The 139,616-nt window shown below is 42.7% G+C and overlaps 1 protein-coding gene across 2 annotated transcripts; it reads left to right on the top strand.

The window, feature by feature from the left end:
- The first annotated feature begins 21,910 nt into the window (after positions 1–21,910).
- SATB1 (SATB homeobox 1) lies at positions 21,911–97,143 on the top strand. Of its 2 annotated transcripts, XM_068973941.1 has the most exons (11): positions 21,911–22,121; positions 25,802–25,978; positions 26,739–26,865; positions 27,626–27,749; positions 45,448–45,559; positions 48,537–48,991; positions 56,523–56,735; positions 64,531–64,686; positions 93,582–93,785; positions 94,692–94,700; positions 96,640–97,143. In XM_068973941.1, the coding sequence occupies exons 1-11, from the start codon at positions 21,911–21,913 to the stop codon at positions 97,141–97,143; spliced, it is 2,292 nt and encodes a 763-aa protein (XP_068830042.1). The 2 variants fall into 2 exon arrangements, with proteins under 2 accessions (XP_068830042.1, XP_068830033.1); XM_068973932.1 differs by lacking the exon at positions 94,692–94,700.
- The last annotated feature ends 42,473 nt before the right edge of the window (positions 97,144–139,616 follow it).

Raw genomic sequence — 139,616 nt, 5'->3', positions numbered from 1 at the left:
GAAAAAGACGAGACAGCCAAGGTTGAGGTGTTTGCTCTAAAAACCTTTAATCCTGTGTGGTACTCTGCTATGATTTAGCAGCAGTCCTTTATTTCTTTTGCATATTATTTTAGCAGAACAGGAGTACATTCATATACTGGCTGCTCCAGTCTGCTGGCAAACATTAGCATTCAGGCTTACATTTTTGACAAATGTGCAGACAGGAATAGCATGAATAGGCATCTTAAATATTAACAACCTAAGCATCTGTTGTGAAACAAATTTAATATATTTACTCTGTTTTTCTCACATTGTTAGAAAAGGTTATAATAAGTGTATAATTTCAACTTTAGTTAGCAGAAGTAACTGGCTGTATCTTTCACTACCTCTCCAAGTGTTTAACACAATCAGCAGACATAAATACTTTAATTAACTTGGTTAGGCACATTATTAAATACACTTTAAACGATGTGGATACTATATAAAATGTAACAGTAGCAAAATATGTATCCTATTTGTGTACATTTTAAATGGCTATGCATTTTATAAATATACCAGGCATGTTTATTCTTCATCTCCATTTGACACTTATTACTTTATATTTTTCCTAATGGAAACAATATTTTAAATGTAGAGTTGTTCAGTCATATGTAATACATAATATGTAAACAGTAGCTATAAAATACAAAGCATTGTTAAATTTGAGCATGGCTACACTGTAACAAGATTATACGAGAGAAATAAAAATCCCTGCTCAAATTTGTATTCCTTTCTGAATAATGAATACACATGATGGATGAGAAAAGAGCAGATAGGGATTTCCCTCCTAAAGTACTAGTGCCTTAAGATGTGTGGGGGGTGGGGGTGGGGGGCAGAGGGGGACAAGGGGGAGAAGCAGGGGAAAAATCAGCCGAGAACGCAGGCTTAAAGAACTTCCAAAAGTCTGAATAGTTATTTCCAGAATCAATGCATTCTTCATTTTCCCACAAGCTGAAATATGTAATAAATAATAGTTCTTTGTATGTAAAAGTATTCCAGAGGAATGCCTTTTGTTCAGTTGTTGTAATAAATTAATATATTCTTTGGTTGATAATCTACAAAAGTAGTTCTTTTGTCTCACAGCATCTTAAATGAGAACAGCAACAAGATGAATGTTGGTTTATTTCTGCACAGAAGTCTGTTGCCAGCTATAGGAACCTGCGACTGAATAAGATGATGTGCTGAGTGATGGTTCAGCAAGTCTGCATTAAATTAGCAAAAACGGAAATATCTGGGGGAGATCTTCAATGATTTTTGTTCATGTGATTGGTTGAGGATCATAAATTAGGCCTAAAAGGTCAGGTGACAAGCACCTGTTCCTCATTATTGTTAAAAACCTTTTGGTTACAAACACTGTTAAGCTAAACACAACATGGATATACAGCAGGAACTCTGTAAAGCACTCTGGTGGTTTTTCATCCGCTCTGTAAATTTCCAGAAGGGCCGTACACAGACATGCCCTTCACACAAACACCTCTTCTGAGACGTGTTGTCTCGGACGACTCTTGTGTCATTTCCATACTTGAGACTGATGGAGTATGTAAATACATGTGACTGACTCTGCCTGAACCTGTTGTAGTCAAGTGCTGATCTAGTCAAAATATTATTTTTTCAAACCCCTCTTATTCCTTTACAATCCACTGATTAATGATCAGAGTTTGTTCAGGTTTTAAATAGAAACCTCCCCAAATTGCCTTTTATGCTTTTTAGATAAGGTGAGTTCCCACTTTAACTGATGCCAGGAGATATTTTGCTTGGTGCTTGTACAGAAGAACAGGAGTTGCTCCATGCCGACAGAGCTTTGTGGTGTACAGAGGAGGAGAAGAAAAGCGGATTTGACATGAGTGCTGTTTGGGTGGGTATCATCATTTGCTCTCCAGACTTGCCGCTTCTCTCAGGGGAGTTCAGTAGTATTTTGATTAGAATTAAGGCATGTGGTTGGATTTTTATGAATGGTTTACCATTAGCTATTTCAGAGAGCAGAATAAGCATCCATAGTGAACAGACCTCAGCAGCACAAGGTTGCAAAATACAAAAGGTGCCAGTTGCTTTTAATTAGCAGAGGAGGAGGATTTTGAGTGAATTTGGTAACCGTGATGATTAAATTCTCCATTTAAATATGCTCTTTGTCTTTTTTGGTTTGGTGTAGTTTCTGCTTATTAAGTAGTCATTTTTAGCATTTGTGATCAGATTACAGAACTGTCATCCTCTTGCTTTTCCAATTGATTTGGTTTGCAAACTCCAAAACTCTAGGATGCTTTTAACAAATTGGTTTACATTTTGACAGAACAGAGTTAAGTTAATTAATAGATCAGGCACGGAAAAGCCTCCATGGTAGGGTGTATTTTCTGGTAAAATGAAAGTTATGTTTCAGCACGATGAGCATCAGGCTTCAGTAATCTGTTCCTCGTGTGGAATGAACACTTCCTACTTCGAGCTAGCAGGCACCTACTCTTTATTTACGCTGCATTAAACTGACAGCTCAGCAATCAGAGGAAAAATATTACTTACCTTCCTGAAGTAAATACCAGTTTATAGGTTAGTGCACGTATTTATATTCCTGTCACCACTAAATAATGGCCCTGTCTCCACTTTAATATCTACCTGTACTCTAATCCAGGGCTTTAGACTCTTCCTGGTTGGGGGTAGGGGTCGAGAAGAGTTTTCTTATCATTTCCCAGTGGCTAAACTTAAAAAAAAAAAAAAAAAAGAGTTATTTCATCTTCTCATTTCTGTCCTGCAAGAATCAGTTGAAAGAGATATTATACATGTTTATTTCACATACCTCAACTGTTACATCCAAATCCCAAAAGAATCCACATGCCACTTAAAATAGTCATCTTAGAGCGACCTCAGGACAAATATGTTCAAACACATTCAAGTGTACGTTTGCTAAATTAAACTCTCTACAAAGTTCCAAAGAGATAACTTCAACTATCTGATTACTTAGATAGTAGCTTTGATCAAATGTCTTCTCTTCCAAGCCTTAGATGGAATGATTCAGTTTTTAATGGAGATCTGCAAATATGAATATAAAGTGAAACACACTGATGGATGGATGGATTGGTACAGTGAGCTTTCCTCTGAAAATCTTCTTGCCTTCTTCATCTTTTTGTTTAAGCAGCCAACCTTGGATCTCAACTTTTTTACAATACTAAATTCAGGTGTTTCTCCTTTTAAATTGGAAGCCCATTCTCTTTGGCGACCCTGGAAACATCAAAATACAGTTAAAGTTGAGCTCCAAAACTTGTACTTAATTTGAGAAAATGCTTGTTATCAAGGACATTCTGTAAGTAGCTCTTAACACTCAGCCTGTCCACCCAGCTGTCAGTCTAATCACATCCTCCGTTGACATCAGGGCAGAATGTGGTCTTAATGCAGCATATAAATCAGATCTGTTACACAAGGTTCTTCTCCTTCCCTCCCGAAGAAAAAGTGTCTTCTGTGATAATTTATATATCGTTCCTAAGTGCTATTCTCAATGGTAAGTCTATTTCAACTTGATGTCTTCATAGAGTGTGATCAACACATTAACACACATTATTTAGTACTTTTGAACTTATGCCAATGGTACCTTTTGCTGTTTATTTTTTAAAGTCTTTTTTAAGATCAGATATTTCATTTCAGAGTAAATAGATACAGATTGTGTGTATATATATTCAGGGTGAGATTTAGTAGCTTAGCGTTTCTCCAGCATATTGGCCTATTTTTATGCGTTGAAGTTATTCTGTTTCTCTTCCACAGTTGTTGCTGTCTGAAGGTTCGTAAATAGAAATTCTCATCACCTCTTTCAATGGACTTTCAAGGATGTAATTTGGTTTATATGGCGATCCCAGCTTAGTTATGAGAGATGAAAATCAGTTAACCAGTATCCCGGCATTTATGTGCCTAGATTTGGCTGACATTTATTCAGTCCAGTTATTTGGTATTTGGTAGTGAAGTGTCTTGTAATCAAACATTAAGAGTTGGTTCGGTTTTCCAGTGGAGAAACAGTCTTGCTGGATAAAACCTTTAACTGTGCAATATTTTATTGCACTCATCACTCATTAGAGAGCCCGCTTATCGTGGCACGGATTTTTGCTGCACCTCAGGGGTTCAGGTCCCCCAAATGAAGCTGAGACGCTTGCAGAAGGAGCAGATGGCAGGCTGCACCTGGCCCTGCCTCTGTCAGGGTGTCTGTGGACCTGCGTTGTGCCCCCCCCCCCCCCGGCCCGCCGACCCCTTCTCCCAGGTGTGCAGGAAATGGAGGGTGTTGTACCCGGTGAAGTGGGTGGACTCTACCCAGAGCTATGACCTGATTTGTGACGTACCCTCAGAACTGCAGTAATGGTCCAGCTGCTTTGCAGGCAACTGGTATCCACCTCATTTGGGGATGCTTCTGCTTTGCTAGCTGTGCCAGAGACAATTTCGTCATTGTCACCTCGTCAAAGACTCCTTCTTGAGAGCTCTCCTGGAGGGCTAGATTCTGAGAGCAGCCTCTGGTATTTGGAGGGTAAGTGCCAGAAAAGTTCCTATTAGTTCCATGTGGGGACTCAGGGGCTCCAGCCCCCAGGAGAGGCTGGGACTGAGTGTCCAGGGGAGGTCTCCATGTCTGGATGTTGCTGTTTCTTGGTGAGAGATGATTTGGAGCCAGAGAGCAGCAGAAACTCTGCAGCACGCGTGCTACTCTGGGCGGTGAAATGTGGTGGAGAGCTCCCAGGAGAAATTACTACATCTTCCTTTCTTGAGATATTTAAAGAAAAGGTGCTCACTAATCTGTGAGAGGGGAACTCTGTAGATGCAGTTTTCCAGGAAGCTGGGCAGAGTAGGGTGGATTGCTAGAGGTTCTTTGCTAGTCTTACTCAATGGTTTCTGATATGCCGTTAAGAGCCTGCAAATGAGAATTTGGCCTTTTAACGTTTACAGTGTTAAGGACTTTAAGGTAAAAGAGGTTGTCTGTTATAAATATTTTATTGTAATAATTATTATAAATCAAATACAACCTAGTGTATGCAGATATCTTTTGAAATAGAGATAGTCCTGAATATGGTGTCTCCATAATTAGCTGTTTGATGTTGAATGCAATTGAGTTTTCCTGATCCAGTGAACCAGACGATGGAAATCATTGGGGATTCACAGCAGGGCTATGTAATGATTTTTGATATAGCAAACCTTTCTTTCCTTGTTCACTGATAAAGATATTTTATCAGTAAATAAAGCACTCAATTCAAATGCTTACAGTTTTAAATTTTAAAAGGACATCCAGAATTGATGAAATAATCCAAGTGTTTCTCATTGTATTTTTGCAACTGAAATGACACCTAGATGTTCTTTCTAATAGATTTCTCCAGACTGTGAGAGGAAGGAATAATATTTTAATAACTATGCTTTAATTTTTTTTTCCTTAGAGGTGGGCTCGCTTTGGGGTGGTTTAAGAAGACTCAAAACCAATTTAGAACATTATCTTAAAAGTTTAACAATGACAGCCTTACTTTGCAAGGAGTCATTGTATTTTAATAATACTGTACACTTATTAGTGTTATTGGAGCAGTAGACAGTTAATTACAGCCTTTTCTGAGACATGTTAACTGTATATTAACAGTCATGTTAAAAAAGAATGATGTATACTGTTACATACAAGCTGCTGCTTGCTAGACTTTTCAGAATAGTCTTTCAGAATGTATGGAGTCAGATTTTGGGTCCACAATTATCAGAATGTTTTCTAATAAAGCAACTTTATTTTAGACTTTTCACTGGGATGTAAGATTTTTAATTTTTTTCTTGTTTTCCCCTTTCTCTGTGTTAGCATTGACTTGAGCACTTTTGCTTAGTAGGTTCAGAAATCAGTGTCCCTCAGCAGTTTTAGCCTTCCCACACTGTAGTTTGAGATGCCTACATTTTTGTTTTGTGATAACTTTGGCCAACATAAGCCATTAAAAGCTTATTGAGTTGATTCTCTTTGTAGCATCTTTTTGGTCACTGTTTCTTGAGCCAGGCTGTGCTGTCTTACAGTTCTGTAAAGCATGATGTATTAGATGCATTTGAGCAGTTGATCACAGCTGTAGTTCTGACTACTCTATCTTCCAAATCTAAAGCCTGGTTTTTCCTTGGCTTCTGGCATGGCGAGCAATGGGTGACTGAAACTAGTGAGGTTGAAAGCTGCACTGAGCCTGCCTTAGACAACTCTCAAACCAGTTGATGCTTTGAACTCTCTCAGCTAATCTGGATATGTTGACCTTGTAACCTTGTGATACGGCGCTTAATGTACTGGGATTCCCACTTTATGAATTTTTAGGTGCTGCGGCCTCTATTTATTCCAACAGGCTATTCAACTACAAAAAAAAAAAAAAAAAATCAGTGTAAGGTACATGTCTGTGTTACAGAAAATAGTAACTTCACATTCTGTCTTGCATGGAGAGCACTATTAAAGATCTGCTAAATTAATAACAGAATAGTGAGCTTAGCTTGTGCTGATGTGGTTTAGTGGGAAAAGGCTTTTCTCCCCAGTCTTCACTTTCACTGGGGTCACCTGCACACTTCATCTGCACCCTCCATGTGTGCCCGTGTTCTGGATGACTGAGTGGTTTTCTCCTCTGAGTGCTGTGCCCTTTTCGGACAGTAGAATCAGGGTCTGTCTCCTCCTCGACCTTGAGGGTGGGGCAGGGTCTCTGTTGAGGCTTTTGGTCCTCTGGTGTGGGGTGGTGCTCACAACCTGCTCTTGGTCCCTGGAGTCAGGCTACCAGGTAAAGGTCCTTCTGATCTTCTAGGGCCAAAAATACTGTGCGCTAAGCAGCCCACGTCTGACTGACGTCTGTCTGTTCTTTCCTACGACAGTGATGTTATTCCAGGGCCTCACTTTCCTACGATGGTGCTGTTTTTCCAGGGCCTCACTGGATGAATATCAGCCATGATTAACTTCGTAACAGATATTTTTCTATCCACTTATATATAAAATGGATTTTTATATCCATTGTGTAACACTGTTTTGAGATTTAGCGTTTTTATGTTAAAGATGATTTCCTGCTATTCCTTAAAATTAATGCTTGCATTGCAGTGGGGTTGGGTTAGGTGCATCTAAAAGGTTCTGAAAAGTTGCCAGCCTTCTAAGAAAGTTATCTTTAAAAAAAAAAAAAGACACTTCCTCTTTAAATTTATTGCCACATGTGAGGCTCTTTGCAAGACAGTGCTGTTTAGTTACACAAAGAAAGGTCTTTCTGAAGCAGCAGACTGCTGTGTGACCTAGTCCATTACCATGCGCATTCTGTCTCTTTAAAAACAGTCTCCTCTATTTGCCCTATTAATTGTTGATATGTTGCCATCCACGAGACAAAAATTAGAGCTGTAATTAAATAATCATGTGATGCTCCTTAGTGCCAGTGAGAGCAAACTCATTTTTCCAGGCCCTGATGGTCACTGATTATTGTATTACCACTGGCTTGCTTTATTTTTTTAATGATTCTCTATCTGTAGATTACCCAACTACTGTCCTTCTTTACAAAATTAGAGAAAATAGAGAACATTCAGCCAGTTAATTGGCTGGCGGTCCTCAGGGATGTAAGGTAGACATACCTTTTTCTGCTCTTGGTCACCTGGCAGGTTCTTTGGGGAGGCTCCATCAGTGGTGTGGTTGCCTGCCATTTAATTTACACTGGTGTTTTGGCTGGGATGGAGGCATATGGGGAATGCCAGGAGAATTACAAAAGGAGCCGGGTATTAAAATTCAGAAATGATTAAAATTGAAATAAAAGGATGCTGCTGCCTTGCCAGTACTCTGGCAGTCACAATGACACATAGAGATGAGTTTCCATCGGCACCTTTTCCTTCTTTTTCATTTCCTCTCGTTCATTGTTGACACATTTTCCTTCTGTCCGTCTCCCGTCTCTGTATCTCTTTGCACAGCTATGCATTCCTAGTTCTTCCTCTTTCCTTAAGCAGGGGGAAGCCTACTTAACCTTATTATAACAATAACAGAATAGGTTATTAATATTTAATATGCACATGATTAAAATTTCTCTCCCTTAAACATAGGTCAGCTGTATTATTATTAACCAGCATGTAATTTTTCATTTAAAATATTCTCATTCTGCCCTTGCTGTTTCTGAAATGTAGTCTACTTTGCTAGTGATTTAATATATAATGTTTAGAAAACTGTGGTCGGCTAGTGAGAAAAGAACTTACCAGTCATGGATAATCAATTATGCATGAATTCAGATGTAACAGATGGAATCTGTGAGTTAAAGTTTCCCTTTGCCTTAGTGGGTTGTTTTTTTTTTAATTTGTTTGTTTGACACCTGTCTCATATAGAGATAAACATCTAATGTAGCATGTGAGAAATTTCCTGATATCTTTGTATTCTCTTTAAAATGAACTTGATTTTCTTTAACTTAAATTCAAGGGCAGAGACTTTCTGTGCTCTTAAAGATGATCAGATTCTTTTCCATCACTTCGTGGATACAGACCGGGTCCTGTTTGGCTCCCGAAGGGCGACTCTTCTAGTTGGCAGAGGAAGAAACACCCCCTGAATCTAAGGCTTCTGATGTTCTCCACTGTTCCCCCTGAGTCATCGATTCTTTTCTGTAGGAGCTGTGTACTGAGAGAGAGCACTATCACACTGGCTCTGGGTTTTAAGGAATCTCTGATGGAAACTGTGGTTGACTAGTTTTAATTGATGTGACCTTCTCTTGTATGACGTGCGGATTGTGTCTGTGAGTGTGTATCACCCTCTGCTAGGCGTGCTTTATATACACATTTATTCATACCAGGTTGTTGATCAAACAATTGGATTTTCCAAATCCATCGAAAATACCCCAAGATTTGGTTTATATCCAAAACTACAGCATATGCCAGTTACAAAGATGCCTTTACACTAGCTTGTGGTGTTATAAATTCTCAGAGACAAAACCCCTTTGTGCAGAGCGAACTAAAAAGTTATTTTGGAGAGTCTTGTTACCTCCACAGAGAGATAAGTTTAATTGTCATTAAATATGATATGAAAGTGTAGTAGTTTTTCAGTTGCAGAAGTAACAGAACTGTGGGCATTGTCCATCTTTACAGCAGTTACAGTCTCAAAACAGCTACAAGCTGGTCCCCGTCAAAAATTTTCATAAATGTGCTGTTTGTTTCTCTCCCAAGTGTATTTATATAGATTTTAAAAATACAAATGAAAATAGTCTTTACAGAATAAATAAAAATAAATGATTAAAAAAATAGCCTGAAGGCCCACTACTTCTGTTTTTAAAGTTATACTGCAGCATTATTTATCAACTTTTAGCTTCATATCAGCTGGAAATTTGCATGTGTATTTATAGTCCCTGTTAGTTATCTAATGAATTAAATTCCACAATAAACACACTGATAAAGCTGCACCGGCAAAACAGGTAGCTGGATATCCTTCAGCTACAGTTATGCTGTAAAACTATTGTTTAGTATTTTATTTAGACTTTAAATTATTTTCTTTTATTTAGCATTTTATTTTAGACAAATAAATCTGTAATCTTAATTTGCCTTTACTATGTAATCATATTCCTCAGTCACGTATCAGAAAAATACATATATGTAGGAATGAACTTCAGGGAGATACAATTTACATACGAATTTCCAACACATTAAAAAAAAAAACTCCATCATTAATATAAAAGTCCCTAATATAAAATCAGTGAGAACAGATGATAGGAAATAGTATCAGGCAGTACAGTATGAAAAATATATCATTACAGATTACTGCCTGCAGAAATTTAGGAGAAGGACATGGCAACCCGCTCCAGTGTTCTTGCCTGGAGAATCCCAGGGATGGGGGAGCCTGGTGGGCTGCCGTCTATGGGGTCGCACAGAGTCGGACACAACTGAAGCAACTTAGCAGCAGCAGCATGCAGAAATAAATAATTGTAATTCCTATCGCAAAAAGTGACTGATAAAAATAAATTTGAAAGCCTTTTGAGCTTATGACTAAAAATGCATTCTCTTATCAATAAGTGCAATCTAGAATATTGACATGGAGAATTTATAGATTGTTGCATCAAGGACGTACATGGAGTTGTCACGCCTCCGACTGGACTGAGGCGAGTGTCAGTGTCCTGCAGACGCCACCTGGGGACTGTCTGCTGTCTCAGGAGTATAGTTAATTTTTGACTCACTTGAAAAATATCCAAATAGAATGTTTGGATATTTGAATGTTGGATATTTGGAAGGCCTGGTTTTTGTCCCTCCTTTCTCTTCTTTTGCTAAGATACAAGAATATAGAAGAAAATCTGAAAAGAGAACCATTTTCTTGCATCAGAGGACCATCAAATTACCTACTTTGGGTGGGATGTTGGGTCTCTCATTACCAACCCGTGTTAATTATCCTTGGGTCGGGTAATCGTCGTCTGAATTAATCATCCAGCGGAGACTGGGCCACGGCTGTTGGCGAGTGAGGGCAAAGCTGTGGAAGGCTGGAGGCAGTTGTCAGTGTGCTGCAGCTGATTCTCATCTGCATGGCATGGTGCTTTCACGGTGATAGACATGCCGGTCTTAGGAACAGGGGATTGTTTTCCTTCAGTTGTGTTGTTTTCAAAGTTTTAAATTGGGGTAAAAGACAGATGCCATGCCCCGTGCCATTCGGACAGTGTGTGAGTGGACAGTTCAGTGGCCTTCATCACAGTCACGCTGGTGTGCGCTCAGCGCCACGGTCTCTTCCAGGTCTTCACCATCATCCCAAAGAGAACGTGCCTTAGCTCTGAACTGAACTCCTCCTCTGCTCCAGTGAGTTTCCGGCGCTACAGAGGTATTTAAACACTGCCCAGGTGTGTTGCACTTGTTTCCCCCAGTGATGGCCCTTGCTCACTGCTTGTGGTGGTGGGCACGGTGGTGCAGTATCTGATACTGCCCTTGCTTGATCCTTTTCCCTAAAACAATCTGGACCAGCATCCAGGCCTGTTGCAACCTCAAACTGCTTTTCCCTTCAGGTAAGCCGGTGAAGATTAGAATAGCATTGACATCACCAAGAAGACTTGGTTGCTCTGTCTTGACTGAAGGTTGGCTGAGAACGGTTTCTGTTCGACTTCGCTGGAAGTAAAATCCCGTGGGCTCCCTGGGGGCGCCGCACAGCAGTGAGGAGCCTTGCACTGGCTCCTGGGCACAGACGGTGTGAACACTTCAGTCCTGCTCAAGTGCCATGACTAGGGCCAGAAAAGAGTTGAATGGTTTCAGCTGTTTCAAAGGGAATCCCATTCAAGGTTGAAATTTTCTGGGAGAAAAAGCTTGCTCAACTATGTTAGGGGAAAAAAAAAAAAAAAAAAAGAATTAGACAAAACCAGGATGGTTCTGGCTCCAGTAAATAATAGACTGGTTTGGAACTTCACTTCCATGTGTAATTTTGTGGCTAGTCTCTGATGTCTGTGATGATAAATCACACACTTGCACAGGACTTCTGGCACCCCTGTAAATCTCAAGCCAGTGCCCAAATGCTAATTTATCATGGTTCCTCAAACAGCAGACTTTTATTCACCAAATCAATGATCTAATAGCTTGCTCCCTACCTTTTTTTTTTAAAATTTGAATCAAGTAGCTTGCTTGCACATAAATTTCTTAAATTTGGGGTAAGCTCTGATTCTTAAAAGAGCCTTAACTTTTCCAAGTGACTCCAGGATCTCCATATCCTTGGAAGCTGTCCTAACAGGTATATTTGATTTCTTGTCTCTGACACATTACCTTCTCCAATGGATGCTACACCTGGCTGTACGCTGGAATCAGCTTGGAAACTCTCAACTGCTGGCTCCAACCCTTGGCAATGGGGTGCAGCCTGGGTATCTGGACTGTTGACATACCAATCGATATTAACATGCAGCAGATTTGAGGAGCCACTGAACTAACTTCTGATCTTATCCTTGGCTTTAGTGCCTAAGAGTGCAAGAATCTTTCTAAGATTTTTACCAGCACTCACTCACCAAAACAGTTCTTGGCTTCCTTTCCCTGTTAATTGCCAGCACTGTGAGAGACTCCTGGAATACAGACAGGAGTCCAGCCTCAGGATGTTGACAGACGTGCAGTTGGGAAGGGCAGGCATGCAGATATGAAATGCTACCCTTGGAGGACAGGGGTGGGATGGGGCATCGAGGAGGAAGTGGCTAATAGCTGGAGGAGGCTTTGGAAAGAAGAGGTGCAATCAGGCCGCATCAAAGAATGTGTCAGAAGGGGGGTCCCCAAGAGAGAAGAGGGAGGCCCTGCTCTCCAGAACCAATGGGGGAAGTAGACAGCCTGAAACTCCTAACGGTCTTGGTGGAGATAGCTGTTACTACACAGGCTAATATGGAGGTATGCGGGGGTCTCAGCAGCATTGCTATTGGAACCTGACCCCTACTCAGTTTTGGAGTTAGGTCTATGCAGAGATAACCAATTTTGATGGGATTATTTCCATTGTGCATGTCAATGTTGTGGCCCATACTGATATCTATGGAAGGAAGATATAAAATTTTGTCCAATAAACTCTTACTTTAAAAAGAGGTAATATTTTTGTTCACTCCACCTCACTTCCACAGTCTCGACAAGGAACGGTCATCGCAATTAGTGATAGAATTTGGTTGCAAGTGACACTGAGTTTTTGGCTCTCATTTATTTATTCAGAATGTAAACACTGCAAATATTTCAAAGTCCAGGATATCTCACCAGGTTCTAGAAGTCAACTCTAACGGCCATTCATTTACCTCAGTGCACTCTCCCCAAACTAGCTTAAACATCAGCCTTCCTTTGCTTCGCTTTAATAGTGACCTTTGTCTATTAAAACCATAACCCAAATTACCAGTGGGTATTTGCATCCACCTTAGAGTAATTAGGAAACAACTTTTGATCGCTATCAGTCCGGCTATAACCGAAACCCCACATATTAGGGAAAAAACAAAAACCTTAGGCCCCATGTTTAGAGTTTATTATTTCTCCTTTATCTCTCCTGAAACATATTCAAGCCGTTTGCTTTGATTCTCTGCAGCACACCATTATTTGTTTGGTAGTTGGATGCCCTCCCGGTTTGAGTAGATATCTACGTTAAAGCTTCCAAAAAAGCCATTTCTAGCGGCAACTCTGCTTTTTTAATGTGGGGGTGGGAGAGGGTGCAGAATGATGCTGCGGTTTTCAGCTTCACCTGCGAGCTGTTGAAATGTTCATGGAAAGCAGCCTTTGGGGTAAATGCATGTTATTCCAAACGTACTCCGAGACCCTTTCACATACAGATGTGTCTAGAAAGGTGTCTTAAATTTGTGTGCAGCACTGCCCACGTCTCATCCCCGGCAGCTTTACAGATCTACGGGCCCATTCTAAAGTGGAAAAGGACTTCAATTTGGACTTCATTAGGATGTCTGGAAGCTGTCCAGCACCTCTAAGACTCCTCCAGGCGAGGTCCTGGATTTACTGAGACATTTATTGTAGAAGTTCTCTAGGTCCCTGCTGCCTGATGGAACTTTCTGCAGTGGTGAAAGGGTTCTCTAACCCACACTGTCTCATAGGATAGCCACTCATCACATGGGGCTGTTGAACACTTGATGTGTGACAGGAACTAAACTGGAAATGTTACATAATTCCAGTGAATTCACATTTCAGCGATACAGCCACTTTCCCCGCTGTTCACTCCACCTCACTTCCACAGTCTCTAAGAGGAACGGTCATTCCAATTAGCCATAGAATTTGGTTGCAAGTGACACTGAGCCTTTGGCTCTCATTTATTTATTCAGAATGTAAACACTGCAGGGATGTGGTATGAATCCCTGGTCATCGGGCAGTGAGCAAGACGGTCTCTGCTCTCATAGGGATGACAGTCCAGCATGGGACAGGGAGGCCTGGCGTACTGCAGTCCACAGGGTCGCAAAGACTGAACTGGACTGATGGAAGATATTTATTAAGCCAGTGATTATCCAGATTGTTCACTGGTGATAACTTCGACAAAGGAGAAGTACCAGAGGCTATGAGAGTATAAACTGGGGACCAGGCCTTCCTGCGTGATTTGCCTGAAAGTTTAATCCGAGTCCTGTTGATTCACTAAAGGAGAAAGGCATGAGGCGACTTCCCTCCCCAGGTTCAAAGCCGGGTCAGGCTGGCTGCCCAGGACTCTGGAGCAGGGCAGTCCCCGGTGCCTGCCTGCCGTGACCTCCGGAGGTGCAGGGTCCCTCCGGCTCAGCTGCGCACACGCGCTGCAGACTCCTGAGCTCACCGCACACAGATCCCCTCTCGAGCTATGCAGTTGAGATGATGTCAGTCACAGATAAGACGTGAGAAGGAGGGTGTGAATGTTTACAGGATATTGCATTTCCTCCCCAGTGTATGTTTTGACAAAGTTCTTTGGGCTCCAGCCCCAGTTTTGTTTTGTTTTTTTTTTTTAATCCCCCCTTCTCTGCTCTTACAAATTTGTATCTGGTCCATTCAAGAAATGATGTGGAAATCAGTCCTGACGTCCCAGACAGACAAAATGAGACACGTGACGGCAGAACATATGGCTCAAAGAGACATCCTTATATGGCCAACACAGACCGTATTCCCAGAAATTCATATATGGAAAACGCCACCTGCAGCTAAAGCCAAAAAACAAAGAGTCGACACGACAAAAAGAGCAATATGCCACGTGAAATGTGCTGCTTTAAGAGTGTGCAGAGATAGCCAGCAGTATTTGAATTTAAAAAGATGAAAAAAACACCCTACCATGTCCTTAGAAAGTGCTATGGTAGTAGACATTGCTTTGCTAACACAGTCACTGGCGGAGTTGCCGGATCTTAAAAGCGTTCAAATTCTAAATGCTTTCTCTGTTTATTACAAATGTATGTGCTATTCAGAACTCTGAATGTGTTTTAATGCTTCCGGATATCTGCCAGCATATTTATCTTGATATGGGGCCCCCTGAAGCATGCAGTAGTCCTTTTGTTATTGTTTTTAAAAAATCTTGTATCTCTGTTACAATATTTTATCTCCGCTACCTTTGAGTAGCCAGACTGAATTCCTTCTCCTGTGATAAGAAATTGATGCACTGTTTTAACTGTGCACCCACATGTTGAATAGTTCATGTATTTGACTTGTAATATTTCATGTTCCTGAGGTCTTCCATTCTCATAGCTGGATTTATAAAGTTTATCTTAACTTTTTTCAATGCTTGGCTTGCATCTTTATTGCCAAAGTTAAGATGCTTTGTAGAATAAAACTGATGCCCCCATCACATAGTTTATTTTCACATATGTCTGGGAAGGTGGAATTTTCCTTCTTACTTTTGTTTTTTATTTTAATCTGGGGTTAGTACTCAGTGGTGTAGTGAGTATTCTGAAAGAGTAAATAATATACGGAAAGTTCGCCAGTGCACTATTATTTGGAGGGCATACGCCTCTGTGCCCTTTTGCTCATATCTTACATAGTTCTGAAATAAAGAATGTGCTTGAGGGAAATTAATGTGCATATATGATTAATAGATTTATAATTGTGTAGTAAAGTTATTATTAGATGCCTTTATCATCATTTATTCTATCATTTTCCGAGGCCATGTCCATCCTTATTACACTTTTTTATGTTTGTGTTTGAGAATTAGCTTGGAATTCCTAGACAAAAGCTGCTACTCAGATTTAAAGATTAATATTTTAACCCCCACATCAATAGGAGGCTAAGGCAATCAGAAAGCTTTCTGTCTTATTTGGGGAAATAATGGGATAATCATCATTTACAGTATTTTATCCCAGTGTGTTTTAATATTGATATATTCAGTAACCTTTTTAAGTCTTCCTTTCTTTCTTCAAAGTTGTTTTGCCCAACAACTTTCTTTCTTTCTTTTAAACACTCCATTTGAGTTCCATGTGCCCGGATGATTCTTTGTAGTACATGATGCTTTTACTCTATTTTGAGATTTTGCTATTGCTTGTAAATTTATACACTGTGATACTAGAATGCACAGTCCCTGCTGAAAAACCAGGCAGGTTTCAGGGAAACATGTCAGGCATCACCAGTGTGAAGCAACTATTAAAACATACATCTTGGAAATTCCCAATTTAACCCATCACATTGCAAAAATCATTCTCATTATAAAGATGAGTGTTATCCATGTTTTTCTTCTGAATATCAAACATTAAAAAAAAAATGTTTAGGTACTTCCATCTACAATAACAACTCTGACACCAGTGTTACATGTTGCCATGCTTATTTCCTTATTGTGTTTCTTATAATCAAAATACCCTCCTCCATACTTTCCTGCATATCAACGTTTGAAAATACGGTATCATTTGAGCTTTTTCATAAAGATTTCCTTATCTTTCTTTTCTTGCTTTTGATGCTATGTTTTATCATCACATTCTTTAGCTCTAGGTTTGGGTTTATACACCAAGATTCACTGCTGCCTTCAATAACCTTTCTGGTTTTGTGGGTGAAACGTGGGTGCCCTTAGAGTGATATATTTTTTTCCTCCTGAACCTGTCCTCCCCAGGAGGCCATTATTTCCTCTCCTTTCTCTGCTGTTTTCCCTTCTGTTTGCCTAAGGTTTCTAGTGTAGACAGTGTCTGAGAGTGTATTGGTAGCTTTAAAGAGCTTCATTTGCATATCTCCCTCTTATCTCAGTACTTGCGCTGACTTGTTGCTTTTTTATGTGTAACAAAATGTTTATCTCACTGATTTTTCTCTTTTCCCTCCTAGTGTACTCTGAAAAAATAATTCGAACATTTTTGTTTCTCTGTAATGATTAACTGCCTTCAGGGTCCTAAGGTGTTAGCACTCAAACCTAAACGGTGAACGCTACATCCCCATTTCGGGCAAGGCTGTGATGTTCTTCATTTTTATGGGAACTATATTTAATAGATTATCTAAATAAGAGGATCATACTTGGGTGCTAATGACCATTTATCTACCGGGGTAATTTACCTTAGATTACAGAAGTATTTATTGCTACAACATAGGTATTAACCGACCCCCCCACCCCAACTTTACTGTCTTTCACCAGGGGTAAAGGTGGCATGTTTTTCCTTTGTAATAACTTTTAACTAGTCAGGTCTAAAGTGACCCAAATTTTGTTTAACTCGGCCACCGTGGGCCACGTATTCCCTCCTCCGAGTTCTGCGGCTCAGAAGTGAGGGACGTCGGCGTCTACCTGCGCCCAGTACACAGGGGACGGGGACCGATGAGCTCGGAGAGTGCTCGTCTGTTTGGGCCGCTGGCTCTTCGCTGGGGCTTCCCCCTCCCGTGAGGCGTGCTCATACTGCGCAGAGGGCTTCGGGGGTCCCGGCCCTTCCGTTTCTGCCGCCGCCGGCGCGCGCTCCGCGCTCCCCGAGAGCCGGTGCCCCGCCGTCCCCCGGCCCCGTCCCGAAGGGCCCCGGCCTCGGAGCCCCGCGCGGGCCGGTGCACCCTCGCCGGTCCCCGGGCGCCAGCGCGCCCCGCTCCCGCCGCTCCGCTCCCGGTGTTGCCGCGGCGCGCGGCGCGGGGGGCGGCTCGCCGCCCGGCCTCGCCCCCGCCTCCCCGCCCCGCCGCCGCCGCGCACACCTGCCCCCGCGCGCCCCCGGCCCGCGCGCCCCGCCGTGCCGGGCATTGTGTGCCGCCCGCCCGGCCCGCGCCCCGCGCCCGGCCGCCGCGCCGCCGCCCCTCCGCGCTCCCGGCCCTCCAGCCCGGGTTTTGAGCCGCGTCCCTCCCCCGCGCCCCGCGCCCCTCCCCGCGCCCCCGCCCCCGCGCCGCCCGCCCGCTCGCTCCCGCCGCCCGGACGCGGCGCAGCCGGCCCCGCTGGGGAAGGGCCGGGCGGCGGGCGGCCCGGGGGCTGCGAGCGGGGGCCGTGCGCTAAGATGACGAGGACGGGGAAGCGGCAGCCACAGCGGCGGCGGCGGCAGCAGCGGCGGCGGCGCGGCCGGGCGCGCGGGGCCGAGCGGGGCGCGGCGGCGGCGGCCGGGAGGAGCGCGCCCCGCGTTTGATGGGGGCCGCGCCGGCGGCGCGGGGGGCAGCGGAGCGGCCCGGCGCGGGGAGCGGCCCGCGCGCGCACTCGGCGCCGCGCCGCCCGGCGCCCGCCGGCCTCGTCGCCTCCGCCGCGCTCTAGGCGGCGCGGGGCCCAGGCGGCTCGGGGGGCGCCCCGCGCCCCCAGCCCGCGCGCGCCGAAACTCCTGCTCAGTTTTGCGGGGCGTCCGGGCCCCCCGCGCCCCGGGGCCATTGTGGGGCCGGGTGTGTTTACCTCGGACTCCGGCTGAGCGAGGGCTCCGCGACTTTCGGGGGGCGGCGGGCAGGCGGCGGGGGCGCCCTCCGGCCCCCTCCCCGGGCCCCCCCCCCCCGCCTCACTCTCCCGGCTCCTCAGACGCTCGCGGCCCCGCGTCCATGGGCCGCGGGGGGGTCCTCGGGGCGCTCGTCCGCGAGGGCCGGCTCCAAAGTGGCGCCCCAGTGCCTCGCCGGGGCTTCCTGCGCGCCCTGCGGCCCCCGGCGCCCCCGGCCCCTCGCTAGATGCCCCGCGCGGGGCCCAAGGCTGCGGGAAGAAAGTTGCAGGTCGGTTACTCTCCGGCGCGGTTCTCGGGGAGCGGGCGGGGGGAGGCTAGCCGGCCCCCCAGCCGCGCGCGCGGGGCGGCAGGAGGAGGGGGCCACGGCCGGGCGGACTTTCGGCCGGCGCCCGGGAGAGCCCCGGCGGGCGGGGGGCGCTTCTGCAGACCTCGGCCGCCGAGGTTTGTTTGGATTTGTTTTTTTTTTTTTTTTCCCCCTTTTTCTTTTTAAGAGAATCCCCGGTGCCCACCTCGCCTCCCCAGCACCGCCGCCGCGTACTGCTCCGAACGGGTTTGGCTTTGTTTTTACGATTTCCCCCCAACGAATCACTTGTCAGATCAATTCTGTCTCCCCCCTCCTCCCTCCTTCGCGCTCTCCCCTCCTCCCCCACCGAAAACCCCGTTCTCCGAGGTTAGACATTTTACAAACCATATATGCTGTTTGTCCAATTGTGATTCCCCCCCCCCCCCCACCTTAACCCCTCTCTCCCATGGCTACTCTTCCAGACGCTTATCTGCCTTCACCCCGCTTAGGGGGGCGAGGGTAAAGGAAGAGAAAATAATACAATTTCAGGGGAAGTCGCCTTCAGGTCTGCTGCTGCTTTTTTTTTTTTTTTTTTAATTAAAAAAAAAAAAGGACATAGAAAACATCATTCTTGAACTTCTCTTCGAGAACCCGGGCTGCAAAGGAAATCTCCTTTGTTTTTGTTATTTATATGCTGTCAAGTTTTGAAGTGGTGAGTTTCAGGTTGGTTTTGCTCATTTCACTCAGTAAAACTGCAGCGTTTCTGTTTCTAGATAGTACTTTGCTTCTTTGTCTCTTTAAAAGGTCACAGTGAAAGCTTGGCCTGGATCGTGCCGGCCATATGGAACGGATAAGGGCACAGTCTCTCAAAATGTGATTATGGGGTTGTGTGGGGGCGAAGGAGGCGATTCAGCAGGGAACTCGTTGAAAAGGCTCCCACACTGCAAAAAAATAGGTTCTTGAAACCGGAATTTCGTGCTTTGCTCTTTCTTTTTAAAGGAAATAATTGCTGTGTCTGAGTTCGCTGTTTAATTCGTTAATGAACATATATGGACTTCGTTTATGGACAGGGAAGTGGGGTTTGGAGAAAGTAGCCTGCTTTCAATGTGCCAGCCAGACATCACAGTGAAATCGGTTTTTAAAATGTGTAACTCACAAGAAACTCTCCAGCCTGGCGTCTGTTGAGACTTTAGTTTGCTCCCATGCAGTCAGTCCAGCAGGCCCCGCGGAGGTTGCTCTTTGCAAATCCAAACTCAGGTTTGGTGAACTTTAGCCTTGGGCATAGAGTTTAAATGAGTAAATTGGGTGTTTTATGTGCATGTAATTTTGCTTTATAATGTAAAGCTTTTTACAAGATGACTGAGTGTTTAATAGCTGCTTATAGGTGGGTATTCATTCGAAGGACAATTTTGCATGACCTATATGATGTTTTGATTGTCAATACATTAACTAAATTATCATCTATCACTTCACAGTTTATAATGCTGTTAAGCCTCATGACTATTTAATACGTTTTGTAGCATTAACTTTGATGCCGTTGCCTACTCATCCTCTCTCTCTCTCTTTTTTTTTTTTTTTTTGGCTCTTAAATTGCCACACGGGTTAAGTATTTTCTTTTCAAATCATATGTTTTAAAATTCATCTTCTGCTTTAGGGTAAGGCAGCCAATTTCAGGAAAAGTAGTTCTGTATTATAACCCACATGAAGGGTTATAAAGAGTGTTTTGAGTAAGTTAATAATCACCACTAATTTTGGCTTTAGACTACAGTTTAGTGTAATGGAAAGAGTAATCTTGATAAAAAGTGGTTAAAAGAGGCACATTTATTGTTAATGAACCTCATAACCAAAAACAGATGGGACCTCGATCAACGGTAAACCTTTGGTCTCTGTGTGCCACCTTGGAGTACAAGGATAAATAGCCATTATTTCTCTAACTTAACAGTTCTTCAACTGGGATTCTTAAGGTTGCTTTTAAACTTAGAGATTATCATTGCTTCCCCCTCCCCATCACCTCTTTCCTTAATTATAGTGGACACAGTAACGGTTAATCAGAGGGGAAAGCAATGCCTCCAGAAAGGCCCTGCTAATAATTTAAGCTCGCTTTCAAATCTGTATCAAAGTAGCTTCTTCATATTTTATATATATGCATATATATATATAAATGTGCAAGATATGTCAAATTACCAAACAGCTGGAGGAAAGTGATAATTATCATATTCTCTCTTTTTTCTGAGTATGATTCTCTTTCCCTTAGTATTGGTGAACTCAATACTTCAAGCACCATGAAAATTCATAAAATAATCCTACTCACCTGTTTTTATCAGTGTTAGAACTATTGCAGAAGTGATTTTGAAAATGTACTAACTGCTTGACTATAAACAGTATGAAAATTGATGTCCAAAGTATAATACAACTGAAAAAAATCATTATCTGTTCATTTTTTTCTGGAGTTAATTGAAATGTTGACTTCATTGCCTGCTGAGATTATTTTTGAACACTGGATATTTTGTTTTACCAAAATTAACAAGCTTTCTTTCAAAGCAAGTTTAGCACTTCACTCTAATGTGTATGTTACAAAATGTTTTCAAAATTTTTGGTATTTACATAGTTAACAGCATTCTATTACAAAAGAATACCTAAATGTTAGCTCTAAGATACATGAGTTGCAATACTTCAGTATCAGGGCTCTTTGAAGAAATCCTCCATTTGTATCCACTGGGTTAGGGATGGAATGATCCAATTGCCTGTTTGAGCCAAGACTTGACTGAATCTTTAAAACAGGTCATGTAACTCTTGATACGTTGGCAGTAGAAAACTTTTTCTACACATTAAACATGAAGCCAATAGAGAGTTTAAAAAGCAGTTGTCTGCTGCCTTCTTTTGAGGTGGTATATATACATATGAATCTATTTTTCCTTCATGAGAATTAAAATATATATAAAAAATATAACAGCTCTAACTAATCTCTTGGACTGATAAAATAATCTTTCCATCTTTGACTAAAGTGTCATTATTATGTTCTGTATTAAGTTTCTCATTTTTAAAAATTGGGACTACATAAATACAATTTGTTATTTTCCTGTTAGCTACACTTGTCCTAATTCTTGTTCTAAAAATAATCCCCCCCCACCCCCCACCCCCCTACACACATAGTTTTGCTGGTAGGTGACAAATTATCTTTTTGTTCATGTGTGTTGATACAATTTCCACACATTATTCTGTTAACTTGAATGGAAATATAATGCTGTGATCTAGAGAGTAGAGTAACCTCTGCATTATATGTCTGGTTAAGCAGTCTTACAAATACATTATATTTGTGGAGTGAAATATCCAGGGATAAAATATGTACATGCGTTATATATACACAGAGAAGGAGGGGGCGTGTGGAGACCCCCACCCAATTGTAACATGTCTTCTTCTTAAATTCTCGCAGGTGATCTTTAGAGAGTAACTGAGTATGGATCATTTGAACGAGGCAACTCAGGGGAAAGAACATTCAGAAATGTCTAACAATGTGAGTGATCCGAAGGGTCCACCAGCCAAGATTGCCCGCCTGGAACAGAACGGGAGCCCGCTAGGAAGAGGAAGGCTTGGGAGTACAGGTGCAAAAATGCAGGGAGTGCCTTTGAAACACTCGGGCCATCTGATGAAAAGCAACCTTAGGAAAGGTAAATACCCTCAAGCCAAATCCTGGAGAGCCGCAAGTCCGGTGTCCACCCAGCACCGCCTGGTGCGGGGGTGGACAGGCAGAGCCTGGCTTTGTGTGTTCTCCTCGGTTCTCTTTTCTGATCTGAAAGTAGTCACATTTCTGGTTGCAGCGTCAGGCGTGTCTGAAAGTGTGGGCTTCGTGCTTCAGCAGAGCGTCTCCCACAGCTGCAGACTGGAGTCTTTGGACGCTGTGGTGATAAGGACTGAATTAAGTCTGATGGTCTCAGTTATACAAGCCTTCCGCTGATAAGCTGGTGTTGTAGAAGGGGGTGTGGAGGTGGCTATTGCTGAAACTAACCCTGCTTGAGCATGAGCCCTTTAAACTGAGGACGGACCTAGCTTTTTCAGGGTTTACTGGTTGTAAGGCAGTTTCACAGATAATGGAAGTCTTCTGTGATATGATGTAAACGTTTTGTGATTTTTTTTTTTTTTTTTTGTGGTTTGTTTTCTTAAGAGCAACTTCATTCCTTAGTAGCTAAAACCCTGATAATTCTGGTGTTTCCCTTTTGCTATAATTGGGTGTTTCGGATAGAAGGGCAGATTTAAACACGTTAATAAGGAGGGGCTGTGCAGCGGTGTGACTCCTCTTGGCCAATTTTGTGTTACAGTGATGGAGTTTAACCACTTTGACTGCATTTGGCACTGTTGTCTCTGTAAATCAGTGTCTATCCTGGGCATAACGTGTGGGCCTTAGAAGGTCTTTATTTGTCTCTGAATAACTGTGTATGGGATTCAGATTTTCCTTACATTTGCTAAAGCAAAGGATAAAAATGCCATCTTGTAACAACCAAGAATATTAAGTAGATAAAGTTAGCAGGCAGAGGAATTTCATTGTGTTTGATGCATAACATTTATCATACAATCATTTATTTTTTCCTTGGTTTGGCGAAAACAAAGAATATATTGATCCTGAAATGAACAGACACAGCAGTCCGTATTGTTAGATCTTTATCTATTAAAAATGGAAAAACAGCACTTCAGCAAATTCTTTGGCCTCTCCTCATGATTACCCTATTTATTGATTGTTTGCCAAGAATGTATGCGTCTTAAGAAAGCCAAGGGTAAGAGCATTAAAAATATAATTTATTATGGCTTTTCAAACAGAGTGCATTAATATTGTACTGCGAAGCACTGGGGCTCTATAAAAAAGACTTTCTGACGCCTGCAAACATATAAGTTCCATAAATTCCTAAATAGGAGATTTCAGCTGTCTCTGGTATTATGTGATATTTGCACAGCAAACTTTAATGCCAGGACAGTTTTAGACAAGGATTCTACAGACTTCACTGCTCCTTATGGCAGACGTGCTGTTTACACAGGCTCATAAACCTTCAGCAAAAGCTTCTAAGACTGCCTCCAGGTTTAAATCATGCGGTATTTTTAGCAGTCAGCAGTGACCAGCGTACTCCCCTTTCCATACTGGAAGGTTATGAAGTTGCTGGAGTTGGAAGCCTCGCCAAACACTCACACAAACAATCGGTTCAGAGAAGGCTCCTGTGCAGCCTGACTCACAGTATCAGGAGGAGCGCATGACAGTTTGCTGGAAGAGTTAAGCAGTCAGATTGAAAATTAAAGTCTACGATTGTCACCTTATCAGCAGCCACCTTAACGATCTTACAGGGTCCCTCTAAAATCCAGAGCGACTCTCGTTTATTTCAACAGTCTAAAAAACCTTCAGTTATCTCCCAGGTCTGAGGAGCAGCAAAGAGCAGCCCAGGTCTGTATCATTCTATAAGAGGAAAAATCAATGCCTGTGTTTTTTGTTGTGTTAGTAACCCAACTCTTTGAAGACCTCAGGATAGAGGGAGGAGAAACCCAAGTACAATAATTTCACTTCCTGCTCAAGTGCCGCTTTTTTTTTTCCCAAGCGTTGCATTTGTAGTGACATTTTAAAAATGCACTTTAATTGTAGAAGGTTCTCTGCTTGCTTGAAGCAACAAAATGCCTCCAGCCTTGTGTTGGTGGTGGTGGTGTTTTATCTTCTTTTTCACGTGCAGCGTTTCTGCTTGACAGGTGCCAGATAGTGAGTGTGGCTGGGTTGAGAAAGCGCACCTCAAGGAAAGGGGTTGGAGGTTTTTTTGTTTGTTTGTTTAGGAGGTTTTGCCAGAGTACCTTCCAGCCAAGGAAGAAATCACCAGTTTGCATATTGCTGTTTCTGCCGTGGTCTCTCCCAGTCTCCTTCTGATCCCTGACGGGTTCTCTCTCTGGTATAAAAACAGCCGAATGAATGACAAGGATATTGGCAAGCTCCACAGCTTGTTTTTCATGCCTAGCCTGTTGGGTCCCTCCAAATGAGTTTGTGAGCTTTTCTAAGTAAACCTAAAGGGGTTTATTTGTCAGAACTAGAATCTCTTGTGAACAGTTCACTGAAGCTGTGGTGTAGATGCCATGTAGAAGACGGTGCCTGCTTTTCCTGCCGGCTTTGTTCAGCAGAAACAAGCAAATAGGGCGTTTTTAAAGGGCATCTCTGGTGTCAGGAGGAAACCCTGGGTTTTTAGCTCTGCTTTGCCGGCCCTGGACACCTTCAGAAGTTGGTTGGCTTCTGTGAATGCAGAGGACAGAGCTTAGAGAGGCACTGGGGGTCCCGGATGCCCTGGCGCAGTAACCTTTGTCATCATTTATGCTCAGGATGGTGCCCTCCTGGCCACGTGCCACAGTGCTCTCCGCTGCATCTGCTTTTAACCCTTTTCCGTTTATCACTGGAAGTCTGACAGTGCGCTGTGTAAACACCTCGAGGACGACAGCGTTCCGTGATTTCTGTTTCTAGAAGCCTCTTTGCTGACAGTGGTGTGGTGTGGCCTGTGTTTATTAACCATCTGGCTCCTGAGTTATTACCTGGGATTACAGTGAACAGAGAGCACATCTCGTCTCTGCAGATTCCTGTATCTTGAGACACCCTGATGAGGACGGTTTCCTTTGCTCTCATCCTTACCCCATTTGCTAGAGCAGAGATGGTTCGTTTTAAAGACCTGTGGTTACCGTGATGTCCTTTTAGGCAGGTTAAATGAGTAGCCATCAAAGTGAGTATTAGTCATCTGCAGTGTGCACGTGTTGAAAGCCTGTGTTACGAACTTCAGTTGGGTTAAGTTGTGTTTCTTCTGTGGCCTCAACGTAAAGATCTTAAAGAAGGAGGCGAATGCTCATGATTTTATAATCAAAGCTATTGGACATAGACAGGGAAAGTTGAATCCTAACAACAGCATGTAGGAAGCATGAAGATGGGTTCTTTCGAAGCTGAGCTGAGTGAATTACATTTGCACACCAGGTTCCACTCACAGCAGATCAGACCAGACCCTTACTCCTCTCCTGTCAGCCTTATGATTTGATCAGAAAGGTAATTCTGCATTAATTGGTTTGGGGAAATGCTCTGTTAAAATTAGAGCCCACGTTACCTCAGGGCCAAGTTCATATTCTATTTCAACATTTCTCTTACAACTTAAAAAATAAAAAGAGAAGGTGTGTGTTTGTGTCTGTATGCCCGGGTCTCCGTGCCAGTCTTGCATTCTCTCGTGGTGGTGAAGATTTATTTTCATGGCTTCATTTTTTTCCCTCCTTCCCCCCACTCCCCACCCCCCCGCCCCCAGACTGTGTTGCTGAAATTCGTTGGTTTGCGTCTCTTTTTCCTCCGTCTCCTTGATAGGAACCATGCTCCCGGTTTTCTGCGTGGTAGAACATTATGAAAATGCCATTGAATACGATTGCAAGGAGGAGCATGCAGAATTTGTGTTGGTGAGGAAGGACATGCTTTTCAACCAGCTGATAGAAATGGCCTTGCTGTCTCTGGGTTATTCACATAGCTCTGCTGCCCAGGCCAAAGGTAAATAATGCATCCACGGGGTTGGGGAAATTGCTTGGCATCCTTTGTTTACCTTGCAGAGAAAGCATCTGAATATTTTCATTCAAAGAACTGTAGCCTGTGTGTTACATGGGTTCCTTCTAGACTGTGGCTTTAAAAAATCGGCTTAATTCGGTTTGGTTTAGTTAACACGCATTTTGCTCATGTGGAATGTGGAGGTAGGTTTTTTTTTTAAATTACTTCAGCTGAATCATTAGTAAGCTTATTGACCTTAATAATCTGCTCCACTGAGGACCCACAAGGAAGTGAGGAGCGTATCTGAGCAGATGGACTGTTGAGAGTCAATTTGCATTTATGACTGAATATCTAGTTCTGTTTCTTTTATTCTGTTTCTGATGGTTTTATGGGCTGTAAAGTATTTTTCAATGCTGATTCCCATTGCAATCGAGAATCTTATCTAAATCGTAAAGCCATTTAGAACTGGTTCAGCTATGTCTTATTAGAACTTCCTGTAAGTTAGGAAAATGTGGCCTCTGCCTAGGTTTTATTGATGGGGTTTTATTTCCAAAATAATAAACAGCCCCACCGTCATTTACATAATTTCACAGTTTGGAAAACTAAGCTGAGCATATTTTCACTGACCTGCCTTTTGGAGGGAAGGGAATCATTCAGACAGAAGTAACGGTATTGCTTGTGGTGGGGGCAATGAAAAGCAGGCTTGCACTGGATAGGTTATCTGAAGGGCCAGACCTGAGTGACACGCGCTCTTTATCTGGAACAGGGCTGATCCAGGTCGGGAAGTGGAACCCAGTCCCCCTGTCTTACGTGACAGATGCCCCCGACGCTACGGTAGCAGATATGCTTCAGGATGTGTATCATGTGGTCACATTGAAAATTCAGCTGCACAGGTGAGTCAGAAAAGCGGTTCCAGCCCAGAACGTTCTACTCACCTGATCGTTTGAAACAAAGTATCTCTGGCCAGCCTTCAGCTGTGACTCGCCCTGCATTTCAGAGAGGCCAACCCCAATCGATTTTGCCACCTCCCCCCTTTCTCCTTTATCTTCCTAATCTGAGCCCATCGTTTAGAAGCAGTGTTCCCCCCAAATGCATCTACTTGTGCAGGTTATCAAAAGACAAGACTTTTTCTGTGTAATCAATTAAATGATGCATTGCGAGAAGGCATTTTACATAAAGTTTACTTAAGAGAAAAATATTTTTGCATATCATGAACAGTGCCATCTGTGTACACTTTGTGAAAGAATGCCTTATTCACTATTGCCGAGCTCTTATTTATTTATATGATTTTTTTTAACTGTCTTAATTCGTACGAGCGGAGTCCTGAAGGGAAAACGGTTCCCACGTTCGTGTTTTCACGATGGCTCTTGAGAAAGCAGTACACCTTAAATTGTCTTCCCAAGCGCATCCGAGCAGGAAGGTAGAAGTAACATGGAAAAATAGCCACCACAGGCAGCTGATGTATAATTCATGCATCGATACAGCAGATGTGTTGTATAAAGTAATTAACTAATCGGAACAATCAGGAGACCGAGAGCAATCTCCAGATGCATCTGTTTGATGCGCAAAATGAAATCTGTCTGTCTTAAAGGAATGTTCTGCAGCGGGATGCAATCTTGTCATAATCCCCTTTCTAATCTGTGTCTCCAACAGTTGCCCCAAACTGGAAGACCTGCCTCCCGAGCAGTGGTCGCACACCACTGTGAGGAATGCGCTGAAGGACTTGCTGAAGGATATGAATCAGAGCTCCTTGGCGAAGGAGTGCCCCCTCTCACAGGTACTGGGCATCACTGGTACTAAATGACAAGCCATTGAGGGCAGCCTCGTTGGAGGAGTCGTGGAAAGCCATAGTCTAAAACAGCTGGTATCGGAAGCAAGAATCTCCCCAAAATGCAAAGTGACTTGACCACCAGTGACTTTCAGAAGTGTGCGCGATTCATCCTGAACAGTGTGGGAAAGAAAGGGGAGGGAAGCCACTCAGCAGAACTTTGCGCTAGCTCACGTGTAGATCCCTCCTCTGAGTGCTCTGAGATTGGACGCTTTGTTGTCCTGAGGGCCCGTATTTGAGGGAATAAGGGTGGGGTACCTTCCTGGAACCCCTGGATGCCAGGAAGCGCCTTGGAAGTGTTACTTTGCAGAACGTTGCCATGCTACCTGAATAAAGGAACAGAATAGCTTCTAGGTACTTTCTTCATTACCACACAAAGGAGAAAGAAGAAGAAATAGAATTTAGAAAAAAAATTACACAGAGAACAAATCTCTTCTCTCTAATTAAAGGTTAGATAGTTATTATTCATCAGGATTCTGTCACCAGTTTTATCCATTGGTTCAACCCTCCCCCCCCCACTTTTTTTCTTTTCTTTAGTGGGGTCATATGTTTTCCTCTGAGATGCCTGTCATACTGTCAGGGGTTTCTGAAATGAGACGGAGATTTATTATTATTGTATTTGAGTTTTTAGGATGAATTTTGGTAGAGGGGCGATAACTCTGGTGAGAGACTGCCTCAGTTTCTAGGTGTAAAGCTGAGCATCACTTCTGATGCTGTGCAGTTGATTTTAAAAGAAAAGGGCACTCTGAGCCTGCCCTTCGAGCTTGTGTGGTCCTGACCTTGCTGTGCCTTCATGCCGACTCTCTCCGGGGGCCCTCGCCTCTGAAGGTCACGCCACCAGAGAGTATACTTGAGATGCTGGTCTAACTAGATTTTTACTGAATTTTTGCTAACGTTTTTCTTTCAATGCAAGGTTAGTATATAAGCCTGAGTGCCAAGCCTCTCAGGTACTTGAACATGAGCTGTGTGACTGCTGTAAATATTTCTGCAGTAGAGAATTGCTCCAAGTTTGTTTCCGATGTGATGGCTGTGAAGACACATGGGTGCCTTTGGAAGGGAGCTTGTGGGCGTTTGTGCTCTTCTTCCATGAAAGCTCCGTGCATTTACTACATTACAGCCCATCAGCTTTACTTGGATATTTGTTAGCAATTATGGGAATGAAGCAAATGAATTAAGCTTAAAAGAAATGATGGCTTTTTATATTCTTTTAAAGTAATTTGTAGCCACAGGTGAAATATTCTCTGGTGTTAAGTCCATTTCTTGAAAATCAAAGTCCTGTTGACACTTTAGCGGATCTCCTCCTATTCTCCATCTCACTCTTTGAGTAGAGAGGATGTGAATTTATAACCATCGAGTAAAAATAATTTAGACTAATTAAACACAGTTGCATCAATAGGATGATATAATGAAGCAGGTGACCCTTATCTCTGGGACTTTGGCTTTTGCAGACAACTCCAGATAACCTGTCAGTTTGGTCTCTAGGATTTGAAATTTGAAATGTCCTAGGAATAAAGGTTTTAACTCAGCATTAAAAATAAGTATAAAGGCCCAGTATAGGAATCTCACGTATCTTCACGTTACTGAATGTCCCATTGATTTGGGAAGTGAATTCAGGCAAAGGTTCAAGGCATTTACTGTGAGCTGGAGAAGAGGATGCTAGCTTGAGTATTGATACAGGTGGTGAGAACTAATGGTTACATGGCAGCAACATTCAGCCAATAAACTCCACCTCACTCTAGCTTACAAATACAGTTGTGAGTTTACTTAATGTTATCATGGGTAATTAATTGAATAAAACAATTATAGCATTAAACAGAATGACAAAATAAAATTCAGGACTGGATTTTGGAGTCAGATGGGGATGAATTTCTGTAAAGAGGCCTCAAGTGGAACGCATGGGCCTATATGGCTGGGGACCCCGCTGCCATCCTTCAGTGGTGAGACCAGGCTGTAATGCCAACATCAGTTGTAATTACAGTCTTCCTTTCTTTTGCAAAACAATTTGGAAAGAAAGATATATGTCGTTCAGCAGTGGCAGAAAATACTTGAAATTAATATTATTATGAGAAAGGGCAACCTGTGCTCTAAATGGGGGAGTTATTTTCTGTTCTGTGGCAGCATCTTCTGTTTCTTTCTCCAGAATGAATTTATGAATCTGATACTCAGTTCGGAATGTTTTAATTACGCTTCTTCATTTTCTCTTGTGTCCGGAGCTATTAGTTAGAGGGAGCGCAGGCATCTGAGACCTCAGCCCCGAACACGCGCTGCACGGGGTGAAGCTGCTGTTCTCTCCTCCCCGGTGCGATGCGGAGGTGAAGGTGCAGCCCTGAAGGAGGCCCAGCAGATAAGTGCCGCTTCAGCCTTGTACAGAAGGGCGCCTGGCAGCGAGAGAGGCTCGCGCCTAAGACCTTCTCCCTCTCTGTGGAGTTGTGATTCATTCACGTGAGAACTCTGAGCCTGTCAGGCATGCACATGTTGCTGTGTATTAATGCTTTGGTTTTGCTTGATATCGTTGAAGTCTTAGAAATGGTGCCTTAGCCATACACTGAGCGGCATGCCCACCCTGTGGCCAGTGGCTCCGATTCCTGAGTAGAGGTGGGAGGGGAGGGGCGGGCAGCCCGCAGTCTGCCCCAGCCCCCAGGAGGATCGTGCCACACTCGACAAGGGCAAGCCCAGTTTGCACTCGGAATCACAGAACCGGGATATACTATCCTTCGCAGACTCCTCTTCAGAGCCAGGGTCCCTGGACGTTAAAGTCGTCATGCTGGCTGGTGACTGACCCAGAAGTCCTTTCCTAGCGTTAAGTTTTAACGTGTTGACTTTAAAGTGGACGCATAGGTTTGGCTGCAGTAATGTCTCGGATAATCTCTGCCAGGGTTTCTCGAGCTGTAGAAATTCCGAAAGTGTGCATGTGGTTTGATTCATAGCTCAGACCTTCATTTCTGTGGCTGCTTTTTCTCATCTGCCCAGATAGATTGACATCATTACGTTTTTGTACCACGTGATTATTTTTGTAAACTGTTCTCAGGCGTAAGAAGCCATCAGCCCAGAGCTCTGAGATGGGGCATTTTGCTGTTACACTTGCTTTTTCAGTGGAGGTGCTTAGATAAGGTGGGTTTTGTATTCAGACCTGCAAGTAGGGAGGAGAGATTGAAGTCTGACTTGGGGGGACAAGAACGTTTAAGGTCATAGGAACTCAGAGACCATGTGTTTGGAAGGTATCAATAAATTGGGATTTGAAAAAAGTAAATATTTTGATTTACAACAAAACATTTCATCTTGGTTTTAGTTTTCCCTGAAGTTTTGAAAATTGAACTTGACCACTAGGTAAATATCCATACCTTTGATACAAGGATAGGTTCATTTTGTTAAAAGTATCATGAGGAAAGTTGCGTTATTACTTCTGCCAACCTAGTGTCTTCCTTCTAAAAATGTTAGGTCAGGTATTCCTGACCTAAATCTGATACGTGTGCATTTTTACCACCCACTCCCACCAGGCACACGTGCACACTTGGTTCATGCGTGCACATCCCCACTTTCAGATTTTTAAGGGGTTGGTTCTTTCTGTTTCTTTTCTCACCTGGGAAGAGTACCTCCAAGCCTGAGTTCTCCATAAAGTGAGAACTGTCATTTTTGTTTTCAAGCAACAAAAGATACATAAAATGAATATAAATTCGAACGTTCCATTTAGAAATAATATGGGGAAAAATGATTTTTTAGTTTTCCTTTTCCTGACAGCATCTAGGCATCCTGCATGCCTCAGACTTTTTATAAGGTACTGGAAAAATAAACAAACCAACCACCTTGCCCTCCTGAAGCTTAGCGTTTATCCAGGTCCTCTCTCTGAAACTTGATAATCATTTCCATAGACATTAATAAACCCCTGTGTTCAGCTGATTTTCAGTCTGTATTATACAAAGCACCAATTTAGAAAAACTCTACTCATTAGGAGATATATATAGATATATATATATAACTGTACTTTGTATTTTTCCATAATTTTTAAACCAGAATGATGTTTCTGAAAAAAAAAAAAGTATTAATAATCACATTGTCTCCAGAGCACATCCAGCATCAGTATTCATATATTGCATTTCACATGCGCATCTAACCTATGAAATTTATTCACATATTTATTCATTCGAAAGTATGTATCGACAGTCTGCTGTGTGACAGGCATTCTGTTTTCCTGTGGAGTAATAAGCATAACCATCTTAGTAGTTCAAATAATGGTAACTTTCCTTTAGTATTTTTGCATCAAGAGCATGCCTGTCACCGTAAATGGTAGGTAGTTTTATATCCTCACTTTCCATTAAGGAACCTGAGGCATGGGATGTTTAAGCGCGCCCCATGGTGATGGAACAGGTGAAGCGTGGGGGTGGCAATTGATCCCCAGACCTGCGAGCTTAATTAGCTATCCTTGGGTGGATGGATAGATGGATGGAGAGAAGGGAAGGAAGGAAGGAGAGAAAAACACTTTAAAAAGTCTTTCTCCAGTTAATTCGATGGTTTATAAAAGAACATGTTTCTCTGAAGCGCTGATAATGAAAGTTTTCCAATTGCGTTTATTCTCACTGCTGGAAGTTTCCTTTAACATCTATTTTGTTTTTGCATCTTTGATTGTGCCATTCTTACGTGGACTCCCTTGAAAAATACCATTATGTCCTCAATTTAGAGCGTGGGAGGGTGCTTTAGAACTCGGGGACTGACTTCTAGGGTAATCTGGCGTTTGGAAGGTTCCGAAAGGGTTGGCTGTAACAGCTCTGTGCCAGTCACTTCTCCCTGGCTTCACACCCTGTCTGAACCAGTAAGTATATAATTGAGCTAAGAGCCTTTGTTTCGACCCCCACGACAACGTTAGGTATTCGCGTGGGAAGCAGTGGGCAGTTCCCATGTTTCTTTGAAAATATCGACCTTAGTCATACACTGGCCTGATGCGGTGAGCAAGCTCTAAAGTTTACTGTTTGAGACAGGGCTTGTAGGATTTTGTGCTTGTCCCTTCCTAGCAGAATATTGTAAATCTTGATTGTTAAGCTTGCTGTTAAATAGCATGCATTTTGAGGAAGTCCATCCCTCCTTTAAATTACAAAACTTTCCCCAGTTTTTACCCTACTGCTCATGGAAATCTGAGGTTATGAGTATCTGCTTTGCCAGGCACTGAAGTACTTGATCCTAATTGGATTTTATTACCACTTTCAGCAATTGTATTAACGGTGAGATCCATAAAGGAAATGGTAAACCAGTCTTTTAGGGGCAGACTTCCACCGAGTCATTTTTCTCTGCCTCCTTTTCTGAACCAGCTGTTACTTCACTCTAGTACCTCTTTCGAGTTAGGCAGTGAGCTGGCCCTTCTGTTGATGATGTCATCCACAGTGTCTATGATAGGTGCGTCCTCCAAATTATGAATTTTCCTTTTTGCGTCTCATCTCCCAGGTTCATTTTTAGCTGTTTACATATGTGAAGGTTGTATTATAGCTTGATATTTGTTCCCTGTAACCTTTCTAAAAAGCCAAACTTAATAAAGCATCTAACTTCAAATGGATTGATCTCAAATAGTGTATGGCCACTGGCTTCTCACAATAGTAAAACCTAAAAGAGTTAAGCCGTGCCAATTTAGAGTGCTTTAACAATGTGTAAGCACTTCGTCTTCACTTAACAGATATTTACCTTTGCTTTGTTTTAGATCTGAACAGGTTTCCTTTGACCTCAGAATCACTAATGCAGGGAAGATTACCACGAGTGCATCTTGCTTATTTTTTTCTGGTTTGCAGAATAATAACACTGCCAAGGCTTAGGTGTAGCCATGGTCTGAGAGAGAGCCTGTTACATGTTATTTTCTGATTGCTTTTTAATTTTTTAGAGTTGACCAGAACCATGCTAATCAATCAGATTTACTTACTCAAAGAGAGCAAGTTTTAAAGTGCTCGTTCGTTGGAATGACTACCTAAGTTTCAAGTTAGGCTTTATCTGGATTTGCTTTTTAAACCTGCTTTATTTCATGTCAGATTTGGGCCCCAAACTAACTCAACAAACAGGAAGCCCTCAATTCAGAATAAATCCAGCAGACACTGTGTGCACCCAGTTTTTTTTCCCTTTTCTTCGGAAACTGCTAGATCATAAGGTGCTCTGGTATTAAGAAAACATTAGGGCGCCTTGAACGTAACAGGAGAGCGCTTCAGCCAGCTATGCGGCTCGATGCCAGTTGAAGTAAGGAATGCTCAGGCTGTTGGGACTTTTAAATCTAGACTTAAAAGTTATTTGTTCTGTTTAGCATTTTTAAAATGTGCCTATTAGGAATTGTACGTGCTTCAGTTTTAATTTTAACTCACAGTGATTGTGCAGCACCCTGGGATCCTTACAACAAAGGGCGCTCCAGAAATACCAGACTGTCTTGAGTCCTGATACGCAGTGTTGTTACGGGAGCTGGTTCCTCGTGGACAGTGAGGAGGCTGCAGAGCTCCACACCCTAGAGAAGGTGGCCAACTTGCTTTAAGAGTCTTTTTCCCACCTCTTATTCTTACTCTAAAACTTCATCTGCTTTAGTCATCATCTTTTTTCTTCTCCTTTTCAAAAAAGCTCTCCTCGTGTATGGCAGTATTTTCCCATAAAATGCTAATCTACTTGAGTTTACTCAGAGAGGTTAAGGAGGCAAACCAGATGATGTGTTGAAAGTTAAGAACGATGAAAGCTTTAATTATTAGCACCGTTTGCGATCACATTCTTGTCTAGATGACAAGACAGTATTTCCTCATTGGGTACCATCCAGACTGTGCTAGGCTTGTCCCATTTTCCTGTTAATCCAGCGTGTCTTCCTGTGCAACGAAAAAAATGTGGAGCTAACCAGAACAGGTGTTAACTTCATGAAACGTCACAAGAAGTATTTCCCAAAATGTAGTGAATCTCTTCAGTTATGTTAGCGTAGAACAGAGTGTAATCTCATTCTCTTTTTATTTCCTAATGGAACTGTCTTTGGAAGTGATAGATTTCATCAGCAACTGCTCTTTGCCATCATATAACGAGTGCGCTAATAGCATTCATTCCATAGGAGTTGAGAATGTGAGCTCTGTCATTACTGACCTGTAAATTCAGGCAAGTGACTCTCCATGCCTCAATTTTTCCAGTCTATAAAGTAGCAAGATAATAGTACCAATTTTTCAGGACTCTTAGGAGAATTGCATGAGTTAGTGCTTGTAAAGCATTTAGAGTAGCTCTCAGTTCTAAAGTACACTATAACATTCCTTGTTTTTCTGCAACGTGGGGGCTTGAGACTTAGAAATCACTCTGGTAGGTCTCACAGACTTTGTTGCTACATAGAAGATTTTGAGGCAAGCATTGTTTTTAATGGAAACAACCAAGAACTTTCCATTTGTGGAAAAAAGGGCTGTGTTATAACTCGTGCTCACGTCTAAGGAATGCTTTTAGCGCCATCCTGAGATCATTCTAAAGTTCCGATGAGGCTTCAGGTGTAAGTGGGGGAAGGCTGTCCCACGGGGACTGTCCTCTGGGTGTTTCTCCCAGCGTTACATTAACTGCCCTTAACCCTGCACCCTAATCCAAGGCCCAAACCCCACTTTATCCCCCCTCCGTGGTACTTTCCATGTTTTCTGTGATCGTAGGTGGACTGAGTAGGGTTTCTGAAAACACTACCATCAGTGGTCACAAAGGGACTTGGTTTTATCCATCATCACACTCAGGAATCTGGCACACAGTAGGGTCTCAGGAACATTTGTGAAACTAAAACAACCTCATAGAGTTTTCATCACATTTATTTTGTGAACCAATAAACTGTGTCCATAGTTTATTAGTATTTTATTTGTAATCTTATCTATAATACCTTACTTTGCAAAATATTTTTTCCTACAACACTTACTGGTTTTTTAGTTTACTTAATGTACTTCTGCCTTTTCCTCTAAGAAAACCTACTGATATTCCAAGCTGCCCCATAGTTTTGCTTGTATTGCGATGTTCTTGAATGTATGTACAAAAGTTGTATGTTTGTAAGCAGAAGAATAATCACGGGAGGCACACAGGACCCAGAGATCTGAAAAAATGCTGTAGAAGACCTAAGTATACGTCACTGTTAAGCGCAGTCATTAACAACTTACTTTGTGCGCATTTAAAATGTTTCTTTTATAATCATGTATTTCAGCCTGACTGATAGTTTTCATTTTGTCTCAGTCATCTCATATTTGAGATCCACGCTTTTTTACTATTAGTCAATTTGTTCGTCTATTTCTTATGTTGATGAAAGTATAAAGGAGGGGAATGTCAGTAGCAGAATCAAGTGACTTGTAGCCCAAGATGCTGATGCTGCCAAAATGGAAATGCTAACACTTAGTACCACCCTGTGTTAGCTCACAACATCCCTCCGTCAGCTGAGACTCCAGAGTCCACATTTGGCACTGGAGACCCCATTTAGGGCTATAAACATGTGATGTTTAAAAAGTCAGCTGTGAGCGGGGCCAGGATCACTGGATCTCAGAGAGAGCTGCAGGTGGAGATAAGTGCTCAGCCGTTCCAGAGCAGGCCTCGGGGGTGGTTTGTCCACCCTCCTGCGGGAGTGCCAGCACGGCGTGGAACTCACGCCCCCACCATGGACGGACAGGGCTCCTTATTTCGTGACCAACAGCCTGTCCAGCACATTTTTGCCGCTTCATCATAACTCCCAAAGAGGTGATTACCAGGATCTGGCATTTTCCTAAATGGTGAAGCTTTTTCATAATGTTGATAGAGATGACCTAGATTAATTTGATTTTTCTCTATGACCTCATCCAGAGGTGACATTGGTTTATTTTTCTTTAGTAGACATGAGAGATCTTGGCTAACAACTCATAAAACACAGAAACCGAGGCCATGACTTAGCCCTCACTCTTCTGTGAAATATTGGATCGGATCTGAGTCAGACCCATGGGCCCTGCTCCCAAGGGTTTGTACAGACCCCGCAGTTCCAAGCCTCTTTGGGGGAGTTTGTATGTGGGAAGATCTTCCATTGGGTTCATGAGACTCCCAAGGAAAGTTCTTGGCCCTATGGAAAGCTGAAAACCAGACTTAACTTTTCTCCCCACTTTTTAAAAAAGCTAATAGCATTCATACAATGAAGCAAGAAATATAAAAATCTGTAAAGTGTTGCAGAACTTCATTCTAGTATTTACTTTGGAAAAATGGATTGCACAAGCTAGTTTAGTTCTTGTTTTCACTCTGGGGCTTAAAGTTTTTCAGAATGCTGTATTTAGGACCTCTGGAATTTAATACAAATTGGGTGTCTATTTCTAAGTACAGATTCAAGAAATTTTGCTCATCACAGAGAATGGGATATTTAACCACATAAGGGCCATCAGAGAAAGAAGAAGCGAGCATCCCAGGTGCTCAAGAGTTAGAATCTTGGGAAATAATTTTGACTGTAAAATCAAATAAGACTCGTTAGATTTAGATTTATCTAATGAAAAACTTGGGAAAATTCTATTTGGAGTAGCATAGTGTTTAATAATAGTATATTTTTAATAATCACATTATTAAGCAAGATCCCAAGGGACTTCAACGTTTCTCAGAAATAAAGCTGTACCTGTGCATGTCCGCATAGTGAATGGATGATGCGTGTTACAACTGCATCGTCTCCAGTCGCTGGAGGAGACCCTGTAAGACCTGCGTCTGGGAATACATAGAGGTCTCCTGGAGTCTCCAGGCTGTGAGAAGGGACCTTGCGGATTATCCAGTCCACTTCCCTTCATCCTGCAGATGGACAAACCTCAGCCTCTCTGTGCAATTAATTTGAAGTACTACAAGCCCTTTTGTAATAATACACTTTTTAACAAGTATTTTCTAATCTAAGCTCTTTGCCAACATATTCAATTCATTTGAGTAAGAAGGTTTGAGCACAGTAAGAAAGATCTAGATGGATACTTACACAAAAAGCATGGAGAATTTGGTCAAAAGATATCATCTGGGCCTTATGTAAAATTAATTATGTAGAAAAGTCATATGAACTGTGAACCAGCATTTCCTTTAAAAATTATGAATTGCCCATTTAAATCATTAAGTAAGGTTTCCATGCTTTGAAACGATGACGTTTTCGTCTTTAGGAACTGCAGCGAGCGGCCGGAGACAGAGTTGCGCGCGTTCTCGCGATACTTTCTTTTGTATTCCTCTGGGGCTTTGGACCCAGTTTCTGCCTTTGGCTTTGTGGGAAGGGGCCGCTTCCAGGCACCAGGATTGGTCGAGACGGCAAGAGCCGTCACTGACACCTGGAGTTTAAGTCAGATTTAGAAGTGATTAGTCTCTTCTCTGGAGAAGGACTTGGCAGCCCACTCCAGTGTTCTTGCCCGCAGAATCCCAGGGACGGAGGAGCCTGGTGGGCTGCCGTCTATGGGGTCGCGCAGGGTCGGACACGACTGAAGCGACTCCGCAGCAGCAGCAGCCTCTTCTGCGCAAATGGGGATGCCGGCCATACCCCAGTTGTGTCTCCTAAGAGCATAGCTTAGAAAGCAGAAGAGGATCCAGAGGGAAGGATTTGGGGGAACATCAGCTGACGTCACAAACCAAACTGGACTCTTAGAAACCCTGCCGTTTGCTTCCCCGTGAACTGCAGCCCAGGCCAGACCTCGCCTTCTCCTCCCCCAGCAGCAGACGGGGCTACCTGAGCGTTTTCAGCGGATTGACCCCACGGCCCTGCCTCCTGCGATGCCTTTTAGAACTTGTTCGTAGTATTTGATGTCCTGTGGGATGAAAAGAGAACCCCGCTGACAGAATCCCTGTGAAAACAGTGTCTGAGTATGGAGTTGATGTCATTTGATCTGAAGTTCAAGTTTGACCTTTTTAAGTTTCCCACATGCCTCGAAAAACCTGTGAAAATTCAGGCCGCAGGCAGACAGGACCTGGAGAAAGCGGAGGGCCATCGGGGCTTGTGACGTTACACACTTCTCAAGAAATAAAAATGTAAGGGGAGAGAGAGCCAGCAGTTTGACAGATTGTTCAGTAAATGCTCATTTTATTGAAAATTATAGAAAGGTGCTTAATGTCTCTGTGCCATTAATACAATACATAAAAAGGTTGCTGTCAAGATTAGTGTTCCAGGCCTGAAAATGAACTGCGGAGCTTCCTAAAGCCTTGCTCTGCGTCACCTGAGAGGTTAAAGGTTTCTGCATATGCATTTTACACGCACAGACGTTTATTTCAGAAAACAATTATTTTAGACTTTATGCCAGAGACATTAGCAGTGATGTACTTTCATTTAAGACATGGATGGGCTAGGTATATATTAACCGACAAGGTAAGAACCAGGAACAATCGCCTTACGGAATTAAACCTGTGCAAGATGAGTTCCCTTGCTGTCTCTAGAGTATTGCGATTCAAAACATACATTCCTTTCTACAGAAGAAGATATTCAGATTCCTTAGTTGAAATTAATTAGCATTCAGAAACCAGATAGCATGTTTTTGGGTATTCATGAGATCTCTGTTTGAAAAAAAATGTTTTTAACTTGTAGAAATGTGTTGCAACACACAGATGGGAAGAAAAAGGGGAAAAAAAAATCTCTTTAGCAAGCACTGAGTGTAAAAGGAATATTACATTTTGCACGCTCCTGATTGCTCTGTGTAAACAGTTTTTGACATCTGTCTTTATAGTTTTCGAGGAGAGGAAGACTTTGTTAAAAGAATCATTTTTATACAGCAGTCCCCATTTCAGTCTTGCTTTACCTGTATTATGAAAGCAGATGGTCTGCATGTCTTTTGAATATTTATAACTATCAAAAACAATCTCTTGCTATTCACCCTTAGGCTTATGAGATGTCAGGACTGTTCTGGTTGAAAAAAATCATCTTGGGTGTTTACAGAAAGAGGATTACATTAAGCTGAAATGACTATACATTTTCCAGTTTAATATTTGTCCATCAGCTGTTTAATCGTATTTAGATAATTGTGTAAATAAGATGTTGTAGCTTTTGCCCTCTCTGCTGATGGAGCCTGGAAGCTTTAATGTGGGGACCTACCATTTTGGAGAGGCTCTGGCTCCCTCCTCCCACCTTGGTTACACCATCCTCAAGTCTTTAGTAAGTTTTGATCATGATATCACCATCCTGTTTAAAAAAAAAAAAAAAAAAAATTGTGCAGGGGAAGCCTGGCTGCAGCTCACATGAATGCTAGGGAGCTGCTGGCTCCCAGTAAAGACTGGAGTTGGTTATATTCTAATATGCAGGTTTAGGGTCCAGCCCTCCAGTTACCCTTTAGCTCTGTCAGGACATTTTCTTTCCAATGAGCATGGTATTTTGGAAAACTTTTGGTATAGTGGGGGTTAAGTGTTTCTTTGACTGGAAGCTGAGCAATCACAGATAACAGATTTTGCTGTGGTTGGTTGATTTGGCAGAAAAGCATGAACAGTTCTGGTTTAAATGATTGAATAACCTGATTAGCATTGTTTGGGGCTGGGTTTTTTTGTTGTTGTTAAAGGCACAACAAAGCAATTTTAAGGGTAATCAGATCACTGTCTTTCCCCCGTTGGTGAACCTTTTTTTTCTTTTATTCCAGGAGGTCTCACCTCTTCTCAAACCTCTTCCCTTGGCTATCAGATGACCAAGGAGAAAAAGCTTATCTTCTTTTGGTTTCTAAATGTGTTATAAATGCATACCCCCAGTGTATGTCCTATCTAGCAGGGCGTTGAAAGGATAGAATATTTTTGAAATGTGTGTGACCTCCACCAATTCCTTGTGGGTTTGGGGGTTGCTTTTTGTTTTTCAAATTCAGAGACCGGCAGTCTTTGAGAGCAAAGGTTCAGAATGTTCTAACCATATCGAAGCCAGGCGGTAGAAAAATTCCACCCTTACCTTTTCACAATTAGAAAGGTTATAAATAATGTATTTGGCTGAAAAGGAAGCTCAGCCTGTGGCAGATGGTATCATTCTAGAGAACCCGGGTTTCTGTGAAGATGGCATTCTTTCAGATCGGAACTCGAGCAGACTCTCAGAAAGAGCCGGAGCTCCTCATGGAGTGCAGACATGTGCTTTGTGGATCTTAGAAAAGCTTACAACTTGGCTCCTAGGATGAGAATATTGTGTCACACTGGGGTTAGGAGACCCACAGCCAATTTCTGCCGACTCCCAAACTGTATTTCCTGACACTGGAAGCCGGAGCCTCTTCTGGGTCTGTGTAGCGTTTGAACTTGGGATTTAAACCAAAGGAGTTTGATCAGCCTGGTTATTTTCGTCTCTGAACATGGATGCTTTATGCAGGCTGGCCACCAAATGGGACTTGCCAGGCAAGTCAGATACAGATCTTTGTGAAAGAGACGGAGAGGGCCGTCTCTCCTATTGATCGGTAGAGGCGATTTGGGAGAAGGCAAGCCCCGAAGCTCTGTGACTTCCGAGACATCTGTGTGGATGTAGCTTCAAAAGCCTGGGGCAGGATCTCTTGCAAATTCAAGAGCCAACAGTTCCAAGAGCTCTGGGTGGGAGCTGGATAACCAGAAGTGATGGATTGAAAAGATTCCTCTGATAATGAAGCTGCCATAACCTTTGACCTTTAAGAAAACAGGATGGCTTTCTGGTAGCCTGCAGAGATGACCCATGTCAGTGACCCTTTATTGACCCCCATGGATATGCCCGGCCCTGTGATGGGTCCAGGCTATACGGAGGTAAGCCCAGAGGCCCACTGCCTAGAGAAGAGAAACGGCTTGACAAGACCAGCACGGTGCCCAAGAAAGGCACGCTTGGGCTGTCAGGAAGGGCCTTTCAGAACTTCCCACTGAAGTTGGCCCCTAGCTGAGCCGTGGTAGCTAGATGGGAGAGGGCACGGAGCCGACATGTCAGAGGAGCGCTGTGTGTCTTTCTGGTGTTGTCTGCCACATGGTACCTGCAGGCCAGCTTCAGAAGGTACCACCAGATTGGAGTATTGAAACCATTCCAACGGAAATGCCCCTTTCCACTGAGGTTTTCTCTGGTTACCCTTTGATCCGACTGGTCATTGGATCATTAATTTGTATCTTGTGTGTTCTTCATAAGAAAATTTCTCTGACTTAAAAATGCTTCGTTTGAAAATTGTATCTAAGACTTGAGTTATTTAAAGCATAGTCTCTGGACTGATCTGAAATGTGATCCTGTAATGAAAGCCAGTGTGAAGGGAAGCGGAGGGGCGTCACAGTGACTAACTTCTCCTGACCCTGTGCTCGGTGCGTTACAGGCTCTGTGCTGATCGCGCCACACTCATCATGTTATTTATTGTCTGTCCAAACACCTCTTCAAGCTCTTTTTCCAGCGAACTAGTCCAGGGGCAGACACATAGTAGGGGTTCCATAGTTGTTTGCAGAATGAATTAACGGGTTCTCAGAACAGCCCCATGAGGCGGTTTCTGCTGTCATTCCCATTAAGCATGGGGGATGGTCCTAGTCGTTGACTAATTCAGCACACTTTGGACTTGCAAGTGGGTTTAGTTGATTCTGCTTCATCAAACGAACATGTGCAAAGTGAAAGTCGCTCAGTCGTGTCTGACTCTTTGTGACCCCACGGACTATACAGTGCATGGGATTCTCCAGGCCAGAATCCTGCAGTGGGGAGCCTTTCCCTTCTCCAGGGGATCTTCTCGACCCAGGGATGGAACCCAGGTCTCCTGCATTGCAGGCGGATTCTTTACCAGCTGAACATGTCGTGTGTATGTAATTCGTGCCAGGCGTTTGGGCTGGAGAGAAATACAGAGCCCCAGACCTGAATGGACTCACAAGTCAGTGAGCCATCTTTTCAGTTAGTGATCTTTCTGCATCAGGGTCTCCTTGTGAATGACAGAAGCAACCCAAGCCTCTCTCCTTAGAAACGTGGCTCTTTGTCTGCCTGCCCTCTTTCCCGCCTCACCCCACAGGAAAATATTATCATCTTGACTCTGTTCTTTGTATTATCAAAGCAATAGGTGTTTATGTCCAAATTTGAAATATACAGCTAAATGTGATCTTTCAAATACCACGTGCCTTGCAATTTTCTGAGGTCTCTCTTCCCTACCTTGGAACTCATAGACCTAGTCAGATGCCATGCCTAAGCCTTCAATAGAGACTTTACCGCAAGGAAAAAAAAAAGTCTCATGTAGTGGCTGACTGCATCTAGTTGTACAGATCATTGCATATTGTTCCAATAAAAATAGAGGTGATCCCAAGTTACCTGAATTACAGGCTATTTCCCAGCCCCCTAAAAGCACAGAAAGAGAATCTAGAAAGTTGCTCTGGCCTGCTTCATAACCTGTGGATTAGCCTTTTGATTTATGTCTCGCTTAGGCTAATATTTACATTAATCAGAGTTTCCCTGAGCACGCATCACTTGACGGAGTAGAAAGCATCCAGAAAGTCACTTAAGGACAGCGCATACCAATTTAGGGTTAAACGGGGGCAGGGGGAAGCTTTGATGACCGTGCACATATGGATATTATTCTCCACATATGGATAATAATGAGCTCCATAGTTCTGTTACATATGGGCTCCACTTTTATGAGAATATTTCAGATTGTTTTTTTCTTTTTCCCCACACATTATATATTTTTCTCCGCACCACCCCCCCTCATATATTATCCTCTGTGGGTCTACTGAGTCACATTAAATTGAAATGATCTGTGTACATGTCTCTTCCTAACTGAGGGTAAACTTCTTGTGGCAAAGGCTGTGTCTTAACAAACACTTCTTGTCTCTAGTACCAGCCAGTCAGATAGTAGGTGTGCAGCCCAGAGCAAATCTCACACACAGAACTATCAACAAAATCGAGTAGCCGGGACTTGTTTGTCAGAAACCTCAGCAAAATTTCAGTATTTCATACCTTTCTAAAAATTAAGAATAAGCTACATGCAAAATTTGCATGTACTATTACCTTAACATTTAAGAATCTCCCAGCATGTCTAAATTGAAGAGTAATAGTTTTTAAAAAATTGGACCAAAGTAGAAGCACATGGGCTCTCGCCCGTTTGCAGAATCACTGCGGTCCATCAGCCATCTCCGTAGTTTTATTACCGTTGACTTTATTGATCCATCATTAACAATAGAGTAAGTGTGATTGAAGCTGATGGATTGTTAACTGGATCAGGCAGATTCCTGGCTCTGGTTTTGGCAACCTTGCTAAGTATCTTTTTGTACCCTGGACGGAGGGACACTCCTAGTCTGAATTAATGGCAGAGTATCACGAGCACATTAAGAATGTCTTTTTAGAGAAATAAAATGTGAAAATGACTATCAAGTAGAAAGTGTCAAAAAAAATGTCATTGTGGCTCTTAGAATAGCCGTGTTTTACATCGATAATGTAACTCCAGCTTATCCTTCACTGGAAGTGCTTCAAAGATCCCCTAGGTTTACGTGCTACGAGAATGTGTGCATGTTAGGAAATTAGCGCTGATGAGAGGTGTCAGGAGAATCAGTGATAACCTAAAGGGCTCTACATTGGAAGTAGCTTAAAGAAGAAAATGGTGTAAAAGATACTTTTGTTCCCAAACTGGCTTTTCTGGTTGTGTCTCACTTCCCAAACAATTGCCTTCTGTAAATTGTTTGTCATGGACCAACTGAAGTCTGAAAGGTAAGTTTTCATGTTTCTCCACATAGAACAGATTGGTCCTGCAGAGTCGAATTATTCCTACAACTCAATGGAGAAATTAATTTAGCCACTACTAGAGAATATGAGTGTTGTAGGTCAAGTCACTGAAATGACCAGGACCAAAACTGGCAGGGAAGAAAATACTTTTCCATGTTGAAAATGAGTTAAAAAAGAAAAAAGAGAAAAACATACCCAGTCATACGTCAAAATCATCGTCTTTCTTCATTTTTCTATGTTAAACTGGTGATTCTGTTTTCCAAGGTTTTCGTTAGATGCAGGATGAAGAGAAGTGACGGAATAGGCTGTTTTCTTTGTTTGTGGTGTCCTCAAGAAACAATCCACCGTGAAATGCATAGATTTTAAAATGTTACACTTAGTTTGAAATTCAAAACCCAAACTTTATATGAAGCTAGCAATAAGATGGCAGCATGCTTTTTTTTCTTCTGATAGAAGATCTTTGTGAATAGTTTGTTTCTTCTTAAATGTGGTCAGTCAGCCGTGGAACAGTGTTAATTTACCTTCGATTGAAACCCAAATACTGTGAGTAAACAGTGTAAGGGGCGTTTCCCAAACTTTAATGGGCATGCAACCCTCCTGGGGATCTGATTAAGATGTAGATGCTGATTGCCCTGGCCTAGCTTAGGGCCCAACCTTCTGCATTGCTAGTTAAGTTTCCAGATGATGCTGGTCCCTGGGCCATCCTAGGACTTGCAAGGATGGAGATTTAGGTACCAGACCACAAAGTGGCATTTATTTATGAACTGCGATCAGAAAGTCATCTCCAAGTATTTGGATTTATTGGGATGGGTGGACAGTTGTCAGCCCAGGAATAGATGACGTTTCCCATACATGCTGGAGCAAAGTCTGTGGGTGTGATCGCTTTATAGCAGTCTCAGTGGGCTGCAGCTTTCTACTGAAATAAGCGTTTGATGATCTGCTTAATGACTTTGAAGAAGTCGCAGCTTTGGGCTAAAGTGTGAAGCAAAAACGTATCGGTCCTCCGTGGATTTAAAAACAACAAGAACGAGTTTGCACAATTGACATCATGACCGTGCTCTGCCTCGTGCGACTGTGTATCACAGCTGCTCTCCCCTCTCCACACAGAGCATGATCTCCTCCATCGTGAACAGCACTTACTATGCAAACGTCTCAGCAGCGAAATGCCAAGAGTTTGGAAGGTGGTACAAGCATTTCAAGAAGACGAAAGATATGATGGGTAAGCAGAGTGCCGTCGCAACGGTGGCCCCGCGCCGCCGCGTGTCGTGTGGGTGTTTCTCCAAGTCACGTGTGTAGCCAGGCCTTATGATTGCCCAATTAGAGATCGATTCAGACTGTTTCTTGGAGGGTGGGGAGTGGGTCTGAGTATAATGAGATAATTAAATTCAATAAATGTTTGTGTTTAAATCAGCCCAACTGACTTGGTTGTCAGACATGCAGGAGGTGGAGGCGAGGGTGGGTGAGCTGTCATTTTTTTTAACATCTCAGTGAAGGCCTAACCAGGCCTGAAGTAGTGAGCAGTGGCTGTGGGTTCCCAGAGATAAGTCATGCTTTTATGGGTTTTTTTTGTTTGTTTGTTTTTCTTGGTTTTGTTGGAGAAGAAGGGAAAGTGCCTGATTTTACACCCAATGTTTAAAGACGTTAAACTGTATTTATAGTCTCCGCAGTGGAGATCGGGCAGTGATTGGAGCTGTTGTCTCCAGCCCGCTGGATGGGGTCTTGGGTGGGTCTGCTGCTTTCTGGACCGTCCATCACCCAAGAACCATTGCATCGTTCCTCGACGCTACACGCTAGGCCTGCTATCTTAACGTGTAACTTTAGGTCAATATTTGTTACTCAGGGAACACATTACAATTATCTGCAGTGTGAAGCGACAGATAAGAGTTGTGTGTTGTACCTGAGGGTTCAGATTGTGACGTTTTTTCCCCCTGTTGAGTCTGTTAGTGTTTGTAGAAGCAAACCCTGTGATTAAGGTTAATGCTTTAATTTCTATTAACGTTTTCTTTCACATACATGTCCCTTCCAAATAAATGTTTTAAAATAATACAGGAATGGGATGTTTAATATGCATAGCGTTACATCATGCTTTCAGTCTATCTCTGTTTACTTCCATTGCATTGATTTAATAAAACAGCAATAATAACTTCTCTTTAAGATTTTAAGAGGCAGGAGAACCTGAATTTTGAGCCTGTTTTAGCTTTTAATATTTGAAGCAAAATCATCCATCTACCAAAACAGATTCTTTGCCTTTTATAGCTTAGAGCTGTAATGAAGACAATACATCATTTTTGGGAATAATTGCTTGAATTACTATTCCCTATGAATGGCCCACTTGGGCTGATAGCAGTGGTAGAGATGGAAGTTTCTTTCCCCGTTCTTAGTTATATTTTGCATACATCAGTGATTATAGCTATATGATAAGTTCCTCTAAATATAAAGCCGGAATATTTAGTAAAAAGAGAAATGATGATGAAAATCAACCCAGAGTCCACACATGGGAGGCATGGTATACTATTTATTTATTGGCTGCACCACACGGCTTGGGGATCGAACCTAGACCCCCAGCTGAGAAAGTATGGAGTCTTAACCACTGGGCCCCAGGGGATCCCCATGGTGTGCTATTTAGGACTCGCGTACCTACCATCGTCAGCTCTCAGTTCGAGAGCATCAAAGCTGTCTCTTCCTTGTAGCCACAAAGCATTTGACTCGCTTACTGCTCACGCTCAGCCAGCCCACATGAGGTGTCTAGCCAGGGGAGAAACATTCATCCCGGGCGGGTGGTAATAAATTGCAAAACGGTGACATCACCTTGTACCGGGATGACTCCCCGCCTCTCCCTTGAAAGATTGTCATTAGCATCTGGTGATGGCCATAGCTTCTTCAGGAAGCATTTGGATTTTAGCAACTCTGGGTGTACTGGCTTGCAGTATGATAAATCGGTTGCTTCATTCTAAGTAGTGGTTGCGGCTCTCCGTGCCACCTAACTTGAGAGCTATAGTTCAGTGAAACAGGACGTGTAAAATAGTCAGCCCAGGGTTCAGTCTGAACTCAGTTATCATTACTTATCATTATGACCTTTTATTGATTATATCGATTACTTTTTTAAACTCACAACTGGTTTAAAATTGAACATAAGTAATATTTAGATCATTTTTCTTTCAAACCTTTTTCTTGGAGTGGTAACAGTTTTTGTATGTATGAAGTGAAGTGAAAGTCACTCAGTCGTGTCTGATTCTTTGCAACCCCATGGACTGTACAGTCCATGGAATTCTCCAGGCCAGGATACTGGGGTGGGTAACCTTTCCCTCCTCCAAGGCATTTTCCCAGCCCTGGGGTAGAACCCAGGGGTAGAATCCACATTGCAGGTGGATTCTTTACCAGCTGAGCCGCCAGGGAGTCTAATCTATGTATCTCCAAGTATTTTTTCATTGTAAATACACATATATAGGGCTTCCCAGGTAGTGGTAAAGAATCCACCTGCCGATGCAGGAGACACAAGAGGCTGAGGCTTGATCCCTGGGTCAGAAAGGTCCCCTGGGGGAGGAAATGGCAAATCACTCCAGTGTTCTTGCTTGGAAAATGCCATAGGCAGAGGAGCCAGGCGGGCTACAGTCCATGGGGTCGCTCTATGGATATTTCTTTTTTTCTACAACTGCATATGTTTTCTTAGCTTCACTCTTTCTAGTCACCACTGAGCAACTAGGGTTTTTCTAGAATTTTTTTTTGGTGGGCATCTGTACCACCTGGCTTGTGGGATCTTAGTTCCCCGACCAGGGATTGAACCCAGGCCCTCGGCAGTGACAGGACCAATCCCTAACTACTAGACTCGCAGGAATTTCCCTAGAAGCTGTTTTCAAAATAAATGTTACTTTTATAAGCTTTCGTGGGCTCAGAAGTAATAGTGAATAATAATTTGACCCCAAAACTAGTCACGTAGAATGTGAAAATAATTGATTTTGGGCCTTAAATCTAAACCACATCACAGCATTAGAAAGTGGTTTCCCCCTTTCAGAGTCGGTGGCCGGGTGCAGGAAAGAAAGGAAACCTCACAGCCGGTTGGTTCTGTCCTGAGATGTCCTGGTCCATTGGACCTTCAGTGCCCCGTGCCTCTCTGTCCTTAGGGAAAGCTCGGAGCTCCTCAGCGGCGCGGGGCATCGTTGGCTAACGTGGTTTTCCCTCTCTCTCGCCCGCTGCAGTGGAAATGGATAGTCTGTCGGAGCTGTCCCAGCAGGGTGCCAACCACGTCAGCTTCGGCCAGCAGCCCGCCCCGGGGAGCACGGCGGAGCAGCCCCCCTCGCCGGCCCAGCTGTCCCACGGCAGCCAGCCCTCTGTGCGGACGCCGCTGCCCAACCTGCACCCTGGGCTGGTGTCGACGCCCATCAGCCCTCAGCTGGTCAACCAGCAGCTGGTGATGGCCCAGCTGCTGAACCAGCAGTACGCCGTGAACAGACTTCTAGCCCAGCAGTCCTTAAACCAACAGTACTTGAACCACCCTCCCCCCGTCAGCAGGTCTATGAACAAACCTTTGGAGCAGCAGGTTTCCACCAACACAGAGGTGTCTTCCGAAATCTACCAGTGGGTACGTGATGAACTGAAACGGGCAGGAATCTCCCAGGCAGTATTTGCACGTGTGGCTTTTAACAGAACTCAGGTCAGTCCTGTTCATTTGAACATGGTTCTTCTCTGTCTCGCTCTTCCTCTTCCACCTTGGCTGTGCTAACCTTTATTCTTGTGCTGTGTACAGTGTTAACATCGTCTCCTGCTCTCCATATGATCTGTTCCTGGGGGTGCCTACGTTTAAGCGCTTCTCTCCTCCGCAGAAACCTCTGCTACCAAGAGAAGGCTGTGTACAGATGGATCCTGAATCAGGGGCCTTGAAAGAGCAAATGTCAAAAATATTTCAAGCTGCCGTTACCTATGCTTTTACCTAATGGAAACCGAGAGTGTTCGTAGCTGAGGGAGAGAGGTTTCAGGACTTGGCCAAGGCCACTGGTAGGACTCCAGGCTTCTAGCCAACTAGCTTCCTTTCCTAGACCAGGGATCAGCCAGACCTTTTCTGTAACGTGACATACAGTAAACATTTTAGGTTTTGAGGGCATAGTACCCATAGAAGTAAATGCATGGATGTGGGTATGGTGTTTCAGTAAAACTGTTTCTAAAACAGGCGCTGGAGTGGGTAGGCTTGCCCTTGGAAGCCTTGTTTGAGACTTCTCACTGAGTTTTGCGTACACCCCTAGTGTTCATGCCTTTGTCCTCCTGGGCAAATTCCTGTGAAGATACTATCAGCAGGGAGGATACTTAGGACCTGGAGAAGGGTGACCCAGGGGAAGGCCTAAGATAAACACTGTTGAAAAGCCCTAAACAAAGAGTGCATGAGAGGATTTTTTTTTCCTTTTTTTTTTGTCAATTAGTACAATATATATGGTGTTTATTTCTGGCCCAGGCACCCACAGACACCCCCCCCCAAAAAAAAAATAACCCAGAAGAGCGTGTAACTGATTATCGGTGAGGACATGATGTCCTTTAACTTGCCTGTTTTGCCACTGTTAACTTCTCTTGTCAGTTTTTTCTTTTTAAGCCTGACTCATACTTTCCTTTCATATTTAGGTTATTTTATTACATGATTATAAGAATAAAATCCTGGTACAAAAATATCTAGTATTAATTCCTTGCTGGCAGAGTTTCCATACCTAGGAGAATCCCAGCTGTGACTTATTTTTGGCTTGCCTTCGCTGGATTGAAAGTTAGGAGGCCTTACAGAACCTTTAACTGAGTGTTTGTTTTGGGATTCTTTAACTTTTTTTTGTACATCACTTGTCTGTGTTTAAGGGGATGGTTCAAAAGTTTTTTCTCAGGTTGCAAAATTGTACGCACTTGCCTAGTTTTATATCTTTAACTTAAAAGTATATTCATTATTAGCTGGTACATTTAATCTGACACCCTTATTCAGTTGCAGGGTCGTTATTTTAGAGAAATAAAGTGAACAGACGGAAGAATCAAGTCGGCCTTCTCGATGCTCCCGTTTCTGGCAGCATCAGTACTTTTGTAAACAGCAGCTGACTACCCGCAGTTCTCAGTCCTGGGCAAAAAAGCAGGCAGGTCTCTGCATAAAAGTTCAATAAGATGCTTGTTGAACTGAATTGAATGCCCACAAAGATAGCATTGACATGGACACAGACGACTCACAGATTTACTGTGAGTGAATTTTGGAAGTTGAGCAAATTGTTATTTCTTAAAGGACTGAGGAAAGTATGTTTTATATGGTAAAGAGTGTCCAGCTAAAGGAGAGAAGGGTTAGGTCACTCCCACTGGGGCATTTTTTTCATCTTTGGGGCTCTCATATCCCAGGCAGGCATCACCCTGGAGAGTGACCATTTGTTCTGCTTGGGTTTTCACGTGGACAGATTCCATAGATACCAGTAGGATTTGATACTGGGAAAAAGGCAGAGTTCTCTCTTTTTTATACCCTGTCAGTCTCTCCAAAAAGATAGTTATTTCTGGGGTTAGCATCGAAAACAGTGACTTAATGTTTTTGAGGGAGAGAGGGGAGTGAAGTCTGGGTGCAGCTTGATATCCATCTCTTTATTAATAATAGCCAGTTGAGAAACAGTCATTACTGAAAAATTGTCTGGAGCCCCCAGTGACAGAGGAGTTTGGTTTTAAACCTTTATATTGCTAATTGGGACTCCTTTTTCGAAATGGAGGTTGGCCATGTTTGTAGCTGTCTGATTTCAATGAGAGTAATTTTTTAATGTGTATTTAAGGATCCACTTTTGGGGAATTCGCTTTAGAGCAGGCAAGCATGCGTGTCTTTTTGGTGGTCATACTGCAACACCACGCTCACGCACGCGCACACACGCAGCTGCATTTATTTTAATAATTATACATTCGTATGCGTGTGTGTAGTGTTTATTTCAAAGTGTATGCATTTCAATAAAAGCAGGTGCAGCGTGAGAGTGTATGTCGTGCGTGTGGAGGACGAAAATACGCATGCTAATGCATATGTATAGAGCAGGGGCTCTGCAGAGGTAAACCACGCACACGTCTGTGTGCGCTCCTTACAGTGCGCAGTTCCAGCTCCAGGTTTAAAAAGAATTAATGTAAAATGAGCACATGCAGATGCAGAGTTCTGTGACGTGATGGGATGAAGACGCTGGCCCCTATAAACAGTGCCTGAAAACAGTCAGATAGTAGATGGTGGTATTGTGAGCTGAGCCTGTTTTAGCCATTGACAGCTCTGTACAACTCTAAAATCCTGGATCTCTTGTTTTAACTCTTCTTTGGAGAATTTTCTCATCATATTAATTGGGTCTCTTAAGATGTTCATGTATCACTTTTTTTTAAAAGGTCTAAAAACTAAAAGGTTTTGAAAAGTCTACCTTTTCTGAAAGTTTGTGATGAAATTGATATAATTCCTTGTTTTGAGGACTTCTCTACCTTCTGAATTGAGGGGCATATGTTCTTTAATTGCTACTGAAGATACCAGCTCTTAGCATCTGCCATTCATTCAGTTATGCCTACTTGATGTCTTTTTAATGGAAACCCATGGCTAAAATTAATTGCTGAAGCTTCTAGACTTATACATTTCAATTCACTTCTCTGTATTATTGCTATTTAAAGGTCATTATAGAAGGAAATAATATTCTTTAGTGCCTCCTCCCTTTTTAAAAAATTTAACCCAGAGTTAACTCTGATCCCATCCAGTGGCTTTTTTTCTAACCCCCCTCCGCTTGTCTTTGGCACACTTTGTTTTCCAGTAAAATAAAGAATGAAGATGGATTATTCAAAACTGATAACAGTAATGGACCATCATGCAATGTTTTATTGAATTTGAGTCCTGTAAATTATGTGGTAGAGAGAAATTTGCCTGCTTAAGTATAACAGAAATTGCTACTGTGTTCCTCTAATTCTTCGCAGTGTAATTTAAGAAAAGCCCACTGTCCATATCACTATTGAATAAAAGGTAAAAAGGTGCTATTACCCCAACGTGACAGCTCTGGTTTGGCCTCCCAAACGGCAGAGATAAATGTGTCTGCTTATAACTTGCTTGGCCTGAGTCCAGGGTAGTAGGTGGAGCTTGAAAGTGGTCTTTCACCTGGACACGTGATTAAAAATTCACCAAACAGCAAAGGCAGGTAGCCCTGAAGAATATGCTGCATGTTTTATTTTTAGGAGGCGATTTCATCAAATCCTATTTTTCTTCTGAGGGCTTTGAAGTTCCATGAAGCTGATAAAAATCTATTTGAATCAGTGATTATGTTCAAAGAGGAGACGAACAGGAGGCCAGACAGGCCTTTGTTCAGATTGGCTCTTTCGCTTATCTGCTGTTTTCAAGAATTCATAATTAGCTTTTGGAAGTACTGATAGTATTTATTGAAGGTTTTTCTGTCTTTTCCAATTACTAATGAATTTTACTTGTAAACTCTTTCTGGAACATAAAAAAGGTTTAGGAATTCATCAGCAAGTTCACTCTTTAATTGGAAACATTAGAATTCTCACAACTGTCGCGGAATGGCGACGCAGAATAGTGTCACGTTTTCACGTGCAGAGCACACGCTGAATGGTTTGACGACACAAAGTACAGCGAGAAGCAGCTTCTCATTTCCCATGAAACTGGCATCCACGAGGTGCTGGTAACTCACCGTATAACATGCAAAATCCAGGTTCTTTTTGGAAACGCGAATGACTGATGATTTTAATTTTGTTCAACAAATTTATTGAGCACCTGTAGGGAACAATATTGATGTATTTTAGTCAGCAATAGAAAGCATGGTACACGATGACCGTGAGATGCTGCATTTTTAGCATGAAGAAGAGTTTTGATAAGAGACCTTTCTTACTCTCCACCATGGGGGATTACTACAAATGATCTTGACCTGGTGTGACAATCTGAGCTAGATTTTCAACCATGAGAAACAGGAAGCAAAACCATATACATCTTGAATTCATAAATGCAGCTGCTCAAGTCGCAGCAGCCTGAACAGGACCCAAACGTACATTCCCAAATCGTAATTCTCATGGCACTCATTTTGTGTCCAGAATTTTCTCAAGTGACGTCATTTTTTGGAAAGTAATTAACACATTCTAATCAGAACATTTTCTAATAATATTTTCAAGCATTTCCACCAGGGGGCACTCCCCTCATTGAAAGCCTGGGCCAAAAAAACAGAAAAAAAAAAAAAAAAAAACCCTGAAGGTTTCTTAAAACACCTGAGACTGTCTACACTGGCTGCTTTAGAGCTCTTGGAATCTCCCAGGATTTGAGACCTCAGTCTTGACCCTCCCAACACATCCCAGCAGAAAACCGGTACTTGCTCTTGTTAGAATAATTAAGTGAAAATAAAATGCTTTGCCCCGAAAACGCTTTGTATGCTCAAGTGAGACATCATGCCAACCTCAAAATGTGGTTAGAGAAATTTCTAAATCCTCTCCCAAGTGACCTGCTGTTACTTTAAGCTATACAGGAATGACTCCAGCCTCGTGTTAACGAGACTTGATATCGTTCTGCATTTTTTTCCCGTGTTGGTTTTCTCACCGTGGTTCTCTAGTGGAAAGAAAGGATATTTTGTTGAGATCCCTGAATATCTAATTTCAGATTTCCCAAATGTAATAGCATCCTAAATGTTGACAGGATCTCGTTTGATCTAGCATTATTTTCTGAGCTGTGGTCGGCTTGTGATGCTGTGTTGGTTTAGACGTGCAGCGCAGTGATTGAGTTTCTATGTGTGTGTGTGTGCGCATGCATGTATGAGGATGCTCTCACTCAGATTCTCTTCCCTTACTATCAACTGTTGAGTATCGTTCCCTGTGCTGTGCACTGGGTCCTTGCTTACAGGTCTGCATAGTTTATTTACGTAGATGCTATTTATCTATGGTGACGTATGTGCATGAATCCGTCTCCTAACTCGCCCCTTCCCCCTTCCTCTTTGGGAACCGTAAGTTTGTTTTCTGCGTCTCTGAGTCTGTTTCTGCTTTGTAACTGAGCTCCTTTGTGTCACGCTTTAGATCGCACATATGAGCGGTATTGTGCAATGTTAGCTTTGTGTGACTTCACTTAGTATAATTTCTAGGTCCATCCATGGTGCCACAAAATTTTCTTAAATTACTGAACAGTTACTGCATATAAACATCTTACAGAGTGCCGCATAACTTTTCATGAAGGCTTACTTTGAGTAAATTAATAATTACCATTAGAATTTTCCCATGGGGAGCATAACTTGTTCTTAAGTTTCTGTCACCTGTTTGTAATATTTTTCCTTTTATGCTCCAAATACACATAATCCATTTAATAAACATTTTTCAAACATGTGGCAGGCATTGTTCTGAGATAATATTAAAGGGTATTAGGTTATTCTACTTGAGGAATTTATAACATTGTATTTATAAGTACTATATGTTAATATCTCTTTCCCTGTGGTTGAGATAGACTGCTTTGCCAAGGACATCTTTTAATATCTTAAAAATTTTTAATCCCCATTTGGTGGGCAAGATTGGAGAGCAGGGGCTTTTTTTTTAAAAAAACACCTATTTTAAAGCTTGTTTCTGAGACCTGCATTTTTTTGGTTTCAACATGACATATCAAAAACCCAGTCAGTCTAATTAGTTGGTCTTGTGCAGATTAAATAGCTGGGTGATTGACTGCCTGTTGGACTAGGTTTTAGTTAAATTGACTGGATGTTTTGCTTTTGTGTAAACACAGTTGCAACATTACCTGTCAGTATCATGAATGAAAGGACAGACACCCTTCATCCTTCAGGCACCTTTCTTAGGGTGAAGCTGGCTTCCCTTGTGTGGACCAAGTGAGAAAGCAGAATGAACTCCTGAGCCCTCTGAGCCTGCTGGAGGTCCTTTTTAACAGCAGTCTCCAGATCGGTTTTAAAGTGGACGCCGCTTTTATATTGTATGTTCCCGACTGTTATCTTGAGGCAGTAGGCCACATTAGCCCTGAGGAATTGGGAGCAAAACCAGGTTTGTGCTTCTAGGAAAACCATGAAAAAACCCCTGTGTTTAACCCTGGGGCTTGGTTGTTTTGACACTTGACCTCCCTGCCCCAAATGTACCCCATCGTCATTTTTTCAGGGTTATCAGAAAGTGAAATTTGCAAATTATAAAGAGGTCTTGACAACATTTTATCCTGAGCCATATTGTGATAAACTGAAATGTAGGAAGCAAACATGACTTGGCATTCCACGCATTATTTCATGTAGAAGATTGAAGAGGTGAGGGCTACTCAGCCCTTACCAAATGGGCAGGAAATGTTTCTAATCCTTGTATTTCATATACTCCCTTAAAGAGAACTGTGGAAAACCACCCACTTGAAAACATTCTTCCAAAAATTAAGTAGTTGACAATGCTCTGTTATTTGGGAGGAGCACCCGAAAGGCGTTCACTATAATGGTTTTGTGCATTTCTTCTAGCACTAATAAGAGTATTCCTCAAGAAATGGGATTATTACAGAATTTGATAATATTCTTTTTCATGGCGTGCTGCGATGGTATTTTGCAACGTGGAAAAGGGGTTATGTTATCTCATGTAAAGGGTGGTTTGTGAAGTTCAGAATTTCAGCCTGTTCCTGGGTGGTGTATAGCAGGCTTGGGGGTTGTCAGGATAGTCTCCTTAAGGGTAAACAGAATCACTTGTCATCGACTCCACAAGGAATACCGTAAAATTCTCGCCTCTGAACACCTCGTGTCCATCTTAGGTGATGGCTTAGCGATGCTCTTCCCTGGCACGTTGCGATTCGCTTTCGAGTCTTTCCTCTGTGACCCTGCTTCTCTCGCGGTGCCTTTGCGTCCTTGCGTGTTGGGCTGTTGGCACTCCGCTGCCTTTGTGTAGGCAGCTTGGGAACTGCACAGTTCAGTGCTGGCGTATTACGAGCATTTCATTTATTCCTAACTTGCCTCAGTCCTCACTCTGTGAAAGATTTCATGGCAAGTTAAGCTGCTCAAAGGAAGGAGACCAATTAGGCAGTTGCAGTTTATGTTATGTGTAAAGCAGACGCTTAATAAAATTAAGAACACAATTGAGGCTCTCTTCTCCACCACTTCAATTGTAACTAATATATTCCTATGTAGAATTGATGCTTCTGACTGTTCATTTTCCGAGCAGAGTGGAGACGAAAAGGCAGGCATCCCCACGGACCGGCAGGGACCCGCTCACCCTGTGCCGTTCATTCCCCGCAGGGCTTGCTTTCAGAAATCCTCCGAAAGGAAGAGGATCCCAAGACTGCGTCCCAGTCTTTGCTGGTAAACCTTCGGGCTATGCAGAATTTCTTGCAGTTACCGGAAGCTGAGAGAGATCGAATTTACCAGGATGAAAGGGAGAGGAGCCTGAATGCGGCCTCAGCGATGGGCCCTGCCCCCCTGATAAGCACACCGCCCAGCCGCCCTCCCCAGGTGAGGCTCCTTTTCCTCCTCATCCTTTGCTGCTTTCAGGTTTTGTTTAAAAAAAAAAAAAAAAACGCTAAGGAAGACTCTCAATAAAAAAAACAGAAAGATAGATGCTTAGGGAGATTTTTTAAGGAGCAGTAATTCATAGTTGCTTGAGGAGAATTTAGTCTGAACTCACTAACTCTGGTTTAAAAACAATAAGCTACTAATTAGATGGGGAAAAAATCACTTTCCATTTTGCTTCATTTTGGAGGTGAAAAGTGACCTTCAAATGAGATATTTGGCCCTACTACTATGAAGTAAAAATCTGTTTTAAACTCAATAGGAAAATGTAAAGAAGTCCATTTTATCCCTACCAGTTTTAGAACCACCATTTGAATAGTAAATAAATAAAAATAAATAAATGATTCCATTTGTATTTATGCTTTCCAATACGAGCTGCAGCTGGTACCAATTACACATCATCTCGTTTGTAATCTTTCATAATTAAGTTTAATACAATCCTTAAAGGCAGCTTTAAATGGACTGATAAGGAATTCTATCCATATTCTCAGAAATGGGCACATTCTCTATTTTCCACATTTTTGCATTTCTTAGAAAAGTCAGCTTCCTTGATTACTTTTTAAATCAAGTTTAAAAGGTGGCCTTATAACTATTATAAAAATTCAAGAAGTTAATTTCAGCACAAACTATTAGATATAAGCATGAGAGTGGATTAGACTTAAAATCTTCAAGGAAGTGTATTTCTTACACATTTAATTTGTGTTTTGTGCAGTTCTTAAAAATAAGGTCAGCTAAAATGACAAAAAGTGAATATAGAATACTAATTTAAAGTACTTATGTAACATAATGTCATAACGAAATTATCTCTTAATGTTAATTTCATCCATAGTAAAAAATAGCCATTCATTTCCAAGTATAGAAATAAAGTTCATTCAACACTAGAGATGAAACTGCCACAGAAACTCCATAAATGAGAAATAGACATAATGTACAGCCACTTGTGGAGGGTCTTAAGCTGCATATTGTGATGTTCTGAAATGATTGCTTTTTAGAAACATCACAAAAGTCCAATTTCTCCATTTTATTCAATGAAAATCAATTTGGTCCTGATGTCTGTTGGAGCAGAGTAAGAAGGCGTTGCTGTAATTGTGAGTAGGAAAGACGTGTGTCTCCAGCAGAAAAGCATGGCTCCCATATACACTCATGTGTACCCATCTCCTGCATAGACACGTATTGAATTTGATCTGTAAGGCTTCTCTAAGATACTCCTTACAAATAAGAGCGAGGAACTCTTTATATACATACATGACGTTTGTAAGAGCGGTTAAACAAAAACTGCTCTCCTTTGGACTTAATTGAACACTCAGTTCAGAGTTAATTTACGTACCATCGTTAATTTCGCTGCTGCAGTCATCATTGGCCTCTGGGCAGTTATTGTTCTTATCACTTAATCTGCAATACTAGCAAAAAGAAGGACTTATTTAAGACCAGTGCGAATTTAATTGTTGAGTTTCTTCTTTTTTTTTTAAATCTGTTCAAATATTTGGCTTAGTAGTTACCTAATATAGCTTTTGTTTTCTAGGATTTTAATGCCTTTATTTGCTTTTCAAATGTGAGTCTGCTCTCCTTATTCATCAACTGTTTTCTTTAGCCAAAGTAAGATTAATTCTTAATTGTGATACTTATTTTGGTATATTTGTAAGATACTCAGGTTGCTTGCCTATATGTATATCTGGAGACTATATCTGATGAGAGGTTGGGCTAGAAACTATGATTTATTTTGTCCTGAATTGCTGATGAACTGGTTGAGCCACCCTCAGCTGATGTGCTTGTTCTCAAGAGAAGTTGAGACTAGGCCTGTTAGCCTGGATATTTAGCCAGTGATGCATGTACTTGGATACAGAAGAGTCTTAATGAAGATCTTTCAAAGAAAAAGTTTTTATTTGCACAATAGTATTGTCCATCTAACAAAACTCTGAAATGATTCTGATATGTGTGAATAATTTTATTTCACTGCTTCGTATAAATCTTCAAGGCATCTTACGTGTTTCACTGGATGGCACCTCATCGAGCGTCCCTGTTCACTCCCTGATTTTATCATACCAGACCTCGCAGCCAGTGTGTTCACGTTTTACCCTTCGGCAGTGATGCAATGAATTAGATTTGGGGGAATTTTCAGTGTATGAAATGTATTGTCAGTGTAGAATGAGAACTTTGGATTTAGAAAAACAGGTGATAGAGCGGTTGAGTTACTGCTGTCTTGGAGCAGCTGAAATGCAGTGCTTACCAGTACCACATGGGAGGTTTTCATGTCCTTATTTACGAATGACTAAAATGGCAGGAAAGGATGAAACCACAGATCAGAAACGGACAGCAGAATTCTGTCTCTTCAGTTTTTGTGTTTTGCCAGAGAGGAGTCTGTATGAAGTCACTGTGCGTTTCTTTTCCCCCGAGTGAAGATGCTCGAAAGCTGTTCTGAGACAGATCTTTGGCTTTTGCACTGGACCCGGACAGGCTTCGTTTCTAAAGAACTGCCTGTTGCAGGCAGAGGTCCCTTGTGGCTCACAGAGACCCAGGGCCCCTGACGAGAGAATGGAGCCTCTTCCAGCTCCTTCCCTGGGGAATGTAGCTCATATAGGGGGTGACTGGACGTTCCAGGCTTGTACCAGACCGAGGCCCTAACCCATGGAGGTGCTCGGATTCTAATCATCTGCAAGAATGGGCTTCCCCAGGCCCCAGGCTTCACTCCCAGGAGAGCCTCCCCCGGGGAAGGCATGGACCATCCTGCAGAGGCTCCTGGCTGGCCTTGCCTTGGTGAAATGGCCCTGTGCACCCCTGTCTGTCAGACTTCAGAGAGGTAGCCACGCCAGGAGCTTTGTTGAAAGTGTATTTTCACAGTGTATGTGTTCTAATTCAAGAAATGCAGATACCGTGGGACTTCCGTAGCAGTCCAGTGGTTAAGACTTGGCCTTCTGATGCATAGGGTATGGATTTGATCCCTGGTCTGGGAGCTAAGATGATCCCGCTTGCCGTGTGGTCAAAAAAACCGAAGCATGAAACAGAAGCGATATTGTAACATGTTCAGTGAAGCCTTTAAAAGTGGCCCACCTCCCCCCACCCCCCATAGAAAGGATATCTGATTCACGGTTTTCTGAGCGCCTTCATGTACATGAATTCCTGGAACTCTCGTTCCAACCTTTTGGTGGGAGAAAGATGGGAAAAGTCACAGACTTTGTTCTCAAATCCTCTGGTCAGTGTGCTGTTCTTGCCCCTACCTCAAGCCACGTCCTGAGAACATAGATTAGAAAGGAGAAGATGGAACTTGGAGACTGTTTGTCAGAGAGGATGAGAATCTGTGTTACCAGCTAAGAAACAAGAACACGGATGAGAACGTTGTCCTGATGAAATTGACCGTTTGACAGAGGATCTGCTTTGGAAGACGTTGGACAGTGGGCGTTTCTGAGATTGTAGAGGAAAGAGCCACTTTGACAGAAGGAATATCTGACAGACACCAGTCCCTCCAAAGCCCCCTGATCTGAAAGGTTTCTTTTCTATCACTTGGCAAATTAATTTTATTAGTAGTAATTAACTATTACTTTCTGAGAGTTGTCTATTCCACCAAACATAGCCATTTTAAGATAGGGGTTTCTGTTTAGATGTGCACTTACTATGGATTTATTTGTATGTTTTAAGATATGTGACGTTTGAAGTTAAATTAGCATTTGCTGTCTTCCTAAGGACTGTTCAAAAGCCTATAATTATCAAGTTTTAACTTTTACTTAAATTATGTAATTACTTTTCCTATTTTTTTTTAACATATCTTTAAGGAATTCTTTGGTTTCTTCTGAAGTAAGATGTGATATTTTATAGTGATGTTTTAGAAGATGTACAAAGTTGATAGATGCAATATACAGTATAATTAACTTAATCTGGTAGCTTTACCCTTCTGTCTCTTTACAACAAATTCTTCTATAATATAATAAAACATTAGTTATGGGCAGGAACTTCACACTTGATATAAGTTTTATTATGACCAGTTTTATGTTAAGATCACATATGTGCTTGGAAAATACTTCTCCTTAATAGTCATCTTTTAAAAGCTAGAGGACTTTTGAAAAGTCCATATTTGGAAAATAACCAATATTGTTTCTACAAAAGGAAGCAGAAAAGAATAGAGCCGTGATACTCCAAACAGTGTTAATATATACAGATTTGAAAATGGAGGCTATTTTCTGTCACCAATAGGAATTCCTCAAAATAGCACATGTCTTACATAACATTACTAAGGAAACATTTATAGTTTGCCTAACTTGAAAAATAAATTTAGATCGGATTTTTTAAACTAATGATAAAAGCATTTGCTACTAAAAATTAGACATTCATGAGCTAGATTTAGCAAAGGGCCACCAAAAAGCAGGTGCATTATGTCTTAAAAAGTAAGAATTTTTCCAAATAAAGAAATCCTATGTAATGACCCCTCCAGTGTACTGCGGTGTTTTCTAAGATAAGCATTGCTGTTAGACCCAAGTTCAGTCCTCAGCCTTGCCCCGTGGACAGATGACTTGACTTAACCTCTGTTAGTTTTCTCAATTTAAAAACAGAGCAGTAATAGAACATTAATATTAAGCTACTCAGGGCTCTTATGCAGGTGAATGTACCTTAACCCAGTGCCCAGCTTATAATAGACAGCTAAGGTCGGTTTCTCTCATTATCATAATTATTATTAGAACTGCAGCAGACTTCGACTTGTGTGTGTGCTCACCCTCGCGCACGTGTGTGGTGTGTGCTCACCCTCGCGCACGTGTGCGGTGTGTGCTCACAGGCGCTTCCCCGTGCGAAGGGCGACCCCGGTAGCGTCCACTGTGTGTATAGCACGTGTGGCGTACATGCCTAGGACGGCCTGAGGAATTCAGCAGTGCGTAAAGGAGCAAAAAAAAAAAAGAGAAACCTTCACGGGACATTTGTGTTCTGCTGCACGATTCGCGTGAAGTCAAAAGCAGGCCCTCGTGCCGCACCCTGCCCCCGCGCGGGAGGGGGACTAGCAGAAGGCCCCTTCTTAACTACTTCCCGGCGCCTCTGTAATGATGGAGCGGTGTGCGCTGCCTTGATAAAAGCTATTCAGAGAGCAACGGCCTTTCTTTTACCTCCTCCGCTATTTGCGGAGAAGAGCTAGAGAGTAGTTTGTTTTGCCTGGAATGAACTACTTTATGAATTTTAATGTGTGATATAATATTAAAAGCTAAACCAGGATTAAAGAAGATTTTTTTTTGTGCTAAGCTAAAATAGTACTTAGTAGAGTGAGGTATGAAAGATTTTTGTTTCCATTTTTACCTGGGGAAAAAATTTCAGCTTTCATATTTTTGAAAAGCTGTCCAAGTCAGTTCCCCTTAAGCAGTAGCTTGTGTTTAGGGAAAAAAATGTGATTCCAGAATTCTAATAGCTTATCTCTGATAAGATGCCTATCCGAGCCAACAAGATGATAAAGAAGAGCTTTTCTAAATATTTTTAAAATGAGTAATAGAGTTCGTTAATATTTTTAAAAGTTACTGCTCTCACTTTAAAAAAATGTTTCATGTGCTTCTTTTCCACTTTTGACCATGTTAGCTGCTAGGAAATGGTTATTTGATTTTTTTTTGTAAATAATTTAAAATGTTTGCTTGTTGATTCAAGTGTCAATTGCTTTATTAAAAAAATTAAACCAAAGAAAATTTTAGAAGCAAAATTACAAGGTTGAAACAAATAATTATGGCCCACCTAGAAGATAAATTCTCAAGCATCATTTTTACAGAAGAATGAAAATTACTTACGAAACACACTGCAACTCCCAAGTTTCCAAAGCCTGCCCTCTTAACGACTGCTAAGCAGATCACTACCAAGGAACTATTTCTTCCAATGCACTGGACTCCGTGCCTCCATTTCCATAACATTCAGTGTTCAAAGCGATTGCAATTGCTTTTCTTTTCTCTTTTATTTAAGCAGTGAGAAAAATAGGTATTAAAAGGGACCTCATGGGGTGATCAAATCTATCCTTCTGCCTCAAAGCAAGACCACCCCAGAGCAAAGTTGTGAATCTCACCAAAGCAACTTTGTAGGCAATTTATGGTAATGCGGTAACTCTGTTGGCTCCTAAAGTGGTGTTTAGCAGATTATTGCTTCAAAGCCGGTGTCTATGCTTGGTGGCCTCGGTCCTTAACTGCCTCCCTGAGTGCCCCTGCTCGCTGGAGCCCCAGAGCTGGCGAGGGCACCTGTGAGTCCAGCCTCCTGCCATCTCTGATGCTGGTGGGCCCCGTGTCCTCCCCAGGGCTGTGGTCCAGCCGTTTCCCAGCATCCTTGTTTCTGAGCTCCCAAGGCTAGTGTCCAGGTAGGAGGGTCTAGCCACATCCTCCAGAGGTGAGTTATCTTGCTAACTGGCTGCAAGTTAGAAAGGGAGTTGGATGGCAAGCTGATCTTTACTTTCTAAGTGCAGGGAATTAGATTGCATAATTAATTCTGTCCCTCTTTTGATACCAAACATTTGGAGGCAAGGTGAAATAAGGATTAGAAGTCTTTCTGTTTGGGAGAATATGTCATCTAAGGCCCCAAATTATTCGTTTATCCTAAAGTGAGCTTCAGTTTCCACTGTTCATAGTAGATGAGAGGAAAGGTCCAAGACGGTCAGTATGTAGAGAACGGAATCTGGATTCTGTAAAAGGCGCGAAGAAAAGCGGTCTCTGATGAGTCATGTTGTCGGGAGCAACGTGGTCCTGCGTCTCCAGGAACTTTCCGTTTATGTTTCCATCCGTTTCCCAGTAAAAAGCAGCTACCTGGTTCATACGTGCACGTCCCAGGCTGGTTCCTGTAACTGCGTAATAAAAGTCAAATTTTTATTTTAATGATTGAAAGTATTAAGGATTGCTTTTTAAGTTTTAAAAAAGATTATGATATCAGTAAATTTTGAGGTTGATTTCCCCCCTAAATTTTTTGTCATTTTTCTGGTGATATCTGCTTATCATTTTTACCAAAGGGATTGATATTTGATTCCTCAGTCAAGATTATATAGTTTGAATATATTTTGTGTGACTTGCAGTCATGTTCTATTAAATATTGTAAAATATTTTCTTATTGTCTGGTTCCACAAGTTAAAAGGAGATAGTTATACAGGGGTGCCAGGAAGCGATGAAATAATTACACGGAACAGCTTGGACGTGCACTTGTAAAATGCAGCCACCTTTATGATAATTAAGCAAGGCACTCTACCTGTTTCATGGATGGATAGAAGATTTAAATATGCAGCTCTGCAAATGGCTTTGTTATGGAAGATTTTTAAATGAAACATAAGTGGAAAAGGCATAAAAAAAGAGTCTAAAATTAAAAAGGCCATAGTATATAATAGCTATTAGTGGTGCGATTGTCTATTAGGCATCAGGTACCCAACAAAGATACAGCATTGTGCATTACCGTTTTAATTGTGAATTTCCTTTGTTAGAATTGCAATGGAAGGTAATTGGGTAACAATTAGTTTAGGGTTTTCAAGTCTTTGAAACTATTCTGCTTTCCAGAAAACTTACTTTATGGCATTATAACTCCTGGTTGTCAGCTGGCAGTTGCTGTCATATTACAGATGCAATCACCTGTGGCAATATGACTTCCTTACCTTAAGCAATCTGATCTCCAGCTAATAACTCATGTTGAATGACCGCCCTGTTGATCACCTGGATCGTAAAAGGAGCATCAATGTCCAGTTTGGATGCTGAGCCTGAGAAGCTTCAAAACAGTTTGGCCAATGGTAAATGACAGGCATGTTCAAAATGTTTTGTAGGTGAAAACAGCTACTATTGCCACTGAGAGGAATGGGAAACCAGAGAACAATACCATGAACATTAATGCTTCCATTTACGACGAGATTCAGCAGGAAATGAAGCGTGCTAAAGTTTCCCAAGCTCTGTTTGCAAAGGTGGCAGCTACCAAAAGCCAGGTAAGCGCCTCTGCTCGGCGTGCAGACTGTTGATCTGCGGTGCCTGTGAACGTGCATCCACAGGAGTGTCTGTCTGCAGCTGGAACTGTGTCCCCGAGAGGTCACGGTCTCCCGGCGTGTTGACAGCTCTGGGGTGAGACAGGGTTCAGAGTCAGGTAACAGATCCTCGATTGTGTTTTCCTCCAGCAGCCGTCGTCCAAATCACAGATTTCTCAGTAAATCCCTCAGCCAGTTAATAGTTGTTTCCAGAAGAGTATTGTAGTGTGTAGGAGGTTTCTCCATCTGGTCTATTGTAGTGGAACAAATAATTTGAGTTATTATTATTTCATTGGAACTTGGGTGACCTTGACTTCCATCCTAAAACACTGTGAATACTGTAAACTACTGTGGTTCGTTTTTGTCCCAACTCTGGCGTCTACTGCCATTGGGCGCACTTATTAAAGCAGACTCACACACACATATCTATCTTTGCATATTAATAATTATGTGCACATATATATGACACAGATTTAATTACAGTTAGAAAAACTGTCTAAATCTTTTAGACACTGTGTATGATATATGGTACACAATTTTGATTATAGTTAGAAAAATTGTCTAAATCTTCTGAATCATGAATGAATAGAATTGAATTTGGAAAAGTTACAAATATTTACAAGATGACATAAAAAAGGATAGATAATGCAGTCTTTTATCAGTATGATTGTTGTAAATTGATAATTTAAGTTTATCAAATGGAGGGCCATCTACATGAACAAATTCACAGTTATCTACAAGCTCTTGTTCAAAGGCAGGAATACTTTGTAAAGGACCGGAAGAATGCTGAAGTTTCTTCCTCTTTGCTGAAAGATTTCGATCCCTGGGTTGGGAAGATCCCCTGGAAAAGGGAAAGGCTGCCCGATCCAGTATTCCGGCTGGAGAATCCCATGGACCGTATAGACCATGGGGTCGCCAAGAGTCGGACACGACTGAGCAACTTTCACTTCACTTGATAGCGCTATCCAAGTGAGATTGAGAGGCAGTCAAAGAAATTTTAGACAAATACATTTCATTATCATTAGTGAACTCTCCTTTTTAAAATAGCCTGTCTGCTGTCAACTTCTGACAAGATTATATCATCCTGAGACTTACTTACAATGTGATGTATTTATAACATAATACTTTTATTATTAGATTTTTCTGGGATTTTACTCTAGCAACATGAATAGTGGTCCTTGATGGGAGTTTTGCTTAAGAAGAGGTTGTTCTTGTTTAAGTTATAGGCTGGCTGAAATACTTAAGGGGTATCTTGGAAATGTTATATAAAAATGGTTAAACTCAAGCTGTGGACTGTAAAAATTATAGCTTTATAGGCCACATGCCTGCCTACCCTTCAATCACTGTCAAAGTGATAATTTCTACAATAATATGTTTCTTTTATTGTGAGATTCTAAACATCAAGTGCTGTTTAAACATTAAACTGAATTGTTTATGTTAGTGCCGTACCCAGCGTGTCATACATCAGGCCACCGTAATCTCTCATGGAATGTAAAATTCTGTCATGAATCATGGCTTGTATATCGGAAATTACTGTAATTTTGATTGGAAATTACAGGGCTCTTGAAATGTTTCTAATTATGATAGAATGTTAGAGCCGCTTCAAACCTGTGTGCGTCTTCAGATGTCTTCATTTACATGCCAAGACTCGGCATTAAGGAGCACTGTCCTGTGCGCGTCGCCCCTCACCCACCCACCCTGTGCCTTCTTGCTATTTAGTATAATTAGGATGAGGATCTCCTAGTTCAGCGTATTTAGTTGCACCTTTCTCTGTGATTATACAGCTTTTCTGACCTTTCCAATTAAATTACCAAGACTAACAGACTGTCTTCTTGTCAGGCCAAACACTTTCCCCAGATCTCCAAAATAGATAAACAGAGAAACTACACATGCATTATTGCAGTAAGGGGCAGCCTTAAAACCCACAAACAGAAACAGACCTTAAAACTTTCTGGTAAGTGGGCATCTGTCACCCAATCCCTGTCCCAGCCCCCCTCACCCGCCGACCCATTTCCTGTCTAACGAAAGCATATCTCCCGACTAGCAGCCTTTTGACTGCCTTCATTCTTGCTTTCTTTTAAACAAAACCCCAGTTCTGCCCGCCTAAGCTGAGTTTCTGATTTCGGAGCTATTCAGACAGATGTTCAGTTCAGTTCAGTCACTCAGTCGTGTCCGACTCTTTGCGACCCCATGAACTGCAGCATGCCAGGCCTCCCTGTCCATCACCAACTCCTGGAGTCCACCCAAACCCATGTCCATTGAGTCGGTGATGCCATCCAGCCATCTCATCCTCTGTCATCCCCTTCTCCTCCTGCCCTCAATCCTTCCCAGCATCAGAGTCTTTTCACGTGAGTCAGCCGTTCGCATCAGGTGGCCAAAGTATTGGAGTTTCAGCTTCAGCGTCAGTCCTTCCAATGAATATTCAGGACTAGTCTCCCTGAGGATGGACTGGTTGGCTCTCCTTGCAGTCCAAGGGACAGTGGTAGCAATGGGTTGATAATGTCACGTGAGTGATGTTCTGGGCAGGGTTGAGCATCCTTGCTTTGTGTCCCTGTCTTACAAAGCTCCCTGTGCGTCACTTTCAACCACGTCAGTTGCAGCTTCTGTGTATCTGCCATGATGAAGTGTTCCCTGGAACCCTCAAAGCTGCTGGCTCATCTTCTCGGTACTGGTTGAAAGAGAATCCAGTGGGCTGTTGGGGTCCAACAGACTGTTAACTTTCATCCCCCCACATCACAGTTCCCAACTACTAATTTACTGGAACTTCATTAGAAAGCATTTCTGTCACTTTCTCTTCATTCTTCAGTTGAGATGTTAGCTACCGTCTTCATGAAAATCTACAGGTTGATGATTGCTGAAAAATAAGACCATCCGAAAATGGTATGCATCACTGAGAGAGGAAGCCTGACTTCACAAGGGCAGGTAGTCGTGGACGGGCTATGCTCTCTTGCCATGGTTTATGTGAAGGAAATATAAAAACTGGAATACAAACCGAAACAGAGTCTTCAGATGAGACCGACCTGTTGCACGGTCAGAATTCTGAACTGTGAGTTGCTCGTGCCTTGGACGCACGTGCCGAGGCCCGTCAGCACACAGGTCCCGCCAGGTTCCGAGGGGAGAGCTGGAGGCACTCCCGTGTCAGCCCGTTCAGGCCCGTCCGCTTTTGTACCTGGCCCTGACTCTCTCTGTCGGCATTAACGTCCATCACCTTTCTTGGGCTAGCCCCCGCCATGTCCTGTACATTGCCTGCATTTAGTTCTCAGTAACCCTGTGAGCTATAACGCTGATTTCCTCCTTTCACACACGAGGGTCACCTGACTACAAGTAGGAGCGCCCACCCCAAGTTCTCCGCATCACTCTGTTAGTGTCTTCTCAGGGTTCCAGGCAGCATCAGGACCAAAGTTAGCTCCCCTCTTCCAGGAAAGAGGAGTTCGGGATGCTGAGCTAATCAGTGGTCGGAACGGTGGGGGCTTTCCTGTCTTCATTGACATCTTCACGGATTATGGGTTCTCGCCATCGGAGGGTTCTCGGAACCCGAGCTTCTTCACGCCTGGTTGGGGCTGGGGTGCAGCTAGGGGTGCCTGGTGAGGACTCAGAGGGGCCATGGTCCCGGCTCTGTCACTGGCTTTAGAGCACCAGAAGATGGGAGGGGTCTCATCCTGTCCTGTACGTGGGAAAGCGTTGAAATTTACAGCACTGTAACACAGACAGATAATGGCTTGTAATGTGTTAAGCCAGAGACTCAGACCTTCACACAGAGTGACTTATTTATTACCTATTTATGTATCGCAGATACCTTTCATTTTCCAAGTAAAGCTTTAGGTAGGTTGCCTCAGTGCAGGCAGCAGAATTCTTTTAAAAGACAGCACAGCCCTAGAAAGTTGTGGAGCCAGATACGTAGTAACTGTGGTCTGCCACGACTAACGCGCCAGCGTGTTTTCAGGAAAAGAAACCAGCTCTGCAGACCCCACCATTGCACCTGTATTACATTTTCTCTTCGATGAGTAATAGGAATGAGATTGTTTTTAACTCTAATAGAAATGTCTGGGTAAAATATGCAAGTGCAGACGGAAGGTAGGCTGCTTTCTGTGCTTGGGTAGGAAAGCAGGCTAATGCAAACTTTAAAAAGATGATATGCTTTAAACATAACGCGAATAGCTACAAATGAATACACTTTATATTCTGGGTATTCAAATAAGGAGCCGTTTTTTTTCCAAGTGAATCATACTGGAATTTTATCAAACATTTAGTCTGATAACATTCAAATAATTACAGGAGCAGAATTCGCTAATTTTACTGTTTAAAAAAATAGTTGATTTGGGTAATAACCATTATGGTATCAAGGTTCAGTTACTGTTCAGTGGTTATAGTGTTTTCATATGGGAGATGGAAATGGAATTCTTTCCTTAATGGTGGCAGATGTTGGAATCTAATTTTATTCCACAGCAAACCCCCTGAGAGCTCTGAGACTTAAGGTGTATGTCCAGCAAGGGGACACTAGCAGTGCTGTAGGCCTTGCCTTGTACATCGAGTTGTTACATTGATTTTTGTGTTTGTGGAGGTGGGGCTTGCAGGTGCAGTGATGCTGTCGGAGTGAAGGGCTTTCACCGTGCCGCTGCACCCCCTCTTGCATTTAGAAAGAGATTTCTCCCTGGTGCTTTACTGAACAGGGTATTTCTTTTAGGTAAAGCAGTCAGATGATGGAAATTCTATTTGACCAAACATGCTTTCAGTAGAATCGTTTGCAGTCTCTACCCACCGGTCCTGGCAAGTTACCGGACACTTTGGCTGCAACAACTTTGACTGGTGAATGGATGTGGTTTTTTGCACTAAAAAAAGAATTTCTGCCTCTGTGAAAATAGCATGCCAGTAAAAGCAACCAAATAATTCAAAGCCTCTTGCACGCTTTCACCTACTTTTCAGACACGTTTGTCGTGGTCAGACCTGTAGGACGGGAGAGAGAAGGGAGAGAGAAGGAGAAAGAGGAAGGGAGAGAGAAGGAGCACCTTCGTGCTCATTGGGCTTGTAGGTAAAAAAAAAGAAAGTATCTTTGGATTTGGAAGTTCTTAGATGGTGATTGGAATGCCTTAAATACGAGTAAGACATATCACACATCATCGGTGGTGGAAATAGGGCTGCTGTTTGTTGTTGAGTCGCTAAGTCGTGACTGACTCATTGCGACTCCATGGACAGTAGCCCAGCAGACTCCTCTGTGCATAGGGCTAAGAATACCATTTTTGTTGCTGGTTATAGGAATCTACAGTGCTGAAATCCAGGAGAAAAATCACATAACCATGTGCATTCTGTATACCAGATGCATTCTGTATTCCAGTGTGTCAGCAAAGGCATCTTTTATTTTGTCAGAATCAAATTGCTCTCCTGGAAACCTCACTTGGAAGCTCTGTGCTGACTCACTCTTTTGGAATGTTCTCGTAACAGACTTCGCTGCAGCACTATTTCACCTGTGCAGCCTCCTGTCTCAGACCCGCAGGAGGCCCCTGCCCAGTTCCGTGATTTCCGGAGCCGCGTGCTTCCCCGGCAGCCTGTGGGAAAGCCTTTCCCCCGTGTCCCCAGAGCCCGGTCCCTTGGGCTGACGAGCTGCCTGCAGCCAGGATCCAGGGAGGGAACCGCCCTTCTCCACCTAGCGCCTTATTTTATCTTCAGCTATCTTTATTGGTGGGGAGGAGACCCTCAGGAGATGCAGGTTCCTGGACCAGCTTCCAGGGAGGAGGAAGAGGCATGAGGAAGGCTTGAGGGGAGGAGAGCAGTGAGGCGGTGCAGCATCTCAGGACACGCTGGCCCGCCAGCTAGCCGCGCTGGGGAGGCTCCGTGCTGCCTGCGTGGCGAGGCCGTGCAGTCCTGCCCATCTCCTGTCGTGGTGTCCCGCACTGTGGAATCTCTAAGCGTCCCTCTGTCTAAATACCAGGGTCCCTATTGGGTTGACTTTTCTTTTTTTTTTACTTGAATTATGCTTTTGTTTAACTTTTTATTGGAGCATAGCTGCTTTATAATGTTGCGTCCCTTTCTAGTGTATAGAGTGATGCTAGTGAGTCAGGTGATGATGGTGTAGAAGAATAAGGGGCCCGTTTAGATGCCCACCGCGCTTTAAGTAGGCTCCTTGCGCTCTACAGCGTGCCCTCGTTAGTTTCCGATTTTACACATGGTAGCAGTAGCATATTTGTGACAGTCCCCCTCCCCAGCCAGGGATGGAACCCACGCCCGCTGCCCTGGAAGCAAGGAGCCTTGAGCACTGGTCCGCTAGGGACGTGGGCTTGGTTTCCTAAAGTGTAGACCTATCTTTATGTTTCTAGGGCTCCCCAGCCCCCGGGGTCTAAGGCCTGATCATAGGAGGTGAAGCTGATGTAATAATAATAGGCATCCAGTGCACAGTAAATGAGATGTAAGGCACTTGAGTCATCCTGAGGCCAGCCCCGCCCCCCAACCTCTGGAAGAAGCATCTTCCACAAAACCGGTCCATGGTCACAAAAAGTTTGGGGACCGCTGCAGTCTAGTTGATTGCTAAACAGGACTTCTGAAATTAAGGCTTTAAATACATAAACATTGACGTAATACAGCAGTTTAAAGGCACATGATTGTATGTTATACAGTGTTTTAAGAACTATATTTGTGAATCTGAATATGAGCTCTTTTCACATTTCTATGTTATAAAAACAAGCATGTATTTTAATTAATCTGGGGTTTGATCACAGAGGTAGGTTCAAAATTATTCAATAGAAACTTACCTGCTGATTATATTTTTGGCTAAAATATCACGTAAAGGGGTGTTTTCCCCTTACACACTTGATATTGTTTATTTCAGAAAGTCAAACCAAAGCTTTTTGGTTATCTTATTGCCACCTGAAAATCCTTAAAAATTTTTTTTCTAAAATTTAAGATTAAGTAACTGGAGTCATGTAAATATACATTCCTCATTCTCCCATTTAGTAAGTTCATTGTAACAAGTATAATCATAACTCATTAAGCCCAGTTCTCCAGCTTTCAAAAAATGGCATAAACCCTTTTTACTCGGGATTTGGAGAGAAGCAGTTTGTGACTATTGAGCCAGGTCTCTAAAGAGGGTGAGCACGTGGGGAAGTTTGGGGAAGGTGACCCCAGAGCGGGTCCTTCAAGGCAGGCCAGCGTGTGATGCGATCTAGGGTATGAGTATACCAAGCATATATTTGTAGAATCTATTGTATTTATTCTAAGGCTTCCTTTTGTTCCAAAATGTAATATAAGTTGAAAAGTGTAGACTCAGGATATCTTATGAAAGTTCCTCTTTTTGGAAGCCTTCTGTTGGGTTGACCAGAAAGTTCGTTCAGGTTTTTTCCACCCAAACGGAACTGTCTGGCCAACCCAATATAATTAGCTTGACAGTTGAAGAGTTAAAGGACGGGCTCCAATAGCTCCAAAATGGGAGTAGGGAATAGACCAGACCAATGGGGTTTTAACTCTCAGCAGGAATGAATTTCAAAACGGAATGCTATTCAGCTCAACTTCGTGTGTAATTATAACACTGCTATAGTTCTTTAACAGACTGCCAAGTGAAAAGACAAAGTGTTTTCTCAAAAGTCTCACCAGTTGTCTTTTATGGCTTGGGTAGTAAAGGTAGGTTTTATTTTAGCTTTATCTTCTTTTTCCCTCATATGAGAAATGAAAATAAAGGCCCTGTGAAATGAATGAGCTATGAAAATGCATTTATGCAAAATGACAATAGAGAAATAGCTCTGGAAGAAACTGCACTGGTAAAATTTCACACCAGTGAAAGGTCCTAAAAGAGAGATGGAAGAACTTATGTGGGGAATATGAATCTGATGTAGGATTTTTCGGCCCTGCTGAAAGAAGACCTTTAGTACCTTAAAAAGTAACCTTTGAGATTATTCACTCCCGGAACTGTAGGTGTTTCGCTTTTCTACACGCTGTCCTTTTGCCTGATAAAACGACACAACTAAGTCATGGACCAGCCGTTTAAATATCTCAGTAAACATCTATATCTGCATGTACAAAATATGTATATTTAAAGTCGATTTTAGAGATGAACAGGCACATAGCCATTCTATAACTTGTCATTAGATAGCTTGTAAAAAGAAAAGCTTCGATCTGCTGGCAGCATCACCATATGATTGCTAAAGAGGTGGGGCTGTCCTTTCTCCGAGACTTCGTCTGTTTTGGTGTCTGGTCATGAGGATGGGTTCTCTTTCGAGCTCTTCATTCAGCCGTTCCAGTGGCCTTTTGTGGTTTTCTTCTCTTCTCTTCTCTTTAAGCGATCCCGTTTTCAGCCCGTAGGCTTCAGGAATTGGGCTGAAGCGCACAGTCTCATGGCCGCCCGCCTGCTCGGCCGCCGGGCGCCTCTGCTCCTGTAAATCGGATCATAGTCAGCATGCTGTCGTATAATAAGGTGTCTGATCCTTATTACCAGTTTGTTGATGCACAGACTCCTTCAAATTGACCATTGCAACACATGGTTTCCCCTGAAACTAGCTGTGATAATTAGCGTGGTTCTAATGAGACAGAATGTCACTGATCTTCTGCTGAACTGCCGAGTCCCGACGCTGCGGATGGGAGCTGTCAGAGCCTGCCATCTGTGACGGCGCTTGGCACGTCCCGGCGGCTGCCGAGAGCATGCTCAGTAGACTAGTTTCAGACAAATGGCCCTTTACTTGACGAGGGCCCTGCGTTCTGCTCAACTCAAGAACACTGGCCCCAACTTCGGCCCGTGCCAAGACCCATTTTGCGATCCGAAGGCAAAGAAATATGTAAACCTCTGTTGTAGGTTGCGGAAGGGAGGACTCTCTTATTTAGCAGGTGAATTTTCATTGGCATTCCTTCCTTTGGGCTTTTTTCCCCCTCTCTGTCTTTTTTTTTTTTTTTTCCTTTTTTTTTTTTTCCCCCAATGGCCCCATCCAGTCAGTTAAATGGCAAAGCAGTCACTGAAGAGCCTCTTCCCCAGTTTTCATCCTGCCTTGTTTAAAAGAGATTTGTTGAGGAGTTGGGCTGGCTCATCACGATGGAGCAGTCAGATGCAGCAGAGAGGGGAAATGAAAGAAACAGTTGAGAAGGTGTCTAGGAATACGCAAGTCGGATAGCAGAATGAAAACGGACAGGACCGTGAGGTCTGAAAGCTCCAGAGAGGAGTGGAGAGTTCTGTGTGTGTGTGGGTCTTTTTTTTTTTTTTCCTGGAGTACAAGTCCAGCGCTGCTTATCATTCCAAAATATGCTTTGTTGCTTTTTATTTCCTCCTCTCTGGCAGACCACACAGGGCTTGTTCTGAAGAACATTTTCACTAATCTGATCAGGCAGCCAAATACGCCGGGAAAACTGCTTTAATGATCCCACTAATTACCTCAAGTCAATATGAACTGTATTATTAGACTGAGGGAAAATATCCCATTAGGTCTCCCCCTTGGGAGTTCCTCCGCTTTGTGATGTCACCGGAGCCTTCACCCTCTCGCTTGTAATTAATTTTATTTACACACGCAGGCACGCACAAGGTCACACCTGCACAACCGGCGCTGGCCAGGGAGCGTGTGGCACTCGGGCTTAATCAGATCTGTCATAATTACCATTCTGCACGTTTCTGACACACGCTGTGAAATATTTCAATTTAACTGCCGCTACCAGCACAACCAGATGTAGTGCGAGCCTGGCTGCGTTGGAAATATTATTCCTCAGGATAAACTCTCTCCTCCTCCTCCTCTCCTCCCCCCCTTTGCAGCTAATGTAGCGCAGAAGCTGACGGGTCCTGTAAATCTTGAATGCAGCGCTAGATTGATAACAGGCGATTAGACAGTTTAACCACAAACAGCTTGTTCATTTTTCACAAATGAAAACCACATGTGGTGTAACTAAAATTTCAGGCCCCCCCTTTTCTTAAGAGTTGGGGGTCTGCATGTGTGTATGTTGGAGATGTTCTTAAAAATAAAAGGCGATGGACAGAAGTTGTCTAGAAAAATAGAGAAGTTGCCTAGTTTTTTTTTTTTTTTCAGGTAGTTTTATCTAAACTATCATCAACTTCCTTTTTTTTTCACTTTTGCCAAAACTCAGATGGAAAAAGATGGCACTCTCCATTTCCTTTTTTTTTTTTGCACAGTTTTTCTTTTTTCTTTTATTTATTTATTTATTTATTTATTGGATGGAAATGATAATATCCCTTTAGTCTCTGCCTTTTTATTTTGTCAGTGTCAAACCTTTTTTTTTTTTTTAACATAAATTCTGAAAGAATTTCTACAGTGGGTATATGCAGTTTTTTAAAGGAGAGTTTCCCTTATTTTTGTCAATGAAAAGTTGTCAGTTTAGGCATGGCGATCATATTCCTCACAATCCCAAAACAAAAATGGACCCATCAAAAATTTATTTCCCAGAGAAGTGTGTCGATTTGCAGAATCGATGTGAAGGGTAGAACTGAAAACCCGTGAATTCTGTTTCTTTAGAAATAGTGGAGACAGCCTGGCAGAAAGTGCAGGTGCAGGGTAGCCGTTAAGGCCAGAGTTATCGCCGGTCTCAGAAGAGTCCAGCCGTAAGAAAATTAGAGCATTGGAGCCATAGAAGGTAAAGGCTGGTTAAGAGAGGCGGAAGGAATGGGCTCTGTGGTGATGCAGAGCTGTGCCTCTGGAGAAGGCTTGCAGCAATCCACTTTAGAGACCATTTAAAATGTAGATCGAGCTAGTTAAGTATCTTTTAATGCCAAATAAAATACACTCTTCCTTTTTATCTTTATTTTTGTTTTACTACTGAAGTTATGAGCCTCATTTCGAAACTTCCTCACTGATAAGAGGTGCCATTTCCCACCGAATAGTGGATTCTTCTCCTTTCTCTCCTTTCTTTAGCCACTTACCTTTCTTGCTTATTTCCTTATATTAAAAAACAAAAAAGTTTTCCTTCTCAATTTTTCACTGTTTCTCTGTGTTTGCTTCATACTATCTTCCAACTTTGCAACTTTTCCTCCCTATTCGTTCTTTTTCTTTTGGCCTGAATATCACTTTGGAGGAAAAGAAAGTATTTGTCTTAGAATCCCTCTTCCTTCTGAACTGCTCAGCAGTTCGCATGGTTGATGTCTTCAGTCTTTCAGCCTGCGCAGTCATTTTGCAAGATACTGTTATCGGGGAAGGTTAGTCTCACATTACCTGTCACTTTACTGACTTCTGCTGAACGCAGATACGAGCTCAGAATCCTCCTTAACACAGAAGTGAAAGCACCAGTTGCTGATCAGTGAGGGCCACCCAGCGTGGCTGGTACCACTTGCATTCTAGGACACCCAGAAGCAGATTTGCTGTATCTGTAATGTAGTTGTATGGGGATGAGTTGAAAGAATGAGAAACGGCGGGGGGTGGGGGGGGGTAAGAAATTTCACCTTGTGACTCCTGCCCTGCCTCTGCTTTAATGACCCTGAAGAATTTTGCACAGCTACTTCAAAACAGGTGAGCCAGCATGCAAATGAGATCACATTTTGCAGTCATTGAATCTGGCCCTTAAAGGAAGCTTGCCTTGTTTCATTGCAAGTCAGAGTTTCCATTTGTAACCTAAGAAGTCATCCGCAGCTTTCCACGTTTGCAAGCTTTAGTTTTCATATGTTAGGATTTCTTTTTGTATTATACCTGTGGATACAAAAGAGAAGAGAAAGAAGAACCAAAAAAAAAAAAAAAGAATAGCTGTTCAGGGATGCTGGAGTCTATGTGAAGTTTGACTTTTGAGTAGGAGACGAGAACACGTCTTTCCGTTAAATTTAACGAGACTGCAAGAATCCCCATTATTCAAGGAAAATACTGAAATTTTCTTTAATGCAAAGACAGTTTTCATGTATCAGTTAACAAGTCCTGGCTGAAGATTAGTGGAAAAGGAGTCTGTAAACTTGATCCTGCCTTTCCGCTCAATCCACCTCCACCCACTCTGCGGTCATGCAGATAGCGCTTCAGGAAGATGTGCAGGAAGCAGGATCTGTTCTTTCAGTATTTACTCTATTTTCCATGTCAGCGTTTTTCACCAGCATCATTGAAGTCATCAGCATCATCTATCGTGCAGCCTGTGTTCTTACTCCAAAAGCTGAAGGAAGGAGGAGAGTGTGGTTCCTGATCATCTGTGTCAGAAATGTGCTGATTTACACTTGTGGTTTACATAACAACTTGTACATAAACGTCATCTTTCAGAGAAGGCCTTGGGGATTGCAAAGAGTAGGGGGTCCCAATTTCCCGTCCGTCATGCTGGGGAGACCCAGGCAAGTTGCTTGGCCTGTCAGGCCTCTAACTTTCCGCTTCAGGAAAGTGAACGAAGTTGGGTCAGACTGTCATGTCCTGGGCAGGTCCACGTTCCATGAGTTTGTTGCTGAAGCAGACACACGAGTGTGAAAAAGGATGCTGTTTTGATTGAAGGTACCGCCAGCAGGTATGTTAGTGTGGGCTGAGTCCCAGAGGAGGCAAGGTTTTGAATAATGGAAGGGCTTAGCTGGCGGGGACACAGTGCTGTTTTGGGGGTGTTTTAGCCTAAAAGAATTATTTATGAGGGACATGTAGTGAGAATGGGCTGTTTGAAATCCAGGCTGTGAACTCCTTGTTACGTAGCATACACTAGGCTCCGGATTGATGTGCTCTCATCTGAGACTTGTTGCTGGAAAGCTGGAACAGCCGCCTCCTTTGTCAGGGACCACGCAGAATCGGGCCGACGTACAGAGGAGGCGAACTCGGTTCAGTTGGGGCCTGGCCTTGGGTTGCTATGTGGTGGGGTAGTGGTTGCCAACACCCTGTGATTAGAGATTGCTAAAGAGCTTCCTCCTTTAACATGTCTTTTTTGGGGTTTTTAACTGATGCCTGAAAGTCCACCTTTAACTTCTCATTTTAGGGGATTGATTCAAAAAAAAAAAGTTCTTCAGGGCAGGATAGCACATCAAAGGGGGAAAAATAGACTCAGTCCACGAGAAATCACAGGTTTGGAAGAGGCCGGTGAAATGGAGAGTTAACTGGATGAAGGAGGCAGGGAATGAGAGCTGGTGTGCAGGAGTTATCTTGACACTCTCAGTTGCAAGCTTGTCACCTGGTACCTGGGGCGTCTAATAGCTGCTGAGGAGTGCCTAGCCCCAGGTGTCTTCTTTAAATATTTCCCTGTTTGTTACTTATACCAACACTAGGCTGCTTGTCAGGGCGTTACTTGACTGGTTCATTGATGGAGTATTCGGTGGTTAAAATGAAATGTAGATTAGGTAAAAAATAAATTACTTTCAGTGGGGTCAAGGAAGTGAAGGCTGTAAATAAAATATACGTTCACAAACAGACAAATGCTATTAGGAAAATCCAGCTTGGTCCATGCCAAGCTGTTACTGTCTAAATTGCCTTCTTTTTTCCTGACTTGCAATTAATTTTTGCGTGTGTGTTTGGAGATTGGGGGAAGGGTAATAGCCTAATGGGTAATGATCTTATTCTAGTATTTTGATTAAAGAGCCTAAATAACTTGGACCCTGGGTAACCATAAGAACTAACGCCTTATCCATCAAGCTTAATTTCCAGGCAGAGAGTTGTGTTTATATTTTTGGATGAATTTGGCACTGAGGTGTATAGAATGTACATGATGAGACAGTCATGGGCTCCTTTCCTACCCTCCCTTTGCCGTCTTTGCTGTTCGCTCTCTTTTCTTTCTCTAATCCTTTGCTAGCTTCCTTCTGCCTGCTCTCAGATGCAAGGCTCTCCTTCATAGCCTTTTGCTCTTTGAAGAGGTGAGGAGAAGAAGGGCCAATCACTGGTTTGCAGGCCTCCCTCCCTTCACCCCCAAAGGCCTGCACCTGCCTTAATTCCCTTCCTTCTCCTTCCTGTGTCTGCCCCACTACTTATTGCTCTTCTGTTGAGGAAACCCAGGTGTCTTTGGACAAATGCTGTTAGCGTTCCTCTCCGGGCAGATAGGCGTTTCTCAAAGGCAACTCTGCTAACTGTGCTTACCTTTATAGCTTGGGGGTGGTGTGACCTGAACTAAGTCAGCTTCCTGATTCAGAGAGTAGAAACCCATTTACTGAGTTCATAGCAGGACCAGGTAAACACACAGTGAGGCGTGTGTGTGCGCTGGTGTAACTGCCGGTCAGCAAAGTTCAGGCTGGTGAGCTGTCACTTCATGAGCGCATTCTCCTCCAGACCTGAAATGGATGGATCTGATCAAAGTCTTCCCTCGAGTGACTTGGGGATTGAGTGGGGGTGGGGTCTCACACAGGCATGCACGCACGCGCACACACACCACACACCCACACACCCAGGGCACTGCCGAGACACCCCTGGTGGAATCCTGGGGCTCCTCAGAACGCAATATGGGAACCACTGACTAGTGATTAACTGTTCCCTTCAACCCATCTCTAAGAGGTGTGATGCCTGAGCGGCAAAAAAAAACAAAAACGAAAAACACAACATGATAAGGAGATCTGTTCCAAGAATTCCTAAATGCCACCGTTGTCTACCCCGCTAGGAGCTTATATGAGACAGTTCTGGAATAGTGTTTGAAATGTATATATTTAGGTGTGTGTCTACATATCTGTACTAACACAGATGTTGGTAGGGGGGCACCCTCTTCAGGAATTCTTAACCTGTGTCTCATCTTCCCCCAAGGGTCCACGCATGAACTTACATAGAATTAAAAAAGCTTTATTTCACTGATGTCTTATTGAGATTTGGTACTTAAGTATCAATATAGGCAATGAGTGACATTATTATTAGGAATACCAAAGGATTCGTCACCAATAAAAATCATATTTTCATGTCACATTTTTATTGTAGATAATCTCAAAATGCTGTTTTTGCTCATCACCCTAAAATTATGGTAGGTCTTAGCTCTGTTCCTAGATCTTGTGATTTAGTATGTTAATGAAGAAGCACACATCGTTATATTACTATAACATACAATTTTGATGACTGTATTCCAGTGCAGTTGTTTTTTTTTTTTTTTTTTTTAATTTTACGTATTTTATTTCTGGCACATAAAAACAGTGTCCTGAAAACAATGGACTTTACCATAGACTACCAGAAGGGTCCATCACACAATAGAGGGGAGACCAATGTTTAGATCAGTTGTGTGTTAGAAGAAAAAAAGTGTCTAATTTTTAAAAACAAGAGCTGAAGAGTTCTTAAATTTACCTGGGAAAGATTTATTTGTTTATTAGTTTTTCAGATGCTTATTTTTCAAGTACCCTGCACTCCAGAGTATGTGAGCTTGGGTGTCAATGATTGCATTGACATTTCAAACAACACACAACCCTGTACACAACCTTTTCTCCGGCATTCTGACGTCCAGCATTTGGGAGTGTGCCTCTGCCCTCAGGCTGGGAACTTTTTGCTGGGTAAACTAGACCTTGGCCGTCAGCTTAAGTCTGAAGTTTAAGCTGATCTTTCTCACTGACCAGTAGGTGCTGGGAGCTGTGGTCCGTCTTCTGTCTGTCCCACGTCTCAGCCTCACGGTAGATGGCACACAGATGGCACTTGGTGGTTATTTGTGGAAGGGCAGAATGATTCAGGAGTGAATTCATCCAGCCGCAGTTTTGCCTGCACAGAAGCTGGCGTACTCCTAAGGCGGTCCCGGGGGGGAGGAGGGCGGGGAGACCCTGTGGCCAGGAGGCCAGGGTGGGGCCCGGCTCTGCCTGCCCCTCTGGTCGTGCCCTCCACCGCTGGGTCGGCGGCGGGGAGGGCCCACCCGCCTGGCCTCCACGTCCGCTTTCACTGGTACATTCTGACCTGGCCATTATCACTGCGACTCCCCTGGTGCTTCTAGAAATAGTCACCCTTTCTTTCTTTTAAGCCTTTTTTTTTTTAATCCCCAAATTTGAGTTCCTCATTTAAGCTGACTTCTGATGAGTCGCTTTGCATAATGGATAAAGCAGTGTGGTTTTTGGCCGCAAAATGGGTGTTACTTTATCAGCAAAATCATAAGCAGCTTGGGAGCTTGTAATGACCTGCCCGCTTGATGGTTCCTCTAAGATATGAGCCCCATAACTTTTACAATCCCGAATTGCCTTCCCCTGGTTTTAAACATTCTTTTGTTATCTCTCGTAGAATATCGTAGAGGGAAGATTTAAATTTTTAATTCACAGCCCCTCAATATGAGTAATGAGAGGTATAGCTCATTTGAGGAGATATCTGCAGTGTTGAAAAGTTTCATATAAATCAATGAAAAATGGAATGGCAGAAATATTTGTTGGACAATAGATTATTTTTGTAACCTGACAATTAGTGTATTGAGTCAATCATCACCTAAAAATTACTCATGTTACAGGTTCATATTTTTATAGGGTTTTTTTTTTTTTGCACATGGCATATACAGATATTCCACAACATTTTTTCTTTATGATCATTGGAATTTTGAAGAAAAAAATAAATATTGTAAGTTTTTAATAGTGCCTTAATGCAACATAAGAGATTTGCTTCATAATATTACGGTATAAGAGCACACATTTATTGGGGTTGAGGGATTTGGAAAAAGATAAGTTTCCCAGGAAACTTCTGCTGTAAGTAGTCAAATGTATATGCCTTTGACAGAAGCCTTCTTTTTTTTAACGCATCATTTTATCCTTATTTATTTATTTTTTGGCCATGCCCTGTAGTATGTTGGATCTTAGTTCCCCGACCAGGGATTAAACCCGTGTCCCCTGCATGGGACACATGGAGTCTTAGCCACTGGACCACCAGACAAGTCCCAGAAGCCTGTTACAGGGCCTCTCTGCCTCCTTACCCTACTAGGCTGAGCTCACTTCCGATCTGACTTCTTTGAAAGGCAGCATTATCATGAGTTGCTGGACTCTGCTATCATGCACAGTACCCTCAGGAATTGTAGTGGTGTATACAGGTTTTCCTGGAGAAGGAAATGGCACCCCACTCCAGTACTCTTGCCTGGAAAACTTCATGGACAGAGGAGCCTGGTAGGCTACAGTCGATGGGGTCGCAAAGAGTCGGACACGACTGAGCGACTTTACTGACTCACATACAGTTTTTTGTCACATGTTAAATGGCTCAGACTGTGTTATTTTTCTATTTACCTCTGATTCCCCCAACTCACTGCCACTTCAGTGTTGCAGGGAATCTTCTGCTGTATTTTCGCACTCGCTCACTGAAGTGTGAGCCTCTTGGGTGCAGGCAGGTGAAGAGCATGCCCTTCATGGCGCTGTCCATGTTGACGCGTGTTTATGACAGATGTAACTCAGCAGAGATGCGGGTGGGTTGGAGTAAAGAAGTCCGCCAGCCTCAGTCTGGGAAACGCTGAGGGTCGGGACCAGAGAGCAGGGATGGAAAAGAAGACGCCAATTGAAAAGATATTGAGGAGTAGAATTGGCGGGGATTTATGATTGCTTATGGAGAAAGCAAACAAGAAAAGTCAGATTTTTTAATTGAAGCTGTTTGCCATGGTTTTTTAAAATTGAAAAATAGCACTAGCCAGTATAGAAAAACATTTTAAAGAAATGTGTCCGACTCTTTTCGACCCCCCATGGACTGCAGCCTCCCAGGCTCCTCTGTCCATGGGATTTTCCAGGCAAGAGTACTGGAGTGGGTTGCCATTTCCTTCTCCAGGGGATCTTCCCGACTCAGGGATTGAACCCGGGTCTCCCACATTGCAGGCGGACGCTTTACCCTCTGCGCCACCAGGGAAGCCCTAAAGAAATCATAAAGGAGGAAAGACCATAAAAAAATACCCGAATCCCAATTAACTAGAAATGATTTGTATTTTTTGTGTATACGTATGTGTATGTTTATGCATGTACATACACACACATGTGTGCACATATATGCCTTTCATTCACTCATACTCTAAACCCACCTTTTAATTAATTCCCTATTGAGGTATATTTAAGTTGCATTCAACTTTTGCTATTACAAACAATGCTAATGTGAACATTATTATAGTTAAATATTTGTATACATTTTTACCATTTCCTTAGGGTTAATTCTCAGAAGTAGAAATTATTGGATCAAAAAAGGCATTTGTGTTTTAAAGGTGATTGCTAGCCATTCTACCCTCATCATTCCCCATTGTGCTTTGGAAAGCCTGTAACAGTTTATGCTTCAGATAGCAACCTTTCACGCAGGTGACTGGGTGAGTGGTGATGCCAGTAACAGTTAAACTATACAGAAGGAGCTGTGTTTGGTGGGGGGAAGACACTGGGTTCAGGTTGGGATGTGGTAACTGGGTTGTTTTCATTAACTCCCCAGATACACGCATTCCTTTGGATTATATCTGTGATAATGACAATGATAAAAATAATCATAGCTAACATTCATCATACTGTTACCGTGTGCCAAGCCCCTAGTGTGAATTGTCTCAATCTTACAACCCTATGAGCAGTGGTAACGTTACCCCCATTTTACAGAGGAGTAAATTCAGGTCTAGCGAACTCAAGACACTTGACCAGTCACTATTAGAATCAGTGTTAAAACGAAGACATAGGATTGCTTAACAAATTGACCTTAGAGGTACATTACATAGAGGAGATGAAGTCACAGTGATTAAGTAGTATCCTGAAGCAAGTGTGGCAAAGAGCGATGGTGGAAGAATGGGAAGCTCAGTGGATTCCACAGCGACTGTACATCTGTTTTCCCTAGCTTATTGCTAATTCGGTTTTTTTTTCTTTATTCTTCCAACTAAATATTGCCCATTCTTCAAAGCCAAGCCGCCATGACTCTCCATCAGCAAAGACGTTCTTGACCATCCCGGCCCGTCTCTCCTCCTAGTTCCCACGTGATGGCTGCCCGTCACTGGCCTTCACTACATACTGCTTTGCTCTAATAGCTATGTTTGAATTCTGCTTCTTCCCTACTATACTGTGAGCCATTTAAGGCAAATGCTTTTGGCTAAGTCATCAGACCCTCTGTAGTTATTACAGGCCAGGCACTGGGCTGAACAGAACCCTGTTTCATTTGTAGCAGCCGCGGTCTTGTGAGATGAAAGCCATCATTACCTGCACTTTGTCGAGGAGGATCAGGGACTCGGGGGATTTGCTCGAGTTCTCATACATAAGTGCCTGCCCTGGATGTCCCTCTTAACTGGTATGCTGAGGTGATGGAGCGTAACTGGAAGGAGAGTTAGTATCAACATGGGCAGAAAAAAACAAAGGAGAGGGCTTCTCTTCCCAACAGTATGGGGAATGGGCGTAGAATGTGGAGAAACGACGGCTGGTAAACGGTCCGATGAATTAGGACCTAAGTGTGATTGGGTTTGCAAGGCAGCTCATGGCCGAGAATCTGCCACCTAATGCCAGAGACGCAGGTTGGATCCCCGGGCCAGGAAGACCCCCTGGAGCAGGCAGTGGCAACCGGCCCAGTGTTCTCGCCTGGAGAGTCCCAGGGACAGAGGAGCCTGGCGGGCTACCATCCATGGGGCCACAGAGAGTCAGACACGACTGTGGGAGCCCGCCCGGGACGGAGGGGCCCTTCTGTGAAGCTCTAGGGAGGGTAACCTTTTTCTCTCTCTTGGGAAGCCTTCAAGGTCATTTTGAGCAACAGGATAACGTTGGGTGGTTTGAAAGCAAAGACCAGAGCAGTGATTTTTCATCCTGGCCTCCCTTTTCCAAGGGCATCTCAGAGCGGACTGAGGGGATTCGAGAAAGCTCAGTTACACCTGTGTGTGTCCCTGTCAGGATCAGGAAGTTCCACAGGCCACGCCAGACATTGTATCTGCTTTTTGTAGGAGTTGTAACCGTCTGTGGTAATGCTTGTTCTCTCCTCTCCTAAAGCTCTAGCCATCACTGGTATACGCTTTCTCCTAAGAGAGGAAAAGGAATGATTACTTAAAGGCTGTTTTGTTCTGAATTTAAGATAGCTGTCCTTGGGACGTACTTAAAACGATTATTTGGTGCCTAAGAGCATCATTCAAGGAAAAGTTGCCCCAGTGCCAACAGGTCAGTGGTGGGCAGAATGAAAAGGAACAGTCTTTACAGCAGAGACAGAGATGAAGATCGAAACGAGTGTCATAGCGGGAACCTTGGGGAGCCTTGGAGACACCGCGTTTCCTGTCTCTTCATGGCACTTGATGTGAAGGAGGAGGAGAGAATAAAGACTTAAGTTTAAGTGTTTTTAATTTTTTTAAACAGATGGTGGTATTTTATTTTTTATTTTCTTGGATTATTATTGAAGTTTTAGTTAATTCACAACTTTGAATTAGTTTCAAGTATAAATCAAAGTGATTCAGTTATATATATATATATTTTCAGATTCTTTTCTATTATAGGTTATTACAAGATACTGAGTCAAATCCCTAGTGCTGTGCGGTTGGTCCTTGTTGCTAACCCACTTTATGTATAGCAATGTGTATCCATTAATCCCAAACTCCTAATCTGTACCCCCCTCCCTTAAGGAAGATTTTTAAGGCAGAGGGTATAAATGTGAAGTAAGAGCCAAACCTTATGACTGAAACTTACGTAATATTTTAAAATGCATCGAGATTGAGAGAGAGCAACATAAAGTCTTTTTAGAGTCTGTATCAAGTATCAGACATGTAAGCTAGATTTTTGTTTAAACTTTGAAGACACCATCCTGAAAGCAAGTTTGAAGTCTGAAAAAATTAATCTTTATATTAGTTATCTTCCAGATCTACTTAAAAAAATAATAAGATGAATGCTTTATTCGGAAATTCTGTTTCAGTCAAATTAAGCGATTATCTTCTTGTCAGCTAGCTTAATATGTTGTCCAGAATTTCATACTTTTATCTTCATTAGTTTTTCTCCTCAAGTTCTTCCTGAAAATATTCTTTAAAACTTTCCTGGCAGTCTTTTTAAGTGAGAATCATTTTTATGTTTTTATCTACTCTGCCCAAACTATCTGATACTCTTATTATGAACCAAACAATCTATAGGGAAAGAAAAGAACACGTATTTATATGCTTCCTCAAGTCAATGCCTCTGAGAATGTAAAAAGGAAGTAACCAGTCAAACCACAGAGAAAAAGTAATTTTCTTTTTTTTTTGCTTAATTAAATTTTAAGCAAAAGTGATAAATAAAAATCATTTACCAGTAATTCTGAATATTCCTTCTAAATTGACTAAATTTTAATGTGAGCTTCCCCTAAATTGTAGAAACATTTCTTGTTGTTAATGCCAAACCTCCAGAAATTCTGCTAGCTTTATCTAACCTCTTGAAGACAGAGTCAAAAAGCTCCTCAAGTGAGAGATCCATGGATAGTTGTTTATGACCCATTATTCATTCAGTATGGAAACCCACAGATTTTGGCTAAGATGCTGAGTCCCTTAAATAAACTGTGGAATCTGGAGAGAGTTTAAAACAGTAACAGTTTAGAAGTGTAGAATAATAATAATTTTAAAAACTAGTGTGATTTTTTTTTTCAGCGAAAATACAAGCCTCAGAAACCACACTCTGAAGATAAATATATTTGGGGATACACACATATGTTTTCCAAGTGGCCCAGTGGTAAAGAATCTGCCTGCCAGTGCAGGAGACACGAGAGGCACCAGTCCAATCCCTGGGTGGGATGATCCTCTGGAGAAGGAAATGGCAGCCCACTCCAGTATTCCTACCTGGGAAATTCCATGGACAGAGGAGCCTGACAGGCTACAGTCCATGGGGTCACAGAGAATCAGACACGACTGAGCTCACACGTATACATATGTTCTATTTAAGTATGTTTCTTTTTAAAACCCCTCTTTGGATAAAGTGGATGTAGAATGCTACTTTTAGAATGGAAAATGCTTTTTCTGCTCCGTCTCTGCTCAGATTTATTTACCGTGTTTTCTTGATTCAGGCCCATGTTAAGTTAGCAGGAAAAAGTTACTTGTAGTGCCCGCTGAAATTCTCCTTACTTTACACAAAGTAGATGTTAGTAAGCTGGGGAAGAAGATTCATGTATTTCCTGCTAATTCCATAGAGAACATGTATCTTTATTAATGTTAATGGTGGAGGCCTCTTATTATGTTATAGAATAATCTGCTTTAGCAAAGGTTTTTCTCCTTAAGAACTTCATAACATTTAAAGGTTAATATGTTAGGTAAAGAACAATATCTTAAGATAAGCGTTTTTATTACAGGACATGATGGGATGGTTTTTATTCAATTATGTGACGATTTGAATGGGGAGGAAGCAGTGCATCGCTTCTTTGCCCTCAACTTTAATGCCTTTAATCGAATAACGACCTTCTGGAAAATAGTTAATTTTCAGCATTTGGAAAGATCAATACCACTTTGCCACCAAAAAATGGCCCAGACGATGAAATTTGATGTATTTAAAGAATCACTTCACCCTTTTAACCTAGTAAATAATTGAAAGCGCTTCCAGTACTGCTTTGCCCCTCTTTGTTTCTTTCTCACTGTTCAAAGTGTTATGATTGTTCTCAAAAAAAAAAAAAAATAGACGTTGGTGTGTGAAGGAGGGGTGCAGGCATCACACCTGGAGTGGGAGTGCACCCCGTCAGACCTGTGCTTCTCTGTGTTAGGGGCGAGGAAGGAGGAGTATGCTCTCCCATGCTATATTTGAGGAGGTGCGTATGAAACATGCAAAGTGTGAAGATGTGCCTTCTCGAACATTCAGGGAGTGGTTTGAAACGTCATTAGTCACCTTGCATCTTTTGTGAGACCTTTAAGCCAAAAGATTCAGTAGCTCTGACAACTAGAACTCACCACCCCCCTTAGAGAACATTGATAAGAAATTACCCTCCAGCGCAGACAGCTTTGTAAAAAAAAAAAAAAAAAAATTGCCCTCTATTAGCATGTTTGTGGGCAGATTAAAAACTGTCTTCATTAGCATAAGTAACACTTACAGATTCTTTTAAAAGTAGAAAATGATTTGCTGAATGATAAATTGCTAGCTCTGTAGTGAGTTGTTGTTGAAAATGTACTCATTCAGAATGCCTGGTGTAGTGTAGTCTACAATACTGAAATTTTTTTGTGTGAGAAGTACTATTTAATGGATTATGTACTTAATCCTGTCCTACTACTTGCTAAAATGTATTTCATGCTTTCCACTAAAATGTTTGTATCAAATACCTCCCTGTTTAGATTGATTTCTTTTAATATCATATATTATTATACTATACGCCCCAGAGATTGGAACAAAATACTTCTGCAAATAACACATAAAAGATGAGGGTGAGGGGTAGGGAATAAATAGACTATAAAGTGTTTTCCTTTTTAGAACACAAATTACCATTCTGGTTTTTTTTTAATGTATTTTTCCTTCTTAGTTGCAGTGAGAATTATTTGTCATTTTCTTTCTCGTTTTATAGCTTTTAAGTTTAAAATGTATATGTGCATGACAACAATATATACATATCCTTGTATTAAGCGACTTTTTTTCCTTAGAGAACATGAAAGTCTCTTTCTCCCTGGAAAACTAGTTGTGTTCCATGCTCCTGACTGTCACAGACCCAGCCTTGCCAGGGGTCTCTTTTCATGTATTTGAGGCTCCCCAGGTAGAATAAATTCATTCGTGAAAGGAGGTTGCTTTCCTGACTTGCTGAAAAATCATTGCATACTCCTTACCCATTAAAATGGTAGAAGGGAATTGACTTGAATTAACTGTTCTAAAAAGAGTGGAATGGAAATCAGAGATTGAGTTTGGGTGGAAATTAGCAGCTGAGAGATGAAGGTGCCAGGATTTTTATTTCAGTGTGGTACAACAAGATTCTGTCGGTAAAGCACATCATTAGAATACTGAGTTCAGAACTGCTAATTTTTCCTTTAAAATGAGCATACAGTCATGTGTTTCATGGACCATGATAAATTGCCATTGTGTTGTCATTGAATTTGTTTTGCTTTTTTCCAGTAGTGGGTTGGCAGTCGTTCCGCATTTTCTCTTTTCCTTTTTTTTTTTTTTTGCCCCCTTTACCCTCCCCAAATCTTCCATGTCTTTCATAGACTCCCTAAACCAAAACCAGTCCAAAGACTTATTGATTTCATGCTGTCTGAGGTTTTTAGCATCTTCTGTACCATTTTCTTGCTTACGGTGGCAAGACATTTACAGATGCTTCTTGGTTCCTACAAAGTACATAACAGTATTTCCTTTGTGGCAGATGGATTTAAGACTTTTAGTTCTCAATAAATGTAGGTTTACAATACATAACTTTACAGGATTTGTGTTGTATATAACAGGTTTGAACATATTATCTCAGAATTCATCTGCATGGCATTTTCAGCTTGTTCAGGGTCCATGCCAGTTTTTTTAAGTAATAGGGGGAGTGCTGTGATTGATAGCAACAGCTCAAGGCGTGATTTTGAATAGAAACAAAGGGTTTAGTTCAGAAGGTGTCAAATTAAACTTTGTCAGTTTGAAAAGTAGGAACATCCTGAAAGTTCGACTGATTTATTTACATGTGGCTACTGTTTGTATTTTGCCCTCTTTATATGCAGTGTAATGTTGCTTGGCAAATTTACTACATTTAAAGTTTAGGTTGTTCCTTGTGCCATTTCAGTTTTCTGAGAATAGATCCGTCTCACTATTTCAGGGCTGTTAGCCTCCTGTCTTCTCCACTGTTCAGAACACTTGTCACCTAACCTACTTGTCACAGCAGTTCCCTGCCCCTCTTACAGTATTTCAGGTCCCGGAGACCTGGCTCAAAACGTAATTATGTTCACATTTTGCAGCAAAGTGCTTGCGTTTTATTCACCATCTCTCCTCCACCCAGTAAATCTATACATGTATCATTTTAAAAGAACCATAATAGTACTTAGGGAAATCATTATTTTTATTTGCCACATGTTACCTATATTCTGACATATATTGTCTTCCCAAGTTTATTTGCTCAAACAGTATCGTTTATGGAAAAGTGACCTTGGAACAGGTATTGGGGAAATAGAAAGCATTTGGTGCTTCTCGTCACTTCCTGCAAAACATAGACCAGATTACTGTCATCGTCTTGATCGATAGGATTGAGGGAGTCAGACTATTCTGAGGTATTTAAATGGAATCATAGTAAATTAATCTTCTTTTTGCCAGTGTAAATTGGGAATGAGCCAGCTGATTTCTCTGCTGACAAAGAACTAGCCTGTCAGGATATCTGTTTTCCCTTGTTTGTTGAGAGCAACACGTATCAAGAGAAGAGCACACCGCCCCTCCCCCCATTTCTGTTTTTTTGGAATACCCTTGTAGAACTAACAGTTCCCAGCTGCACCGTTAAATATTTTTCTAAGAAGCATCTGATTCCAGTCTCTTAAAATCATCATGTCTCTTGAAAGGCTAGCGGAGACATGCTTCAGATTTATAATTCATCACATTATTTTTAGATAAGGAATTGGAAGTATTATTTAAGGGCAGAGGTTAATAGCAAACTACTGGAAATGTTATGTTAGTCATGGGCAATTAATAAAAATAAGAATCTGTCTCATAAGTATAGAGACACAGAAGTGACAATATGAGCAAAATATTTGTTGAATGAGTCAAGGCTCTTTTTCTGAAATATTTGTGAAACCAGCATGAGTGTGATTGTTTGGGAATTAGCTATCATTATTAGCCATTTTAAAAGAACTAATGATTTTCTTTTCCAAAGAACATCTGTGATCCACATGTTTTTTTTCCCCCCTACATATATCCAAGTGCTAACTGATCTCTGCCTTACTTTAAAAAGTTTCTAAAAGGATTCAAAAAATTATTGGAGTGCTTCAGCTTTCTTCAAGAAGATTTTCTTACATGAATTGTTCTTAATTTAACTTTTAGCAATTTTTGGTTACAAGCATTTATTTCTAAAAAAAAACAAAAACAAAAAAAGACTTAGATGCTCAATGTTAAGCACTTATTACAAGAGTATAATCTTAGCTAAGTAAAGAAAAAAAGAATATGTTCTTGACGAACCCTCTAGCATCTCTTAAAGGTAAATAAAATTGTAGTGGTTTTCTGTGTTTAGGCACTGGGGCCTGTCAATTGCCACAGCTAAAGAAGAGATGAGGAGTGGGCAGGAGTGTAATCTTAACCAGAGTTAATAGTTCAGCCTTCAGGCAGATGGACCTAAAACCTGCCTTGCATCAAAATATAGAAGTGAAGATTAAAGCGATAACTTTGATGTAGAAAAGTATAAAATATTTTCATGGCTCAATCCAGATAGCAAATATTTGTCAGTAGGAGCTAAACAAACATCTCCAGGGCACCCTATGCAAGTGGGTCTCAAATATACCAATTACTCAAATTGTAGTTAATGTTGCATTCATAGATAAGAGCGAAATGTGACCTATGTTCTGAGTCTGGAAAGCAGCAGAGAACTGCCATGGTTAGAAGAGAAGCATGTTCAGTGACACTGTCGTCGTGGTTATTTTTTATTGAGCTAATATCCTTTCTGGTAAACCTTCAGTTTACGCGTGTTCTGTTAACCTGGAATTATGCACTCGGTGGCATCAGCTGAGGGCACGATTGCGTGCGTGTCCCTAGGTACACACGTGTTTAAATGATGTGTGGCATGGAGAACCAAAGGCCTCTTAGCTTCAGTTAGGGTTAGTAGATCTCCTGGGGCTTAGCAGCTGTCATCCTTGGCTGGGTGGTTGGTGTGTCTTGGGAAGCTAGTGTATCAGTCTCCATCTATTCTTTTAAAATCTCTCGGGCCATTCTGGGGAAAGTAGGCCTTGCCTGTTCCCACTGTGTATTACAGTTAGGAGAGAATTTCTCCAGTGGTTCACGTTGGAAAAGAAAGCAAGCTCAAGCCATGTTCTGATCTCATCCTAACGTCATATAAAAAGGCCACTCCCCTTGGCCAGTTCTAAAAATCGAATACTAACCTGTCTTCTTTGCATTCCCCATCCAACTAGTTTCCAAGGAGCCCCACTGGTTTAGGTCAGTTTCCCTAAAGCAGAGGCTAAGGTAAGGAATCCGAGGCCCCTGATCTGGTGAGGGACCCGGCAGGAGTTCGGGAGGATAAGAAAGTGGAGGCAAGTCCAGGAAGAGCGTGCCCCAGGAAAAACCTGTATTGACGGGGCCCGTGGCGGGCAGGCCGGGGAGGGGCACCTCTGGAGAGCCGAGGGTAGAGGGCGTGGTCCGGCGGGCAGGAGCGCGGGCCAGCCTGCCACTGGTGTCTGGGGAGAGGGACCAGGAGGAAACGGAGGAGCAGCCCGGCGTCCTGCGGTGAGCTGACGTGCAGACGTTTCTCTAGAGTGCGGTTCTGAGCTGACAGCCTGGAGCGGCGTGGGCGGGACCCCTTCCCTCCGCCTCCGCGCCCTGCTGCTCAGTGAAGAAGGGCTGAGATGATGGTTAGAGAACGGGAGACTGTCCACTCTGCTGGAAAACTCGTTTTTTCCTTAGTTTTTATTGGAGCGTGGTTGCTTCACGGTGTTGTTAGTCTCTGCTGTGCAGCACAGTGAATCAGCTCCGCACCCATACACCCCCCGCCTCGTTTTTGGATTTCCTTCCCATTTAGGTCTTTTTAACATGCTGTCTAGGTTGGTCATAATTTTCCTTCCAAGGAGTAAGCGTCTTTTAATTCCATGGCTGCAGTCACCATCTGCAGTGATTTTGGAGCCCCCCAAAATAAAGTCAGCCGCTGTTTCCACTGTTTCCCCATCTATTCCCCATGAAGTGATGGGACCGGATACCTAGACAGCAGATTAAAAAGCAGAGACATTACTTTGTCAATAAAGGTCCATCTAGTCAAGGCTATCGTTTTTCCAGTGGTCACGTATGGATGTGAGAGTTGGACCATAAAGGTCCAGCTGACTGCAGAAGAATTGATGCTTTTGAGCTGTGGTGTTGGAGAAGACTCTTGAGAGTCCCTTGGACTGCAAAGGAGATCCAACCAGTCCATCCTAAAGCAGATCAGTCCTGGGTGTTCATTGGAAGGACTGATGCTGAAGCTGAAACGCCAATACTTTGGCCACCTTATGCGAAGAGCTGACTCATTGGAAAAGACCCTGATGCTGGGAAAGATTGAGGGCAGGAGGAGAAGGGGACGACGGAGGACAAGATGGTTGGACAGCATCACTAACTCGATAGACATGAGTTTGAGTGAACTCTGGGAGTTGGTGATGGACAGGGAGGCCTGGCGTGCTGCGGTCCATGAGGTCACAAAGAGTCGGACAGGACTGAGCGACTGAACTGACTCCCAGTTAGGTCACCAGGGAGCATCGAGTAGAGTCCCTGGTGCTCTCCAGTAGGTCTGCATTAGTCAGTCTGTTTTACACATAGTATTACTTATGTGTACATATCGGCCCCGCTACCCCACATCCGCCCACTCAGGTCAGGATTGAGCCTGTCAGGGTCAGAAAGTGGGCCTTGGGGCACAGCAGAGAAGTCCAAGTCTCGGCGCTCAGTGGACATCATCTCCCTCAGCCCAGCGACCCTATCACAGTGCTTCCCTGATGGACCACGTGTGTACACAGCAGCCCGCAGGGCTTTGAGGTCTCTTTCTGGAAAGTTCTGTACTGGAGAATTCTTCTAATGCTCATTCTAACATAAAGCCTTACCTTGGACAACATTCATGCTCACACAACTGCACACATCCTTTCTCTCCCTTTTCTACACAGACACACACACACATACATTGACACACACACAGATACAGAGCTGCCTTTTTAATGCAAACACCATAAACTTAGGGAATCCTTTCAGGGAAATTATTCTAAAAAGCTGTCCCAGCCCTGCGTAAATACTGTCCTCAGAACCTCAGCACACTCAGCCTTGCTTTCTCCTTGGGCACATTCTGCAGAGTCCAGGGTAAACGGCTCTTGCCTTTGGAGTCTGAAAAATAAGGCCCTCCTTTAAGATGCAAATATGAAATGTGTATTAAAAAACATATTCTGCCCCCTCTTTGACAACCACACCTATTCTCTTTTAACAGGTTAAAAAACTTTTTTTAAGCAGACTGGAGTGTTTTGAGCTGGGAAAAAGTTAACTAACTGCACAGGGTCCTTCCTTTTTACTTCCTAATGGGAACGGTCAGCTCCCCACCCGCCCCCTCTTGGGCCTCAACTGACCTGCTAACGCCCTTGTCTCTAAGGGGTGGCTGTGCGAGCTGTTGCGCTGGAAAGAAGACCCTTCTCCGGAAAACAGGACCCTGTGGGAGAACCTCTCCATGATCCGGAGGTTCCTCAGCCTCCCGCAGCCGGAACGCGACGCCATCTACGAACAGGAGAGCAACGCGGGGCATCACCACAGCGACCGGCCGCCGCACGTCATCCACGTGCCCGCCGAGCAGATGCAGGTTCGTGCGCCTCGGCCTCGAGCGCTGGGCAGACAGGCGCTTAAGCCTAGCAGGGAGAGGGGCATTTCTCTTCTTTCCGCCAGTCTGAACATAGGCTTCTGAGCCAGAGAGAACAGCACCCTGCCATCTCGGTCGGGGGGCAAAAGAGGACCTGGGTTTTCCAACACGTGTGCTGTGTTCCTCTCCGCGCCCCAGCCCCCAAGGCTGCAGGAACCCCCTTCCACGCTGCTATGGCTAGCCAGTCTTCGTTAGAACTATGTTAAGAGCTTAAGAATCTGTTTTGTCATATTGAAAGTCACTCAGTCGTGTCCAACTCTCTGCGACCCCATAGACTATACAGTCCGTGAAATTCTCCAGGCTGGAATACTAGAGTGGGTAGCCTTTCCCTTCTCCAGGGGATCTTTCCAACCCAGGGATCGAACCCAGGTCTCCTGCATTGCAGGTGGATTCTTTTACCAGCTGACCCACAAGGGAAGCCCAAGAATACTGGAGTGGGTAGCCTATCCTTTCTCCAGGGGATCTTCCCGACCCAGGAATCGAACCCAGGTCTTCTGCATTGCAGCAAAATTCGAATTTTTAGACATGCCACCTATTTTTTCATGAACACCGATCCTGTCCCCGAGGAAAGGCATGACTGCCGTTTCTGCAGAGGAAGTTTGTAGGATTGCATTTGTATGCCTTGGATTCTGTCCCAGAGAGAGGAGTGGAGGGAAACCAAATTGGCATCTGGCTTCCGACTCCCCAGCCCTGCCTCCACTCTGGCTCTGTCCCCGCCGGCTCGGGGAGCACAGGTTAGGGGTGAGTCACGTCTGTCTGTCTTTCCCTTAGAGCCCCTCTCCCACTGCCCTGGGGCAAGGAGAGTCTAGAGGCATTCGGCCCCGTGGCTGGTACTGCTCCACAGGTGAGCAGGCACAAGTTAGCCAGTCAGAGGGGCACACAGAAGGTTGGTGCCAAGACCTGCTCCCTGGTCAGGATGCGAAGCCTTGGAAAGGCCACACTAACAGTGGTGTTGGCCAAATACACTGCGCCCACAGGGTCAGCCTCAGACTCACCTAAATCGCTCCCTCCCAAGACCTGGGACCTGTCTATTCATCCACTGAGTGGATCCACTAAATTCATCCCCAGTTCATTTAGATGGGGAAGGTCTGGGCCTAGCTAGTTGTTGACCTCAATTGCTTAGGAAGCGTGTTGAAGTTGAACTTGAGCTGTACTAATTATTTCTGTTACATCCAAAGGGCTACTTTTAGTTTTCCCCTTTAAGGGAAAATGCCATTGCTTTCCCAAGTCTTAAAATTCTACACTCTCTTTGTTGAATCACCTGCATATTATTTCTTGGTACTGCTGTGTGTGTGTGTGTCTGTGGGGGCACGGGGTGGGGGACAGAGTGGTGATACTCACACACACACAACAAAAATTAGGTTATCCATCCACTAAGAAAAAGAATCCTTGAGTATATATTAAAGATAAATTGAGAAAGAGAATCCCTTAGGACATCAGGCACTAAAATGATCATGAAAGCCTGAAAAATGTACTGTTTCACAAAAACAAAAAAAGATAAGTAAAAAAAAAAAATAGTACTTGTTTGAAAATGTAAATTGTTTTTAATAAAATTGCTTCTTAGGGGGATTAAGGAAATGCTTAGGGCACAGTATAAACGTTCTAATATTTTAGGCTTCCTTAGGTTGATTTCCTTTGTTGATAAGAATCCTGGAGCTGGAGTGTGTGTGTATGTATGTGTGTGTGTGTATGTCACACATTTATGTATAATTGTGTATGGAAAATTACAGCACAGATACTAATTATGAAAAAGTGTCTATATACACTAAATTTAAATCCTGATTACATCTGAGCTTAGTATAGACAGAACAATTTACTAGCCGTTGTGGGGTGAATGAAACCTTTGTTTTTCGGTAAGAAAAAATCTTGCAGTGTCAGCCCAGTGCAATTCGGTAAGAAATGTGTGTCTGTTAGATTAAACTGTCTGGTAGGAAATTCACAAACGTAAGAATCTCAGAAACTCTTTGGATTCAGAAGAGCTAATGCTTTCCCTCATAGCTCAGCTGGTAAGGAATCCGCCTACAATGCGGGAGACCTGAGTTCGATCCCTTCGTAGGGACGATCCCCTGGAGAAGGGAAAGGCTGCCCACTCCAGTATTCCGGCCTATAGAATTCCACGGACTGTATAGTCCATGGGGTCTCAAAGAGTAGGACATGACTGAGCGGCTTTCACTTTGAATGCTGCAGAAGAGCACACGCTTCCCCATTTTATTTGGAACATAAGACCTTGTAAGCCAGGGCCACGTTTTAGCCATCTGCTGCAGTGGAACGAAACACATTTCCTTCCCAGTGTGTCCACAGCTCACCTTCCTAAACTGCCTTTGGCACACTTAACTTCTCTGTCTTCATTTTAAATCTTTATTAATTACCGACATCACAATGTGCTGTCTTCACCTCGGAGGCATAACTTCCTGGTGAACGTGGCTCACACTTTCAGAGGGCTGAGTTTCAGCCGTGTAAGTGAGCCAGCCTGACCTCTGGTGAGGAAGCCCTGGAGCCACCCAGGCCCTCCACGATCCTCCCTTCCTAGCGATCGCTCTGACCTAGCGATCATTCTGACCTTCTTCCCGGGTGCCGTGGGCCGTTCAGCTGGCCTGCGTTTCTTTCCGACATCCGTTCCCCGCATTCCGAGCCCGGCAGGTCACGTGCTTGCTCCTTCCGGGCCCTGGTGCGCCGCGCGCGAGGCCGCATGCGCAGTGCCCAGGTGTTGCGCAGCGACCACGCGCGCGAGGCGCCAGGCACGTGCGGGGCCGGGCACGTGCGGCCCCGCTGACCTTGTGCCGCTGTCTTCCCGCAGCCGCCGCAGGCTCCCCCGCAGCCGCAGCCCGCGCCGCCCCCCGCACCGGCACAGGCGCCGCCGCCCCCGGCCGGGCCCCGGCTCCCCGCGCGGCAGCCGCCCGCCGCGGCGCCGGCCGAGGCGGAGGATGAGAGCCGGCCGAAGGCGCGGCCGCGGACCAAGATCTCGGTGGAGGCGCTGGGCATCCTGCAGAGCTTCATGCAGGACGTGGGGCTGCACCCGGACGAGGAGGCCATCCAGACGCTGTCGGCGCAGCTGGACCTGCCGCAGCACACCGTCATCAAGTTCTTCCAGAACCAGCGCTACCACCTCAAGCACCACGGCCGGCTGAAGGACCACGCGGGCCTGGAGGTGGACGTGGCCGACTACAAGGACGACGAGCTGCTGCAGGACCCGGACGAGGGTGCCCCGGGCGCGGGCGCTAGCCCGCTCTTCGCGGTGAAGCTCGAGGATGAGCCGGCGGCCGACGGCAGCACGGACGCGAGCGCCGACGCCAGGGACTGAGCTGCGGGCCCCCATCAGCGCCCCGCGGGCTGGGGGGTCCGCCCCGGGCTCCCTGCGAGCCTCGCGCTCCGCCGTTCGGCCAGGGAATCGTCAGAAACTTGCACAAACGGGAACGTCGAGAAAGGCTGATACTGACTGCACTAAACGTTTTCCTCTCTCTCTCACGAACTGCTTGGCAGCCCCAGGTGAAGCATCGGATTGTTTGGTATTAAAAATGGAAAATTTGTGTTCACGGAACACACCCAGGTGTGTGTACCCGTAAGCATGATAACCAGTGATTTTTTTTTAAATTTTATTATTATTCTGGAGCCTCAAAACAAGCATTATAACTTCTGTGATTATCATTTCCTTCCTTTATTTCTGTAACACTTCACACTTATCTTTGGAAACTCGCCCCTTGTTTTAAAAAAAAGAGTTTGTTACTCTGTTGTATGTTGCAAAAGAACTATAGACTGTGGAATGCAGTTTAAAGATAACATATGCCAACAAATGCCTTGTATTATATGGCACTGCCGTAATTCAAATTTGTTTTTATTTTGGAAATAAAAGTTCACTGTAATTTTGTTCATTCTCATTGTTACAAGATTTTTTAAAAAAATGAAAAGAAAATGTGAAACACAATTTAGCCCTCATTATTTATTTGTAGTTCCTGCAGCGTCATGTTGTAATTAATTTTTGGAAGTTTCCGTTAAATGTAATATTGCTTCTCTTGTTACCATACTGGTTCTTTTCTATTTATAAATGTATTTTGATGGGCAGTAAAACAAAGTGTCTTAAAAGTTTTAAATAGATAAAATGTGCTTTACACAGTTGCCTATAAAAAGTGCTCTATGTTATCCAAGCAATTCATACTATAAGCTTCACTCTTATTGTTGTATGCAATTTTTACTATCATGCAAATAAGCTTAGGTTAATAAAACTAATAGATCACCTTAGAAAATTATGCAATTAATGTGAAAATAATTGATGTTTGCAACGTGTCTTCCTTTGGTTTACAATCAATTTTAAAGCTACATCTGTATAAAATTTCTGTATAAAGGTGTTATTTCTTTTTTATGAGTTTATGGCTATGAAAACACCAGCTATTTTGTTACAGCTGGCTGTTTTTATAAGTGTATCACAATTTTCTTTATGCAGAAATGTTCTGATTAGGAGTGGTTATTGACTGTAACTACACGATTAAAATTGTTTGTATGGTATGACATGGTAGGGTTTGTCTGCTTATGTGAAGTAACACAAAGAGTCCAAGATGGCCCTCTCAGTAAGATGCATGTTAAGACTTTCTTGACATTTTACAGATCTGAAAAAGAGCAATTTAAAAGTCACTTGAAACGCTGTAAAATTAAATCTCGAACATACGCTCATTTTTTAAGTTAAACAGTGAAGATGATAACCTGTTTTTGGTTGACGTTTTACTTGATTAGGAGGATGGTCAAAAGACTCACCAATGAAGACAGTTCAGTCTCTAGCAGATACGCACTTAGAATAGATTCATCTGCATTTACTTCACAATACGCTCATCATGGCAACACATTTTTAAAGCTGGTGTATATACATTTTTAAAGGCCATTAAAAGTAACCTAAGTAGGGGGGGAATGGACCTTCTGTACAAGAACTCCTTAGTAAGCACTGTATTTTTTCTTAAGTTGTAAATGGAATACAAGTTAATAACTGAGCTCATTTGGTTGTGTATGTCATAACTATAAGAACTCCATGAAAAAGATAAGAATTAACCAACCTGGAATTTAAACTTCAAAATTCTTGCAATGTAAAACTCAGTAAACTCCAGGATATGAAGTGAGGTACGCTAATGTTCATGTAAAGGTTGGGCCAGTGTTGCAGTGTTTGGTTATTTTTGTTCACATTTACTTTAATTTTGCTGCTTTTTGAAGATTTCATACTTGTTAGGGGGTGTTTGGGTTCCTTTGGTTCTGAAATCACCCACTCTCTTCCTGCCTCTTCTCCCTGGGCCCTGATGAACTCCTCGGAGGGCACCTGGACTCCCCCGAGGCCGAACTTAAGAGACTAAGACGGGATCAGAGAAAACTCCCAATGCAATTTTCAGTTACTGTCTACTTTAGAAGCGCAGCTGAGCTACTTCAGAGGCAGCTGGTTTGCTGTAACCTTAAAATTATGTTGAAAACCTTACACTTCTTTGTATTAAATGAGAAAACACCTTTAAACATTCTAGCTTATTACTAGGGTTCAGAAAATCATTTTAGCACAATAATTTTGAGTTCAAATAGAAACCAGATTTCATGTATTAAAAATAATAAATAGGGTAATTAAATATGCTATGAAATGTAATGAAAAACAGCCTATCTTCTCTGACTTTAAAGGGAAAAGCTAGAGTGGAGGGTAGTGTGTGTTTGTGTGTGTGTGTGTGTGTTTTTTTTTTTTAACATAAGCACAACACCTCATATAAGGAGTCAAACTCCTTATATTCCTTAAGGGGAATTTGGGTTGCAAATAAGATTTTTTTTCTTTCCCACCAGCCTCCTAACTTCTTTGAAAATACGTTTTCAGTAAATAGAAGAGTGTGTATAAGAAATCAACATGACAATAAAATTCTCAGACTCTAACTCATGCAGCATCATCTTGCTAATATATTTTAAACCAAAAAAAGAGCACATATCAGTAAACAATGTTGGTCATGATGGAGTGAGCAAAATTGTTCTTTGGGAAGATGGTACATTTTGCAAGAGGTTTGAGGAACCTTCCACGTTGCTTCCCGGGTGTCATTTATCCCCCCTACCAGTCCCGGTGTTGCCAGAGGCTATGGAGAACTCCTTGACCAAGCTTCCTTGTGTCCAAGTACTTCAGAAGCTTTTGAAAGCTGGGCATGACGTAGCGCTCTGTGCTGCTAAGGCCTTAGCAGAGTCAGGTAGTTTACGGGTAATATTCAACCTTGTGCGTCTGAATCTGTCATGGACTCCTTCCCTCAGCACTTTGCCACTAATTTGTATTTCACTCTGTGGCCATATAATACTTGCACATTATGCAAAAAATAATGATAGTATCCCCTTGGCACATAATATGCAGAGTTGACACATAACGTTTGAAAACCAAGGTAACTAACATGTGTGCCCTAGTTGTGTGACCCTTAAAGCCTGTACATATTATATATAAAATGCATATCAATTACCATTTAGTCCTAAGGAATTCTGAGCTAAGAAAAAAGTGTTTATTTCTTCATTAGTGAAATCTATATCTAACTGTGCTTATCTGAAATACGTAGCTTAAGTAGAAAACATTTTTAAATGGTTCAAGATGGAGTGAAAATGACGATCTCATACATTTCATCATTCAGTTCTGCCCTATTCCATATTGTTATCTTTGGCTGATATTAAGGTCCTTGATTTTCACAATATTATCAATAAATAAGGTATTCTGAACTGCTTGGTGATATTTTCAAAAAAGAGCAATTAATATGTGTATGCCCTGTCATATAGCCAACAGAAATTGGACTGCTGTGTTAAAGCAAGCCAGAAATTTGCATGAGAGTGTGGAAACCAATGGAGGTTCAAGAATATTAATCCTATCTAAAACATTAGGAGATAAAGATACTATAGTTCACCTTAAAGTTTTGTTTTTTTTTAGTATTTAAGGGAGTGTATTCACTATTCTGAGGCAATCCATTTAGTGTAAATACTAAATACTTGTGTGTCTTTGAACAAAGGCTAAACTACAGTCTGTTACCATGCACATTTTGATCAAATACAAAGAACAATTCTTTAAGAAATGTCTATGACCAGAATACTATTACCTGTTTAACAATTCCACATGTCAAATAAAAATAGTTTAGAATTCATGTTTAAAAGATGAACATTTTCAAACCTTCCTTGCTTTACCCTCCTTAGGTGGATCATATGTATTTCCAAATTCATCCAAAAAGTTCTACAAAAATTCCATTTTATCAAAATAATTCTACAAGAATTCCATTTTGATTCCTTGCTCTATATCAAGGTTGTGCATTAAGTCATTAAGTCACCTTCCTGTGTCAGCTATTTCAACTAATATCCCTATTGCGATCAGAAGCACATGACTGAGGCCCTATTCTCTGATATTCGCTGATGAGGTGGTTGATGAAAAACAGCGGTCCATTTTTTTTTCCGTTGCCTTGCAGAGTAACCACCGAGAAACTCGACCGTATTTTGCATTAAATGTTGCACATTATTTCTTTATTCTTTGTTGCATTTTCTTTTACTGTTATTGAATATTTGCTTTGTATGGTGTTCAAACAAGTTTTCATGACAGTGACAACCTCTGATTCATGCCCTTACACCCCTCCCCCGCAAAGAAAGGGTGTCCCATGGGCTGCTCTAGGAGTTTCTCCAGTCATAGAAGAACCAACAGTACCTGTTAAGTGAGGATGTTGAGAAAGTTCAAATATTTTAAGTGTGTGCAATAACTCACTGAGTCTGTGCCATTGGGTTCAGTATGCACATTTGTCCAGTGTACAAATCTACCCCACAGTGTCTTAACGAGGGGACAGGTTTCACCTACTCCAACTTTGCTTCCAGTTTTAATGGTCAAATATTTGTTCTACCAGGTCTCATACAAAGACTTCTTACCTTGTAAGGCTCCTTCATAGATTTGCCCTCAAACATGCTTAAAATGATAATAGCAACAACATTAGTGGAAGGCTTCATTTTACATGACACTGGCACAGACATCTCTGTCCCACCATGCACACTTAAGGCAGACACAAGAGGGGAGACTCCACACTGGTTTCAAACCCAAGTCTTATATCTACAAGTTTCCATCTCTTTTCTTCTCAATAAGAGCTTTATCAAATGCAGAAAATATAGAAAACAATTAAATGCAATTTCACATTTTCAGAAACATAGCATAATTATTTTACTACTATGAAAAAGTCTATCACTAAGTCATTGAATTCCAGTGTATGAAATATTAACTCCAAAACTCTGGTTAAAATCCATATAACCAAGGTTCTTTTAAACACACATCTGATTTCCAAATACACACACACAAAAAGATAGAATAGTATAATGAATCTCCAAGGGTTCATCACCTAGGTCAACCACTGTAACATTTTTCCATCAATAAATACTTTGTGAAGCTTGTTAAAATTATGATGAAACTTATGAAAATATCCAAACTATTCAATGGCTTTTGCCCATAATGACGTGACATCATCTTGATTTTGCAAAGTAATGAATTTTCTGGTTTCCAAAGAAAGTATTAAAACTTGAAGTTTTTCTTGGGTCTCTCTGAGAATTTTAAAAAAGCCAATTTTAGAAAGAGAACCTTTGAGAATTCCACAAATATTTGTAACGTAAAAAAGTAGAGACAAACCAGCCGCTCTTTATTTATAAACAATAAGTGCTTTCATATCATTGTTGAAACTAAAGTACATAATTTTCAGTTATGCATAATAAAATATGTAATTAAGCAACATTCCATGGTGGATTAAAGAATTAAAAGCTTCAGGTGCAGAAAAGAATTTGTTGGCATTTTCTCTTTCAAGGTGGTATTTGGAGGTGTTACTTTTCATTTTCCTTTGACATCTTATACACAAATAGACAGAACAGGTGAGAAGCAGAGAAACAAAGAATTGGCTCTACTACAATGGACCTGAAGAACAGAGTGAGCAGAGTGAGGTAGAATATGTGCAACATGCTCACAAAGGCAAAATTAAAAAGGCAGAAATCTTCTTAGCCTGGGGAGAAAAAAAGTCTCTAAATAGGGGCATGAGCTTTAAGAAAAAGAAAAAAAGAACATTCAAATTTAACTGCATTTGGTGATTCCTCTATTTAAGACTACGTTAAATTAATTCACACTCCAATTGGCACAATCCAGTAAACTTATTTTTCAAATGAAGACCTACATCTAATTAATAATTCTATGCTAGAAACACAAGTTCATAGAGACGTTTGGCATGTATCCTATTTTTAAAAGAGGGTAATACATCAAATAAAATCAAACCACTCAAATGTCAGAATGTGTCAGCATGATTCTGAAAATAAATTATTCTACTGAACAGCTAAGAAAAAGTATAACAGAGGAGGAACTCTGCATCTGGGATCAGTAGAACCTTCTACCTGTTGTTGGAAGTGTTTCATGCACTGCTTTAACTGGTTCAACCATCTGTGAGCAAGTAAATTCAATATCATGTTGGTGTTACTCTGAGACATACACACTCGTAAGTTAATAAAGGAATCAGTGACGCCAGACCATGCAGAGGCGTGCTGGGGGTGTCGTGTGGAGTGAGACCCTTATCCCATGGACCGTCCTGATGTGCCGCCCTGGTTTTAGTTTAGTTATTTATTTCTTCTTATTAAAGTGTGGTTGCTTTACGAAATTCTGTTAATTTCTGCTGGACAGCAAAGTGATTCAGTTATACGTGTATATATTAATGCACTCTTTTTGTGTATATATATTCTTTTCCATTGCAGTTGGTTGTAGAGTGTCAAGGATAGTTCTCTGTGCTACACATAGGACCTTGCTGTTCATGGATGTTGCATATAAATACTTTCACCTGCTAACCCCAGCCTCCCTCTCCACACCTCCCCAATCCGTCCATCCCCCGGGGCAACCACCAGTCTCTTCTCTGTGTCCTGAGTCTCTTTCTTGGTGGTGCATTTTATTTTTTTAAGTGTGAATTATTTTATTCTTATAATGACAAGACAGACGACAGTTTTTCATGTCACTGTTATACTTGAGCTGGGGATAACAACACTTCCTCTACTATAAATGCTACTTGAACCTTTTTAAACGTGTTATTTACTGTGCTTGAAATATCTGGGCATGCTTAATAAAATGACCACCCTGGGTTCTGGTGCTGCTGAAGCTCAGATACTTTGGCCACCTGATGCAAAGAGCTGACTCTGACCTGATGCTGGGAAAGATTGAGGGCAGAAGTAGAAGGGGATGACAGAGAATGAGATGGTTGGATGGCATCACCAACTCAGTGGAGATGAGTTTGAGCAAGCTGTGGGAGTTGGTGATGGCAGGGAAGCCTGGCAGGCTGCACTCCATGGGGTTGCAAAGAGTTCGACACAAATTGGTGACTGAACAGCAACAATGAAATGAAAAATTATAAAAATTCCAAATATTTTTACTTAAGCAAAGTATCTAATTTTATACAATGAACAGACAATCTTTCACTTTAGTAATAGAAACAATGAAACTATTTCACTTCTTGACATTTAACAGATATTAACATAAGACTTTAACTCCCCAAGACATGCACTACAAACATAGAGTAGATTCTGTCATCGTTAAGATGGTCTTGGTATCTTATATATTATATTTGCACTTTAAACTAAATCCTATTTACCAAAATAAAAGCAGACTAAGATAATGAACAAGAAGTTCATGAAAAAAGAATACAAACAGTTGGTGACACATTTTAAATATATATTTGTGCAGAAGCTTGGTTACCATTTAGCATCTCCTGGTCCTGCTAAAATATGGACTATTACATTTACTAGTGTGTGTTTTTATACCCCATCTTACTATAAAAAGAATTTGCTGAGACTTTCATATATACTAAAGTGTTGTTTTGTTGCTAAGTTAACGTCTGACTCTTGGCAACCCCAAGGACTGTCCCCTGCCAGGCTCCTCTGTCCTGGGTTTCCCAGGCAGTAATACTAGGGTGAATTGCCTTTCTTTTCTCCAAAGGATCTTCCTGACCCAGGGGTCAAACCTGTGTCTCCTGCATTACAGGCAGACCCTTTGCCACTGAGGGCTTCCCTGGGGGCTCAGACCGGAACCCTCCCACAATGTGCGCGCAGTGCGGGAAGACCTGGGTCGATCCCTGGGTCGGGAAGATCCCCCGGAGAAGGGAATGGCAATCCACTCCAGTACTCTTGCCTGGAGAATCCCATGGACGGAGGAGCCTGGCGAGTTACAATCCATGGGGTCACAGAGTCAGACACGACTGGGCAACTTTCACTTTCACTATTTTTCTTTGCCATTAAGCCGCCTGGCGAGCCGATAATGCAGTGACATGGGATAAAAAAAGAGAATAAAGAACAAAATTCATCCAAAGTTTGTATTAAAAACACAAAATGAAAAGTATATTTGACACTCAGAAATACATATTATGAGAACCTGTACAATTTATTACAGTGAACTACCAAAAGTTTAACAGCTTTATTGAGGTTTAACTGATATACAATAAACTATACGTGTGTGTGCATGCCTCAGCTGTGTCTGACTCTTGGCAACCCTATGGACTGTAGCCACCAGGCTGCAATGTTCATGGGATTCTCCAGGCAAGAGAAGACCCTTTCTCCAAGGGATCTTCCCAACCCAGGGATCCGGCTCGCATCTCTAATGTCTCCTGCGTCAGCAGGAATGTTCTTTCCCACTAGCACCACCTGGGAACTATGTAAAGTGTACAGTTTGATAAAGTTGTACACGTATGCCAAATACAAATAGGACACAGACACAGAAACACCCATAACTCAGAACATGGCACATCCACCCCAGCGGCTTCTGTATGCCTCCTGTAAACTTCCCTCGCTCTCCCCCTTCCCGCTCTCTCCCGTCACTGTCCCCGTGAAACCACTTACTGTTTTCTGTCCCTCTAGATCAGCTTTCATGCTCCAATTCAGTTCAGTTCAGTTGCTCAGTCGCGTCCGACTCATTGCGACCCCATGGACTGCAGCATGCCAGGCTTCCTTGTCCATCACCAACTCCCGGAGTTCACCCAAACCCATGTCCATCGAGTTGGTGATGCCATCCAGCCAGCTCGTCCTCCGTCGTCCCCTTCTCCTCCTGCCCTCAATCTTTCCCAGCATCAGGGTCTTTTCAAATGAGTCAACTCTTCGCATCAGGTGGCCAAAGTATTGGAGTTTCAGCTTCAACATCAGTCCTTCCAATGAACACCCAGGACTGATCTCCTTTACGATGGACTGGATGGATCTCCTTGCAGAGCAAGGGACTCTCAAGAGTCTTCTCCAGCACCGCAGTTCAAAAGCATCAATTCTTCGGTGCTCAGCTTTCTTTATTGTCCAACTCTCACATCCATACATGACCACTGGAAAAACCATAGCCTTGACTAGACGGACCTTTGGTGGCAAAGTAATGTCTCTGCTTCTTAATATGCTGTTTAGGTTGGTCATAACTTTCCTTCCATGGAGTAAGCATCTTGTTCTAGAATTTTATGCAAATAGAATGATTCAGAATGTACTTGCTTTTTTTCTGCCTTCTTTCACTGGGCATGAAAGAAGGATACATTCAGGTTTATCCATGTTCATTCCATTTATTATTGCACAATATAACCTTTGTGCCTATAGTGCAGTTTGTTTGTTAAGCATCTGATGGATATTTGGGTTCTTTCCAGTTTGGGGTTGTCATAGATAAAAATGCTATGAGCGTTTATATGCATGCTTTTTTATAGACATACTTCATTTCTCTTGGGTGAATTCCTAGGGATAAAGTAACTTCTCGTATCATAGGTATTAGTTTAACTTTATAAGAAACTGGCAAACTGTTCCTCACAGGACGTGGACTGTTTCACATTCCCAACCCAGTGCCCGAGGTTTCCTGTTGCCTCACATTCTTGTCATCACGGGATATGGTCAGTGTTTTTCATTTCAAGCATTCTCAGAGGTATGTCATAATATCTCAACATGATTGTAAACTGCGTTCCTGTAATGAATTGCATTAGGCTGAGTATGTGTTCATATGGTTTGCTTCCATATATCTTCCTATAGGATGTGTCTGTTCTTTTACTCAATTTTATTGAGTTCTTCGTTTTCTTATTATTGAGTTTTGAGAGTCTTTCATGTATTATGGTCACAAGCCATGTGTCAGATGTGTGACCTGCAGTCATTTCCTGTCACTCTATGGCTTATATTTTCGTGCTCTTAACACTGTTCTTTAAACAGCAGAAAGAAGTTCTTGATTTTGGTAAATCCAAATTAATTTTCTTTCTTTTAAAGATCTTGCTTTCAGTGTTATATTTGCCTACGTCAAAGTCATAAAAATGTCCTCCTATCTTTTCCTTTAGAAGCTTTACAGTTTTAGGATTTATATTTAAATCCAAGATCCATTTTGAATTAATTTTTTATATGATACAAAGTATCAAGTTATACATCAAAATTGTCTTTACTTTTCACTTTTAAAAAATACGTTTCCCATTATTGCAGTGCCCTTTGTGGAAAAGACCACGGTTCCTCCACTGAATCCCCTTCTAATCTTTGTCAAAAACCAGTTGACCGCGCACATGTGTCTCATTTCTGGATTTTCTGTTTTGTTGCTCTACCAAACTTTTCACCAAAACTACACTGTCTTGATTATGAAAACTCCATAATAAGGCTTCCCTGCTGGCTCAGTTGGTAAAGAATCCACCTGCAATGCGGGAGACCTGGGTTCAATCCCTGGGTTGGGGAGATCCCCTGGAGAAGGAAAAGGCTACCAACGCCAGCATTCTGGCCTGGAGAATTCCATGGACTGCATAGTCCATGGGGTCGCAAAGAGTCAGACACGACTGAGGGACTCTCACTTTCACAAAATAAGTCTGCAGGCAATCTGTATCTTCTAACTGTATCTTCTTCAGAGTCATCCTGATGATGTTGGGGGTCTGATGGGTCTTTTCATTTCTCTTAAGTTTAGATCCAGTTTGTCAGTTTCTACCAAAAAAAAAAAAATGCTGGATTTTGACTGGGATTGCTTGAACTTAATAAATCATTGGAGGAAGAATTGGCATTTTAATAGCACTGCCCCTTTAGACTTGGGAACGGGACGCAGCTCCTCACCCGTTCAGGCTGCCTGTTCTCTCAGAGATATTCATGTGCAGTTTCCTCTGTGCAGCTCTTGCACATTTCTCAGACTTCAGTTCAGTTTCAGCTCACTCGCTCAGTCGTGTCTGACTCTTTGCGACCCCATGAATCGCAGCACGCCAGGCCTCCCTGTCCATCACCATCTCCCGGTGTTCACTCAAACTCACGTCCATTGAGTCAGTGATGCCATCCAGCCATCTCATCCTCTGTCATCCCCTTCTGCTCCTGCCCCCAATCCCTCCCAGCATCAGAGTCTTTTCCAATGAGTCAACTCTTCACATGAGGTAGCCAAAGTACTGGAGTTTCAGCTCTAACATCAGTCCTTCAAAAGAATACCCAGGACTGGCCTCCGCTAGAATGGACTGGTTGGATCTCCTTGCAGACCAAGGGACTCTCAAGAGTCTTCTCCAACACCACAGTTCAAAAGCATCAATTCTTTGGCGCTCAGCTTTCTTCACAGTCCAACTCTCACATCCAAACATGACCACTGGAAAAACCATAGCCTTGACTAGATGGACCGTTGTGGGCAGAGTAATGTCTCTGCTTTTGAATATACTATCTAGGTTGGTCATAACTTTCCTTCCAAGGAGTAAGCATCTTTTAATTTCATGGCTGAAGTCACCATCTGCAGTGATTTTGGAGCCCCCAAAATAAAGTCAGCCACTGTTACCACTGTTTCCCTATTTCCCATGAGGTGATGGGACTGGATGCCATGATCTTCATTTTCTGAATGTTGAGCTTTAAGCCAACATTTTCACTCTCCTCTTTCACTTTCATCAAGAGGCTTTTGAGTTCCTCTTCACTTTCTGCCATAAGGGTGGTGTCATCTGCATATCTGAGGTTATTGATATTTCTCCCGGCAATCTTGATTCCAGCTTGTACTTCTTCCAGTCCAGTGTTTCTCATGATGTACTCTGCATATAAGTTAAATAAGCAGGGTGACAATATACAGCCTTGACGTACTCCTTTTCCTATTTGGAACCGGTCTGTTGTTCCATGTCCAGTTCTAACTGTCACTTCCTGACCTGCATATAGGTTTCTCAAGAGACAGGTTAGGTGGTCTGGTATTCCCATCTCTTTCAGAATATTCCACAGTTTACTGTGATCCGCACAGTCAAAGGCTTTGGCATAGTCAATAAGCAGAAATAGATGTTTTTCTGGGGAACTCCCTTCCTTTTTCCATGATTGAGATGTTGGCAATTTGATCTCTGGTTCCTCTGCCTTTTCTAAAACCAGCTTGAACATCAGGAAGTTCACAGTTCATGTATTGCTGAAGCCTGGCTTGGAGAATTTTGAGCATTACTTTACTAGCATGTGAGATGAGTGCAATTGTGCGGTAGTTTGAGCATTCTTTGGCATTGCCTTTCTTTGGGATTGGGATGAAAACTGACCTTTCCCAGTCCTGTGGCCACTGCTGAGTTTTCCAAACTTGCTGGCATATTGAGTGCACCATTTTCACAGCATCATCTTTCAGGATTTGAAATAGCTCAACCAGAATTCCATCACCTCCACTATTGTCAGATTTAGCCCTAAATAATTACAAGCTTTTTATTCCATTGCATATGATGTTTTTTTTTTAATTCTGACTTCCAGTTATTTATTGCCAGTATAGAGAAACACAACTGATTTTTTTTGTATATCGATCTTTTATCTTGCAACCCAGACTAAGCTCACTTAACAGTTCCAGTAGCTTTTTTTGTAGATTCCATCAGGTTTTCTGTCCAGACCATAATGTTGCCTACAAGTAAAGTGAAGTGAACTTGCTCAGTCGTGTCCAACTCTTTGTGACCCCGTGGACTGTAGCCTGCCAGGCTCCTCTGTCCATGGATTCTCTAGAGTGAAGATGATACTACCCTAATGGCAGAAAGCAAAGAAGAACTAAAAAGTCATCTTGATGAAGGTGAAAGAGGAGAGTGAAAAAGCTGGGTTAAAATTCAACATTCAAAAAAGTAAGATCGTGGCGCCCAATCCCATCACTTCATGGCAATTAAATAGAGAAAACCTGGAAACAGTGGCAGGTTTTCTTTTCCTGGGCTTCAAACTCACTGTAGATGGCAACTGCAGCCATGAAAGTAAGACACTTATTCCTCAGAAGAAATAAAATATATATATATATATATATATATATATATATATAATTGAAATATAGTTGACCTACAATGTTTCATCTGCACATCTGAAGCTCTTGATATTTCTCCCAGCAATCTTGATTCCATCTTGTAGTTCATCCAGCCTGGCATTTCACATGATGTACTCTGGATATATGTTAAATAAGCATGGTCACAAAATACAGCCTTGATGGAGGCCTTCCCCAATTTGGAACCAGGAGCAGTAGCTGCACAGGCACACAAGGGCCTAGAGGAGCTATCTCAATTGAAGGTCAGGAACGGCAGCGGTAAGGACATACCCCTAGTCCAAGGTAAGGAACAGCGGCTGTGCTTTGCTGGAGCAGCCGTGAAGAGATACCCCACGCCCAAGGTAAGAGAAACCCAAGTGAGATGGTAGGTGTTGCAAGAGGGCATCAGAGGGCAGACACACTGAAACCATACTCACAGAAAACTAGTCAATCTAATCACACTAGGACCACAGCTTTGTCTAACTCAGTGAAACTAAGCCATGCCCGCAGGGCAACCCAAGATGGGTGGGTCATGGTGGAGAGGTCTGACAGAATGTGGTCCACTGGAGAAGGGAATGGCAAACCACTTCAGTATTCTTGCCTTGAGAACCCCATGAACAGTAGGAAAAGGCAAAATGATAGGATACCAAAAGAGGAACTCCCCAGGTCAGTAGGTGCCCAATATGCTACTGGAGATCAGCGGAGAAACAACTCCAGAAAGAATGAAGGGATGGGGCCAAAACAAAAACCATACCCAGTTGTGGATGTGACTGGTGATAGAACCAAGGTCTGATGGTGTAAAGAGCAATATTGCATAGGAACCTGGAGTGTCAGGTCCATGAATCAAGGCAAATTGGAAGTGGTCAAACAAGAGATGGCAAGAGTGAACGTCAACATTCTAGAAGTCAGTGAACTAAAATGGACTGGAATGGGTGGATTTAACTCAGATGACCATTATATCTACTACTGCGGGCAGGAATCCCTCAGAAGAAATGGAGTAGCCATCATGGTCAACAAGAGTCCGAAATGCAGTACTTGGATGCAGTCTCAAAAACGACAGAATGATCTCTGTTCATCTCCAAGGCAAACCATTCAATATCACAGTTATCCAAGTCTATGCCCCAACCAGTAACGCTGAAGAAACTGAAGTTGAACGGTTTTATGAAGACCTACAAGATCTTTTAGAACTAACACCCAGAAAAGATGTCCTTTTCATTCTAGGGGACTGGAATGCAAAAGTAGGAAGTCAAGAAACACCTGGAGTAACAGGCAAATTTGGCCTTGGAATGCGGAATGAAGCAGGGCAAAGACTAATAGAGTTTTGCCAAGAAAATGCACTGGTCATAGCAAACACCCTCTTCCAACAACACACGAGAAGACTCTACACATGGACATCACCAGATGGTCAACACTGAAATCAGTTTGATTATATTCTTTGCAGCCAAAGATGGAGAAGCTCTATACAGTCAACAAAAACAAGACCAGGAGCTGACTGTGGCTCAGATCATGAACTCCTTATTACCAAACTCAGACTCAAATTGAAGAAAGTAGGGAAAACCACTAGACCATTCAAGTATCAAGTATCAAGTGAAGTCACTCAGTCGTGTTCGACTCTTTGTGACCCCATGGACTGTAGCCTACCAAGCTCCTCTGTCCATGGGATTCTCCAGGCAAGAATACTGGAGTGGATTGCCATTTCCTTCTCCAGGGGATCTTCCCAACCCAGGGATTGAACCCGGGTTTCCCGCATTGGAGGCAGACTCTTCAACCTCTGAGCCACCAGGGAAGCCCCTAGACCATTCAGGTATGACCTAAATCAAATCAGGTATGACCTAAATCAAATCCCTTATGATTATACAGTGGAAGTGAGAAATAGATTTAAGGGCCTAGATCAGATAGATAGAGTGCCTGATGAACTATGGAATGAGGTGTGTGACATTGTACAGGAGACAGGGATAAGACCATCCCCATGGAAAAGAAATGCAAAAAAGCAAAATGGCTGTCTGGGGAGGCCTTACAAATAGCTGTGAAAAGAAGAGAGGAGAAAAGCAAAGGAGAAAAGGAAAGATATAAGCATCTGAATGCAGAGTTCCAAAGAATAGCAAGAAGAGATAAGAAAGCCTTCTTCAGTGATCAATGCAAAGAAATAGAGGAAAAGAACAGAATGGGAAAGACTAGAGATCTCTTCAAGAAAATTAGAGATACCAAGGGAACATTTCATGCAAAGATGGGCTCGATAAAGGACAGAAATGTCTGGACCTAACAGAAGCAGAAGATATTAAGAAGAGGTGGCAAGAATACACGGAAGAACTGTACAAAAAAGAACTTCACGACCAAGATAATCATGATGATGTGCTCATTATTGATAGAGCCAGACATCTTGGAATGTGAAGTCAAGTGGGCCTTAGAAAGCATCACCACGAACAAAGCTAGTGGAGGTGATGGAATTCCAGTTGAGCTGTTTCAAATCCTGAAGGATGATGCTGTGAAAGCGCTGCTGTCTTCATTTACTTTCATTCTTTCTTTGGTATTCTGTTCTGAAGCAGTGATTTCCAGCACTCTGTCCTCCAGGTCATTCATCTGTTCTGCCTCAGCTCTTCTGCTCTGGATCCTTGTAGTGTCTTATTCATCTCCGTTTCTTTCATCTTTCATTCTTCTAGGTCTTTGGCAAACGTTTCTTGCATCTTCTCAATCTTAGCCTCCACTGTTTTATGGAGATCCTGGATCATCTTCACTATCATTATTCTGAATTCTTTTTCTGGATGGTTGCCTATCTCCACTTCTTTTAGTTCTTTTTTGGGGGGTTTATCTTGTCCCTTTGTCTGGGACATAACTTTATGCTTTTTCATCATGATTAACTTTCTTTAATATGGTTTTTGTTTTAGCCACTGTGAGACTGCTTCTTTGTGCTGCTTCTGTCTGCCTTCTGATAGGTGAGGCTGAGAGGCTTGTGTGAGCTTCTTGATGGGAGGGACTGGTGAGAAAACTGGGTCTTGCCCTTGTAGGCAGGACCTTGCCCAGTTCAGTTCAGTCGCTCAGTCGTGTCCGACTCTCTGCGACCCCATGAATCGCAGCACGCCAGGCCTCCCTGTCCATCACCATCTCCCGGTGTTCACTCAGAATCATGTCCATCGAGTCTGTGATGCCATCCAGCCATCTCATCCTGGGTCGTCCCCTTCTCCTCCTGCCCCCAATCCCTCCCAGCATCAGAGTCTTTTCCAATGAGTCAACTCTTCGCATGAGGTGGCCAAAGTACTGGAGTTTCAGCTTTAGCATCATTCCTTCCAAAGAAATCCCAGGGTTGATCTCCTTCAGAATGGATTGGTTGGATCTCCTTGCAGTCCAAGGGACTCTCAAGAGTCTTCTCCAACACCACAGTTCAAAAGCATCAATTCTTTGGCACTCAGCTTTCTTCACTGTCCAACTCTCACATCCATACATGACCACAGGGAAAGCCATAGCCTTGCATAGACGGACCTGAGTCGGCAAAATAATGTCTCTGCTTTAGAATATACTATCTAGGTTGGTCATAACTTTTCTTCCAAGGAGTAAGCATCTTTTAATTTCATGGCTGCAGTCACCATCTGCAGTGATTTTGGAACCCCCCAAAAATAAAGCCTGACACTGTTTCCACTGTTTCCCCATCTATTTCCCATGAGGTGATGGGACCAGATGCCATGATCTTCATTCTCTGAATGTTGAGCTTTAAGCCAACTTTTTCGCTCTCATCTTTCACTTTCATCAAGAGGCTGTTTAGCTCCTCTTCACTTTCTGGCATAAGGGTGGTGTCATCTGCATATCTGAGGTTATTGATATTTCTCCTGGCAATCTTGATTCCAGCTTGTGTTTCTTCCAGTCCAGCGTTTCTCATGATGTACTCTGCATAGAAGTTAAACAAGCAGGGTGACAATATACAGCCTTGACACACTCCTTTTCCTATTTGGAACCAGTCTGTTGTTCCATGTCCAGTTCTAACTGTTGCTTCCTGACCTGCATACAGATTTCTCAAGAGGCAGGTCAGGTGGTCTGGTATTCCCATCTCTTTCAGAGTTTTCCACAGTTTATTGTGATCCACACAGTCAAAGGCTTTGGCATAGTCAATAAGCAGAAATAGATGTTTTTTCTGGAACTCTCTTGCTTTTTCCATGATCCAGCGGATATTGGCAATTTGATCTCTGGTTCCTCTGCCTTTTCTAAAACCAGCTTGAACATCAGGGAGTTCACAGTTCATGTATTGCTGAAGTCTGGCTTGGAGAATTTTGAGCATTACTTTACTAGCATGTGAGATGAGTGCAATTGTGCGGTAGTTTGAGCATTCTTTGGCATTGCCTTTCTTTGGAATTGGAATGAAAACTGACCTTTTCCAGTCCTGTAGCCACTGCTGAGTTTTCCAAACTTGCTGACATATTGAGTGCAGGACTTTCACAGCATCATCTTTCAGGATTTGAAACAGCTCAACTGGAATTCCATCACCTCCACTAGCTTTGTTCATAGTGATGCTTTCTAAGGCCCACTTGACTTCACGTTCCAAGATGTCTGGCTCTATCAATAATGAGCACATCATCATGATTATCTTGGTCGTGAAGTTCTTTTTTGTACAGTTCTTCTGTGTATTCTTGCCACCTCTTCTTAATATCTTCTGCTTCTGTTAGGTCCAGACCATTTCTGTCCTTTATCGAGCCCATCTTTGCATGAAATGTTCCCTTGGTATCTCTAATTTTCTTGAAGAGATCTCTAGTCTTTCCCATTCTGTTCTTTTCCTCTATTTCTTTGCATTGATCACTGAAGAAGGCTTTCTTATCTCTTCTTGCTATTCTTTGGAACTCTGCATTCAGATGCTTATATCTTTCCTTTTCTCCTTTGCTTTTCTCCTCTCTTCTTTTCACAGCTATTTGTAAGGCCTCCCCAGACAGCCATTTTGCTTTTTTGCATTTCTTTTCCATGGGGATGGTCTTATCCCTGTCTCCTGTACAATGTCACGCACCTCATTCCATAGTTCATCAGGCACTCTATCTATCCGATCTAGACCCTTAAATCTATTTCTCACTTCCACTGTATAATCATAAGGGATTTGATTTAGGTCATACCTGAATGGTCTAGCGGTTTTCCCCACTTTCTTCAATTTGAGTCTGAATCTGGTAATAAGGAGTTCATGATCTGAGCCACAGTCAGCTCCCGGTGTTGTTTTTGTTGACTCTATAGAGCTTCTCCGTCTTTGGCTGCAAAGAATATAATCAAACTGATTTCAGTGTTGACCATCTGGTGATGTCCATGTGTAGAGTCTTCTCGTGTGTTGTTGGAAGAGGGTGTTTGCTATGACCAGTGCATTTTCTTGGCAAAACTCTATTAGTCTTTGCCCTGCTTCATTCCGCATTCCAAGGCCAAATTTGCCTGTTACTCCAGGTGTTTCTTGACTTCCTACTTTTGCATTCCAGTCCCCTAGAATGAAAAGGACATCTTTTTTTGGGTGTTAGTTCTAAAAGGTCTTGTAGGTCTTCATAAAACCGTTCAACTTCAGTTTCTTCAGTGTTACTGGTTGTGGCATAGACTTGGATACCTGTGATATTGAATGGTTTGCCTTGGAGAGGAACAGAGATCGTTCTGTCGTTTTTGAGATTGCATCCAAGTACTGCATTTCAGACTCTTTTGTTGACCATGATGACTACTCCATTTCTTCTGAGGGATTCCTGCCTGCAGTAGTAGATGTAATGGTCATCTGAGCTAAATTCACCCATTCCAGTCCATTTTAGTTCGCTGATTCCTAGAATGTTGACGTTCACCCTTGCCATCTCTTGTTTGACCACTTCCAATTTGCCTTGATTCATGGACCTGACATTCCAGGTTCCTATGCAATATTGCTCTTTACAGCATCGGATCTTGCTTCTATCACCAGTCACATCCACAACTGGGTATTGTTTTTGCTTTGGCTCCGTCCCTTCATTCTTTCTGGAGTTATTTCTCCTCTGATCTCCAGTAGCATATTGGACACCTACTGACCTGGGGAGTTCCTCTTCTGGTATCCTATCATTTTGCCTTTTCCTACTGTTCATGGGGTTCTCAAGGCAAGAATACTGAAGTGGTTTGCCATTCCCTTCTCCAGTGGACCACATTCTGTCAGACCTCTCCACCATGACCCACCCATCTTGGATTGCCCCGCAGGCATGGCTTAGTTTCATTGAGTTAGACAAGGCTGTGGTCCTAGTGTGATTAAATTGACTAGTTTTCTGTGATTATAAAGCTTTAATCCAATTTTCTGCTGATGGGTGGGATTGCACACCCTCCCTGGTAGTTGTTTGGCCTGAGGCGACCCAGCCCTGGGGTCTATGGGCTCTATGGTAGGAATTACGGTGACCTCCAAGAGACTTTACGCCAAAGGGGACCTTCCAGCACTCCAGCCCTATGTGGAGCCCCTGCCGACCCACGCCTCCACCGGAGCCCTCCAACTCTGGCAGCTGGTTCTGGTTCAGTCTCCTGTGGGGTCTCTGCTCCCCTCCTCTGGGTCTTGGTGCACAAAGAAGTTGGTTTGTGCCCTCAGAAGGGGAGTCTCTGTCTCCTCTGGTCCTCTGGAAGTCCTAAAATCAAACCCCAGTGACCGTAAAGTCCAGATCTGCTGGGATCCTTGTCAGATCCCAGGCTGGGAAGCCTGATGTGGGGTTCAGGCCATCACAACAGTGGGAGAACTCCTTTTGGGTTGCTGTCCTCCAGTCTGTGGGTCACCCACCCGGGGAGTGAGTGATCTGATTTTACCACGATTGTGTCCCTTCCACTGTTCTTACTGCCTCTTGTTTGTCTTTGTACATGGGGTATCTCTTTTTGGTGGGTTCCAGCATCCTCCTGTCGATCAACCTGTTGTTCAACAGCTAATTGCAGTTGTGGTTCTCTCAAAGGAGATGAGCACATGTCCTTCTACTCCACCATCTTGAACCAGAAGCCTCTGGAAGAAAATTTATGACAAACTTAGACAGTGTATTAAAAAGCAGAGACATCACTTTGACATAGTCAAAGCTGTGGTTTTTCTAGTAGTCATGTACGGATGTGAGAGTTGGACCATAAAGAAGGCTGAGCAGTGAAGAATTGATGCTTTTGAGCTGTGGTGTTGGAGAAGACTCTTGAGAGTCCCTTGGACTGTAAGGACATCCAACTAATCAAACCTAAAGGAAATCAACCCTGAATATTCATTGGAAAGACTGATGCTGAAGCTGAAGCTCCAGTACTTTGGCCACTTGATGTGAAGAGTCAACTCATTGGAAAAGACACTGATGCTATGAAATATTGAGGGTGGGAGGAGATGTGTACAGCAGAGTATGAGATGTTTGGATGGCATCACCAACTCAATGGCCATGGGTTTGAGCAAACTCCAGGAGATAGTAAAGGACACTGAAGCCTGGTGTGCTGCAGTCCATGAGGTGGCAAAGAGTCAGACATGACTTGGCAACTGAACAACAAGTAGGGGCAGTTTTATTTCTTCCTTCTAACCTAAATACCTTCTTAATTTCCTTTATTTTATTTTATTTTTTGATGGTCCAGTTCAATATTGAACTGAAATTGTATGAAGAAGTATGCTTACTTTATTCCTGAGCTTTATGTGTGAGCACTGTCCAAGGCCCTTTACATGACAAACCCAATCTATATAACAACCGTATAAGGTAGATACTAAGATGCATTCCTATTGTTACATTACTGATAATTAAACTGAGGCACAGGGAGCCCATGTTACTGGCCACAGTCAGTAGATCTCCCAACAACTCTTTCAACTCTTAAAATTCAGCTGCCACGGGGATGACCCAGAGGGATGTTGTGGGGAGGGAGGTGGGAGGGGGGTTCATGTTTGGGATCGCATGCACACCCGTGGTGGATTCATGTCAATGTATGGCAAAACCAATACAGTATTATAAAGTAAAATAAAGTAAAAATAAAAAGTTAAAAAAAAAATGCAGCTGCCGTTTTGGCCTTGACATTCACTGTTTTATCCCTACCTACCACCAGGGTGATAGCTTTAAGACTGAATTCTTGATTAGGTGGTTAGACTATGCCACAACATTCTATTTGACCAAAGTGAAGTTGAAGTATGGAAAGGGAATAGGAGGGCTGTGCAAGAAATAAAAGAACGTGAAGGAGAGAAAAGAGCTAGGAGAGGGAAGAGGGACACAGGAAGAGAAGGAGGAGGATGGGGGGGGGGGCGGAAAGTGGAAGACTTTGCTGACAAGTGAGATTACTCAAAGGGAAAAACGTCTTCTGCATATTTCCATGTTGTGAGTAGAAAAAAAAAGTCAGGAACCATTGTGGGAAAATGACATCTTTTAGTGATTCTAGAAACACTGCCTATTTTTAAGTTTGGTGATTCTAATAAGTGCTCTAATTTTTGAAGAAGAAAATATATTTTATATATAATATCAGAGGGGGGCAACCAACAGAATCAGTGCGCTGGATCGGTGATTGGCAAGCTATGACCCATGGGTCAAGTCTGCTCTGCTACCTGTATTGTAAATAAAGTTTTATTGAAACATAGACATGCCCTTTCTTTTAGATATTATCTATGGCTCATTTTATGCTATAGCAGTAGAATTAGAATGGTTGGGAAAGAGACCAAAAGGCTCCTAAGTCTAAAATATGAATATTTACTCTCTAGTCCTTTACAGACAGTATTTCTCAACCTCTGCCCTGGATCATTAAGCTATCCCTAGGTTTGCCAAAGTAAGAATTATAGCAACTTTCTGGACAACTTGTGTCAAAACAAAATAATCACTTTAATATTTCAGAAGAGTTGGAGCACATATTAAATAGAAAACTCTTCTGTTCTCAATCCCATGTTTTGGTTGATGTGTATGAAGAACCCAATTCTTTCCTTCTACTAATTATCTCATTGGGCCACACAAGAGCACAGGACTGGAGATCCTATACCCAGCTACTCACCAGTAACGGTGCTATAAATTTAGAAAATTATTGACTAGAAATTTCACCCCTTCTTGATAAACTAAAGAAGTGTTAATATTCTTGGCAAAATTGTTTTTGCACTAATTGCCGTATCCATCTGCTCTGTGAGATTGATTAGGCTGTGAGAGCACTTGCTCTCTCCTGCAGTCCATGCTTCCTGGCCCTGCAGAAAGCTCGATCTGTCTTATATCCATCCTGGGAGGGATGTGCCACTGATAACTGTAAACTTTTCCTTTGGGGATTTGAGATTCAGTGAGCACTGCATTTGGATGGATGGCTGTTTGGGAAATCTTTCTGTCTAGAGAGAGAACTGTGTTGAAGTACACCAGCACAACAGGGGTGTCAATGATTTCTTCTCACATAGAGAACCTTCCCTGTTTCAGAGAGGCTCCCGTGTTTCTAAGGGCCTGGTGGCTGAGCACCAGATCCTGGAGAAATGTTCTACTCATCCCTGGAGAACTGAGGAGGAACAGAGGACCCTGCCCATGGCCCCCTCAAACCGCGGGCTCACAAATCCTCAGAGAGTGAGGAATGCTGTCAGTGTGTCCAAATCTGTCGAGATTGGACCCAATATTTTATTTATTTAGTGATTTAAAAAAAAAAACCTATCACAACAGCCTCTGGGTTAAACAAAAAAATGGGGGAAAACTTAAGCATTTAACAGAACCAGCAGCAAGCTCCTGCTGTCACAGTGCTCCTCAGGGGCCTTATTGCAACATCCTGTTGTGTATGTATCCCAGAACCTGGGTATATGTGGTGCAATGTCCTACATGAGACAAGCAACTTGATTTCACAGGTCAAGTGTGAAAAGATGCCTTTCTCTGCAAACCCATAGAATAAATTTGAAAAGAATTTCACTCAACAAAATTTTATACTCTCTTTACTATGGGCCAGTTATTGTGAGTTTAAAATCACCATTGTCATACGTGGGAACAAGAGCAGGAGTTTTCACACACTGGTCTCTCAGTGGGTACTTATGTAAAATTGACTTTTTATAGGGCCAGAGTGAATTAAGAAAAATGAAAAAAAAAACTGGAGGTGAAATTTGTATAATGCTATTTTTATACATCTTAAAGGACTGTGTCAAAGAATTGATGCTTTTGAACTGTGATGTTGGAGAAGACTCTTGAGAGTCCCTTGGACTGCAGGGAGATTCAACCAGTCCATCCTAAAGGAAATCAGTCCTGGGTGTTCATTGGAAGGACTGAGGCTGAAGCTGAAGCTCCAGTACTTTGGCCACCTGATGGGAAGAGCTGACTCACTTGGAAAGACCCTGATGCTGGGAAAGATTGAGGGCAGGAGGAGAAGGGGATGACAGAGGATGAGATGGATGGATGGCATCACCAACTCAGTGGACGTGAGTTTGAGTAAACTCTGGGAGTTGGTGATGGACAGGGAAGCCTGGTGTGCTGCAGTCCATGGGGTCACAAAGAGTCAGACGCAACTGAACTGAGCTAAAAGGACTGCAACTTCTGAGACATTTTGTTTCTTCCTTGGTTGTGATAAATTATGAGTAGATGCTTTTGTTTTATGCTGTTTTTGATTTTAAGCAATCTTATTGAGACCACCTTTAAAAATCTGATTTCATTTTGTTTTACATATCCATGAAATCTAGAACTTAGGAACCCTTGAATTTAATCAGAAATTCTCACATCTTTTGGTCTCAGGAATTCTTCATACTTGTAAAGGTTATTGAGACTTCCACTTTCACAAAAATAGAATAGACATACTTTATCTTATTCCTCTTACTAAGTACAACTAAAACCCTTGGAAATTATGTATAAAACAAACACTGGAAAACTCCACAAACCAGCAAGAAGGCAGACCAACCAGCCAGGGACCCCAGGACCCAAGGAACAGCATACTGCTAAGTTCCTTGAGTTTCTTTTCTGCCTCATATATCACGAACTTGGAGCTGAAGAAGCCAGCAGCCCAGAAATGCCAATGGACACAAGGAAAAGAACCCCCTGCCCCAACCTACTTTCGCTGGAAGAAAAGAAGAGAAAAAGAAAATGGGTGGGCTAGCAAGACAGAAAAGTTTTAGGTAACAACCACCCTACTCCAGCCATACACCACAGGAAATGCTATGCCCTGCCCCTGCCCAGGCCAGCAAAGCTGAGAGAAGAGCCTAGATTTCCACTCTCAAAAGACCACAACAAGATGCCCCAGCCTCCCCAGAGGGCTGGTGTCAGAGAAGGTCAAGAGGACAATCAAGAATTTTATCACTGCCCAGTGATGACACAACCAACCCATTCCCCAAAATGGCACCACAGAGGCCCCTTGAGGACCAATAGCAAGGTCCCCCTACTTCTCTCAGCCAGGGCGACATCCCTGTCGTCCCACCAGGGAGCTGGACGTCCCACTCCTCAATGCGAAGAACGCCTCCAGGCTGTCTTACTGCACTCTCTATTTAATGTTCTACCTGTCATGTTTTCTTTCTATGAAGCTACATTTTAAAGTCTGTCTGACAAATACATATTGAACAGCTCCTATTCTATTTTGGATTCCCCTGAGAGCAGACACTAGGACGTAGTCTCTAGCAGTGTCTGTGGGAGAAGAGTTGAGGAGCCATCAAAGTGAGGCATGAAAGGGGAAAACCCCAGTGAAGTGAGTGTTAACCAGTGGATTACAAGGAAAGCAACCAGGGCTGAGTCCCATTAGAGGCTCAGAGGAGCCATGTAGAATGAAGTGCAGAATTGCCCGCCTCGGGCTGGGGAGGCTGAGGCAGCTGTCCACTGATTCCTCCCTCTCACCAGTGCCAAGTTGGTTTTGGGTCTGTTCAATCTCCTTCACTAACTATTTTATAACATAATTTTATTAGCAAAGTGTTTTCAAACTTAACAAGAAATCCAAGGACGACTACTACATGAGTGGGGTAGAATAAGCGAACTGAACATATTCCAGAGAACTGCTTACCTGGGAGCAGTAATAAACCACATATTGATTATAGCCATGGCTTTTGTGACATTGCCCAGAGAGGAATGCCCTGGGTGCTTTCAGGAGAGTCATTCATAGTAAAATTTCAGAGCAATGGATTGGGATGCTCAAGCCCTTGAACAGAGGTTCTCTAACAGGGAAATTATGGTACAGTAGAGAAAGTTTGTCTTTTTTTTTTTTTTTCCCATGCTGAGAACTCCATATTAGGAGGCTACTGCTGCTAAGTCGCTTCAGTCGTGTCCGACTCTGTGTGACCCCACAGACAGCAGCCCACCAGGCTCCTTTGTCCCTGGGATTCTCCAGGCAAGAACACTGGAGTGGGTTGCCATTTCCTTCTCCAATGCATGAAAGTGAAAAGTGAAAGGGAAGTCGCTCAGTCGTGTCTGACTCTTAGCGACCCCATGGACTGCAGCCTACCAGGCTCCTCCATCCATGGGATTTTCCAGGCAAGAGTACTGGAGTGGGGTGCCATTGCCTTCTCTGATATTAGGAGGCTACTAGTTTGCATATTAAAGCCCCAACACTGTGCATCATCATACCTTCCAGGACACCTTATGACTTGTGAAAAATAAACCATGAATAGACAAGCCTGCAATGAGGAAAATACTACTATAGAGAAAATTTTCTCCCTGGGGCACCCTTCCCAAACTCTTATTTCTGAGACCGTTTCATTATTGTTTCAGAAATTTTATCCAATCATGAAGTTTCCCTTCCTATTGGCTGAAATGAATGAAGTAAGAGTAGGGTGGAATGGGAAATTCTATTCATAAACTGAAGTACGTTATCCACATGACTCCCCAAACAATAAGCTTCTAATATTTGAAATATTTCTTTCAAAATTTCCAACTGACTATAAGTATGCAAAACAAGTTGATGTTCGTTATGAACATGCTGGGAGAGCATCTTGACCAGTGGTATTGAGGCAACATATTGACCTGATTTTAATCTATCCAGTAAGCATTTCTACATTTAGAACTTTTGTTTCACTGGAATAGCAGTTGCTGATTAGATAACCAGTCAAAAATCCAAGGGTAGTTAAATTTGAGAAAATCAAATTTATACAAAGTATATGTTCAGACATAATGCAATTAAACTAGAAATCAGGAGCAGAAAGATAATAGGAAAAACTCCCAAAACTAACAAAGTAAACAACTTACTTCTAAATAACCCATGGGCCGATGAAGGAGTATCAAAAGATAATAGAAAATATTATGAAGTGAACAAAAACTCACATACAACATATCAAAGCTTGTAGAAGCAGCTAAAGCAATGCTCAGAAGGAAATTTAGAGCATGAATGCTTATAATATAAAAGAGAGAAAGCCTTAGAGAAATAGCTTGAGTTACCTCCTTTAGAAACGAAATAGAGAAGAGAAAATAAACCCAGCTGAGTGGAAGAAGGAAAATGATATGAAGCAGAACTCGAAGCAGAAAAGCAGTAGACAAAGCCAAAAATTGATCCTTTGAAAATATCAGTAAAAAAAAAATTTAAGTCTAGCAAAATGGCAAAAAAAGAAGAAGACACGAATTACTTACGTCAGGAATAAAGGGGATGATATCACCACAGATGCAGAAGGTACAAGGTGATAAGGGAATGCTGTGAGCACCTCTGTGTACATGAATTCTGCAGTCGAAATGGACCAATACCTCAAAACTGGCAAACTGCTAAAGCCTCCCCCCCATAATGAAACAGATAACCTAAATAGCCCTGTAATTATTTTTAAAAATAAGTTCCGAGTTTAAAAAAATATAGATCCGATGATCTCACTGATAAATTCTGCTAAGTATTTAAGGAAGAAATGACACTAAATTTACACAAACACTTCCACAAAATAGAAAAGGGAGAGATGCTTCTCAATTCACAAGGCTAGCATTATCTCATAAAAACCAGGGCATTACAAAAGACTGCACACCGATATTTCCCAAGAACACAGACAAAAAAACCCCTCAAAAATACCAAATTGAGTCCAGTACTATGTAGACAGAACAATGCATCGTGAACACACAGAGTTATCCAGAGGCTCCAGCACTGCTTCAGTAAGTGGGACTCAATCCGTGCAACTCACCGCAGTAACACTGTAAGGGGGAAACCTGCTCGATACTCTCAACATGCAGAAAAATTTGAAAAAATCCTGCTCTTAACAAACTATGAGTAGAAAGTAATTTCCTCGATTTGATAAAGGGCATCTACAAAAAATATATGTAAAGCTAACATCATTCTAATACTGAAAGGATGAATGATTTCCCCTACTATCAGGAAAAGACAAGGATATCCTTTCTAACCACCCCTAATTTTTGTAATAAGGCAAGAAAAAGAAATTGAGAGAGAGAGAGAGAGAGAGAGAGAGAGAGAGAGAGAGACTATACTCTTCCTGCTTGCAAATAACACGATTTTAATTTTTCACATGATAATTCCAGGGAACCTACCAAAAAACTTCTAGAAATATTAAGTGAGGCTAGGAAGGCCACAGGAACTAAAGTCAACAGCTAAAAGTCAATCCACTTTCTATAGACAAGCGATGCAGTGCTGGAAAGAGAAATTTGAAAGCAAGATTATTGACAACAGTGTTGAATAGATGAGATCATCTGGAAGTTGCTCCTGGCCAGTACAGTCAGACACAGTCTGAACAGAAGACGTGCCTGGGAAAAACTTCTGCTTCGCTTCCCTTTTCCTTTATTCAGACAGTCCGATTGTCTTTTGAAGGCAGACACCTTTGAGGGAGCTGAGAGAGCTTCGTGAATAATGTAAAGCAGAAGAAACAAAGATTTAAAGAAACTTCTCTGGCTTTTAAAAATCTGCTACATAATGGTCTTGCTGTCTCACTCCTAGATATTTATGCAAGAGAGATGAAAGCATGTAGCCACATATAGACCTGTGCACAAACGTTCATAGCTGTTTATTCCTAATAGTGCTAAGCTTTAAAAAACCTAACTGGCTGTCAGTTGGTGAATGGATAAGAAAAAAAAAAATTGTGGCATAGCCACAATATATACTGTGGAATACTACTTAGCAAGAAGAAATGGATTATATTTTACAGTGTGAATTAATTGCAAAAACGTAATACTGAATGAAAGAAGTCCCACACGAAGTTTGGTTCCATTTATTTATGCCTACAACAGGAAAAATCAACCTGCAGTGACAGAAAGCAGGTTAGTGGTTACCTGAGGCAGTGTTTCAGGGTATTGAGTATAATGGGTCATGAGAGGTGAGGGGGGAGCCAAAAGGTAAATAAATCTGTCAAGTCTCATTGAAATTGGTCTACTTCAAGTAGGTGCTTTTTAATTTTGGTAAATGATCTATCACCCTTCATGAGTCACAGCCTTGTCATGGTGAAGGAGCTTGCAAACTCAATAAAGCTATGAGCCGTGCCATGCAGGGCCATCCAAGACAGGTTATAGCAAGAGTTCTGATAAAACGTGGTCCATCGGAGGAGGAAATGGCAACATACTGCAGTATTCTTGCTGCAAGAACACCATGAAGAGTGTGAAAGGGCTAAAAGATATGACATCAGAAGATGAGCCCCCAGATCAGAATTGTCCTCTATGCTGCTGGGGAAGCGTAGAGGGCAATTACTAACAGCTCCAGAAAGAATGACGCAGCTAGGCCAAAGAGGAAATGACAGGCAGTAGTGGGTGTATTGGTGGTGAAAGTAAAGTCTGATGTGGTAAAGAATAAAATTGCACAGGAACCTGGAATGTTAGGTCCATGAATCAAGTTAAACTGGACAGAGTCAAGCAGGAAATCACAAGATTGAACACTGACCTCTTAAGAATCCGTGAACTAAAATGGATGGGAATGGTTGAATTTAGTTCAGACGGTCCAACCATTATACTACTAGTGTGGACAAGAATGGGAAGAAATGTCATGGTCCTCATAGTCAACAAAAGAGTCTGAAATGCAGTACTCAGATGCAATCTCAAACATAACAGAATGATCTCAGTTCATTTCTAAGACAAGCCATTCAAATCTGAAAAACTCAGCAGTGGCCACAAGACTGGAAAAGGTCAGTTTTCATTCCAATCCCAAAGAAGGGCAATGCTAAAGAATGCTCAAAGTACTGTACAATTGCACTCATCTCACATGCTAGCAAGGATATGCTCAAAATCCTTCAAGCTAGGCTTCAACAATATGTGAACTGAGAACTTCCAGAGTTACAAGCTGGGTTTAGAAAAGGCAGAGGAACCAGAGATCAAATTGCCAACATCCGTTGGATCATGGAAAAAGCAAGAGAATTCCAAAGAAAATATCTACTTCTGCTTCATTGACGAGGCTAAAGCCTGTGACTGTGTGGATCACAACAAACTGTGGGAAATTCTGGAAGAGATGGGAATACCAGACCTCCTGAGCTGCCTCCTGAGAAAACTATATGCAGGTTAGGAAGCAACAATTAGAACTGGACATGTAACAACAGACTGGTTCCAAATCAGGAAAGAAGTACATCAAGGCTGTATATTGTCACCCTGCTTATTTAACTTATATGTAGAGTACATCATGAGAAACGCTGGGCTGGAAGAAGCACAAGCTGAAAGCAAGATTGCCGGGAGAAATGTCAACAACCTCAAATATGCAGCTGATACTGTCCTAGTGGCAGAAAGTGAAGAGGAACTAAGGAACCTCTTGATGAAGGTATAGAGGAGAGTAAAAAAGCTGGCTTCAAACTCAACATTCAAAAAACTAAGGTCATGGCATCTGATCTCATCACTTCATGGCAAATAGATGGGGAAACAGTGGAAACAGTGAGAGATTTTTTCCCCCCCTTGGGCTCAAAATTACTACAGACTGTAACTGCAGCCATGAAATTAAAAGATGCTTTCTCTTTGGAAGAAAGCTCTAACAAACCTAGTCAGTGTAATAAAAGGCAGAGATATCACTTTGCTGACAAAATTCTGTATAGCCAAAGCTATGGTTTTTCCAGTAGTGATGTATGGATGTGAGAGTTGGACCATAAAGATGGCTGAGTGTCAAAAAACTGATGCTTTCAAATTATGGTGTTGGAGAAATTTTGAGAGTCCCTGAGACAGCAAGGAGATCAAACCAGTTAATCCTAGAGAAAATCAACCCTAAAATCACTGAAAGAACTGATGCTGCAGTTGAAGCTCCAATACTCTGGCCACTTGATGTGTAATACAGACACGCCAAAGAAGACTGTGATGCTGGCAAAGACTGAAGACAAAAACAAGGGGCAGCGAAAGATGAGATGGTTAGATAGCATCACTGACTCAAGGGACATGAATCTGAGCAAACTCCCGGAGACAGTGGAGGACAGGGGAGCCTGGCATGCTGCAGGCCATGGGGCTGCAGAGAGTGGGACATAACTTAGCGAGCTGTATCTCATTCAGTTCAGTCACTCTGTCGTGTCCGACTCTTTGCGACCCCACGTATCTCATTATGACTGATTGAAAAGCAAAAGAACAACCATTTTTCTTTACTATCTTATACTTGCCTTCCCTGGAGAAGGAAATGGTATTTCCCACCCGACTCCAGTATTCTTGCCTGGAGAATGCCGTGGACAGAGAAGCCTGGGGGGCTACAGTCCAAGGGGTCGAGAGAGTTGGACACAACTGAGCGATTATCACTCACTCACATTGACCTACCTTAGAATTTTCTTTGTTTCATTCCTTCTTTCTTTCATTCTTCTCTCTTCTCCACTTTCTTTTTTTCAGCCCTCACATTCTGGTACTAAGGAAAGCAATACTCTGGTCAATATCCTGGAATACGAGAAGGCTCTGAGTGCATGCTGCAACTATTCGGAGTGAGCAGCGCTGAAAACACATGCAGTCAACCAGCTGAAGGCATCAGTCACGTGCACGTATTTCTAAAACAAGCTCAAGTTCAGTATTAAACTAGTGGAGAGGCTCCCTGCAGTGGCCCGGCTGGCAGAAGACAAAGCTCTTAGTGTCCCAAGGCTGCAGGGGAGGAGACATGAAATGGAGACAGAGGTAATTATTGCCAACGGCAGCTATGCTGATTGAACCATCGTCATAGAAAAAAACTAAGAAAGACAGCGCTTCCTCTTAATATCAGGTTCGGCCTCACCACCGGGTGAAAGGGAGTGAGAGGGGGACTTCCTCTCCTGGGACTGTAAGGCCCTGCGCCAGCGTTAGTCACTCTCAGTGTCCGACTCTTTGCGACCCCGTGAACTGTAGCCCGCCAGCCTCCTCTGTCCATGGAATTCTCCAGGCAATAATACGGGAGAGGGTAGCCAGTCCCTTCTCCAGGGGATCTTCCAGCTCCAGGGTGGAACCCAGATCTCCCACATAGCAGGCAGATTCTTTACCATCTGAGCCACCAGGGAATAAGTATGACCTTTGGTTTTGTTTAGCTTTTTAAAAAAATTACTATTTTTAAAAAACTGGAGGATAGTTGCTTTACATGTCGTGTTGGTTTCTGCCATACAACAACGCGGATCAGTCAGAACTGAATATATATACGTCCCCTTCCTCTTGAGCCCCCCTTCCAGCCCTCCTCTCGTCCCACCCTGCTAAACCATCACAGAGTGCCAGGCTGGGCTCCCTGTTACACAGCAGCTTCACTAGCTGTCTGTTTTACACAGAGTACTGCATACAGCGCTTCTTTCTCCATTCATCCCACCACTCCTTCCCCCAGCTCTGTCCACACGTCCTTTCTCTCGGTCTGTCTTTCCGTTCCTTCCCTGCAAATAGGTTCATCAGTACCTATTTTCTCGATTCCATATATATATATATATATATATATATATATATATATATATATACATATATACATATATATACACACACATTAATGTATTTTTCTCTTTCTGACCTGGGCTTCCCTGGTGGCTCAGAGGTTAAAGCGTCTGCCTCCAATGCGGGAAACCTGGGTTCGATCCCTGGGTTGGGAAGATCCCGTAGAGAAGGAAATGACAACCCACTCCAGTATTCTTGCCTGGAGAATCCCATGGACAGAGGAGCTTGATAGGCTACAGTCCACGGGGTCACAAAGAGTCGGACACGACTGAGTGACTTCACTCAGTCTGTATAACGGGCTCTAAGTTCATCCACCTCACTTCCAACTGATTCACATTTGTTCCTTTTTACGGCTGAGTAATATTCCATTGTATAGACATACTGAGACTTCTTTATCCATTCATCTGTTGATGGATGTCTAGGTTACTTTCGTGTTCTGGCTATTGTAAATGATGCTGTAATGAACATTGGGGTGCATGTGTCTTTTTGAATTGTGTTTTCTCAGGGCACCTGCCCAGTGGTGGGATTGCTAGGTCATATGTAGTTTTATTCCTTGTTTTTAAAGAAATCTCCATATCATTCTTGCAGCAGCTGTGTCAATTTACATTGCCACCAAGTGTGCAAGAATATTCCCTTTTCTCTGCATCTTCTCCAGCATTTATTGTTTGCAGATTTTTTTGATGATGGCCATTCTGGCTGGTGTGAGGTGATACCTCATTGTAGTTTTGATTTGCATTTCTCTAATAATAAGCAATGTTGAGCATCTTTTCATGTGTTTATTTGCTATCTGTATTTCTTCTTTGGAGAAATGTCTGTTTAGGTCTTCTGCCACCTAATTTCTTTCCTAATGTGAATTTTATTTGGATCAATGAATAATTATTCCTTGAGAGAGGAAAGCCTCTGCTTGAGTCATTGGGATAATACTCTTCCTTTATTTATTTTTAAACTGTAAATAGCAGAACTCTTCCACAGGACAATCCATGAAACAGCTAAAACTTCAACACAACAGTCACGGAGCGCCCGAAGGAGACTGGCTTCTGCCCAGAGCGTCACCGAGTCCCTCGTGAAAGCACATGAAGGTCTGCCTGTAGCCCTCGGCCGTCTCACCTGACTCCCTCCCAGCTCCGAGAGCCAGGTGCTTCTTGAAGCGTCATCACTTCTTCCAGAGCACCGTCTCTCTGCATTTCTTGGAGTCTATCATCAACCAAATCCTTCCCAGCTAGTCACTAAATAAAGATCTTTGTGATTTTCAATGAGACTCCTGGTGCCTTAGCAGTGAATGTTGTTCTCAGAGTTTGCCACCTAGATTCCAAGTCAAATCAGAAAAATACCCTTTACACTCATTAAAAAGCATCAGTCCTTGGAGGGATACGTGTGCACATTGGTGTATGTATAAAAAGACTTGCATCAGTGGGGAGAGTGTGGAGCGGTGGGAAGGCTGGGATGAAGCCATCTGGAGCATTTATACTGAAATAGCTATTTCTTGGAGATTTAATGAAAGCATTGCCTGTTGACAACATACACTGTTCTATCTCTACTGAGAAATGACTTCGTTCTTAACTCCACATAGAAAAAAAAATGTATCAGTATCTTTTAATTTTGTTTAAATGATAGGAATTTAAGACATAAAATAATTCCTTCAGACTTAGGGCCATGAAAATTTGGCCTTTGATATTTTCAGTTTTAAAACAATGAATTCTAAAAAACAAGAAACAGGGATTGACAGGTATGGTCAGTGGAAAGCTTGAATGATGCTGACCAAATTCTATTCCAAAAAGTTCCTTTAAATATGATGCAATCTTTCATACAAGTCATGAAGTTTCCATCAGTGGAGCTGTAATATTTCCAAGATTAAAAAAATGGTAATAATCCAAAGCTGATTTCACATAGTAAGTCAATGTATCCACATAACTGTGACATCTAATGTGACTTTTGCTCTGATTTTTTGAAGTTATTATGCTGAAAGAAGTATACAAAAAGTTAAAACACAGCCATGTCACACAGAAAATAATTTTACTTGTTATTGGGAATTTTTTTCAGTATAAACATATATTGTGATTGCAGTTCTAAAACATATTGTTTTACAGTTAACGATAAAGGTCATTTTCTCTGGTTTTATTTGGGCACCAACTCCAGGACCCTTTATAAGGAGGAAAAGGGCTAGACAGTGTGGGTGAAAGGCAAGTGAATGTAGGGGCCTTCCCTGGCCGGCCAGGCCTTAAGACTCCGCACTTCCACGGCAGGAGGCGCTGGTTTGATCCCTGGTGGGGGAAGTAAGATCCCTGTGGCACCGGGTGCAGCCAAAAATGTTTGGTTTTGTTTTGTTTTTAAAGAGCAAGTGGGGGCCGGGGAAATATTCCAGAGGCTCAGTCCAGAAGGCATGGTGGTTGGGTGGATGTGGATAATGGACGGGTGAAGACGGCCAAGTCCAGCTCATTTCTGCTTTATCTGCCTGTTTTCCTTCTGCCTTGGAGGCAAGGTGGGTTTGACTGCCATTTACCGAGTGGACAACCTGGGTTGTAGTGGGTGTGAAATGACTTCCAGTCCACTTTTTTATGGCAAATATGAACTTGGGAAGCGTTTCTTCCACCGCCCGAACCCACAGCCCCGCTGTCGCGGAGAGTGCGGTGGCTCCACGCCGCCTGCAGGCCCGGATCGCGCCAGGGTTCTGTGCGGCCCCTTCTTTCAGCGTCTGTGTGGCAGCTGTTGCCTAAGGGTTTGGGGTTTGATCCACACTGCTCACCTGAACCCGTTTCCGGTCAGGTTTCTCGTCTGATTTCCGGTTCCCGGCAGTGAGAGGGAGAGCAGCGCCGGCTTCCAGAAGCGCGGATGCGATTCACCTGGGAGCCTGCTTTCCTCCAGCCCTCGCTCCCCAGTGGCTTGGGCAGCTCCTTACATCCCCAGAGGGGCGGCCGTACAAGCGCTGCTGCTCAAACTGTTCTGTTTTTTTTTTTTTTTTTCTGAGCAGCTCCCTAATTGTAGAATTATTCTGGTGCAAAAGTGCAGCTGTTCGGTCAGGGTGTCCTCGTGCTCGCCTGCGATCGCCCAGTAGCGCTCGTGGGGCCGTAGGGAGGAGAACAGGGGCAGAAGCCTCTGGCGGAGGAGCCTTCTCCCCCAGCGATGGGCGGTCGCGACGGGGCCTTTCAGTGTCACCCCAGCAGCCAAGTCAAGGGGTGTTACACTGCAGTTAGGTCTGGGCTTTCTTCCTGCCCTCTCCTCTCTGTCTGCAGCAGTCGCGTCGTTGATCTTTCGCTGGTTTGGAGCGCGCTACTCCTCTAGCAAGAGACACTGTCCTGTACGCTGCTGGCTCGCGGCATTATTAGCAGTTCGCACAGTCAACCCATGTTAAGTAAAATATTTGGCAAAGAGAGACTCCTCTGAGCATGATTTCCCCCAAACAAAACACAACCCGAAAAAGGAAGAGCCTGTGGTGGGAAGCTCTGAGAAATGTGGTTCTGGACGGGCCGAACGTGAGCCGCTTGGAGACCCAACAGGCAGTGATACGTGTGCGTCTGTGCGCACGTGTGCGGAAGTCAGACAGTCGACACGGATTTGTGGGGACCACTGGCAGAATTAGGAAGCGAAATATGGAGGAAGACCGGGAGAGCACATTGATAATGAAGGGGAGAGGTCTAGCAGAAAAACCCTGAAGTCAGAGCTTTGAAAATTAGGGAGAGAAAGTTAAACCCAAGAGACGGAAGAATGTTCTAGAAGCAGGAGAAAACTAGAAGAACCTGGTGTGACAGAAGCCGACAGAGAGAATTTTAGGAGCAAAGAAAGAGAGGGTATGGGTGTCCTGGCCCGCAAGCCTCTGGTTCCCACATGCCCTTCCCTACATGACGAGCGGTGTGGGCGAGAGGAATTGTCTGTTTCCTGTGAGGAAGCCAAGGGTGCCAGGTCCATCCTCCTGACCTGGGCAGACAGATCTAGCTGGGCCAGGAGAATCTCTTCTTTGACTTACAGTTGTTTAAAGATCTATGTTATGGAAGCATAGCTAGCTTACAATGCCGTGTTGGTCCCTGGTATACAGCAGCGATTCAGGTTTTCGTACACATGTGTGTATATATACATATGTATTTCTTCTTCATACTGTTTTCCATTGCGGTCTATCACAGGATATTAAGTATAGTTCGCTGAGCTACCCAGTAGGACCTCGTTGTGTGTCCAGTCTGCAGATAACAGTGCGCGTGTGCTCATCTCAGCCTCCCCGTCCATCCCTCCCCACCACCCTCCCCTGTGGCCACTGCAAGTCTCTTCTGTGTCTGAGTCTGCTCCTCTTTCACAGACATGTGCATTTGTGCCGCATTTTACTCTCCACTTGTGCGTGGGGTCATACGATGTTTGTCTCTCTTCAGGACTTACTTCACTCAGTGGCCATCTCTAGCTCCGTGCATGTCGTTTCATTCTCTTCTGTGGCTGAGTAGTATTCCACTGTGTGTGTGTGTGTGTGTGTATACACTGTGTGTGTGTGTGTGTGTATACACACTACATGTTCTTTATCTTTTCATCTGCCAGTGGGAATTCAGGTTGTTTCCATGTCTTGCCTATTGTAAATAGTGCTGCTGTGAATAAAGGGGTACGTGCATCTTTTTGAATTAGAGTTTTGTTGAAATATATGCCCAGGAGTGGGATTGCTAGATCATATGGCAACTCTAGTTTAGTTTTTTGAGAAAAATTCATACTAGTTTCCTTAGTCTTGTACCAGTTTACATTCCCACCTACAATATAGGAGGGGGTCCCTTTTCTCCAACCCTGTGCAGCAGTTATTGTTTGTAGATCTTTCTTTTTATTCTGGTGATGACTAGGCTTCCCAGGTGGAGCAGTGGTACAGAATCTTCCTGGAGGCGCACATGACACGTGTTCGATCCCTGGGTCGGGAAGATCCCCTGGAGCAGAGCGGGAAATGGCCACCTGCTCCAGTGTTCTTGCCTGGAGAATCCCATGGACAGAGGAGCCTGGTGGACTACAGTCCGTGGGGTTGGACCTGACTGAGCACCTGAGCACAGCACGTTCTGACTGCTGTGAGGTGGTCCCTCATTGGAGTTTTCATTTGCATTTCTCGAATAATGAGCAATGTTGGGAAACTTTTCATGTCGCTGTAGGCCATGTACATGTCTTTTTTTGAGAAATACATTACTTGCGATTTTTAATGTGAATAGCAAGAATGCAGGGGACAATCAGAGTTAACGCTTCATGTGGTGGTGTGGACAAGACTGGACTGGTGTGTGGACATGGTGGCTGTTCATTTTCCCAGTTCTCTTGTCCTCCTGATGGTCCAACTGCCCAGTCATCTTTCCAATAAATGCACTTATATTTATGATAAATAGCTAACAAAGAGTTAAATGGTTATGCCTGAAAAGATAATCTAAAATAGTTTCATTATATAGATTGAGGTTCAGTAATATTAAAATCACCTAAGTTCACAGAGTTACTTAGGGCTTAAATGGGATTCATGTCTATTAATTTCTAGGCTAATTAACTGTTTGGTTTTTTTTTTTTTTAACTGTGGTAAAATGCACATGAAATTCACCACCTTAACTATTTTTTAAGTGTACTCTTCAGTAGCGTTAAGCACTTGCACATTGTTGGGAAGCCAGTCACCAATGACCTTTCTCATCCTAAGATGCTTTCCACTGTACCACCAAGGGCATAGCACTACACCACATCCATCTGCCTTCCCAGCCTCCCTTTCAGCGAGGTCTGCCCAATGGGATGTGAGGTGTGGCTTATGCCACCTCCAGCTTGTAGCCTTGAGAGGAATGAACATGTCCGCTTGAAATTAATGTAGACCATTGGCCTTTCTCACGAAACCAGTACCTATGGATGAAGGTTGGATAGACATGAAGAACACCCCAGACAACTTCATGAAGCAGAGTTGCTGTAAAAGCTCCAACCATTCTACCTAAAAAGTAAATTCCTAGACTACTTTAGCTATTTTGGTGGGGGAGGGGGTGTTGTTTCTCTTAGAGAAGCTGAACTAATGGTATTTCATTCCCCTTCCTCCTCTCAAACACCACATGAAAAATGCAAGGGGTTTGCTGTCTTTCCTTCTGAACTGTTAAATAGTGGGAGGTTCACATTTATTATCCTTGGACCCAAATCCAAGAAGAATGACTTTTAGTTTATCCCATTTGCAAGGTCAAGCTGTTGTAGATACGTAGGCATATAACGCTGCAGGTCAGTGGTTAAGGGAGAGCTTGAAGGAGATTGATTTGGGGCAACATATTCAACATGGAACCTTTGTACAAAAACAGCTTACCGTTTATTCAGATGTATTTCTGGAAGATAAGTGTGTGCAGGTGGGGCAGGGGATGAGCAACGAGAACGCTGCACAAACATTGTAACGTATTCTTACATGTGTGAAAACTAGGAATATTCACTCAGGAGCTGGTGGTTCCACCAGGTGGTAAAATGCTGGATTAAGAATTCAGGAAAGAATGTTTAAGGTTTCTATGTAGCAAATGACAGAGAGCACTATAAATGTGTTGGTTTTGGTTCACCCTTGTGGCTCAGCTGGTAAAGAATCTGCCCGCAATGCAGAAGACCTGGGTTCGATCCCTGGGTCGGGAAGATCCCCTGAAGAAGGAAAGGCTCCCCACTCCAGGATTCTGGCCTGGAGAATTCCATGCACTGTACAGTCCATGGGTTGCAAAGAGTCGGACTGAGCGACTTTCACCATTCTAATTCACTGATGTCTGTAACGCTTATGAAACATGCTTTATATAAAAATGCATTATATTGCTGTGTATTTCTTTTCTAGAGCCATCTTGGTTAGATAAATCAGGTGCTACTTTGAGAACAAAACTGCTTAGTTTACCCCAATATTGTGTATTTAACACTCAGTACCTTAAAATCACGTGTCTATGAATCAGACAGACTTGGGCAGAAATCCCAACTCAGCCACTGGCTAGTGTATGATTTGAAAAAGAGTTCTGTGACGTTTCTGCCTCAGTTTCCTTATCTGAAGCTGCAGGTGATCACACTGGCACCGTGAGGTGATTGTGAGGGAGTGCAGTCACGTAGAATGCTCGTGACCCGTGGTGCATCCTGCTGCTGGTTTTGTTGCTACTGCTGCTATATCTAAATGATAATGTCATTTTAAGAAAGCTTAATGGCTGAAGAGTCCCTTCTCCCATGCATCCGTTTCTTGGATTTCCTTAACCCTGGTGATCTCATGCTTTTCTTTTTAAAATTGCTGTTGATTTATTTGTTTTTGGCTGTGCTGGCTCTTGTTGCCGCACTGGCTTGTCTCTAGTTGCGGAGAGCAGGGTCTACTCCTTGTTGCAGTGAGGGCATATCTCGTTGCGGTGGCTTGTCTTGTTGCAGAGCACGGGCTTGAGGCACACAGGCTTCAGCAGCTGTAGCGGGGGACTCAGTAGCTGCAGCTCCTGGGCGTTAGAGCGCAGGCTCAATAGTCATGGTGAATGGGTTGAGTTGCTCCGTGAAATGTGGGATCTCCATGGACCAGGGATCAAACATTTGTCTCCTGCAGCGGCAGGTGGATTCTTTACCACTGAACCACTAAGGAAGCCCTTCGTATGTTTTTCAATCTGAATGTTGCATCTTAAACTAGAAAAGTTTCAGTTAAAAATGTCAAGGAAAATTCTACTTGAATTAAAATCAGGTTGAATATTTTCTTTAAAAAGGGGAGAGAGAAAGAAAGAATTCAATTCACATAGAAACATGCAGAAAACAAATAACAGAAAGCAAAAACTAAAATGCTTAATTTGTCAGGCTCAGTAAATATTCAGTTCAGTTCAGTCGCTCAGTCATGTCCAACTCTTTGTGACTCCATGAATCACAGCATGCCAGGCCTCCGTGTCCATCACCAACTCCCGGAGTTTACTCAAACTCATGTCCATTAAGTCAGTGATGCAATCCAGCCATCTCATGCTCTGTCGTCCCCTTCTCCTCCTGCCTTCAATCTTTTCCAGCATCAGGGTCTTTTCCAATGAGTCAGTTCTTCACATCAGGTGGCCAAAGTATTGGAGTTTCAACTACAGCATCAGTCCTCCTAAGGAAGAGTGAAGTGAAGTCGCTCAGTTATATCTGACTCTTTTCCACCCCATGGACTGTAGCCCACCAGGCTCCTCTGTCCCTGGGATTTTCCAGGCAAGAATACTGCAGTGGGTTGCCAATTCTCTTCTCCAGGAGATCTTCCTGACCCAGGGATCAAACCCGGATCTCCCACATTGTACACAGAAGGTTTACCATCTGAACCACTAGGGAAGTTCTAATGAATATTCAGAACTAATTCCCTTTGGTATTGACTGGGGGGACCTCCTTGCAGGCCAAGGGGCTCTCTAGAGTCTTCTCCAACACCATAGTTCAAAAGCATCAGTTCTTCAGTGCTCAGCTTTCCTTATAGTCCAATTCTCATATCCATACATGACTACTGGAAAAACCATAACTTTGACTAGATGGACCTTTTTTGGCAAGGTAATGTCTCTGCTTTTTAATACACTGTCTAGGTTGGTCATAACTTTTCTTCCAAGGAGCAAGCATCTTTTAATTTCATGGCTGCAGTCACCATCTGAGGTGATTTGGGAGCCCCAAAAATATAAAGTCTGTCACTATTTCCATTGTTTCCCCATCTATTTGCCATGAAGTAATGGGACCAGATGCCATGATCTTAGTTTTCTGAATGTTGAGCTTTAAGCCAGCTTTTTCACTCTCCTCATTCACTTTCATCAAGAAGCTCTTTAGTTCTTCACTTTCTGCCATAAGGGTGGTGTCATCTGCTTATCTGAGGTTATTGAGATTTCTCCTGGCAATCTTGATTCCAGCTTGTGCTTCATCCAGCCCAGCGTTTCTCATGATGTACTCTACATAGAAGTTAAATAAGCAGGGTGACAATATACAGCCTTGACATACTCCTTTGCCAATTTGGAACCAGTCTGCTGTTCCATGTCCAGTTCTAACTGTTGCTTCCTGACCTGCATACAGATTTCTCAAGAGGCAGGTCAGGTGGTCTGGTATTCCCATCTCTTTCAGAATTTTCCACAGTTTGTTGTGATCCACACAGTCAAAGGCTTTGGCATAGTCAGTAAAGCAGAAGTAGATGTCTTTCTGGATGTCTCTTGCTTTTCTGATGATCCAATGGATGTTGAAAATTTGATTCTGGTTCCTCTGCCATTTCTAAATCCAGCTTGAACATTTGGAAGTTCACAGTTCACATACTGCTGAAGCCTGGCTTGGAGAATTTTGAGCATTACTTTACTAGTGTGTGAGATGAGTGCAATTGTGTGGTAGTTTGAGCATTCTCTGGCATTGCCTTTCTTTGGGATTGGACTGAAAACTGACCTTTTCTAGTCCTGTGGCCACTGCAGAGTTTTCCAAATTTGCTGGCATATTGCATGCATCATATCTCTTAGCATCATCTTTTAGGATTTGAAACAGCTCAACTGGAATTCCATCACCTCCACTAGCTTTGTTCATAGTAATGCTTCCTAGTGCCCACTTGACTTCATATTCCAGGATGTCTTTAATGAGATAATATTCACTTTAACTAGATAATGTGTATCCTGTATCTGTCATTTTAGGTTAAGGTATGTTGAGGTTACAAATGACTGAAAAACAGTGTTGGTTTCAGATGATAGAGATTTACTTTGAAATCATTTCATATGTGCATCATGGTTTGGCTGCAGGTCTGTGCCCTGACTCATCTCCCGGATGGTGGAGCAGACCGTACGGAGACGGTTCATGTCACAGGAAAGAGAGGAAGAGACCGCGCAGTGTCCTTGGAAGGTCTGTTCAGTGGTGGCACACAAATCTTTTGCTCGTGTATCACGACAAAAACTGACTTCGATAGCATATGAATGTGTAATTCAACCATGGTGAAGGACAGCAAACACTTTGAATAATACAGTCTCACCACTGACTGCTGTCTTGGTCACAGATATTTCCTTTTTCCCATCGTGCATGCAAGATACACAATCTGCTGCTGCTGCTGCTGCTGCTGCTGCGTCGCTCAGCCATGTCCGACTCTGTGCAGCCCCGTAGACGGCAGCCCACCAGGCTCCCCCGTCCCTGGGACTCTCCAGGCAAGAACACTGGAGTGGGTTGCCATTTCCTTCTCCAATGCATGAAAGTGAAAAGTGAAAAGGAAGCCGCTCAGTTATGTCTGACTCTTCGCGACCCCATGGACTGCAGCTCACCAGGCTCCTCCGTCCATGGGATTTGCCAGGCAAGACCACTGGAGTGGCACTCTATTGCTCTTTAAAGGAGACATCACGTATGTCTTTTCCAACCAAAGTATCAGACTCACAACCCCAGAATTCTTGTAATAGTATCCTTTCTCTGGTGGCTCAGATTGTAAAGAATCCACCTACAATGTGGGAGACCTGGGTTCAGTCCCTGGAGTGGGAAGATCACTTTTTTCTGGAGAAGGGGCATGGCTTCCCCACTCCAGTATTCTTTCCTGGAGAATTCCATAGATAGAGGAGCCTGGGGGCTACAGGCCACGGCGTCGCAGAGTTGGACACGACTGAGTGCCTTTCACTACAACAGATCCGCACGCGGCTCCTTTAGAGCTGGACGTGTATGAACTGAGAAGGATTCGGTGACGGCAGAGCCCACAGCAAACACAGCCTTCTGGAAAGGAATGAGCAGCGACTGGTCCATCTGCAATGATGGTGAAAGCCCACTGGACTCGCTAGCCAGGACTCTGATCCTTGGCAGTGGAAAATATTCCTCGAGAAGGCCCTGGTTCTTCCCAGTGCAGTGTTCTCCACGGCTTTTGGTTCTGCTTCTGGGACGTGCGTTCCTTTCCATTTTCCCCATTGGCGCTCTCTCTCTCTCTCTCTCTCTCTCTCTCTCTCTCTCTCTCTATATATATATATATATATATATATAATATATATTATGTATATCTATTATAAGTAAAAGACTTAGCCATGCTAAGTTGTTCAGTTGTGTCTGACTCTTTGCAACCCCACGGACTGTAGCCCACCAGGCTCCTCAGTCCATGGGATTCTCCAGGCAAGAATACTGGAGTGGGTTGCCGAGCCCTCCTCCAGGGGA

The sequence above is a fragment of the Capricornis sumatraensis genome, chromosome 1, assembly GCF_032405125.1.
Source record: "Capricornis sumatraensis isolate serow.1 chromosome 1, serow.2, whole genome shotgun sequence".
NCBI classification, from domain to species: domain Eukaryota; kingdom Metazoa; phylum Chordata; class Mammalia; order Artiodactyla; family Bovidae; genus Capricornis; species Capricornis sumatraensis.
The sequence above is the reverse complement of the archived record's forward strand: the minus strand, read 5'-3'. Positions and strand labels throughout refer to the sequence as shown.

Bases quoted from the DNA above. Each gene is read 5' to 3' on its own strand.
- SATB1 (XM_068973941.1), top strand. From the start codon at position 21,911: ATGGATCATTTGAACGAGGCAACTCAGGGGAAAGAACATTCAGAAATG. The intron at 22,122-25,801 runs GTAAATACCCTC...TCTCCTTGATAG, and splicing joins GAAAAGCAACCTTAGGAAAG to GAACCATGCTCCCGGTTTTC. The intron at 56,736-64,530 runs GTGAGGCTCCTT...AATGTTTTGTAG, and splicing joins CGCCCAGCCGCCCTCCCCAG to GTGAAAACAGCTACTATTGC.